Below are 144,179 nucleotides of genomic sequence, written 5' to 3'. Positions count from 1 at the left end.
GATACAACTTTAGGGCGTATATGGGTCTCCCATATAGAGATCGCTGTGCAAGTTGCAACTCTGAAAGAGTAACTTTTTTTTACTTTTGTACGGAAAAATTCATGACGCTTGGGCCCATACAAATCACAAGAAAATTTGCTGTTCCAGCGCTGCTAGTTTTCCAGCGAAATCTACAGAGTGTAACAAACCTAAGTGATAAGAGTTCTTCCTGACAAAGAGCTTACTGTGAAAGTAGCAGAGCTGAAAGAGATTTTTTTTCTGATTTGTATGGGCAAGCACCCTAGCGTCATGCATGCTACTATGAAGTGAACTAGTGTCAGGAACTCATCCACCCTCTAAAGTATTTTCAGTTTTGTTACACCTTGTATATCACTTAGTTTTGTTACATTCTGTATAAAGAATAAAGAAAACGCGTTGTCTAGGCCCGCAGCGCAGTCAATTTGCGGTGATCGGGCCTCAAACGTCCGTTTGATCTCAGGTAAGGCCGGATCTTCTTTGGGACTCGGCACCCCGTGAAATTGACTCGGTCGATTGTCTGATATAAAATACTTGTTTGTAGGATTCGATAGAAATTACTTCCCCTAACATAATATTTTCCGATCAGCTTCACCTGAGCTTTCCATTTTCGGTAAATAGATTCCTGGGACATTTTCATTATTTTCTAAATTTGTAGTGTACACATTCTTTGAGTATCGAATTTTTCGTGTATGGCTTGACCTAGTAATATTCTGGGTCCTTGGTTCGATTTAGTTATTAGTATATTGTTTAAAAACTAAATCTGCAATCTCGGTATTAATATGTGACACAGATAATAATAATAATAGCTCCCACACCGGTTTCGGTGACGGTGGCCGGTTTCATTGAAACCAGGCCAGCTACGCAGGAGTAATTTTATATTGCCCAAGTGCGTGCGCAGTACACTAGAGCACTCTCTATTCCTTTCACTTTCATAACCCAGTGGGACGGAAGACCGACACGACTGGCGAGAGATCAGGCGCAGGACCGACTTTTTACATGCCCATCCGACGCATGGATTACTTGTCAGACAATCAGGTGATCAGCCTGCATTGTCCTAACCAAACTTGGAAATAACATGTTTCCAACGCGGGAATCGAACCCACGACCTCCGTGTCAAGAGCCGCGCTCTATACCACTAGACCACGGAGGCATCATGATATGATACAGATAAGCTCAGAATACTAGTGCATAATATATCTCCAATATCCAACAAAATGTATTCCAGAGCGCGATAGAGAAAGAAATCAAAAACAACGTATTCATATTGTCGAGTTTATTCAATCAAAACATATTGCGCAAAATACTGCAGCGTCTATCCGGGCCAATAGAGACACCTGCGACTCGCCCGGTGATTCACATATTTTTGAATTTTTGAATCTTAACAAGCCTCCATCCGACGCAATCGTGCTTATTGAATTTTAAGTGTAATATCACTTATGCGGAAACAACGGCGTTTGCAAAATATCAAGTTGTTTTGAACACTCTCATCTATAAGTGGAGTCAGGATCCTTTTCCATTATGAGTCGTGATGACACTTCTTGTAATTTATTTTGTTCCAATCTAAATGGGAATCTAAAGAATTTAATATAAAAATGTATTAAACTTAACGAAAAAAGCACAATTCTTTTGTCTCGTCTATTTATATTAGATGCACTGCACAAACTAAAATCAAGTTTTAAGATATTAGAATGTTTGTACAAGAATATCACCGACTTAAATGGTGAGTCGGCAAATTCCGAACATATCCCGTCTGTAGCCTAGAGGGCAATGATACGGGATGTTAAAAATAAACTTGGACGCTTTCGGATCAACACAGTCACCTTTCTCGTCCATTTCCTGACCGGCCGGGCACCTCGACGCTCGCGGCTCCGTGCAATTATTGTTGCAGAGCTTCCCGTGGTATTTCGGCTCTATGATTTCCACATCTTTATTTGGATTAGGCTCTAATACTTCTACTTCCTCATTCGGATCTTTATCTCCAGTCAGTTCTACGGGGTCTTGGAGATTTTCTACTTCGGCGTTATTGTTGTAGATACGGTACCAAGGATCGTAGATGTACGTTTTGAAAACATTTAGCACCTCACTCACTATCCTTTTGATTATTCCCGGTTGTGTTTCAGCCTCGCCGACATACTCTGCCGCCGCGTTCTGTTCGTCAGACTTGTGAAAGGAGAATATTTTGATCCTGTTCACTATTACATCCGCTAGCATCTCGCTCCATGTCGGTATCTGAACTATCTCGGGTTCGCTTCGCTTCTGGAGATGATGCAGCTTCTGCAGCAGGACGCTGTCTTCGATCTTCGGATTCTTCGTTTCGATTGAGTAACTATCACTGCTACCTAGTGCGAGTAGTAATAATATCAGCAAATTCATTTTCTAGCGAGTGGAGTGGTACCAGTAAAACTAAAGCAAGATTTTACGTTATATGATAACATGAAGGTGTGCAGTAATTTGGTACAATCGTGCGAGAAATATTTTATAACAAAATATATTTTTACGAGTAACAAACATTTTTAGTGTCCATATACTTTATCCATACTGTTTGGTAATAATAAATGATAAAATATTTTCTGGAAACCGAGGCAGTTGTGAGAATACAAAATATAAAAAGACTACAAAAAGTGACACTTGAATATGTATGCATATTAGTAACCCATGGATGGGATCTTTAACTAAAACATCTGGAAGTGCTCCAAGTTAATGTGTAGCCCAGCGTGATGTACAACACACAGATCTTATTGTACTGGATAGACTAGGTCAGCTAGGCTTAAGTTTCAAATATCGAACCCCGTACTCCACTCAGTGAATGGCTTCTGACCTGTAATAATAATAGTAACTCGAGATTATTTTACTACCTAGAAAATATGAAAATTGAAGACGTGACCGTGTTAACACGATAACTAAAAGTAGAAAATGAGTATATGTTGTTACAAAAAGTTATCGTGTTCTTGCACTCACGTCTTCAATTATGTGCATAAATAAATTATTATCTAGTTTTCTATCCAAAGTAAAAAAGAGTTTTTATCCGACATCCAAAAAAGTAGGTTCAACCTAACCCTTCAGATCGAGATCAGTGTCAGGATATTTGTATGTAAAATCATACGTGACGTACATACAGACGCTTGCCAAGTCTTTACCAGCCGATTAACTCGGATTTTATTTTTCTTTTGGCAATTTTAGCATTTTCTATCTCAACAGGGCAATAAACGTTGAAACTCATATAAACTAGTGGAAATTATTTTTCTTGGCAGGGATGTGTAGTTCGGAATATTGTATCTTTTAAATTGCACTGTAATATGTGTGAGGTGTGGCGATATATTTTATGTGTTCACGGTATGTAATGGTGTATCTTCGTGTTAAATTTTAACAGTCGTTTTAGATTCATAAATCATTTTGTATCTTACTATTTAAATTTTATCTGTAGCATCTTTTTTAAAACTTTATAATGTAAATGTATTGTTGAGTTATTATTATTCTATTAATAAACATGCGGGCCCGACAGGGGCAGTAGGCACTGTACATACGTTTTAAACAGAAACTCAAAAAACAATTACAAACAAACCATTTAATTTATTGAAATATGTTAAAAAGTACACAACACAAGATTTATAATAAAGATAATAACAATTAAAAATAAATGAAAATGTATTTAACTTTTATTTAAAATTTATTATGATTTTCGTGCGCGACTGTCCACGATATCACACAGATAGCGTAGATAACGCTCGCAGTAAATATTGACTGTGTGACGCGTGTGTATTGAACCGTACGGTGAAAACATTTTTATCAAACTTCACAAGTGGATGAAAAATGTATCAAGGACTCTTTTGTAACACTTATCGACGTATCTGTACAATTGTACTGCGATTATTCGTCAACTCGATGACAATTTAGCAATTTGTACAGACGTGTGATCGAATGACAACAGTTGATAGTTACGACGCTAGTCACACATACAAATCGCAATAGACAGAACAAACCAGCTGACTTAGGGTCAAATCAGACCGCAACGCGACGCGTAGATGCATTTCTGCGTCTGAATTTCGCGTCTGAATTGACCCTCAGAAGTGTTCTCGAAATTTATACGTTTGACGTAGTATGTCATAATATCGGCTGGCGTGCGCCGTGAAATACGTTGTTTAGCGATTCATAACATGCTTACAACGGTACCCGCAGCCATTCATATATTTTTTAACTCGGCCTACTGATTCGTTCTGTGTATTGAACAGTAAAATGTTTTATGACTCACCTCGTGGTTTGGACTTTGGACTGAAACACCTTCTACATAATATGATACAGGGTGACTTCAACAGTACGCGAAGAGTAGAACAAACCAGACTGGCCTATGATACGAGAGAAATGGAAGACCCATCACAAACGTTATTTCATGTAATTAAATTAGACGAAAGTCTAAAGGAATTCTGGAGCGAGCCGCGGGGCTAAAATGGTCACATTTAGCAATTCCTCTCAATTAAATCAGCAAATGAATTGTCAAAACTGTCAAACTGACAAATGTCAAATCAGTACAAAAATACAGAAATGAATTACAACAAGTTGCATATTGCGATTTTAGAAAAATGAATCATATTATGATTCATGTCATGATTCTTCAAAGCGACCATTTTAGCCCCGCCGATAACGTCACGAATCACGATTAGTGTGCGTAGGTTTCATACAAACAATACGGAACGGCTCGACGGCCTATCCGATATGCGCTGTGATCTTTACCTATTAGTGGGACGGCATTAGCGTTAAAAAAACATCGTAACCCGATTTCGAGCAGAAATAATTCGGGTTCCGCAACAATTCTGAACTCAGCAGCTCAAAGGACTTTGTCCGAAGGCTCCGAAGCCGTGAAATTGGATAGCCGGCACGTACCCGGTATTATACGAGTTTCTTGAATATGACGTATTAATATCAATGGATATAGTTGGAGGCACTAGCCCTTACGATCTAATTACGTGCCCTATATATATCGTATCTCGTATGTACTCACATACGAGATACGACGACGATGAAGATACGAGTTTTATCAATGGATATGGGGACCACAGGACATGACAGACAGAGGGACGGCGTTTGGCTGATGATGATGATTACCAATCCTCTAAATTTGCGCGTGACATTTCCTCTTCCTACTCCTCTTCCTCATAATCACTTCCTCAACAACCCTAATTGCTACTACTCGATGGCATTAAAAATACTATGAGAAATACCAAAAACTACTTGTTTAGTATTTCTCTGCTACAAATTCAACACTATTTTTGCAAACCTAACGCTAGGTCTAGTGTCATGATAGTTGACCGACAATCCAGTTTCACGACACAGTCCCGCGTCACATATAGCGGCCGTGACAAATATTTATTCGTGTTTTTTGCGCAGCAATTTTTCGCATGGCAATACTTTAAAATGGCGGGCGCCTTTTCCAATCGCGAGCGTGACCGCGCGTGAAATGGACTGCCAAGTGCCGGGACAAGATCACCTCATTACCTGCTGTGTCTTGATTGGATACGTTCGATATTTGAATCACCTGAATCTCACTTAAGGTTTATTCACAAAGGAAGAATTTAAATAAGGATTATTTCACATTAAAGTATTCCTTGAGCGGTTTGAAATAATTTGCCTAAAATCATGCACCTTGGCATATTGATGCTGCAACTAATAAGAAACAGCTGATTATACTACTTAAGTTAAGGCGACGCCTTGATAATTTGCCTGTAGCGATATCAATTTTTCTCAGCAATGACTAAAGCTAAGAAATTAAAATTAATTTTCAGTATTCATCATGTCTTTGTCTTTGAATTACCCATAGCATAACACGATTCAACTTTTATAACACAGAATAATCAATCAAAAAGACCTTTGTAAAAAAAGGGATTCCTATTTTGCCAACAGAGGAGAGTGATTTAATCTTCCAAAATTTGTACATAAATTGTTTTAAGTATACACTTTGATTTGCCCATAGCTTACATGAAATGTATTTATGGTTTTTAAATTACGCGACAAAAACCATTTTGTCGCTTACGCCCTTTCCATTTTTTGCTTGTTTTCTATGATAGGCCGGGCCGGCTTCTCAACACGGTTTTTTACTTTAATGCGGCGTCACCTTAAGAGACCGATTAAGAACCAAACAGCGCATTGACAAGTCTGAATGGCCTAAGAAGGTTTCTGGGATGAGCGCAATGTAATCTTACAACATCTGAAATGACGACAGTGGTTTTCGGATACATGAAACACGTTTATTATTATTCTGTTAAGCATAGTGTCAGGTCACACCGCCACAAAACAATTCAAGGTGCGACTTGGCAATACTTAATTGCACTACAGAATTTTAAAAAGGTTTATTTATTAAACTACGATTTGACATAAACGCTATTGCGATTTGCGTCCTCTTGTCTTTTCTCGTCTTGTCTTCATATAATAAAGTACTTCAGGCTAGATGTATTCATCAATAAGTGATCCAATTAAAATACATAAATACAGTACGATTCGAAAGCAAAGTAAAAACCTCATTAAAAGTAATTCAGAATAATTCGCACAAGTTATTCTGCAACTCATCAAACTTAAATGCCTTTCTTCAATTCCAGTCATTAGCGGCTTCCAAACTAAACAGTCATTGTTCAAGGGTGTGGGGGGGGGGGAGTTTGGGGGAAAGGGGAGGCTTTTCGCTCCAAAGTGCCTTTTGGATTTAATTTTGAAATTATTGAAACGAATTGAAAGTATTTACTTAGGCTATCATTAGTTTCTTTGTAAGCTGTGCTTTTAATAAGGTGAGGTAAAAAGGTAAGGAAAGTTAAAACAATCCAATTATTATTCATGCATGCATTATTATCATTATTATTTAAGTTCATGACGATTGGTAAAGGTATGATTGCCTTATAGTAGTCGTAGAAGTATTATACGCCGCCGGGAATGAATACGACGTGAGGGGGCGACCTCAATAATTCTGTGGATAGGACATAATTGGTAATAATTTAAAAGCTAATTTATTGAGATTCTGTTTCTAGTCCCAAATAAATAACTTGGGATGAAAATTATATACCACTTTTAAACACTTTTATCACATTGACAAAGTTTCTAGCCCATCATAACTAGACTGCATCTGGCGCTTATACACGAGACGCATCCTGCAGTAACGATCACAATATCTCCGCTTGTCTGCTCTATCACGTCATCTCCGAAATCCCATTAGCCAAATCGGTTAGAGACCCAATCGCGGTCTAAAAATAAGTTGTAATTACATAAATATCCGGGAGACGTGTGGTCCCGGGGGAAATTACTGGCCCTCACACACGTGGAATATCAAGTTGGACATCGCCACCGAGTATGGAAATGTACCCACATAAAACTCAGATAAAACTATATGCAATAAAAAGTTTTGAGTTTGCTTTGTAATTGACAACTATATGACAATATTTTGCGCTAATATCTGTGTGGATACCTGATAATTCAGTTACCTGTTGCCAATGCAGATAATTTCCATCATTTATAATAGGCCCAAAATATCTGTAGACCTGATATTGATATAATGACAAGCCCAAGTATAACAGCCGATTATACAGACATAATAAACAGAATAGAGTGGAAATCTGACAGTTTAATGTTTGCATAACTTTACTATGTTTAGGCCCAATTTCACCAATAACTGTTAAAGTTAATGCTCGAATTAGTATCACGTTACCCCTTTTGTTTTTCATGCGATCGAAAGAGAAGACATGACATTTTAACAAGTTGTTAATGCTAACAGAGGTTGGTGAAATTGGGCCTAAGCATTTTAGCAGTTCTTTCTGAAAGCAAGTTTTTAGTGCAGCAGTGTCTTAAACATTTCATTTAATTAATTTCAAAGGTATCCTGACAATAATCTCAACAAGAACCTAATGAACTTACGCGTCATAGCTCACAGTGCGATGGCCGTAAACCGTCAATCCAGTGAAAATTGCGTCGTGTTACTGCCGCCACTAAACTGTTGCCTCTATAAAATGTCGTATCGACCTTCCCCGTACTTCCCTTGTTATTGAACAACGTGATCAAATTTGAATTATAGTTTTATGGGCCGTTCCGTTTTGTACGTCGTAAGCGAAACCTTTTACCTGATAGCTGGAAACTTAAAAGATGTTCTATTTCATTGCAGACAATACGTTGTGTTTACGTCGTCGTGATAAAAACCTTCTATGTCATTTCTCAGACCTCCAATAATTACATATTCACTTACACCTTTCGTCGTTTCAGCGATTTAACCATTAAGCCTTAAAGTATATAAGACAGGTAAATATACACGCTCTTTAATGTTCTGCACGGCTCTTACTGCTAACCACTGCTACTGTATGATCTTCTGCTATGGTATGGTAAAAGGTAAAATATATTAGACCAAATAATCTGGATTTGGTATCTCCCCGTGAATAAATTATAACGGTACATTTCACTGTAGTTATTTGTTTCGAGTTTGAAACCGTCGAAAGCTTTAACTCGCCGTAAAAGTTACGACGGACAGTGGACATGAAAACTAATTATTTAAAAAGTCACATACGGCCCTAACGAAGAGCAATAATGATGTTGAGTTTCAGTTTAACGAATGACCTAACAAACGCTCTGGAACTCTTCCAAGCAATTAGGCCGAGCGCAGGCTTTATCTGCGAGTTATGAATAAAAGGCCCGCTCTCACGCGTGAGCCGTATTTGTTCTCCTAATTTCCTTTTATCTGCGCCGTAGCAAATATTTATATTCGTGTAAGTGTTGAGCACTTTTATCGCGTTTACATACCATTTGTGTAAGGTGGATTTTTATGTAACTGTCAGGAAATCTGATCCTTTAGCGGATTGTTTACTCGTACTAATTTGGTATCATAGAGTTTTAAATAAAGAACAAATTATAACTGTGATAACGTACAGTATTATATTATACGTTTGAAATTATGTCTAAACTTGAAATTGTAAATGCAAATACTCTTGACTCTTTATTATAAATACATGTTACAATCTGACTTCGTTCATATTCAATCCAGGTGATGAAACAACTTGAACTGCTCCTAGAATCAATTAATCATTCAATAGTTACAATGTTTATCAAGTCACAGGCTTGTAATTCAAACGCGAATTCAATTCGAACGAAACAATTAATATAAAAGCTGGATCCGGTAATCCCTGACCGGATCGCGGTGCGGCGGCCATTGTGTTTTGACGGAGAACTGGCATCCCGAATCTGAAAGCACGTCCCTGGACTATACGTGTGCCGCAAGCAACAAGCGACCATATTTGTAGATATCCAGAGCTTTAGTGAAGTTATCATCGCTTATTAGGTGAGTCGAAAAACGAATAACCAATATCGCAAATCATATTTACATAATGCAACGCTTCTTCAAATTACACATAATTTTGCATTGAAAATTCTTCGTCGTGACGCCTTTCGCTAAAGGCTCTGAATAGATAGGATCAATAGTTGACTAGATTCTGATCAAGACTACATATTGGGTAATTTTTAATGTGAAGTTAAATTGTTGCTGCCACAATTTAAGAATTTTAGTAGTCACCCTTATTTCCTGTCTTTTAAAATACCACCGACAGGACTTTATTTAAAGTGACTTTTGAAAGAAGCTTTTACAATCCAACAAGTTGATCAGGACTCTTCTTTCTAAATTAGAAAAAACTCATAAATCAATCCACCATACCCGCTTCCGCTTGTGCCCCGCGGCGTATCTTGGAACCTGGATTACCCCGGATTTTTTCCCACTAAGCTGGACGTAATTGGATACTAAATTGACCGAAGTCCCAGTCTGTTTGGCGTCCAATACCGCTGGGATTCTAATTTTCTATTTTCATTGTATCGTTTTTGATTTACGATAAATTCATTTGCTTTTCGATTATCCTTTTTCACATGCGATTAACTAGAAGTAAGGATCTTTTTCAATTTCTATTGTACTTTTTTACTCTGACAGTTAGATTGAAAAACATTTTTTTTGTAACTCGCAACACAACATTTAGCAAAACAAAAAACTTCCGAAAATTTTCCAAAAAAACTGTGAGTTTTGACACAAAAAATAATACGAAAGTATTGGGTATTTACTCAAGAAATGGTAAACCGAGTAATGAAATTTAGGAAAACTTCGGTAACCTTGGGAAAGACGAAGCAATATCTTATTTTGTTAATGTTCGAAGTTGGACTACGTAAATAGTTTCGTCCTCCAAAAAACTTGCGAATTTTATTTGTCGTCAGCATCGCTACGTATTTCGTATTCAAATTCTAAGGAATTTTCTCTTTGGTTTTGTCTCCTACAGAAGTTTTTTTTTTTTATTTGTAAGTACGAGCAAAAATTATATAGCTAATGACCGCACTCCACCCGCACTTAGATAATATATTTAATGATTACTATTATGTAACTTAATTTGGTTGAAGAGTTTGGCAGAAAATTTATAATACTTACGTGAAAATATTCATTAGGTAACTTTAAGTTTAGTAGTCATCAAATCACTCTTTAAGGTTGCCGTTAGCTTAACGCACGGTTAACTCATATTTGCATACAGAATTTTAAATTGTAGCTCTACTTTCTATTTAGGTTTGCCATGAGAAAGTTAAGTAAGAAAATATTGTATACGATCAAGAAATCACCAGGATTTAACTAAAGCGATTATCTATCCTTATCGCCTTTCCATGCAGTAACAGAGGATTAGAACGTAACAAACAAACCATAACATTTTATTGGCCAGTTACGTCATCGAATTCGGATCATAGTAACGACAGTCGCGTCCGTTGGCAAGATATTTACTCGCATTCAAACTAGTTGACGATCCAAATAAAAGTCCATCGATGAAATATACATACATATTGGCGAACTTTCCTCATATATTTCCCCCCTTCACTCGAATATTGCCTAGTTTTTGAAGATTTTTATGCGATCCCAACTTCGTAAATGGGAAAAAGCGAAACTTGTTTTTTCCGAGTTGTTCAACTTCGTAGTTCGTACGTAACCTGTGTAGGTAATGTGAAATATAAAACTCCTGTCAACTGCGATATCAACCAGAAAAGTGGAATGTCATAATTCTAACGTTATTAGAATTTTGATGATCATGTTATAAGAAAAGAGAAAAGCTCGATAATAGCTTAATTATATTTTTTAGGCTTTATTTTTCTTACCAAGAGATAAACGTTTTTTTCATTTTTTCAGGGTTTCATATATCTTATCTTATCTTAAATTTATTGGATAACAAATCACGAAAACATGGACTGAACGTGAGTCAAGTTCAGTCCATGGTTTTTTTTTACAAAAGTAGCAAGGCGAGATATCATAATTTCATAAGATTACACCGCAGATTGCCTTACCCGGTTCGAAATTAAGTAGTATAATTATAAAAACGTTCCTTACATAATTTTCGCCGGTTTAATTCCGCCCGCCCTAAACACCTGAGATCGAGATAATTGCAAGCCCTCACGTAAATTCACTCAAAAATATCTTAAACACCTCTCCTTTTTTAGGGAAAATCCTTTATGGGAATCTCCACTGAATGGAGTCGTGAGCCGGAATATGTGAGACTTCCAGGGGCGAAGTGGAGCACACCCGGGAATGCCACATAAAACGGAGTATATATTTTTATTTATAAAACCTTAAAATTTCGTTTGAGTGCGTTTAAAAATGCATGCTGGGTCATGGATGTGTATTAAATATATGTATGATATATAATAAAAAATCTTAAATATAACATGTATAGTATAAAATTATTAAATATATTTCCGTTGTCTGGTACCCTTCAAGTCTTTCAGGAACTTAGCACGGGGCCAGACTGGCGTGGTGTGAAGCGTCCATAGATATTATTATTATTTTTAGGTCTGGGTACTACTTGTTCCACTAAATATCTTCAAAATCGTGTGAACGTATCACATGAAAAACGTGTTTTACAAAAGATTGTAAATAAAAATTATTGGACTCGACTAACAAGTTTTGGTGCAACGGAGTTGCGGGCGTCATTTAGTAGACGTGCGAAACGCACCTTGAGTTACTAGCGTCATTTAGTAGACGTACGAAACGCACCTTGAGTTACTAGCGTCATTTAGTAGACGTGCGAAACGCACCTTGAGTTACTAGCGTCATTTAGTAAACGTGCGAAACGCACCTTGAGTTACTAGCGTCATTTAGTAGACGTGTGAAACGCACCTTGATACTACTATTTTTGTTGTAATGTAGTTTCTAAACATATTATAATGTTTTCATCCTAGTGCATATCATGTTCTCACCTGTGAAGTAATCAGAACATTTTCCAGGCCTCACAGTAGAAAGTTTAATGTTAAAGGCTGACTGTGAGCTGATATTATATAGAACAAGGTTTCTCAAACTTTTTCGAACGGTTAATAAAAATATAGGATACGGTGGTGTCTATTTTTGGGACCAGCTAAAGATAGCCGAAATAATTCGGGATTTTTTCAGGACAAAAACTACTTTATGTTCTTGCCTAGGACAAAAAGTATCTTCATACCAAATTGTATGTCCTTTCTCTCGACTTAAACTACCCCATTACCCAAATCGTTTCAGCGATTTACGATAGGCAGAGAGACATAGATTAGAGCATGTTAATAGAAATATAAGGCTACAGTTGAGGAGTCCTGATAGTGTAGCAGGAACTACAGCCTGCGGCACAGCTGCCGACGCGACGTCATGTTCGCCGGAGTCTAATGAGACTCATTAATTAAGATAATGCTCGGAAACAATACCTACTGATACACTATCATGTGGAAATCCAAAGGCTTAGGTTTCTTTGGGAGAGTTTATGACACGTAGTAATTAACTTACTTGTTTCGTATACAGATTCTTTGGCAGTGCCTAGGTATACTCCGTTAATTGAATATTTTAGGTACAAATTTTTATACAAGGTGTAACAAAACTAAGTGATAATACTTTAGGGTGTGTATTATTTGGATATAATTATTTGGATTATCGTTCCGTATTTATTTAAAAAATAGGTGTTAAACATTGTTTTTTTTTTTCTGTAATTTGCTGCTGAAGCCTCACAAATATTAATACGTAATGAATGATTTGCCATTAATTGTTAATCCCGGCAAGCTCGCATGCGACGTGAATACTTAAACAGGGCTAATTATACAACATTGTATCAACAAAGATACACATATTTTTTCGAGTTCAAACTTGTACTTGTAATTCCCCTTGATTTAGCTGATCAAAGAAACAATATTATGTAGTTATTTGATATAAAAAAAAGTCCTATTTGCACTTGGGAATATATTGTATCGCCTGGGAATCGAACCTGTATCCTCTAGAATGAGACAACTGAGTTCTTTTTCTATCTGTTTCTATATAAAATTCTTATATTCCAGCGCTTAACTTGTGCAGAAGAATCATCACATTTACATGAGTTGAGAACGCTTCATTTAGAATTCATACCGAATTCACAGAGCAGACGGTAAGCGTTGACCGGGCTCTGAAAACTAAGGAGGTATTAAAGTATCTTCTGTCTAATACTTACTTAGAGAACAGTAACCTCAATGTACAACTTTTGTCCAACATTGACGCAGCTTCGTTTTTTGTCCGATCCAGTCTGTTTCCAATCAAAGATTAAAATATATTCTATAATATATTCTATAAATAATAAGAAAACCTTATTTTACCAAACAATCGTTGTATTTACGTTTTATAAAAATAAAATAATGTTACTAGGTATAACATACTACTCATACTTAAAACAAAAATAGATACCATGTTATTGGTGTTATTAGCCAAAATCCGTACTAATATTATAAATGGGAAAGTGTGTATATTTGTCTGTCTATTTCCTTTTCACGATTTAAACGCTGAACCAATTTTGATAAAAAATGGTGTGGAGGTATTATGCTTCCCAGGAAAAGACATAGGAAAGTTTTTTTTGCGAAAAAGTATCCGTTTCCTTTTTCAAAAACTTTTTTCCGTTCCCGCGCGAAAAAAAAATTGATGCAACGGAGTTGCGGGCGTTATCTAGTCAAACCTAAATAAAACAAATCTACTCCTATAGGATTTTACACTAAAGCGGTAAAAACTAAGGTGATAAAATCGATGATCCAGGTTTAACATATTGTGATTGCAACCTCAGGAGCCTAACGTGAGCTACGCCGCAATCTTCATAAATACCCGCACTCCAGACGGTAGCACCACAATACAAATTAATACGGTAGATCATCCACTTACTAGACAGTCTACAAGCAGACACACAGACCGCGGAATTTATTTGGTTTATGGAGTTTTTTTTGTGACAGTTTATTTATTATTCGTATACCATTAACCAGTAAAAGACGCCGATTTTATTAAATAAACTCCTATCAAACTCGGTTATTAATCAATTAAAAAATCACCTAAAGTATGTCCAAGTAAAACTAGTGTCAGTGTTGAAAGCGAGATTGAATTTAAGGGCACGGACAGTAACTCTACTGTGTAAATTTTTTATTATGGCATCGCATCCATGCAGTCAAGATGGTAATCGCATATGGTGTACGTTGGGGTACAAACTATGGAGTTTGGTATGTACAAAACTGATGTATTTTAAATTGGCTTCGTCCTATAAAAAGTCTGACTATACTAAGGGTAATTTTTGTATTAATACCACCTAGGATACCACAATTTGTGTAATACAATAAACTTAGTGATGTGACACAATATTGTAAAATAATATAGATGTTTTACTTTATTTCACACCATATAGAAGGTCAAATAAAGATAATATTATTGGGGTACACAAAACGCGTGTCTACGTCGCTATATAGTCTTAAAATTGGGTTACGGCAGTGCTACGGCATTGCTACGGTTGCGCTACGGTATTGCTACGGCTGTACTACAATTATGCTACGGCATTGCTACGGTATGCCGTACAGCATGTACGGTGTAACTACGGCTGTACTACGATTGTGCTACGGCATTGCTACGGTATAGCTACGGTTGTCCTACGATTGTGCTACGGCATTGCTACGGTCATGCTACGGTATAGCTACGGTTGTCCTACGATTGTGCTACGGCATTGCTACGGTCATGCTACCGTATAGCTACGGTTGTCCTATGATTGTGCTACGGCATTGCTACGGTCATGCTACGGTATAGCTACGGTTGTCCTACGATTGTGCTACGGCATTGCTACGGTCATGCTACGGTATAGCTACGGTTGTCCTACGATTGTGCTACGGCATTGCTACGGTCATGCTACGGTATAGCTACGGTTGTCCTACGATTGTGCTACGGCATTGCTACGGTCATGCTACGGTGTAGCTACGGTTGTCCTACGACAGTACACTCAATCACTACATAGTATAAAACAAAGTCGCTTTTTTTCCTCTAAGTCACTTTGTTCCCTTTAATTTTTAAAACTACGCAACGCATTTTAATGCGGTTTTCTTTAATAGATAGAGTGATAAGTGATTATTTGATTAAAGAGCAAGTTTAATAAGACGTATAATAACATTCATTAAGTAGTGTAGCTCGTAAATAATTACATTTTTCCGCTTACATTGCAAACGCAGGCTGAACCCTACGAGATTTATATACTAAGTATTAATAAAATAATATACTAAGTATACCACTATGAAAAGGTCTACAGAAAACTTCGGAATGGTATATTATGTCTATAAAATCTTATGGATATCCCACAATAACATTTTTTGTCTACTTTTAACTTCAAATAATGGCTAATTTTCGAAGCAATTTTAACCAATACGGCAATAATCCTTATTCAATTAAATACTTTAAATACAAATTATTGATTTATTATAGATCTATATGGCTCTTTACAGCAGATATTACAGATTTATAAATTGCGGGACGTATCTTTTGCGGCAGTATCAACCAATACGAGCCACGGGCAGTAATGAATATACAAATCAAAACTACTGAATCGATTTTAATCATTTTTTCAGTGAGTGATATAGGCTATATATTTTATACCCATGCGAAGCCGGGGCGGGTCGCTAGTATTCAATAATACGCTTACCTAAGTAACCCTTTATTTTCCTGTGGTCCAGTAGTTTTGAAATATAAACTTTTTCATTCCATAATATTAGTATTTGTACAAGACTAGCTGTACGACATTTTGAGTATTATAATATTTCCTCTGTATTTTTGTTCCTGAAAACACAAACCCTTTTAATACAGGTACTCGGTACTTAATTTAAGCGAGTTAACGAAAACACTTTTTAATTTTACCATAAAATATAAGAAAGATAAATTTTTGAGCCTCAGAATACATAAACAGCGGGTCGTGTCGCGGATATAAAAACGGGGAATGTCCGAAAACAAACCGGCAAGGATTGAATCTCGTTAAACCAACACCGCAATAATATTTTCATTAAAAATTAAGCCTAGGAAACATACGGTGTGGAATTTGCCACAATTTTTGAAGATGGACTCTTTTAATAAATAGAAGAACACTAATACTATATAATTAATCTATCTGTCATTTTATAAAATGCTCGTGTCGCAGTGTCGATTGTGTTGACATTTTGTGTTCTTATCCTGAGGGTTTGAGAGAGCAGAGTTCAGTTTCAAAATTTTACTCATTGAATTTTAAAAAAAACTTTTTCATGTGGGAAAAGTACAGTCCCCGCGAAATATTATTTTGTTTCCACGAAGTCCCAGGCGACATTTATCAAATAAAAATATTGCAAAAATATCTTGCCTATTTCATTTTCAAAAAATATCGCCAATCAGGTACTTCTATATGGACGCTGTTAAGCATTCGTGTACTAACCCACACAAAAATTACGTATGTAGTTATGACTGCAGTTGTGTTCTTTAGATGATTTAGAACAAGACTGCATTCAAAATTCAATAACAAAAAAAATTTGTGGGTTAGGACACTAATAATAATATATCAATATATCAACAACTGTGTTCTTAACCCTTTTTTTATTCATATCACAATGATTGACTAAAAATGATTTGGTGCGACCAAATGATTCGCGTTTTGCGTCAGAATATCGCGCTGTGTATTTCGACCACTTAAAGGCGTAAGAATTTCCCTCCCCTGTTAAAAATTAACACTTCCCCGAGATCTTCGGCCTACTGAATAATAAAAAGCGGTCGTGACGTGATACTACGACCCCGGTAATGTTATAATCATGTTGTGGTGTTGAGTGAAGTTTCCTTTAAGAAACAGTCCAGAAGTTACCTACTTGAATGTTGTTCGACATTAGTTACTTGCACTCTGCTGCGGTGACCACACGGGGCACTTATTACCGATTAGCTTTGTCCACAATGTGGCTTTTTCTGTTCGTCAAGGGTATGCGTTATAGCGCAGTCAACAGCGAACGTGCCCTTTGGCCGTATCCAAAACATTCGCTTTGTTATTAAAAATAACAGTTGGCGTTGCGTTCGTTGACGCATTCAATTATTGAATGCGCCAAAACGAAAGTTGAATGAAAGAAGATGACGAAAATTGAAGACGAAAGCGCATAGTGTAGACATAGCTATAAGCGGACAGTTAATATTTTACTGTGTTATTTTTTTATGTTTTTTTCAGTAATTTTATAGTATTGTTATCTGTACTCATACTGTAAAGGCTCGGAAGCTACTGTCGATTTTTGTTAAAACAACGGGGAAGGATGAGCAATCTTCTAGGCTCTGTCAGAAAGCTTAAATTCTAATATTAAATTTCTATAATAAAAAGATATAACAAAAATATCACCGGAATCCAGTACTTAAATTTTCGGTTTTATTTTAATTTTAAATCATCGGTGGCAAAAATGGCAGCTATCCCTAAAATTCCTTATTCCCTGGTCACCCTATTTACATTTCACAAGTTTTATTTCATTTATTAGTTCGTCGCAAACTATTGCACATGTACGCTTCAATAATTTGCCGTCTTCAAATGCAATTATTAAAATTTTCAAATCTTTTAAAACAAACTTTGTTTTAGCTTGTTCGTTATAATATTTTAAAGCGGAGTTATATTTTTGTTTGACCTATTTCTTTCAATATGATTAAATGTATCAATATTGAATTTATCGGATATCACATTCAAATTTCAAATGATTTATTAAAGAGCTACTGCTGTAGACAGCGGCTGTAGACAACAAGTTGTTTCTGTTTTTTGGCGTTATTAATAAGCATTGATAGATGTTTATTAACTTATTTTCCCGCTGCGATATCCATTCTTCCATACTTATATATTATAAATGCAAAAGTGTGTCTGTCTTTCCGTCTGTCTATTACCTCTTAACGCCCAAACTGCTAAAGAAGCTAGTATCGAGATAATTCAAGTCCCGGGAAAGGACAAAGGATACATTTTATCCCGAAATAATCTACGGTTCCCGCGAAATAAACTAATTTTGGCGCAACGAATTTGCGCACAATGAGGGTTGTCGCCAGAGGGACTGAGACAATGTTGCTAAGCGTCATCATCAGCCGTACCTATCGTGTCAATTGTCGTGTCAAACAGCTGTCATATTATGTCACGAAATAACTTCCGCATGCCTCGATATAGCTGTCAATATGTGTCTGTCTGACATGATATTTGACACGAAAGACCCTACGGCTACATAGCGCCAAACAACCCTCATTGTGGTACGGCTGATGATGACGCTTAGCAACATTGTCTCAGTCATTACGTGTAAAACTGTATCCCCGGGTACTGAGACGGGATTATATTTGCCTTTGAGGTGACGACGTCTCACGAGCTTACATTGTACGAACTCGTCTCGCGATACTTATATAAAACTTGCTTATAATGGGTAAACGTACGGAGAAAAGGGAAGAATAAGGAGGTAGAGAAAATTGAAAAGTGGATCATGTCAAAGATTCAATTTATGTAATTCTTTTATGGACGAAATAAAAGTAAGCTATGAGTTACTTTGATTTATATTTCGTGCTTAATTATTAGTTTAATACTTACAACTTTTCTTTTAGAAAGGAAATCAGTGATCTTACAACATGTAGACAAAATATTAAACAATCCTCCAAAACAGTATTGTGTTGTACCGAATGTAGTAAACCGAAAAATATTTTAATCTTTAAAACGCGCAAAAATAAATCAATTAAAAACGCTGCAATTATGTGGCAACACTGCATGAAAAATCAAAGGGTATTTGCAAATAAAGCACCGATGCTAATTGACAATACTGACCTGGGGCGAGCGGGCGAATGGGACGAGTGGGACGTGTGGGACGAGTGAGACGAGCGGGGAGTGGGCCGAGTCGCCCCGGGCGAGTTATCGTGTACAATCAAATTATTCCAATTACCCGATGCTATCAATATTCAGTGGTAAACGCGATGTGGGAATATGTTCAGTTGCGCTAAGTGCTTGTATTAAAATTTTAATTTTATCGCTCTCGACGGACGTATTACTGTTTCAATTTATATTAAAGGGTTATTTATACAAGCCATTATGCGCTGAAGAGTTATTGTGAAGTGTCTGATAAAGTTAAAGTTGTAGGGTATGAGTTAATTTACTTTGTATAATAAATGGAATAAAAAGGTTTTTTTTTCTGAATTTGCAACTAATGTTTTGATAACTCGCCGAGAAGTACCAGCAAAGGAAACTCGCAAAAATGTATACAGTGTGTAACAAAAATAAGTGATAATACTTTAGGGTGTGTACGTGTTCCTTGTAGAGAGTTCACACTGAAAGTAGCAGCTCTGAAAGACGAACATTTTTTTTTCACTTTTTTATGGGCCCGAGCCGATTGGGGAAACTCGTGACGCTCGGGCCCTTGCCCATACAAAAGTGAAAAAAAAATGTTCGTCTTTCAGAGCTGCTACTTTCACAGTGAACTCTCTACAAGGAACACGTATATACCCTAAAGTATTATCACTTATTTTTGTTACACACTGTATACATAAATTATCATAAAAATTGAAAGATCGACTCAATATAGCCCGAAACACCCAATTATTATTAGCACTTTAAGCGTAAACTTTTTTTTATTTAAAATGCATCGCATCGCCTCGTCACGATGCAATATGAACTAACCCTTAACCGACACTTAACTATATCCTATGTCCAAAAATGTATAATATGATCCTCATATGTTTTTTACGGTTTCTGCTCGTACTCACGACTGTACCCACGCTTCTATGCGTTATCTCTAAAACTTTTTCATAAACACTTCTAATAGTGCTTATGATCCTATGTTTTTCTTACGGCCGTTCCCAATATTTGATCTATCTCTGGTTTTGTCCTACTAGAGATAGGAATAGCTCACAATTGACATAAAATATAAGTATCTTATGTCAATTGTGAGCTATTCCTATCTCTAGTAGGGCAAAACCAGAGATAGATCAAATATTGGGAACGGCCGTTAGTCGTGCTTGTCCTCATAAACGTCAGTGTATCGAAGACATCTGTCGACAAAGGCGGCGCTCAGCTGGCTAATGCCGACAAATAGTTGTTGACGCAGCGAACCCGGCGTTTGCGCTCCGTCACGTCACGTGGCGTCGCGTAACTTATGTGTTGGTAATTAGCGTGCGGTGTCGAATACCGTAGCTAATGTGATATTACTAGATGGTACAAAACATAGTCGCTTTCCGCTATCTGACCCTATTAATTTACATAAAAATTATTATTAACGAAGTTGAGATATTAGTAACTTACAAAATATCTAAAAATCTTTCAAGAATATTTGATCCTTCTTCTATTATTTAGTTTTTATGGTCTTATAAAAAATAAAAAATATTTTGTATAATATCTGTTCCACAAAAAAATCATAAGCTTTTCGTTAGCTTTATTTTGAAAATGTGTATGCCAACAAATCTGCTTGCTTCAAAATCTGGTGATAGCCTCTTAGGTAACGACGAATAGGTAGGTGACGTACAGAATATAAAAAAAAACAATATTCATGGCTATTTTTGTTTACTGATGATGAATGATGCTACCCTTTCTTGAAAATGATTGAAGCCTGTTAAATGTCGAACCTTTTCCGTTATCGCGAGCGATTTGCAGTAAAGTTTCTCTTTAAACGTTGTTATACTTATTGTAATTACCCCCAGTGAATGGATGTGAAGAATTTTTGAATTCAATTACAGTAACTTCTAGAAAGCACTCGTTCAATCGTAATTACTTCCGACGGAAACTCCGGTGAGCCGTGAAATAATAATTACATTTGAATACAGTGTGCTGGAATCATTGATTCTATGTATTATGAAATTATGTGCTTATCTATCAAACGTATTGAAAGTGGAGAGATACTTATTGAAAGGATGAAAAGTATTTTTATTATGTCCTTTCTCGGGACTCAAAGTATCTCCATAGCAAATTTCAGAAAAATCGGTTCATTGGTTTGGTCGTGAAAAGGTAACAGACAACAGACAGACAAAAAAAGAATGTACGTTATTTGATCGAATTGTAATTTGTATAATATTAAATCAATATTATTATAGTCGTAATCTGTTGGCTAGGTGTCAACTGTCAACAGTTGACACCAAATTACTTAGGTCCATCATCTGCCTATGGACCTATTTCTATAACAGTACCTAAATCGCAACCTCCAAAATACAATTTAATCTTTAAAACCCTTACATAAATAGTTTCAAATCACAACTAGGACCAGTATTTTCCCAGTTTCCATCTCGGTTTATTGAATAAACAGAAAAAAGTAAAACCAATAATTGAATTAGACATAAATCAATCTATGATTGTGTTTCAGCCGGCGATAACCAGTTTATACCGGCTGTAACTGGTTCAGGCCAGAGCCAATCTCAGCCGGATCGCGGCCGGATATTGAGCTCAACGGCTGCTTGCAGCTTGACGGATTAATAAATAAGGTTTATGTCATTTCAGTGACGTGTTCTGAAAGCTACTTAAGTGCTATTTGAAACTAAGAATGTTTATTATGTCTTATCATTAGCTATGTATCATTGTTACTTTTCTTGTCTTAATTTGCATTTGATAGAATATTGCAACAAACTTTTTCTACTCTACCCTCCTCGCCAGCTGCCACTATGACTTACTATATCTATTATCTACACATTGTATTATGTATATTCTGCATTGCATATACTCTGACTAATTTAATTAATGTTAAAAAAATTAATTGTTCTCTTGAATAGGAAACAATATTTTTATTTACAGCTGCGTAAGGCAATAAGCCTATACTCTGCAAAGCTTAGATTTAGGCTATACAGCTTGATAGTTGATTCTATTATGCAATCGTGTAACTGCCATGCTGCCACCTGAGCCGCCCCTTGACTGCCGTGAACGGGTATATTGGCTACATAGGGTATATTGGGTACAACGGGTATGGGATAGCTTTAAATTCAACGCATTCTAGTACAACACCTCTGTTGACGTGTGAAATTGTTTCCTAAAGCTAAACCGACTTGTGTTCAAGCTTTCTACATCAAAGATGAAACATATATGTATCAATAAATGTTTGAAAAAGAAGTATAAAAAAATGAGAATTTAATATGCAGATAATTTTGTTTGTAAAATATACACAATGTTTTATTTTATATTGTGAAAAATAACTGACCGATAGTGCCGTTATAAATAAATCATTACATACATTTTTTTTTGTGATCTGGCGGTGAAGCGGCAAAACCGCGCGATCCCGCGGCCGCATAAAGATAAAGCCCAACGCACCTAGGTAATATAGTACATTCCAGTAGCTAAAACAGATTACAAATAAAATAAATAATCATCATATTATACAATTATTACAATAAATAAGTCGCCACGAATCTGGCGGCCTCACCTTGTTAAAAGTTTACAATTAACGGCTAAAGTTACCCGAAGTTCACGCATTCTATCTTATTAACGACAGCGGAGGCAGAGGTAGCTAGGGGTAGAGGTAGACAGGTAGGCTCAACTCTCACCTACTACGAAATACTCGTACTCAGCTTTAGCCGTTTTAGATGTATCTAGATTTGTAGGTATAACAACTAAAGTTTAAAACAATTATGTAACATATTAAGTATACTTATAACTTTGAAAGTACAATCTGTTTTATAGCTGTATTGAAACTGCATTATTCAAACTTGTCGCGTTGCAGTTTCGATGCTATGAGTTTTGTCTCTATATGACTTTCTTGTTTCGAGTGTGCGCCGCTTAAGACGCTCCACCTACGGAGATGCCGTAATTTACTTTTTTTAGAGCCTTAATAACTCTTATTTTAAAAGCTACAAAATACAGCAATAGTCTTCAGTATATGAACGTTTCTTTCATAGTTATTAATTTCCTATTTTTGTTTTTTATACTCATGATCTCAGCTTCCAAAGTAATGCCAATTTTATTTAAATTCAAGCATACATTCAGATGATTCAGTATCTCCCTAGTATTTACAAATTACGCTTATTTGAAACACACGCCAATAGATCGACCATTTCATTATCCACATACTTGGACGTTTGAATTTTTTAGGTCAATTTTGAACTAAGGTAAGTAAAAAAATAGGATTTTGGCGCGATCTCGGCAACGCGGCAAATGTATGGTCAAGGTCGTTTGCACAGGGGAGGGCCTTAATACAGCACTGGTTTTTTTTTTTTAATGAAATAAGGGGGCAAACGAGCAAACGGGTCACCTGATGGAAAGCAACTTCCGTCGCCCATGGACACTTGCAGCATCAGAAGAGCTGCAAGTGCGTTGCCGGCCTTTTAAGAGGGAATAGGGTAATAGGGGAGGGTAGGGAAGGGAAGGGAAGGGAATAGTTGAGGGTAGGGAAGGGAATAGGGTAGGGGTAAGGGGATTGGGCCTCCGGTAAACTCACTCACTCGGCGAAACACAGCGCAAGCGCTGTTTCACGCCGGTTTTCTGTGAGAACGTGGTATTTATCCGGTCGAGCCGGCCCCTTCGTGCCGAAGCATGGCTCTCCCACGTTTGTTGCAATAGTTAGTATAACGACAAAATATTGCAAAGAGTATGTCTTGAGACTGTAGTGTCTCGAGTGAGCGGTCGCCCTAAGCTGCAGAGAGGTAGAGGGACAGAGGGGCAGAGGTGCGGGCAAAATGTGGGAAAAATCTTCCAGGCCCGCTTTGTATGCAAAACTCCGGAATGGGTGTCGGTGTTTCGCGAACAATCGCTTTGACTTTTTTAATTTGCCGCGAAAATATTTTTCGTCGTTTTAGGATTTTTCGCATGCATTCAAAACAAAATTGTTTTTTCAGTTTCGGATACACGTGAAATTGTATGCGCCGATGTAACACGAATGGTGAAATGATACAATACGTAGAAAAATATTTTTAAACGTTCTTCGGTTCTACATAAACTTTCACATGGACATTTTAGAACTCACATTATCAACTACGATAAATATTAAGTTTTTTTTTTAATAAATACTATGGATAAAACACACCCCAATAAAATTCGCGTCAACATTTTCCGAAGCGTCTAATAAACAGAGCAAAAAGTATACAAAGCATTTAAAAGTCTTTAAATCAGCGCGGCGCAGCTCCCGGAGCCCGGAGCCCGCAGTCGGCAAGAAGATTAACTCGGCGAATGCAGACGAGAATTAAAAACGAATTAAATCTCCTAACTCCGTCTGTGGTCTGTTGGATGCGTTAAGAACCTTTTTGCTTGAAATGCTGGCTGGTAAGTTACAAGATTTTTTTTATTTATTTTTATTTAAAGGTTTTGAGTTTTTATTTATTTTTAAAGGTTTTTTTAAAGGTTTTCTGCTTGAAAACGCCTGGAGCGCGCTTACCGTACTCGGAACTAGCGAGTATAGTCGCATAATGTGATGTGTAACGTTTGAATTACAGTTATATGGAGGAGAGAACTCTTGTTTTGATAAACAAAATATTAGTTAGGATTTTAAGAGATTTTGATGGAGCTATACGATAATATACTTAAGGATAACGAATAGGATATACAGAATAAAATTAGTATTTAATACTGGCAAAGCCAAGCAAAAGCTAGCGTTTGCTAGCTCTAAATAATACAGCTCATAATCCTGACGGCCTATTAGGGCGCTTCCGACACATTCTCCCCCCATCAGGGGTATCCAGTGGCCTCCTTTTATCTCGACTTCCTCTATTTTTTCCTCGTACCATTATCCTCGTTTTCCTCGTCAATATCTCTTTCATTTTTCCTTTCAATGGCGAAAAAACAGGAAAGCTAAGCGGTCGTGACCTGAAACTTAATATTTGGTTATTGACTCGGTTCTGTTACACGACTCAATCGACGTATTCTGATAATATACAAAATAACTACTGTAGAACTTGCTGATATAAGACCACATTTTCGTAATTAAAGATACAGTTGGAACAAAGTTTTAGAAAATATGTCTTAACTGTCGCTTTATGTGTGAATCGAAATAAATTTCTGATTTTCTCTGCTTAAGCCCTTTATGAGGAGGTGGATCTATTTATACACTTTAGTGTTTTCCCGTGTACGAGCAATGAGCATAAGGGCCATACCTCACCGGGACTCCATAGCGACGTGGCCAACGACGTCGCCAACTAGTTCTATTGAGATGTATGACGGGTAACTCACCTGGCGACCGAGTGGCGACTATGCCAAGTAGCCAGCGTAGCCTGAGTCGACCGCTTCACATGCGGCGACTGACGACGTTGCCAGTTGTATGCACGTCTTTGCATTCTCCGTAACTCAATCATTCGCGGATTTAAATTACATCCTCAGATAATTGAATATTTTTTCAGGGTATTTTCTTAAATCTTCATAGAATTTAAGAAAAACACCGCTTTGCGACGTAGAGACGCCAGACGTAGCCATGGTAACGTCGCTAGCCACGTCACAATGGGCCTAAGTCTGATCTGAGATCTGAGTTAGGCTATATATGATCAGTCCGGTCGGTTAGAACGACATCCCCGATAACCTCCGCCTTTGACGGCGCCAGATTTCATATCAGTAAGGGCATTTAGATACCTAACCTAATTATAACATTATTAACGTATAATTAAGTGTAAATAGCATGTGGCGGCCTGTAATAAGGTAATCAGCAGCTCAAAGTCTAGTTATGCGCTCAGCTAATATGTAATTATTGCTATTAGATTATATTCGAGGGTAATGATCTTTGATTGAAGAGGTCAGTGGACGCTTCGGCACAACACGGTGATTACGTGTCTTGATTATTGCGATATGGCAAGATTTGTTTGATAGCAGATATTAGCTTTATCCACACTGTGCCTTTTTCTATTCGTCAAGGGCATGCGTTATAGCGCAGTCAACAGCCAACGTGAGGCTTGCCAGTGACGCATGCCCTCTGACCGTATCCAAAAAACAAAAGTCCGTTGACGTATTCAATTATTGAATGCGCCAAATTAACGAACGTCGAATGAAAGAAGATGACGAAAATTGAAGATGAAAGTGCATAGTGTGGACATAGCTATTGTGCAATATCTGGTATCTCATACCTGCCACAAGTTATGTAATCTCTTGCGTACGGGGCTAAAAAAGCCTAGCAGCACGTACTATTGCGCAAATTGATTTATAGGCAGATGACGGATTTACGTAATTCGGTCGAGTTATGTGCCTAGCCCACAGATCACGACTACCATTGACTTGATATGCAACGCATGTAGCATTTTGCCTTCCCTTTTCTTTAAAATCATTGAGCGGTGGTGATCGCTTACCATCAAACCCTTTACCTGAATATTTGGCACAAGAAAATCTTGCAGAGATCGTACTTCTTCCCCCGTACTTCTTCTTCTTATACAGGTTGCAATTAAACCTTCCTGCCAAATTTTGATATATTGATCCTTGTTAAAAATAAAAATACACATATTTTTTCTTACTACAGTACTAAAATGTTGAGAAATACCTTCTTCTGCTTCGGCACGAATGGGCCGGCTCGACCGGAGAAATACCACGTTCTCACAGAAAACCGGCGTGAAACAGCGCTTGCGCTGTGTTTCGCCGAGTGAGTGAGTCCCCTCCCCTCCCCTATTACCCTATTCCCTCTTAAAAGGCCGGCAACGCACTTGCAGCTCTTCTGATGCTGCGAGTGTCCATGGGCGACGGAAGTTGCTTTCCATCAGGTGACCCGTTTGCTCGTTTGCCACCTTATTTCATAAAAAAAACATATTTAAATCGGAGTTTATACAGAAAAATGCTTCCTTTATTTATGCATGATAAAAGGACGAAATCAAAGGTGTTATGCTTGTTAACCGATCCACCCATCTCCTATACCTTTGATATCCGATTCTTGCCAGTACTTGAAGGGCCTTTGAATCTAAAGAGAATCTTTCCAATAATTACGACAAATACTCGTTGAACATTTCCTAGAAAAAAGATGTTGAACATAAGTAACTTTATTCCGTGAACATTAATGACATCTTACAAATCCGATCGCAAAAAATTCCAAGCCTTAGGTCTCCTTAATAAGATAAAAAGATAACTTTAAGAAATCTGAGAACGAAATCAGCCCCGAACGTCAAATATATTAGAGAGAAGGTCCAGAACTTTTACGTAATGAAAATCTGTTTTTGTTAAATTACTCGATTTAATTAATACTTTCAGCTTGATTTTGGGGTAATATAATTTATTAAGCCACCAAACTTTTTATACTTTATTTTAGAACTTTTATAAATTGTAATAATCAGTATCCATATAAATTTAACATTAAAACTGGTAACGTGAATACAATAATGGACTTCTAATCAAAAAGTATTTCACAAAATAAAATACCTTTTCTTACAAATGCGAGAGCTAATCTTAAAAAGAGAAATGAGATAGCAATCAAGCAACACAAATTGAAGAACGCATGGAATGAAAAATAATTCGCCTCGACGGAGACGTGATTAAAATTTTCTTCTGCGATCGTCAATTAATGATTGGCAATCGTCTGTATCGGCAATTTGCTCCGTCAAATTACGTCCGCGGGGAATCCCTGATTGTGACCAGGGCGGGTGGCTAGAGCGGGCTGAGTCGGCGGCTTTTTATTCACTTACCTTTTTGCTTGACTGCGCGATGGCAAAAATGGCGATTCTCGCATTTCAATACCTGCTGGTACTAGAACACGGACGGGAAGCCTTGGAATACCATTTTAGTGTTTACAGATATAGGAGAATAATATTAGGTATACGAGTACGGATTGTGACTTCTATTGTTTTCTATGTTCAAAAAGTTTAATTTCATAATATATTTTATCAACACCTATTTACACATAACAAGTAGTTTATTGTAGAAGCATATTATAGTGGCAAAACAATTCCAAAAATAACTGCATTGTACTCTCATTAAATAGATACTTTATTTATTCCCTTCATCGAATGCTTCCGAGAAACCAGAACAAATTCCACCCAAATTTTTCATCCATTCAACATCGGCAGAATTAAATATCGAAGATATCAGACATTAACAGCCAATAAAGGGGCGAGTAATCATCGGGAACGAAAAAATTCCGGGCAGATACAGCCATTTTCCTAACCAATCTCGTTGACAAAAGATAGATTAGCGACGACGGCCGCCCGTGACTTAAATAATTCAGCAGGGTCCGCTCGCCGTCTTGTTGAGGCTTAGAATATTGAAAAATGCCGATAGGCGCACACTCCGCCACGTAAAAACATCATCAGGTGCTGACGTGGCTCATTCGTTTGTCGTGTATCGTATACGCTGAATATATAAATTGGTACAGTTTTGTAAAGTTACATTCAACGATATAACCATGAAATTTGTCAAATCCTATACATTTTGTATTTCTAAATTCACAGTCAAAATTATTGATAATAACTTGAGTAAATGGTATCTACTATTAAAATTATGATACCTGAAAACCAATCACTAACATTACCTATCGATAACGGCATTCAACTACTCGGAACATAATATGTACCTCAGGGATCGTGATAAGACCCATGTTAGTTGGATCCTTACATAGTCATTAACGCAAATCAGGTAAGGCCAGGGAATAAGGAAGCACTGAAATAAATGTCAAGTAAATAGGGTACCTAAAATTAGGGCCATAATGTCCTTTGTGGATAATATAGCGCCCTGTTTTTTAGATGTCGTATGGATGCCCAAACACATACGACGCTCTCACAACTAGTCAGCCACACACGGCACACCACAAAGAACACATATTCACAATATATGGTACCTAAATCCATATGATAATATACATACGCAAAAATAAACAATTTAAGCACTAGATTCACAAGAAAATGCGTTCCTAGGTTCCGGGCGCCGAGTGTACATTTTTTACACTTGATAAATGCTCGCGATTTATTACGAAAACGTGGTTTTTTCTTATCAGCCTCGTGGGAACTCTTGGTGTCCCTGGAAAAAACTTATTCTTCATTATCGGTGTTAGATGTAGGGTCAGTTATGCCTTGCGTCCTTCGGTTGAAGAATTCTACCTATGAAACATCTGTAATTGTTAGGACTACTACCTATATTTTATAAAAAAAAATTGACTATCATATTTTTTTCAACTCTTGTCTCTGGGACTCAGCTGGTCTCAGACTGGCCGTGTAAGCATTGTCTAATAGTATCTCAGATTCAATAAAAGAACTATAATCCATTTTCAATTTGTCACCTCGTTGTCAACAGACTTCAATCATAAATAAAAGAGTATAATTCGTATGTATAGGCTTGTCACTCAAAAATCTGTCATTTTTCCTAGTGTGTGTGTTGTAGTGTGTGTAATGTTTTATTTGTTAAAAAAATGTATGATAAAAGCATAATTTCAAAATAATATTAGCTCGATGCACTCCTTCTCCATATAAACTATAACTGTGTAAAATTTCATTCACCTACGTTTCCCCATTTTTCGTCAAAAGGGATACAAAGTTTTTGGCTCACGTATTAATATATTATAGATTCTACGAGTTGCTGATTTAATAAAAGCTTAACTTATAAGAAAATAGTATGATACATTACACAATATAACATAATGGATGCCAATCATTGGCAACTACTAACGAATCCCTCCTCTACACTTTTGTAATTGCTTGTTATAGCCATCATCCAGATCACAGATATCGCCAATGATATTCTATGTTACTAACGTAACTAGATTAGTTAGGGTCAATTCAGACCGCAACGCGACGCGTAGATGCATTTCTAAAGTACTGAATTGTCAGATTTCGTGAGCGTGAGACGTCTCGCAAGACTGTAAAATCCATACAAATTTTAAAATTCATCTACGCGTCGCGTTGCAGTCTGAACTGACCCTTAACTGTCACTTTAAGCTATAGCATAGCTTTTAACGCGGGCTTTGAGAGCGGCGACCGAATCAAGAAATTCCGTAACTAAAATAAACCTAACACCCCCCACTTCGACCGCACCCCTGTGTCGGTCGGTGCGGCGTTGCCGTGCATCGGCACGGTGTTTGTGCGCGTGTGACTAGACGTATGCGAATTATAAATGCATAAGTTGATAAAAATGCTATGCAATAGCTATACTGCGGCAGTCCCCGAATGCCACACGTATTTTTTACATCTTAATCAAATAATTCACCCCAGTACAGAGCACCCCTTTTACCAATAAACATAAATTTACACAGCGAATATATACAAGATACTCGACTTTGTCTAGAATATTGGAAAAATTACTTAATAGTTAATAGACACAACTGTTTGTGTCTGTTTGTATCATATACGCAGCTTATAGCTATTTAAGGTCTGTACCTTAAATAGCTATAAGCTGCGTATATGATATTTATTAGTAAGAGGATAATATATAAATACCATCATCCCCTAGTTCTGTAGCCTGAACAAGAGGTATATAAGACGAGGTATAATCCTGAACGAAAGTGTTACACTGCAGCTCGCCTCGGGCGCTGTGTGTTAATTTATGAAAGACATATATAATATATTAGCGAGATAATCGTAGGGGGAGACACAGAATAAATACACACAGAAGGTAACGCAACTTTCCTTGTGGTATCCGCGAGAGTTGAAGCACAGAATTTTTAAAACCAGCGCCGAATCACGACAGTTAGAACTTAGAGCATGTATCAAGTTGCTTTCTGTCTGTATGTAGTCTATGTCTGGGGTCCCCTGGTACCCCGGAGCTACGCAAACAAATTTGATGGTGAGATACCCGGGAACAGAATACGTGGGGCGTTATGAATAAATTACAACTGTGAATACACTTTCTCTTACAATTTTAGGTATACTACGGTGTTACATGGAAGATTTTTTTATAATATAAATGTTTTGCTATATTGGGTGATGTATGATTAATTAATTAATATTATACTTTTCTATAGCAGATCGTTATTTTTAAACGCGTAGCATAAGACGTTATAAAAACACTTTCATTAAAAGTTTCTACTACTGCTAATTACACTGAAAAACGCTTAGTTTACTACAGTAACCTATCTCAGGCAATTTTATGAGACATTATAGAAACCCTTCCATTTAAAGTTTTTACTATTGCTAATTACACTGAAAAAGTCTAGTTTAGCATAGTAGCCCAGCTCAGACAATTTTATTCAGACGTTTTATGAACTACCTAGTAAAACGATTTTATCAAGACATTACAGCTGTCCTAGATAAATCCACCTAATAAACTCAACCATAGCAGCAAAAAATATTCAATAAGAAAGTCAGGAAATGCGGAGGCGAAATGTAAAACAATAAGTCAGGGGGCACCGGTAATGGGCACATTTGGCGTGAAGGCGGGGCCCCGCCGGCGCCAGGAAGGCCCCAGAGCCGGGCCCCGGCGCTCACTTGCCACTCAATCGAGCGTGAACGCGCGAACTTTATTTGTCGATAGTCAGTGATCACAAACATTTTTATGTCGATAATTTACGATTGGAATAAAAAAGAGCCGAATAAATTCGTATTAAAAGAACTCAATAAAATAAAAATAATAATTTGAAACCTTATAAAACTCTCCTTAAATTCGTATAAAAAGAACTCAGTTTTCACATAGTTTTAATTGACTTTGTTCGATAGGTTGTAATTGTACTTCAATATTAATTGATCGAACTTCGATTTGTTATAGAGATTGTCTAAAACAAATCGAAGTTTGATCAATTAATATTTACGGATAAAATGAATACGATGCTACGAAAAATACGTCGTATTCTACGTGCTACGGTAGGTGTACGACAGAGCTACGGTGGTGCCACGGTGATGCTACGGCGATGCTACGGCGATGCTACGGCAATGCTACGGCGATGCTACGGCAATGCTACGGCGATGCTACAGCAATGCTACGGTGATGCTACGGCAATGCTACGGCGATGCTACGGCAATGCTACGGCGATGCTACGGCAATGCTACGGCGATGCTACAGCAATGCTACGGTGATGCTACGGCAATGCTACGGTGATGCTACGGCAATGCTACGGCGATGCTACGGCAATGCTACGGCGATGCTACGGCAATGCTACGGTGATGCTACGCCGATGCTACGCTGATGCTACGGCGATGCTACGGCACTGCTACGGTTGTGTTACGATATAATAATATAATATAATGTTACCGTGTTAGAGATATTCGAGTAATATTTGAGTATTCGAGGGTTCCGTAACCAAAGGGTATAAAAATGGGACCCTAATAATAAGACTAAGACTTCGTTGTCTGTCTATCCGTCCGTCGGTCTGTCTCCAGGCTGTATCTCAAGAACCGCTATTAGCTATAGCGGTTCTTAAGATAAAATCTGAAATTTTCACAGATTGTGTATATCTATTGCCGCTATCTATATATTAATACGTGAGCCAAAAACTTTGTATCCCTTTTGACGAAAAACGGGGAAACGTAGGTGAATGAAATGCATCGAGCTAATATTATTTTGAAATTATGCTTTTATCATACATTTTTTTAACAAATAAAACATTACACACACTACAACATACACACTAGGAAAAATGACAGACTTTTGAGTGACAAGCCTATACATACGAATTATACTCTTTTATTTATGGTTGAAGTCTGTTGACAACAAGGTGACAATATGGATTTTTTTTTTTTTTATTGAATCTTAGATACTATTAGGCTATGCTGACACGGCCAGTCTGAGATCAGCTGAGTCCCAGAGACAAGAGTTAAAAAATATATAATAAAGTCAATATTTTTTACAAAATATAGGTAACAGTCATAATGTCGTTGAAACTAAGGTCAAAATTCGACCACTGGGCGATCTCTAGTAACAATAAATATTTAATATAATAACTTTTTTGCTCGATATCAATAATGGCAATAGGTATGCACTTGATATTTTCACAAAAGCCTCAATTATATTATGTTTACTTAAATAATTATTTATTTTATTTATTTATTTAACTCAGGCATCTTGGCCCATATTATAAATACCATTAGTTAAAAATAATATTTTAAAAAAAAATCCCATAAAAACTAACACATTTTATAGGCCTATTTTTGCTCTATAACGGTACGGAACACATCGTGCGCGTGTCCGACTTGCACTTGGCCGATTTTTTTCATAAATAAGAAAATCCTAGGAACATAATAATATAAAGGTCTCTGCTATACTATACATACAACGGTGAGCACAACCAAATTAGCTTGGAGACGATGCTTAATTTCCTGTGTTTTTAAAATTTTAAAAAGTTTTATAAAATGAGATATACCATAGATTATCTGTAACCTAGACTATAACACTGCCGTGCAGACACTAAAGCGCAGTAAGGCGCATTTTTGTGATTTTCCGTTTTTGATATATTCTAAATCTATTCTTTTCTCTTTATTTCTGGCTTACTCACATTATCCTACGTTAAATGGAAGTATTTTATATTTAACCATAAAGTTTTTTCAAAATGCAGTAAGTAACTACCCCATTTTACCGCCAAAAAGACATTATTGCTATATAAATCGCAGTAAAAGCACTTGCTGCAAGGATTTTTTGATTTCAGAATAAAACGCAGTAAATACAAATAAAATACTGTTTTCTAAATAGTTCCGTATACACACACAGTCACGTGAAAACCTAATTAAAACGCAGTATATGTCAACTCCATACAAACAGTTTTACTGCATTTAATCAGTACTAGTGATTACTAATTAAAATGCAGTAAATTCAGAAATAATACTGCATTTTAAAAAGTTAATTGCAATATTGATATAATCTATACTACTTACTAAAATGCAGTATTTGTATTCTTTGAAAGAGTTGTATGTATGCAATTCGTACAACTATCTTTTACAATAAGAAATAAGTACTTGCAGGCTATTATAAATCGTATTTTGATATTCAATTATAATGATTATTACTGCATGGTGAGGTTAATATTAGATTTTACTATATCAACAATGGTTAAAATGACGCCATATTAATTAACGATTCAGATTTTTAATAAACTTTAGCTTAGAAACGAAGTTCACCTTTTTTACTGCGTTTTAATATGTAATGGGGATTGTCCATTTTTTTTTAATTTTGCTCATTACAAATACATTTCGAGGAATAAGGTCAGTGATTGTCAGTTTTTTTCTGTGCAGTAAAGGGGCCCCAAAAATATTAATGCCTGTAATAAATTATTTATGGGGTTTTCAGGGCATTCTTTACGTCTAGGATTAAGTTTACGTTATTCCCTTTGAGATAAAGTTGACAAAGAATAAAACAAATACATTTTAATAAATTTTTTTTACGTTTTTAAACTTGAAATGCGTTTTTCTCCGAATCATGATTTTGCACTTACTGCGCTTTAGTGTCTGTACGGCAGAACAAGTGGGTGTAAACTGTAAAGTGTGACCTATTAACGGCGACCCGAGGCGGGAAGCGAGGATCGACCTGGTTCGTCTCCCACTCGTGAGACAATGCCATTGTTCTCTAAACGCCCGCAGACTTACTGCTAATGTTTTGAGGTCGCCAATTAAACTATCAAAATACTAGACTATACTTTAGATACAGAAATCAATAATTTTATAAAAACTAAAAGTAATTTACCTGTTTATGACCCTTCTAGAGCTGCTATACTCCACCTGCGGCCCGCCGTGACATTATCAGTAGCCCGCGTGAAGTTAAACCATTTTGAAATTCACGCCTATCGTCAAAATAGTGCAGTCGTCGTGAAAGTCGTAAAAAATTTTGCACCTTTAAATCGCTAATTTTAAAAAACGTCATTTTTTATACCAAAAAATGTTGGTCGCGACTCGCGACCCGCCCCAAACTCTAAAACCGACAGCTTTTGTGATGCGTATTATCTAACTACGTAAACTATGTAGTTGTAGTAGATCTCATTACATCGTTATTTTTAGGGTTCCGTACCCAAAGGGTAAAAACGGGACCCTATTGCTAAGACTGCGATGTATGTGCGTCTGTCCATCTGTCTGTGTGTCTCCAGGCTGTAACTCAAGAACCGCTATAGCTAGACTTCTGAAATTTTTACAGATTGTGTATATCTGTTGCCGCTATAACAACCAATACTAAATACAAAATAAATTAAATATTTAAGGGGGGCTTCCATACAAGAAACGTGACTTTTTTGCAATTTTTTTGCTCGATATCAATAACTGCAACACAACATAGGCACTTGAAATATTCACGAAATACTCAGTTGTATTTGTACTTTAATATTTAATGATAAAATTTAAATAAATTAAATAATTAACCCATACAAAAAACAATTCTCAGCCTATTTTTGCTCTATTGTGATTTGTGGTACGGAACTAGAGCTGTCTGATGTAGCAAACCGTATGTATTCGGTACTGAGTAACGGGTACGCCATCTAGTACAGAGTAACGAAACGTTACACACGAATACGTTTCGTTACTCGCATTTTTCGTAGTTGCCATATATTTTCTTTTTATTTAATGTTTTTTTACTAAAAAAACTTTTTGTCGTGACGAGCATATCGCATACCAGCTGACGATAAGCGTTAACGCTTACAGTATTCTAGATTTAATTTAATTTTTTAGAAAAAAGAATTTATAGTGCGGGTATAGAACAATTTTTTTAAATTATTATTAAGCAAATATTTCGTGAGTAGCTTCATTTTGATAAGACAAACAACAATTTCCTCTGCGAAAATTCTTGAAAGTGGTAGCTAACAGAGATAGAAAAGATTTAAAATTTCGGTTTGATGGTCCTAAAATATGAATTGTTCTTTTTGTAGGACAATGTTACTCTTAAATTAAATAACTATGAACCTATCAAATATACAAAAATCGGCCAAGTGCGAGTCGGACTCGCGTACGAAGGGTTCCGTACTGTAATAGAGTGAAAGTAGGGAAAAATAGTGTTTTTTGTATGGGACCCCCCCTTAATTGTTTATTTTAATTTAATTTTATTATTAAATATTAAAGTATAAATATAACTCAGGATTTTGTGAAAATTTCAAATGTCTAAATGTTGCCATTATGGATTACGAGTAAAAAGGCCAAAAAAAATCATTTCGTTTGTTGTATGGGAGCACCACTTAAATATTAACTTTTGTTAATTTTGTTTTTAGTATTTCTGAAAATTTCAGAAGCCTGGCTATAGCAGTTCTTGAGATACAGCCTAGAGACAGACAGACAGACGGACAGACATCGAAGTCTCGGTAATAGGGTCCCGTTTTTAACCTTTACCCGATAGTAATCCACAAAACTTGGTTGTTATGACGTATGAGGTATCAAAATTAAAAAATATCGAGTAATGAGTAACGATACGATAGTAACGAGAACTAACAGTTAAAGTAACGAATACATACGGCCGAATTTTTTAAACTGGGCCATCCGAGTTATATTCTTTTTCACAGTGCCATAATATTAACAAATAAATACTGAACAATTATTTCAGCACTACAGTTGATTTCTATTATATAATTTTGACAGCATATAAATAAAACAAAATGAACAGATCAACAGAATATACTTTAATCATAATAAAAATTCCAAAAATATACATTTGTACATACAGCCATGGCCACAACACAATAATTAACACGAAAATATCAGATTCCACCAACAAAAAAACTAATTTTTATCAAAAAAAAATTATATAGAGAGACCTACGCAATTTGATCACATTAGAGTCCAGCCAACAGATCACGATTAAAAAATGACTTGACATAATAACCTGACCAAATACAATAGGTACCTAATATATTACATAACCATTTAATAGACACAAATATGTTAGGCTTATTTTACTGCGTGTTTCTTACGCCGGTTCTTCTCGGCGGGGTAGTTCCCGAACCGGTAGAGGCCTCGTTCGACGCGACGTTCTAAAAGTGTTAACTTTGTTAACCTATTTGGAAATAAATATTTTTGATTTTGATTTTACTTAATCATAATCTGTGCCTACATAAGGTAACGAGTTACTTTAAAAATCGCTTTGAATACCTACATTGATCTCTGCCATATAAAGTTATACAGGCGATATAACTTTATATGGCAGAATTTAAGGCGAAGAGATTTAAGGTTTGGATTCTAAAATATTAATCAACGTTACCTATTCGTAAAATTCTAACTACATGATATAAAGTGCATAACAAATTATGTGAACTCTCTAGAACCACATATTTTCATTACTATTTAATATTTATTTTATAACACTATATAACTGTAATATTGTATTTGACACTAATTACCTGGGGGGTGAGCCAAGATTTTTTTCTTTATCGCTTCGTTATATAATTGCCAACCAAAATGTATGGAATTGACATAAGCGTTCGTTAATATGACGTTGATGTTCGACTCGTCTTATGTCAATTCCATACATTTTGATCGGCGATTCTATAACCATATCTATAACGAAGCGATAAAGAAAAGATTTTGGCTCACCCCCCAAGTTACCAAACTGTTACAATAAAATATGTAAAATGATCCTGGAAATAGTAAGAAGTATTATTTAATTAAAATTGTATGTACTTTAAAAACATATTGATTATTTTGTTAATAAAAAATTTCTACAACTGTTTTTGTGTCAGTTACTCTGCGGTGGGATACTAAAGGCGTAGCACCTACCTAGTGGAGAGGCGAGACAGTGCCCTCGGCCGAGCACATTCATAATAAACATAGAGAGTGCTCGGCCGAGAACACTGTATTGCCACTCTACTCTGTAGGTGTAATCAGGCCCTAAGGCAAGGTTTTGGCTTTACAACAATATACTACATGCAAATAGAAGAATATAATATTTTACACCTAGTCGTAATAAGTAATTTGAAATTATACTTAACGAAAAGGCATTATAATATCTCAGATATTTTTATAAAATATTTGGCATCTACTTTAATTCGTAGTATACATAATAACAATACAATTAAATTAACAATCTTATTAACCCTCTTACCAATAAAAGAAACACTGTGTATAAAGACGTTAAAATAACAAAATGTTATGTCCTTGTCACTCAGGCGATTTTTCTAAGGTGTCAGACAAAGACAAAATATTGTACCATCGATGAAATTGATTCGTAGGCAGTTGCCGGACCTACGTCATTAGGTCGGGTTATGTCGATTCCACATTGGTCGTGAACTGACGGTTGGGTTTGTCATAACGCGATGAAATTACGTAGGTCCGGCATCTCCCTATGAATTAACTTGTTTGATAGTACATAAACTTCTGAACAGTGTAGCTATATTTATCAGTCAGATGGATTATATTATTATGTTTATATCATACAGATATCTCTTTTCCGTTTAGAAACATCGAAATTTCGTTTTCGGCATGAATCATAAAGTTTACCGTCTATTATGCTTACGTCAAGTAGTATTTAATACATAAAGTTAATATGCCTAGCGGAATAGAGTAACAATCTCGAGCTGTCAAACGAAAGCGAAATTGATTTTTTACGTCTGTGTGTAAAAAATTGTTTACGTATAGAGATTAAATTGTCAACGGGCCGATAAGTGCCCACTGGAGGTCAAAAGATGAAATAAATTGGTTCTGCTGTCATGTATCACAGGCCTCTTTTTACCACACAGTGTTACTGATAGTGACATCTCGCTTGCTCAGGCCTTTGTTTCTCTATTCCGCTAGGTATATATTTATTAGCAATTTTATTACTTACTTATTAAGTGATATCACTATCACTCAAACATCATGTTTCTTGCGTTTATTCAATTGTGAATAAACCAAGAATTGACGTAAACATTCCTGTTTATTTAGTCATTAGAGTTAAGGAAAACTACTGACTTTCATTATCATGTCATTATTGTTCTTTAACAATGGCAAAAACGTGGTTGTTGTGAGCATTCATCATACAGACAGTTCGTTATAACGACGATAGTTTTACAATATTTAATGTATTCATACTCCGTCAAGGTATGTAATAATTCACTAATTTTAGTCTCAATGTTGCCGACCACTGGTTTACCTGTACAGTTCTATCGTAACGTGTGTATCGGGCATTATACTAATACACTTTGGCAGTGGACAACAGGAATCACAGCTCCAGTAACATTTTAACATTCACTTAAGCTTATATTAACAGACTACTCGACACCCCAATTCGTTTTATCTACTTTTAATATAGCTTCGATCCTGTTCGGATCTTCCCAAACTTCCACAAATATGACAATTAACCAAAACATAGATCCCATCAATCCCCAAGCGGCAGCCGGCTGCCGCATAGCAATTGAAAATCTATTGTATCTGCGATACCCACAATGGAGGCGTTAATAGTTTTAGCACATCACTTGTAACTTATAAGGCTTTTTCGTTATTTCTACGTTTTGTACCTTATAGGTAATTAATATATTATCTAAGGTAACAATTAATTAAAATGATTTTCATGCCTCGCCTCGTGGTTCTCATCATAATACTTACACTAAATAGTACGCTTAGAATTTAGATATACATTTTGTCAAAGCAGTAATATATTTTAGAAGTCAACATTTGCGTCTTATAAGACGCCTTGTAAATTTATTATTTAGAAATTTGTCCTTTTCTTACGTAACTCCATATTTCGTTATAGGTAAACGACTAAGTCATACACATAGTGTCCTAAATATAAAATTTGAACCTACATAGTTTTCGCTAACAATGCTGTGGCCACACCTAACAATTGAACTACATACCTACTTAATAATGTCTCTAGGAAATCGTCATTTTTCACACAATATTAATTTAATATTGCACACGTCCTTGCTCACTTCAGTTTTGCCCAGCACGGTCTTAAACTCTGCACGGCCATAAACAGTAAGGTGTACCTAGTGACGGATGAAAACTACTTGACGCCCTAAGCAGTCCATGCCTGTGGGACCCTTTCCGTATGCCAACTAGAATCGATCTTTGAAGCTTAATCCTCAGACGTGATGCCCTAGGCGATTGCTTCATTTAATACTTAATCCGTCACTGGGTGTACCACACCGAGACCAAATATCATCTTCACATAAAATTCCATTGAAAACGACGACTCCCGAGGACATCAGCTTTAAAATTGTACTAGATTCTCCTACTTCTGTTCCGTCTTCTGTTCTGTCTTCTGTTCTACATTCTCCGTCGTCTGTACCTGTTCTACCTTGTCCTTCTGTAGATAATTGTAGTTAACGAAGCGCGCGCCCTGCGTGAGTTGGGCGCCGGTGTTGGTAAAATGGCAGGCGAAGAGCAGCAGGTTGCGCGGCTGCACGCGCCACGCGAACCGCATGAACATCATTGAGTAGAGTGTTAGGGCTGGAATGAGATAATAATGTACTGTGTATAAATCATCGTTGCCAGACGTCCCGATTTTGGCTGGACGCCCCGTTTTTTAAATCAAAATTAAGTATCCCGCGTGGGACCGGCTCAGTAGGCCTACTACGAAACTGTTTTGAGACTCAAACAATCGGATGAGAATACCGCGTCCTGGACGCAGCATTCATATACGTGGGAGAGCCATGCTTCGGCACGAATGGGCCGACTCGACCGGAGAAATACCACGTTCTCACAGAAAACCGGCGTGAAACAGCGCAAGCGAGTGAGTAAGTTTACCGGAGGCCCAATTCCCTACCCTATTCCCTTCCCTACCCTCCCCTATTCCCTTTCCTTCCCTACCCTCCCCTTACCTATTCCCTCTTAAAAGGCCGGCAACGCACCTCCATGGGCGACGGAAGTTGCTTTCCATCAGCATCAGCAAATAAGGGGGCAAACGAGCAGTTTGCTCGTTTGCCCCCTTATTTCATAAAAAAAAATCTCGTCCGATTATTTGAGTCTCAAAACACTTTCATGGTACAAGGCCTGTTCCGCTTTTCAGCGTGCTGAGAGAAAGGTGCGTAATGAAGATAAGAGTGTGGGAGATAGAGAGATGGATTTTCTATGGCTACTTTTGCTATCTATTCATGTCAGAAAGTTACGCGAAAAACGCACAGTGGAAGACTGCCACTGCTCGTCACTGCGCGGTTGTGAGCAGTGACGAGCATTTTTTGCTGTCAAGACATGTATCCAAAACTGACTGATAATAATAATTGATAAAAAAACCAACTGGATTTCGCACTGAGCGTTGTAAAATCATAATAATCTCAATTGCATGTGATAAGGTCGAGCAGTATTAAGCATTATCTTATCATCAAATCTTGGTATTTTGATTCTCGACTATAAACTTCATGAATATTTAACTATATAAATAACTAGATGACAAGGAATAATTTAGTAAAATTCATAGTAAGCTACTTTTATATTCTATTCAGATCTAAACTCATCTAAAAGTAAAATTGGGCTTATTTGCCTTAAAAGGCAAGCAACAAAATCATATTCATTTGACGACATAAACCAAATGAAAAGGACCCTCGGCCAAAAAAATAATGTCGGCAGATCAAAACGAGGAGGTATTATAACAGACATAAGATGATAAGACAAACATCATGTAGACATTGCATGTCATCATGGTATTAGCCAACAATGGTACAGTAATAGTTTAAGTAAGGGTAAACACAGAACATGTTTATTGCTACTTTAGAACAATAACTATTAACTCATAATATTATAATATTATCTTATTTTGTGTCTAATAGCCTTACATATTATTGAGTAATGCTCTTAATAATTAATTGTAATAATAGGGAAGATACGATATTTCTATTTTTGTGTTTATTTTAAAGAACTCCATGTAGAATAGATCACAAGTATATTATAAAAAATTAAAACACTGGAATTTACTGCAAAAATGCGGTTTAAAATTGTATTGTATAAATTTTGGCGCCAAAACGGATCTATAGTCTGTATGACGCCACTACTGTTTGACAATTATTGACAATGGCCCCGCCTGATCGTACCTATGAAGTTGTGATGCCCCGTGTTCCAACTTCCATTTAGCGTTAAAAACGATCTAAACGCTCAAAATGGAGGCATTTTGATCGTTTTTAATGCTAACGCAGGGATAGCATGTGTGACGTCACTGTTTTGAAATCCGTTCTGTTTCAAGTTACTTTTAAATCGTATTTTTTGTAAAAAAAACAATATTTTATAAAATATTAACCTTGCAGTGGCCCTTCTTCTATATTTTTTTAACGTTTTAATAGCAAAATTTTCATAAATATTATATTTGCATGTTTCCCTATTAGACACTCAAAGATCTTGTAAATTTTTAAATGCTTTTAATGGGAGAACCATAAATAATTTTTTGATAAGTTCATTCAAGGTCACATAAATTTTATTTCATGTAAATTGAAGTGTAAAATTAATTAACAAAAAAAAAATCATAAAATTTCCAACTCATATCTGCCTTTTCATACACAAACTCATTTTCTTAACACAAGGATCATATAACAAACTTGTGATAACATTTTACTCCAAGTGTGATAACTGATATCACTTATCTGAAGATTTCACAAGTGGGTAATAAACTACCTCATATTGACAAGAGATTTGGGTTAACAACCTTATTAACATTAAAATTTAAGTGATCAATAAATAATTTAATTATTTTTAAGTTTTTTACACAAGGTGTAATATAAATATAATAAGTACTGTTATAAATTATAATACTTAAAGGTATGTCACAGGGTGTGTTTTGTGTCTATTGTATAGTTTACTATAAAAATAGGACTGAGTGGACTAAGAGTTACATTTTTAAACAAAAATGCCCATACATTATAGGGGGATTTTAATTATTTAGAGGCATTCCACATAGAAACATAGAAGTCAAAAGTAAGTAATAAAATGAGATTTAGTCACATTTAATATTTAAAATCTGTGCTTATTTTGTTGCTACATGAAAGTCTTGTAATATTATTAAACATACCAAAAGTCATTTTGCCACTGATGAAACAGGGATCCTTCCTTGTGTCAGCAATAGCGGCTAATGGTATTCCCCAGTTGGCAACAGGACCCCAGAAATGTGTGCTGTAAATGTGCTTAGCTGCGATTAAACTGTTCGTTTCTGAGATCACTAAGCTTTTCTGTTTAAAAAAGTAAAATTGAAATAACTACAAGATTTCTGACTGACGGACTCTGAAACTACTAAGTTTATTTTAGTAGGAAAGCTTCAGTTGCATACCCTCCCTGTGGCTTAACCATTTCCATCAGACACCACCATCACTCAATATCATATTAATATTAAGAATAATTTGAAATATATTTACCTCATTAAATATTCTCTAAACTCTTTGCTTTTCAGCTGGTCTACTAATTTTCTGGCTAATGCACTCATTTTCACTGAAAAGGAAAAACTATAGATGTAAATGTTGCTCAACACTCACGTTAAAAATTCTTACTCCATATAAGTTCTGTATGACTTTCAAAGAACGTAGGTTATACATAGGCACAAAGTCAATAATAAGATCGCTATTTGAGCATGTTATCGTACTCTAGTTATGCTAATTTTCTGTTTATAATGTTGTATAAATTACGTATACGATCTTGACTGTCAAGGTTAGATTTCAGTTCAAACATAGCACTATATTTTAAACAATTATAAAAGCTAAAATATTCTATTTATTTCGCAAGTGTTATAATTTATAAGTACCTTATTTTATAAATAAATAAATCTAATAAATTAAATAAAATTGCAACGTCCTTTAATCTGATCAATGTCACTGTCGATTCATGGAATATGGATTCAACTCGTCAACTGTCATTGTCGCTAGTGTCATTTTGACATTGATATTTCAGTAAAAAAATACACAATGTTGTCATAATATTAACAAATGCAAGAAAATCTAGAAAATGAAAGGGGGCGCTGATTCCGCTTCAAATAGGCACAAACAGCAGGTGGGTATCATAAGTCCAGCGTACTTGTATAATAGAGGTCAGTGATTTAAAGCCTTGTCGAGCTGTATATAATCACTTTATAATTTTTTAATTGACGACCTCTGTGGCTCAATTGGTTGAGTGTGTGGCAGCTCAAGCCGGGGGTCGCGGGTTCGAATCCCGCCGATGGAACAAAAAGTTTTCAATGTTCCCGGGTCTGGATGTATATTAATTATGTGTATGATATAATAAAAATCTTAAATATATGTATAGTGTAAAAGTATTAAATATATTTAGTAAAAATAAAAGTATTAAATATATTTCCGTTGTCTGGTACCTGTAACACAAGTCCTTCAGGTACTTAGCACGGGGCCAGACTGACGTGGTGTGAAGCGTCCATAGATATTATATTATTATATTATATTATAATCACTACCATAGAGACAAATAATCATATAGTCTGTCAAAAAAGTGAAGAAATTAAAAAGTGGCAACATTGTAGTGTCATCCCTTTTAAATCACTATAAGAAAAAAGGGATGACATTACGATGCAATGTTGCATTCACTTTAGACTATACATCTAGCATCTATACATAGTCTGTCAAAAAAGTAAAGAAATTAAAAAGTAGCAACATCATAGTGTCATCCCTATGTCATCCCTTTTTTTCTTAGATTGATTTGAAAGGGATGACCAAGGGATGACACTACGATGTTGCCACTTTTTAATTTCTTTACTTTCTTGACAGGCTATAGATACGTTTTGGTCATGCCATAAAAACAAACAGAAAAATAATAAAACAAACATGTAGGTAACTAAAATTTTTTTAGCACATTTCTCAAAACATACTTGAAATAATGCTACCTACGAAATAAAATGGGTATCCTAAGAACTTTTATTAAGATCTACGTTTTATTATATGCTGCAGTATACTTTGCCTTAGTCGGAGCCTTAATATACATCCGAAATATGGTCATAGGAGAGAGGTAAGTCATCATAGTATTACAGTATACTACTAGAAGTTATATATTTGAAATCATATAACTTTTTCCTGACAAGAGTTAATAATAAATTACAATGTCTTTATTTCTGTAGACGTGGTCGATACATTTTACATCCTTAGGGCGCGTTCAAATATGCGAAATCGTGTTGACCTGACAAATAAAAATGTACATGACGTCTTTTTAGATCAAAGATTAATAACACAGGTCAACAGTAAATTTGGTGCCTGAAGACTAAAAGCTGTTCCTGTAAGAACTTTGTGCCCCGATCAGATGTTTCTAAGAAATTTTCTTTCTATCAGCTCAGATTTTTAAGATATTTCATTCCAAAGTTTCAAGAATCTCGAATTTTAATCTATGTTTAGTAAATATGACACAATATCTATTATTTAGATCTCTATTTAAATTGCATATTATATTTTTTTATTAAAAGAGAGTTATTAACTAAACTTTCTTTTTTATACATATACAAAAATTGTTACTCCACTTAGTATGAGCTAGGTAAAGCATTTTGAAAACTGTCATAACATTGGGGAAATTAGTCATAATTCATTGAAATAAGTTACATTCTCAATAAGAAGTGTCTCCCTCTGGCATACATATTACAAAACTAATAAAAATGAATACTTTCAACTGCAATGTGATTCTGAAATGGGCTAAAATGCGAGATTTTTGAAACTTTGGAATGAAATATCTTAAAAATCTGAGCTGATAGAAAGAAAACTTCATAGAAACATAATATCGTGCACACAAAACCTATAGAAACTGCTATTAGTTTGCAGGCAACAATTTTTTTTTCGATTTTGTTGACCTGTGTAATCAGGAAAGTGGAATAAAATAAAAAGAGATTACTATACAAATTAATTTATTTAAAAAATGTAAAAATTTACATGACATTGGACGGCAGAAGAAAAACATTATAAGGCACAATAATGGGCAGTTTACAGACATTAAAATAAAAAGTTATAAAAACAGATTTTACCCTTATTTTAATTTATTATACGAGATTCTTAATTTGTTATATTTTGTCGATAAATTGTGCAGATTACAATGTATAACTAAAGTAAATTGTTTTGATAAAGTAACTTTATGGCAAATGGCAACACAAACATATGTGTTGTATGATGTGTACATATTACCATAATATATTTCAAAACAGTATATTAAAATATATGAATTATTTCATAACATATTTCTGGATTGTCGAATATTTAATAAAACTGTAAAAAAATATAATCTTACTTCATTAGAAGTAAATTTTGAAATGAAACTTTGGTACAACACTTCATAGGTATAGTGATTAGTGAACCTATAATATTATGACGTGTGTTTAAATTGTCAAGACTCTTAAAAATTACCAAACATCTGAATAATATCTTGTATATTACAATATGGTTTTATAATATTACAATATTTTATTCTATTTGATTGTGTAAAAGTATGATGTACACTATAGCATATTATGATATAGTGTACACAACTAGATTTTCTGTACTAAATACAAATAAATGCCTGCAGGCTGTATAGTGAAGGCACATTATTTAAAAATATAAATGCAAACGTATCAAATGCATTAAGTTATAAAATTAAAAATTATTTAGATTTGCTTTAGTTTGAGTCATTATAAAGTTTAACAATCTAACTGTAGTTCGGCCGTTAGCGGCCGAACTACAGTTAGATAGTACAGTTACATAGTACAATCAGTATATTATGTGCTTTGGCACATAATATATTTCAATAGTGGAAGAGAGAGAAAGAGACAAGCACGAAAGGCCAATGTCCGAATTTTTATGTGCTTTGCAACCATACTTAAGTTTCTTAAAATCCTTTTTTATAACCTGTTGCTTGTTTGTATTATCAGTAGGACATTTTAATAGCTACCGCTTTACTTATGAGTAGTACTATCCAAGCTTACTAAACTTAAGAATAATAATTACTAAGTAATCAATTGCTATGACTTACATACAAAACAATTAATAAGAATATTTTTTTACATCCGTAAAGTAAATTAATAAGTGTGTAAAAAATGTATAACTTATTTTGTTACATTTAATATGAAAATTATACCTGAGATTAAACATCTGAAATGAGGTAACATACTGTAAGTAGTATTTGTAAATTGGACGGAAAATAAGTCTTTAGATATTCTTACTTCTAAGGTGGCTTTTTATCTTACTTACATCTAAGCCCTATGGTCTGAACTATATTTTCACTACTTATAACAGCGAGTCTACAATCATTATATTTCTAGTGACAATATTAAGGCCGATTTTAGTCTGATACTCGGCGTCGGCGTCGACGGTCAGTCGCAGTCAGCAGCTGACTGCTGACTGCGACTGACCGTCGACGCCGACGCCGAGTATCAGACTAAAATCGGCCTTAATATTGTCACTAGAAATATAATGATGCGTCGACGGTCAGTCGCAGTCAGCAGTCAGCTGCTGACTGCGACTGACCGTCGATGCCGACGCCGAAACGCATAAACTATCAGCGCTGACCGCTACGCATTATTAAAAAATGCTTCCTAGAATTTCATACATCTCTATCCGAGGGCGCGCGTGCGGTCGGCGTGAGACAAAAATCAGCCTAAGATGTGATCTAGTAAAACTGTACATGGAATGTCAGTCTATATGTTACAATAGTGATCTGTAGCTCTACCATGAGTTTAAAGCTATAGTATTTATCGATACTCGATACCAACTACGTAAATATTTAGTATGGCGATTTTAGTTCCGCAAGATTTCCTTCTTGCGGAACTAAAATCGCCTCCTCTTCCTCATGGTAGAGCTACAGATCTAACTGCACGGTAATCTGTGGCATCATAGTACAATCAGTATTGCGAGTTCATCTTTTGTAAACTTATAAGGCTCAATTTATACTAGCGCAGATTCGTAACGCATCGAAGCCACCAATGCAGCGGCACCGCCGCCCTGGGGCCCTTACACACGGCGCCGGCGCGGCGGCCGCGATACCGTGCCGCTGCCGCTGCGGCGCCGTGTGTAAGGGCCCATAAAAATACAAGGATGAGTAATATAGCGGCGCCGTGTGTAAACAGCCTAAGGATGCACATTATGTTGGACCACATTTTTCACAAATATCTTAGCTGTCATACACGCCATTATAAAAAAAATATCAAAAATGCGGCCCCCGCTGACACAAAGTGCGCATACTTTACCAACTGTAACACTACTGCGCGCGCCACAGCAACACCAACGCTGCCGCAATCATCATGACCGCGGCCTGTATACTCGCGGCGCCGGCCAGCCTGCACTTGAACATGTCGAGGCGCGTCAGTTTATCGTCGATGAGGTTCATGAACTCCGCCTCGACGATCTGCCCGTCGTAGTAAGTGGTGGGGTCCTCGAAGGGGTACTCGTAGCCCTGCGCACACTCGCACTTGTAGCCGCCGGATTCAAACCCGCGACCCTGGATCGGCACGCACTGGAAACAAAATACTTTATTGGAACGAAGTTCCTTATCGCGCGTTTCGAAAGGGGGCTAGACGGAAAAAGTTGTAACGACTTTTTTCAAAACGTGTTTGTGGCCAGTATAAAAAAGGTTGAGTACCACTGCACTAATATATTACATTCATATATAGGGTTGCCAGGCGTCTGGATAAAGCCGGACACAGTCAGGCTTTTAGCTTGCGTGTCCGGCCAAAATTAAAGGGAGTCCGGCTTTTGTAGAGCCTAGAATCTATAACTTTATATAATTGTAGAGCTATAAGGGTGAAGCCCTGGGAATCAGACAGGAATTTTGTATGAAACTGAATGCAGCAGAATTTCTGCCAGAGAAAAGATATTTACACGACCGAAATTCTGCTACTCACAACTCACAAATTACGCTCGTTTGGCTTCACCTTAAGATGTTAAATTGTTTTAGATAGCAAGGTTCCGGCATTTTTGTACTAATGTCCGGCCAAGCTGACTGCTTTGTCTGGCTTTTCGGTCTAACAACCTGGCAATCCTATTCATATTGTACACTGTGTGTAAGGTGTGTGTTTACATCCAACTTAAAATTAACCGACTAGTAGTTAGACTTTTGAGTCCTTAAAAAATTAACCAGTAAGGTTTTAATCACGACAAATGTACAATTGTCGCGCGATGAAAGAGCTTCATCGCAACGAAGTTGTAGGTAAAACTAGTATAATATGTCGGAAACATCACTATCGCATTTTTGTCGTGGAAATAAACGCAAGTGAATTGACAAGCGATGCCAGGAATCAGCCGTACTGTGCCCGTACATCACCAAAATAAAGTTTACTAGTACTCACATAGGAGGAGCTCCTGTCACATTTGTCGGTGTTCTTGAACGCATTGGGCACGTAGTACTTGTCCGGACACTGGTTGATGTCCAGCGACAGCAGGGACATCGTCACCGCCACCACGCCTCTGTAATAACACGAAATTGAAGAAACAGAAAAATTTGGCTACAGCTTTACGTGGTAAAAAATTAATTCAGTAAAAAAATAATTGAAGATAATATTTGATTTGAAAAGTGCAATATTTGCACAAGGGAAAAGAAGAATTTTCATACACTACTGAAAAGCAAACGAGTTTATTTACCGTTTGACTTATGTAATCACAATATTTTGTGGATGCAATAACCGGTGAAAAACGGTCTACCATCTCGCACTTTAAACGTCAATGCGTAATGCATCAGTCTTTTTAAAAGGTTCCGCGGCGTCTAATGTGCATCAGAACTGTAATAATTTCTTTATCAATTCAATATTATAATAACTCACTTGAACTCTAGCTTCTTGACGGAGTCCCAGCCGAAGAATGGAGCGGCGTAGGTGATGACCCACTGCTTGAGGTGCCCGTCGCAGTCGAAGTACGGCCGCGTCCAGTGACCCTGCTGGATGTTGGCAGCCCTGCAAATATTATAGAATTTTTTTTTAATGAAATTCTTGTCACAGTGCTTGTGCGCGAACTTCTCCAAAACGGCTCCACCGATTTGAATGAAATTTTGTGTGTACATTTGTTAGGCATTAGAATAGGTTTTTAAACTAGTAATAATTTATATAGCAAAACAACTTTTGACTGGTCAGCTAGTTTTTAAATAGTTAGAGGTAGACTATGAATTTTCGATGTTTTAACTGCGCCAGACAAATTAATGTGATGCATCATGCAAGGACTAATATTATTCATTGAAACAAATTCGCTAAGAATAAAAAATATAATAAAATTTTACACACAACCGTCCAGTCACTTAGCAGTTAGCACATAGAATTTTGTAGATTAATCTGTTAGTGTCGTACTTGTCTCTTTCCCTTCAAATGAAAGAGACAACAATATAATTCAAATTCTTTATTATGCACACAATAATAAAGAATAGTATAAACTATGGAACATACATCTCATGTCTAATCCCATGGTAAGTAAAAACTTAATGGCAAATAAAAAATACATCATGAACCCACCCTCTAATAAGAAAGTGTCTATAGAGAGAACACAGTTTTTTTTATTTCAAAATTTGTCTTCAAATCCAGGCTTATGGAACACAATACTCACTTGTAGAACGTCGGATATCTTTCATACTGCTTGAGATGATGTCCGAGCTCGTCGTCACGGATCTTCATCTTGAGGAAATACTTCTCCAGCTCCTCGAAACTCGTCGACCAGCGCTGCTTGAGGAACTGGAACCACGGCTTGTTTGTGTAAATCTCGTCTGTAAAAATATAACTTGATTGTACCATCGAAGAAGTTGACTCATAGGCAGATGACGGACCCGCGTCACTTGGTAGAGAGAGAGAGGTTGGAGATGTCAATTCGATGTTCTTCTTCTTCTTTTTTAATGGCACCCAATCCGTCAACTAGGTTAGACGTAAAAGCAACTAAATTACGTAAGTCCGCCAACTGTCTAGGAATAGACGAAACCACCATGCGTTTTCGCGTAACTTTCAGCTACGCACAGTAAAACTCTGGAACTGACTGTCGCCAGTATTTCCGAGCCGATACGACCTGCAAAACCTTCAACTTGAAGGTTTGGCCTTTTTAGAGGGAATACGCTCTTGAAGGATTCAAGAGCGTTTTCCCTCTTAAAACGCCGGCAACACACATGCAACTCTTTTGATCTTGCGAATGTCTATGGGCAACGGCAGTTGCCCTCTAATTTTATCTGGAAGAAAAACCGAAGTTAACTCTTTAGTCCTTTGCACACCGAATCGCAAAAGATAGTGTAGGTTATTTACATTTGGGCGATTTTGGGAGTTTGATGTTTAATTTTTTCTTCTAGCCTAATGACCTTGAAGGATGTGATAACTTGAACCTTAAATTTGACTCAAATTTTATACTTCAACCCGGAACTAACCTGTCTTGTTCAGTCTTGCCATATCTTCCAATTTAAATTTCCTAGTGTTCAACTCGGTCTTGTAAGCGAGTGGCGCAAAATACGTCCTGTTGGTAAACTTGTTTCTGTCCCAATATGTACCTGAAAAATTAAGCTACATTTAGTACCAAAAATCTTATTTGTAGTAGGTCAAATCTGTCATATTTTCTGAGGTTAGAATTGTTAGAAATATGTATCAGACATTAAAGGTGATCGCACTTTTATCCGCACGAATGCGCCGCATTTTAGAATTCGTTGTATGAAATTATGTGAAACCTCGCACATACCCGCACGTACGCGCTGCATTTCGTGTACTATGCGGTGCGTGCGACGCGTACGGCGCTGACAAATGTGCGATCAGCTTAAAACACACTATACATACTTGAATCATAGTAATAAGGCACATAATTTCATACACTTTTTAATATTCTAATATAAAGTTTTGTGCTTCGGTTCGTAGTTTGAACTATATAAATTAAATATTTTAACAGAAATCTTCTTATAAAATGAGATCTAATAGTACTCACCAGCAGACCACACCTTGGAGTCTCCGAGCACAATGGACAAAGTCTCTCCGAGCATCTGATCCTCAGTTAGAGGCTTGTCAGCCACTCTTGTACCACTGAACACTTCCGTTGGATCTGACACCTGTATTTTGTTTTAAATTAAGCATAACAATACCAAGAATTTGCTTAATGCTATTATAATACATGGATTTGCAGTTAATACTTAGCAGAAAAAAAATGATAAACAGTGTTAGGCAGGCTATGAAGACGTGACATGAAGGTAAAGGATTAGAAAGTCTAAAGTATGTTCAATGTAATTTGTGGAGCTGTTTATTACATTTCAAATAAATTTTACGCATAAACGTGATCGCATTTTAAAATTCGTTATATTAAAATATGGTGTGAAACCTCACACACTCGTCCGCACCGTACGCGCCGCTTTTCATGTACTGTGGTGTGTTTGACGCGTACGGTGCTGACAAATGCGTGATTAGCTTCAACCTAATACAATATACAATGTTCAACACACCTGCAAGAATGCACTAATGAAATTTGCCAATCTCACAGCCATTTTAGCTTGGTTCTGGAACTGCTCTTCAGCACCGAATGCTATGTCTCCGTTTAGTATCAGGTCTGATGGTTTGTATCTGTAATTATTATGGAGTGAAATAAGTTTTTACTTTACCATAGCATTAAAAGAACATTTTAACAAGGAGAGTAGAGGCAATGTTTAGCACAAGACTTTATTATAAGTGTAAGTGAGAAAATTGTTTGCTTTTCTTCTCAAGCAATAAAGCTTCAGCTTCTTTTACTCTTCATTAAATACAGTGTCCTGTTTCTAAGTGATTTAGGATTACAATGTTTCTTCAATAATCATCCATCATTTCTGTTAAAAAAATAATTGAAGAACCTTCGTAAGCCTGTTAAGTAAATTGCACTTACAATGAGCAGTTATGTGGTTGGACACTCTTTATAAAGTTGAGTGCTCCATACAAATTCATTCTTTCAGTGTGCAATGATTCTGGACCTGTAGTGGAGTTCACATATTCGTAATATCTGTCCATATACATTGCTCTTATCTGAGGATCAGCCTTCACCCATTCCACTGGCAAACGCTGGACCCCTGGAAAAATATTGAGGTTGAATTATGGATAATCTTAAAGACAGTTCTTGTTTCTAAAAAAAAGCTAAAATGCCATAAATTTTAATTCTACCAGAAGGTAGAATCAAAATGAATCTACATCACAAATAAACTTAATATTTACATCCAATCTTGCTGCAGTCAAAGTTATTGTAATACTGATCAGAAGTCGCCCGTTCTATGATCTCTCCCAGGTATGGTCGCCTGACAAGGCTTGGTAGTCGGTAACCAGGTCTACAGCGACACTGATATCCTCCCCTTCGGAAGCCCCATCCATGTAGAGGTTCACACTGAAACAATACAATAATTTAGTGTTAAAGGTTTGAAACAACTTGAATAAGAAAACAACAATTATTGTCAACAGAAATTAAGCAAATTTTAATTTATAAAGGAACATATAAAGAATTAGCTGTTGCCCGCGACTTCGTCCGCGTGGACTTCAGTTTATAGCGCGCGGTGTCAACAAAATTGTTGTCAAATTTAAAAGCTTTTTAAAACCCTAGTACCCCTTAAATCAAAATACCGATAATATTTCATTAATTTAAATTAAACTTTATTTATGCCTAAAACTTATTTAGCCCCCCATTACACAACTTTAGCCATAAACTATAATTTATTTTTGATAGGTTAAAGTTATAATATAAAAGCGTGTAAAACAATCTAAAGAATCGAAAATGTAACTTGAGATGGTACCACCTCTTATAGAAACACGTAAGACCAAGTGATAGCGCGAGGTAGACGACTCTTAGCGCCATCTGTAACTAACTTAATTTGAACAAATTTACGCATTTTCACTCCTTTACAACCCCTTTTTCCAGTTAAAAAGTAGCCTATGTCCTTTCTCAGGCTTTAGACTATCTGTGTACAAAATTTCATTACAATCGGTTCAGTAGTTTTGACAGAAAGACAGACAGACAGAGATACTTTCGCATTTACAATATTATTATAGATTTGCTAATTTCCATGGAAATATTGCACAATGGTTATATTAGTAATTACTAGCTATTTGACCGAGCTTTGCTCGGTATTCAATAAAACACGAATAAAATAAAATATTATAAAAATGATTCCTAGCTAGATCAATTTATCACCCCCGAAACCCCTTATATACAAAATTTCATGAAAATCATTGGAGCCGATTCCGAGATTCCAATTATATATATAATACAAAGCCACAAAAATATGTCAGTTATAAACAATATATACAACATCTTTGACTTTAAAAGCTCACCTCTGTAGTTTCTTCTTTACATCTTGCAGTCCCTGTAAACCTGTTTGGTTTGTCATTGCCCGGACTGAACGGACATTGATTTATGTCTATCCTATCATAATCCATTTCCATTACCACTGCAGCTGTGTAGCTGTAAAATAATTACACAAATATTTGTCAAGAAAACATTAACTATATGACTTTCATAACCTTTTTGTGAAGACTTTGCAACATACAGACAAAGATAGGATAAAAATTTAAACCTTTAGTAGTTAGGCATTAATTAAAATTGATATAGAATGATAAGTATAAGAAAGTAACAGCATACACAATATCACAACATTTTTTTTAATTTAAAATAATTCAAACAACAAATTATTATGCTTGGACTTTGACTAAAATAAAGTAAACAATCATAATCTTACGTAGGATATTCAATGTGTCTGAATTGTGTGTGACGAGGGTAAATATCAGCTACAGGGGAAACAGCAGCCACCAGCCACTTGTTCAGTCTGCCGCAGTCAAAGTATGGCTTCGTCCAGTTTACAGGCCCGGGAGTCTGAAATACACAGAATGTACTATAGAATTTGTACATTAGCACCAATACATTTTAACATCAACCAGTAAAAAAGCCTTAAACAATTATAAAAGTTTCAAAATATATAATTCTGTCAAATAATATAACCAATAGCTATAGTTAGTCAAATATAATATTATTGTAACCAGCAGATTCTGTACTTTATGCATAAGAACAAAATACCCATAATACTATAAACAGTTTAGCAACAAAGAGCAGTTAATGAATACAAACCTCATCATTGCCTGGAGGTCCATGGAATGTAAATGTCTCATTAGTGTTATTTGCATATCGTATTTCGACTTGATATGTTGTTTTGGTATCATGCCTTTTGTCCACCCGATCCGGCAACCAAACTTGATACCATTCATTGGTGCGGTAGAAATCTGATGTGTAATCTTTAGATAAACTTTCCGAATCAAACGCACCTAAATCTTCAACATAGAACGTGTTTAGAGTGGATACTTTCTGAAGATGTACAGGATCATTGAAATCATCGGCTCTGAAAGCCCTAGGCGCGAATCTCGGCATGGTCTTGTTGAAGAACCCTCTGTACGAGGACGTGTAAGACATATTCGGTGAAAAATATATGGAACTAGCGTTTATGTAGGGGTTAGATGAAACGTCCGCGACGGACGATAGGAAATAGTACATCATTCCTGGATCGTACGTATCATTGATAGCGGGCCGAATAAAACGAGACTGGAGTATGTAACTCCAGAAAAAGGCTCTACTTATGGCTAGATTATGCAAATGTAACATCGCGGTACGATTTGCGAACACTGGGTTGATGTTGATTTCTTTCACATCGGGGTGGTGGGACACGGAGTCTTTGGGTAGGAAGAGATCGTCGAGGTGGCTTATATAGCAGTTGTCTGGAGATATTTTGTCCATTCTTCCACGAATTTCGTCAATAGAATCTCGTATTTGCCACTCATATTGACCGGCCACACCCCACAACAATGCACACAAAGATATCGCAAGTAAAGTGCAATTTAACTTCTCCATTTTAATTTGCGATCCTTTGAAACATTACTTACAAAATGAACAAAAGTTTCACATATATTTTAACTCAAAATATCAATTTCCACATTGTAAAATAAAACCGTTTGCTTACAAAAAATTGTTTGGTTTTTTTTTAAGTTTCTTCTTCTTCTTCTTTAGAAATGACATTTCGAAATTCTGACATTTCGTAGTCGCTGACATTTGGCTGACATGCGCTGACATTTGTTTATAACAGGTTTTTTTTAAAGAATGACCAAAATAGGGTAAATGACTAGTAGATTGGACAGTACCAGTCATTCGAAAAAGCACAAAAACACAAAATTTATTGATGTTGCTTTAAAAAATACCTGTTTTTAAAGTAAAGTAATTAGTAAAGGAAGTGTTGCAGGCCTGCAACACCATTCACTATCCTGCATTAGGCGGCGGACTGCACGGCTGACTGCAAGGATAATGAATGGGCCTTTTATATTATTAATTATCGTGAGTACTAATTTGTATTCTGTCATCATCATCATCATATCAGCCTATAGTTGTCCACTGCTGGACATAGGCCTCTCTCAATGAACGCCAAGATGACCGATCTCCTGCTACTCGCATCCAACATGGGCCTGCAACTAAGCGGAGATCGTCGTCCCACCTAGTTGGAGGTCGACCTACACCCCGATTTCCCAGCCTTGGTCTCCATTCCAGAGTAAGTTTACTCCAGCGATCGTCTGTTCTTCGAGCTACGTGACCAGCCCAGTTCCACTTCAGCGTACTGATTCTCTGCACTATGTCGGTGACTTTAGTTCTTTGACGAATTGTTTCATTTCGAAGCTTGTATTCTGTAATCTTTAAAAATCATATAAATTATTAAGCGCTTATTCCACTTATCCTAGCTAGGATGTCCTAGGCAGGGCTTCATAACGTTATCGAATACTCGAAAAAATATCGTTCCGTACCGGTATTTTCATAATGGTCTCCAGATACCGGATTTTTTTTATCGATATCTAGTAACATAACCAAAAAATGTCGTTATGAAAATACCGGTAAATATAACGATATTTCCTGGTATCAGGTATACGGTACCTATGCGTCGTGCACCAAATCTCACTCGCAGCCCAACTTCCGACTTCCGAGCACCAGTTTTTATAAACGTGGGAGAGCGTGGCCGGCTCGACCGGAGAAATACCACGTTCTCATAGAAAACTGGCGTGAAACAGCGCTTGCGCTGTGTTTCGCCGAGTGAGTGAGTTTACCGGAGGCATAATCCCCTCCCCTATTCCCTTCCCTTCTCTTCTCTACCCTTCCCTATAACCCTATTCCCTCTTAAAAGGCCGGCAACGCACCTGCAGCTCTTCTGATGCTGCGAGTGTCCATGAGTGACGGAAATTGCTTTCCATCAGGTGACCCGTTTGCACGCTCGCCCCCTTATTTTCATAAAAAAAAACTTTGACTTAACAAGTCAAGATGGTGCTGCAATTTGTTTAGTCAATGAATGCAGAAAATTATGCAAGGTACCGTCCGTCCGTCCGTATTTATTTACTTGTTTTAATTGTGGCGAATGCGGGGGATGGGCAAAATATGGATAATTATTTGTATGTCTTAGTATTTATTACTAGAATTCAAAGTTTAATACATATATATTTTGTAGACTATAGTTAAAAATATCAACACATTTAAAAAAGGAAGCACAAAATTATATGATAGCATTTAAAAAATATGTAGGTATTATAACACGGAGAATATTTTAAGGAGTAAGCCCGTAGCCCGTCGGATCAGAGGTGCTTTGCACACGACGGGGTGGGGCGGACCGGTCAATTTCGCCGCGAACGATAGCACAAAGATAATCCTACAATATGTATTACCAACGCACATCAAGGGCAAAAAGACCGCTCCGCAAGTCCCCGGCGGGCTCTGGCGGCGCGGCATGTCCGTGGAACTCACAAACCAGTTTACATGCAGTAACGCAGACGGCGCGGCGGCGCGAGGGGGCAGCTAGCTCTATTCTCTCTATCTCCACTAGAACGAACGTCCTGAACTGACTGCCTCCACTCGTTTGCTTTGTGTACCACCTCGCCCCGTCGTCTGCAAAACAACAGAGTCCGTCCGGCAGCCAGCGCACGGCGCCACCATAAATTAGTAATATTTGAATTAAGATACTGAGCACTGAACTACTGAGTACTGACCATGTCATTCTCATTAGACGTCATCTTTCCTATAATATATACCTACTGGTCACCAGACACGTCTAGTTTAATTTTGTGCATACTGCATACTGAATTGACTGATTAAATTAAAGTATGTACTTATTTTACAAAAGGTAACGTTATCAAAGAACACATATTTATCGTTATAAATCTCATTTACCGTTATAACATTTACCGGTATTAATTCCAATTTTTACCGTTATTTCTAGTATCGGGTAAATTTTTATACCGTTATCTATGCCCTTGAAGCAATAACGTTATGAAAAAATACCGGTATTTGAAGCCCTGGTCCTAGGACTCCTAGGCCCTAGCTAGGACTAGGACAAGTGGAATAAGCGCTTTAATATATATGAATTACGATAATCTGTGATCTTATTTGTCAAAAATTAAAAAAAAAAGAACTACATAACCTCAAAATTTTAATGGAAAACAAAACAATAATTTATAAAAAGATCATCGGAAATTGTAGAAGAAACTATCAATGGCGGGAAATCTCATCCGTAAGATTACTCATGAACACTATATGAAGTTTTTGTCTTTATAAAATATAGTATAAAGTTGTTAATATAATAATAAACTTGTTTCAGGATCGCTATTTAATTTAAGCATATCGCTCAATAAAACAAATGTCCCTGGTATTGTAAGTATACTTTGATAATATTTTCAATAACTACCAATCGTCTGTGACCTAACTGATAACTGTTATGTGACAAAAATGTATTTCCAGAAATCCATACACACAGGTGCAGTTTGCTATGCTGCTAGAAAGGGAACAAGGGCCAAGGCGCGAGCTAAAAAAGTCAAAGTTGAAATTACCAAAGTTGGTTTCATTCCGCATAACCAAAGAGGAAAGCATAAGTAAGTATTTTATAAATATTGGTACACAGCCCTGGATTTATGTATAGGCAGAATTAGGCCATGGCCTATGGGCGGCAGTGTTCTAGGATGGTGGCAGAGTTCTTACATAGGGGAGTCAAAATTAAAGTGGCCTTAGATACTCATAAAAAATATAAATCCAGTTCTGTTGGTACAGAATATTATAATTTATGTAATGCTAGACCCAATATAGAGTTACTTTATCTTTGACGAGATTTTTAAATCAACATAAGGATCACCCTCACTAATGGACTATGGGTCACTTAAAAAAAATACTTGCTTTTACAGGCTTGCTAAGGTGGTAACAAATAAACATCTTGATGATTCATTCAAGAGTGTATCCCAAGACGATGTATACCCTATGCGATATTATCGCTGGGTGGTGTACACTGCAGAGGAAGCCATCCGAGCCCATCAGGAGACTCACCATCCCACCATGTACAATGTCCCCGATGCCTTCGTTAATTTGAGAATTGAGTTCAACATGGAGGCAGTGAAAAAGGTTTTTAAATTATTCTAGGTTTTTTGGCTATACTTAACTATAGTGTCTGATTTTAAAAGGTTCTGTGCTAAAGGTTCTATAAACAAGATAATAGAATAAAATATGTGTCCCTGCCTAAAGAACTCTTGAAGAATTAATTTTGTTGTCTGTGGAAAATAATATGTTTTGTTACAATTAATTAGCTTATATAAATATTTGTATTCTGTATTGGTCTTTAATGGCCGTTCCCAATATTTGATCTATCTCTGGTTTTGCCCTACTGGAGATAGGAATAGCTCACATTAGACATTAAAGACATATATTTTATGTCAATTGTAAGATATTCCTATCTCTAGTAGGGCAAAACCAGAGATAGATCAAATATTGGAAACGGCCGTAAAAATACAAGTAACAAGATAGTATTATGGTACTGAAACTATAAAGAAATTAATTAAGAAATAAATGTCAAGGCATTTTTTTTTTAAATAAATGCAGTACTATCTAAAATAATCATAAATATAAATTATATCTGTATTCTGTTATTCTTTCAGAATCGATACTTGGAGAGTTTTGTAAAACTGACTCTACTGCCCCATATGTTCCCCCGTGAAGAAGAGAGAACTATACTGGCTTTCTGCAAGGGTCCAGAGTTGATAAAACAAGTTGCAGAGGCTGGTGCTACTAAAGTCGGCAGCACTGAGCTGATCAAAAAAATTCAGGTATTTTTTATTTGTATGTATACCTTATAGGCTACCTTAGTTATGTCTTGAGACCTTAATAACTCTCTCTGTCTTTTCAAGGGCATAATATTGTTTCTGTACATCAAACTTTAATAGCAAATGAAAAAAATTCTTTCTTATCTTAAATCAACTTGTAATTTTTTAGGAAGGTGAAGTAAAGTTTGGTGACTATGATTACGTAATAGCACATCCAAATATCCTGACGGAGCTGGTGCCCATTCGTGGTTTGATGAAGAGACGGTTCCCCAATGTGCGTAGTGGTACTTTAGATCCTGACATCTGTGGCCTGGTGAAAAAGTTTGCAGCTGGTGTACAGTTCAGAGTAACAAAAGATGAAAATCAACCAAATTTTGGAACTGTAGAAGTGCCTGTTGGAAGGGTAAGATTTATTGAATTTATTTATAGAATGTTATTGTTAATGATATAGATAAACCGGCGTGAAACAGCGCTTGCGCTGTGTTTCGCCGAGTGAGTGAGTTTACCGGAGGCCCAATGCCCTACCCTATCCCCTTCCCTACCCTCTCCTATTCCCTTCCCTTCCTTACCCTCCCCTATTACCCTATTCCCTCTTAAAAGGCCGGCAACGCACCTGCAGCTCTTCTGATGTTGCGAGTGTCCATGGGCGACGGAAGTTGCTTTCCATCAGGTGACCCGTTTGCTCGTTTGCCCTCTTTTTTCATTAAAAAAAATATATATTTTATTAGTTTTCTACAGTAAAATACCAGGGACAGAAGTCAGAACACAGAAAAAATCTTTTGGATTACTTGGCTTAAAACAATTTTGTTTGTTTCAGTTGAATATGGATGTAAAGCAAATAGTTGAGAACATTGAGGCTCTACTAAAGGATATTCAAGGTTCTAGACCAAAACGTGATGGACTTTTTATAACAAGGTACTTTTCATTTTTCATAAGCTAAGATTAAAAAGACGTAATAACATAATATTGTTATCCAAACATGCAACTGGCAAAGCTGCTGTTGCTGACCCTAGGTTTAAGATCAGCCTAAATAGGCCTAAAGTAAATCTTTTTATTCTGAGGATCATTGTTTATATTATTGAGTGTGCTAAAAAAATTTCAGGTGCTTCATTGTGAGTCCACCATCATCAGAAAAACTGAAGATTGATCCGTTTGTTTATGTAGACCGAGAATTGTCTAAAGAAGTACAGGAGGACAGTGATGATGAGAGTGAGGCTGCTGCAGCCAGTGCTTGAAGTTTTAAAGATTTTTAATGAAGTAGATGTAAATAGAAAAACAATAATAATAAATACAGCTGTATTAAAAACAGTTCATTAGTTTTTTTTATGCTTTGAATATTGTGTGTCTTGTTCAGTTGACAGTTTAAGAAGATTCTCTAGACTCCGCAAGTCCGCAGTCCGCACACAATTTGTCAAATTGCTACTTGACCTAATTTTTTTCTTCATGCTAATCGCTTCTTATTCATTCATTTTCACAAAAAAACTAATATTTTAATATTTTAAACAGAAGAAACCCATTAAAATGTTGATTGAATAATATGCCTTATAAAATATGGCGTCGAAAACACTGTCCGCCATAGTGTGACGTCATACGTTTTGTATTTTAGATTCTCTTTATTGATCATTTTTTATGTGCTAAAAGTGACCAAAAATTATAAAAGAATTAAATAAGAAATTAGAAATAATTATGTTAAATAATTAGAAATATTAATAATAATTTGTAATGTTGAAAACTTTTGGAGAAAAGTTTTGGCCATTTCATTTCCCGTCTACAATAAATGGAGATAATATATAAAACTGATGTTTTATTTGAATTATTCAAGAAAATATATTTTACAAATCTTTCTAGGCTTATTCTTATCGTTTATGTAAAAATAAACTTACATATAACGAGTGCGATAAATAAAAGATATTAAATTACGAGTCTGATGACGTCACATCCAAATCGGAAGTACCGCAAAAGCGTTTTCGTCAGTACAAATCCTATTTTCATAAAATCATATTATTTTCAAATCGACTTTATTTATCAATCATAAGCTTTTATTTGACGATAAGGGTGAAATACGGTTTCCTAGGCCAAGTCCTACTAGAAATATGCATTTATTCAATGAAATTGAATATAGGTCAAGTAGCCTAATGAGTGCGGACCAAGCACTTTCGAAAATGAACTTCGTTAAAAATAAATTTCGATCTCGACTTACGGCCATTCCCAATATTTGATCTATCTCTGATTTTGCCCTACTAGAGATAGGAATAACCGACAGTATATATTATGTCTATGGGAATAACTCACATTAGACATTAGAGACATATATTTTATGTCAATTGTGAGCTATTCCTATCTCTAGTAGGGCAAAACCAGAGATAGATCAAATATTGGGAACGGCCGTTACAGATGAACATCCCCAGGCATATTGTCAATAGCTTGCACCAATTTCACTCCAAACAAGAAACAAAAATTGTTTTTTTTCTCATTGAGGTGTAAATAAATAAGTACCTTTGTAATTTCCGTGTGGGCTCTACACTCGTGGCCGCGATTCACGGATGCTACGCGCCGTGAACACGATGCGTACAAGTACGAAGGCTCCGCGAAGCGCAAGTTGTATACGAAGCTGCGAAACCCTCCACACTTGCGGTTCGCGGGCTTTCACGCTGCGAGTGTAGAGCACGCATAATGCATATTTTTGTTATTGCGGGCTCCACACTCGTGGCGTGAAAGCCCGCGAAGGCCGCAAGCCGCGAGTGTGGGCATAGATAGAGTATTATAGTATAGATGTAGTCTTAGCCCGTCATCGCGTGGCCATTTTGTGCTTATTTTCATACAAATAGTGTGCGTTTATTTTCTGGAATATTTCTATTTGTCGATTATTTCGAAGCACATTATGATACAGGAAAGAAAGTCAATTAGTTCATGATATCGATTAACTATAGTTCAAGTGATGAGAATCCGTAAACACACGTAAAAAGCTATGCAATTTTTATAGCCAAATTATTAATTGATGTAACATTTTAGCACTAATTCCTTATATAGCATGAATAAAGGATTAATAAACTTATAAATTATCTTTTTAGCTTACAAAAATACCGACTGAAAAGCCCAAAAAACGTTCTTCAAAACTTACGCATTTAATGTTAAATCCACGTGTTTGAGGCATTCTTTGATACGTTAGTAACATAGAATATCATTGTTCTTTGACCATTCTTATGGTTTATTATTTAGCGGAACCACTAAACTCATCAATATCTAGCATTAAATGTTCACTAAAAACCTTTAGTAACACTTTTATTACATGAAATATGCATTCATAAAAAAAAATATGCAGACCGACTCGTTTGTTATGTCCTAGTAAGTAGGACATAACATTACACGCTTTTGACGCTTATACACCAATATAAGCCTCTCTCCAGTCTCTATTACCTCAATGGTGTGGAGGGTTTCGCGGTTTCGCGTTCGCTCTTCGCGGCTTTTTCTGTCCGGTGTTGGGTTTTTTGACCCGCAACATTTTGATAAGCACACTATGTCAGAGCAGCAGCAAGATTGACTTCAAAGTCCATTTTACTTAAATGCGCGAATGTAAATGCGAAGATTGCGAGTGTAGAGGGCCGTATTTATCGGAGTCGTGTACATGGCGCGTAGCGCCATGTTCACGCGCGATTCATCGCGGCCGCAATTCGCATTTCGCGCCGCGTATAAAGTGTGTGGACCGCGAAACTAATTGGTGACCCCTGCTCAGTCTAGGACCTAGGTAAAACTTACTAATTATACCTATTTCTCCGTAAAGCATTTAATTCGATTTGAACCCCATCACTAAGTTCTTAATTCCTACCTTCCTAGTATAGTGCGTACACTGATCTCCATTATACAAGTACTGTATAATGGAGGTCAGTGAGTGCGTAAAATTTTTAATCATTTTTTATTAAATTAGTCACGGAAAAGGTGATTTTTGTCGCTGGGCTGCGCACAAATTAAAGTATATTATATAGATATATAGTAGAGACTAGAGGGCTGCGGCCTGCGGCCTGCGCTAGCCTGCGCTGCGGCCTGCAGCCCCTGCGGGTTTGCTGCGGGTGCCTGGCGAATTTTAAACAGTATAGGTACCTACATAATCTGTGTTTTGTCTATGGTTTTTACTTGATTGACATTTCATAGCCAGTCAAAAGCAGAAACGTCAACACAAGTTTGAAGTTTCTAAAATTTCCGATAGGGGCGTAAATCCGCCATTTTGTCTCCTATGACTATTTAAGAATTTAATAAATCAAAGCCGATCTTACTACGTTAATCCGAAATCAAAAGTGATATTTAACTAGCTGTGCAGTGTTTATTGAGCCTGTGATATTTTAGTGTGTAACAATTTTTGTTTAAGTTTTTATAACTTGACACTATTAGTTGAGAGATTTTGACGTCGAACGAATAATTACAAATCGTTGTAAAATGGGTACAAGAGAGGATGAATACGATTATTTATTCAAAGGTAATATCTCACACAACAATTAACGCAAGCTTTACAGAGAAAATATGTACAGAACAATAGTTACTGTCAATAATTTCTGATGATATATAAAAGTTATTGTTTCCTGAGTCAGTGACGTAGATTATTGACCTGTGGATAGATTTTGGGTGTTATCGATACTATAAAACGGTTTATATAATGTTTTAGGGTCAGTACATACGGATTTCGCGGTTATTTTTCGTCAACTTATCCTTTGTTTTCAATCAGCTGATTAGTGGTTGACAATCGATTTCCTCCAAAACTTCGCATTTAAATGAGTCATCTTATCGCTCATGTATGATCTAATTCCTTATTTCTCATCGTTTCTCCGTGTCTTTACTCCTAAATAATCCAACAAATAGGTATAAAACATCTAAATATAAGAAAAAAAACCTTTGTTTCAGTTGTTTTGATTGGTGACTCTGGCGTGGGAAAAAGCAGTCTTCTTTCGCGTTTCACTAGAAATGAATTCAACTTAGAGTCTAAATCTACAATAGGTGTGGAATTCGCTACAAGAAGTATAGAGGTAAACACCCATTGTTTATTTATTAGTTGATCTATTAACTAATTTATGAAGAACTAAAATTCAAAATAAGCCTTGTTCTGATCATAAAAGAGTCATAACATACTAAGATTCTTTGTTTTTATCTTTAATTTATATTTTTGTTGATTATGCTTTTAGTTATTTTGTATTATACTATACAAAAATTATTCAGAGTCATTTATCATCTAAAAATGTTACAATATATTCAGTACAATTGATTTTAAATTTTAAACTTATAATAACTAAATAATATAAAAAAAACCGAGGGCATGAATTTTGATACACAAAAATATATTATTGTACCATTTTATTGTTTCTTGGACTAAGATTACTTTTACATGAAAAAAACCTTGTGTTCAGAGACAAAACACAAGAGACATTTATATTTATTTTATGCAACAATAATAAAAGCATATCATCTTCCAAGAATGTGAACATTATAAAAACCTGTCCTAGCAGGTGTTTATACACATATACTCATCAAGTTGGTACATTATAAAAGAGGATTCTATTGATGAGAATAACAGCTTTGTGCACACAAAATTAAATATTCCAGGAGTCATTTTGCGGTGTTAAAAATAAGCCTTTATAATTTATATACATGTATTTTATAATAGGCTATAGCTTTATGCCTGTAAAAATTGTTATTCAAGTTGTAGAACCATTAACCCATCATTCCCTAATTGGCAACTGGCTGCCGCATAGCAATTGAAAATCTATTGTGTCTGTGATACCTACGATGGAGGTGTTTTTTATAATTAGTTGAGTAAATTAATAAATTTTAGGTTATAAACTTTAGTTTATTTGAAAGATTAAAAAAGCAAACTGTACAACAAAAATAAAAGAGGCCTGATAAAGCCCATTTATCAGACACTGTCTGTTTCTGTCATATTTTGACTCTAAGGTCAATAATTGGCCTATGTCACTTGGCATATACACAAATATATTATATGCTTGATAATGCAAGTTGTTGAACTTTGGATAGCTATGTTCCAAATCATGAGATGAGTGCACTAAAGCATATTATGAATTAAATGTTTAAAAATATTCTTAACAAAAATTTTATTTAAAATTTTACATTGTGTTATCAAATATGCAAGTGTATTGTTGCAAATATGTATTGAATTACAGGTTGTAATATTATGTGGTTATCTATACTTATATATAATATTATAAATGCGAAAGTATCTCTGTCTGTCTGTCTCGCTTTTACGCCAAAACTACCGAACCGATTGTAATGAAATTTTGTATACAGATAGTCTAAAGCCTGAGAAAGGACATAGGCTACTTTTTTACTGGAAAAAAGCGTTGTAAGGGGGTGAAAATGCGTAAATTTGTTCAAATTAAGTTAGTTCCAAAAATTCATAATAGATCACCTAAATATTGCAAATGTATTGAAATGTGTACCTAAGGTACACTTTTTTGACAAGTATTGTGGAGCATGTTTTTTGACGGAGTTACTTTTCCTTAGTTTTTATTGTTCGTAACCTGGTAACCCTGGTAGGGTTACCAGGGTTTTTTTTTTATAAAAGCAAAAGCTTTTTGTTTTTTTTTTAACACCAATTTTGTTGACATCGCGCGCTATAAACTGAAGTCCATGCGGACGAAGTCGCGAGCAACAGCTAATCATGAATATTTTAACTTTTAATACTAAGTTTTTTTGTAATTTCAATATTTATCTTTCTTTTAATCCTTCGATCGCGGATTCTTGGAAATCTATTGTTATTGCGGTCACCATTGTCCATAAGGCGCTTGATGGGTATATAATATACACTACCATTTCAATCTGTCTCTTTGCATACTATAAACTCAAAAAAATTTGAACACTTTTTTATGCAGTTTTCATCTATCAAGATATTTCTTCATTTAAGTTGTACTTTAGTTGCTGTAGGTGTTGGTAATATCAAACCATCTGAAAGCTTTTTCTTATCCTACAAAAGATCCCATAACAAGTAACAATACTTTGCAAAATGTATGTTATATGAGGAAACAGTTGATAAATTATCACTAGCTTTGCTCGGTATGCGATAAAACACGAATAAAATGATTCCTTTTAAATAAAATGATTTTTGATTTTCTAAAAATGATTCCTAGCTAGATCGATTTATCGCCCCCGAAACCCCCTATATTCTAAATTTCATGAAAATCGTTGGAGCCGATTCCGAGATTTAAATTATAAATATATATGTATATATATATATATATATATATATATATATATATATATATATATATATATATATATATTTGCTCGTTTAAAGATATAAGATAAATTAGACTGTTTTGTCCGTCCGTTACATCACTAGGTGTTGGCAATGTTAACAACTAGTGATGTAACGGATATTCGCATTCGCGAATATCCGCGTATTTTTCAATATTCGCATTCGCAAAAATTATGCGAATATTTAGCGAATGTTTTAATAATCAAAAAGGAAATTATTATATGCATGCATTTGAAATAATATAATAATACAATAGATAACACTTAGATTTTTTTATTAAATCATACTTCTACATTCTTAATTAAAGCCTCATTAGTCATTTATGAAAAAATAACTTCAGAGATCTTATCAAATCTAACATTAATCAGCCTTGTTGGTATACTATGTAAGGTTTGCATTCATTTAGTAGTATATTATTACTTTACTATCATTTTTAAATAAAGTTTACAATTTCTATTTACTAAAAAACTAAACAATTACTTGAAACATAAAACATAAAACTAACCTCAAAACAAAATAAAACTTTTAGAATGAACTTTCTGTGACTAAATTCATTCAATTATAGTCTGTCAAGAAAGTGAAGAAATTAAAAAGTGGCAACATCGTAGTGTCTTCCCTTTCAAATCAATCTAAGAAAAAAGGGGTGACACTACGATGTTGCCACTTTTTAATTTCTTCACTTTCTTGACAGACTATAAGTAATATCGGTTCGGCTATATTCAATTTAAAGATGGCCGACACGAAACGTCAAACCTGTCGAACATTTTACGCGCGCTTTTTTTGAAATTTTAAAATATTCGCATTCGCTTTCGCGAATGTTGTAGATAAATAAATTCGCAATCGCATTCGCGTTCGCGAATGTGAAAAATCCAACATTCGTTACATCACTATTAACAACCATGCATAAAATATACAATATAGTTTGTTAACATGCAACCCAGTATTGATTAAATTAATTTTAAGTCAATTGTAATTGATTAAAATATATCGTAACAGATCAAGTATAGCGCAACACATTGAAGAAATTTCTGTTTCTATTAATAGAAACAATGTACTTGAATTCAAAGTCATAGCTACGCTATCATATTTTTAGAATGGAGTCAAACATAGAATTGTGCTCGCAACATTATTGCACTGGCTTATCATGCAGGCTGCGGAACATCTTTCTATGGTAACTATTGCGTGTCTTTTTAGGGTTCCGTACCCAAAGGGTAAAAACGGGACCCTATTACTAAGACTTCGTTGTCTGTCCGTCTGTATGTCACCAGTGACCAGGCTGTAACTGAAGAACGGTAATAGCTAAAGAGTTGAAATTTTAACAGATTGTCTTTATCCGTTGATGCTATACAGGTAGGTAATTGAATTTTTCACACAATCTTAGTTTTATGTTAATATTAATAGTTAATAATAATACTTATATAAAATTTAGAGGGGCTCCTTTACAAAAACACAAATTTTGCCCTAATTTTTCTCTATAATGGTACAGAACACTTCATGCGCGAGTCCGACTCGCACTTGGCCGATTATTTTGGACTCATAACTATATTCATACCATTACACCACAGCCTTTTCCAAAGCGTACGATAAAGCTCCCTTGTGGGCAGTTGTGGGCGCTGAAGGTTTTTGAAAACCGGCCAAGTGCGTGTTCCTTTATCCCCGCAGATATACAATTTCAAGTTGGCCGACTAAATCGTATAGTATACTGTTAGCTATGGCGGCTTATGAGAGCTCGCACATTGCATCCAACTAGAAGTTGTACTGCTCTCATAAGCCGCCATAGCTGACAGACATACTATACGATTTAGTTGGTCAACTTGAAATTGTATATCTGCGGGGACCCTAAATGAACAAGCACTTGGCCGGTTTTCAAAAACCTTAAGTCTTTATACTTCGCCGAATACATTTTTTTAGTTGATCGACTATTACTCAAAAACTTATGAAGTCTTCTTAGCCGTGATAGTTTTCCTTTTAAATTCCTTGATTAATTTAAAATGAAATAAATTTATTTCCTCACTATATATTCCACCTCTATAATATAAGTAATATTTTGTTAAACAAAAATCTTGTAATTCCGAGATTAGAGAAACTTCGGGAATGCAAATTAAGTAATCCTAAATCTGGTTTGAAAACAACTAATTTAGTATTGTGTATTTATTTATAAAAATCTGGGACTCCGGGTTCAAATTTTAAAAAGGAAAAGAAAGTAGGTGAAACAATGAGGCGCTGAAACATATTTATCCTAAAAGTGGTCAGTAGACAACATAAGTTTGGGAACCCCTGCATTAGAGGTTTAAGTATTAAGAGAGGCCAAAATACTTTTTCGTTTGTAACATTAGTAGGTACGAAAATGTGGATGATAAACTTAATATTCATGGTAGTTTACTTTAAGTTTTTCTTTTACAGACATAGATTATATCAAAAGCACCACTTTTGATGATTATGATGTCTGGTCTAAATATGCTAAACGAATGCCTGACCTGATTTAGTCCCAGCCTGACCAATGAAACTAGGTGCTTATGTTTTTACGACATTCAAACGTACATAACACGGAAATGGGCTTTCAAAAGGCTAGCTGTAGGGTTAAAGTTAAATCAATGCCCTGTATCCGGATTCCAGATACAAGTTTTATTTTTTAAATAATTTCGAAATCTCCTTTGATGTTTCGTATTACATTATTTTCGCGTTGTTTGCAATGAGGCATTAGTGCTTTATAGTCAAAATGGCTAAAATGGTATATATTATTTTGATTGATGAATGTAAAAGATTTGCATTTACACTCTGCAAACTTTCCGCGACTGAAAAACAAGAATGACGCAAATATTTGCTATCAAACTTTGATAAAATATGCTTTTTACTGCTTTAACCACAAATCACAATAGGTAATTGTACTGTTCACTATGCAATGGTGATGACTGATGTCATAATAGTAGTGGCATGGTGACGATAGCTGTAAGTAAGATCGCGGACCCGGATACGCCGATGACGTATCACGGAATTTAACTGTTCTTACTTCCGTGTCTTCCTGACGGGTTACTACAAGTCAGTGTCTCCAGCTGTGCGACATGACCTCCTGGGGTTCGCTTAATCCTAACAGCTGGGCAAATGAAACTCAGCCACAGTCTCTTACAATACTAAGAGCCTGTTTCACCACTTCCTGATAAAGTGCCGAATAGGCTATTCACAACTTTTTTGACAGAGAGAACTTGATCTGTCAAGTTAATTGGTGGATAGCCTATTTGTCACTTATAAGGAAGTGGTGAAACGGGCCCTAAATGAAACCCGTAACTCCGATACGCAGGTTTATTGTGATTCGTGCGGGAATCGTACATTTTTCCGGGATGAAAGTATCCTATGTCCTTGCCCGGGACTCAAAATAACTGTATAACAAATTTCATCAGAATCTGTTCAGCAGTTTTAGCGTGAAGAAGTAACAGACAGACAGAAACGTCACTTACGCATTTATAATATTAGTATGGATATTAGCTAATTGATCAATTTGTCTTTGCTGTCACTTGTAGTCATAGGCCTCACATCAGTGATCAGACCTGCTGAATTTGTGCACAAATCAAAGCAGTCACTAGGCCAATAGCATTCAGACATTGGCTTTTTAGTTTTTGCTGTAATGGACTGTGCAGTAACAAGTTTAACTTGCTTGTTGTCTATACTTTTTTGAGTATAGACGTACGTAACGTATACGTTAGTGAGCCTAACATACTAAATGGGTAGACGATAGAAGGAATATCATAGGACAAGAGCCCGCGTTGACATAATTCCTGTTCAAGGATATTCGGCGCTACCATATCTCCTCCGCCTTCGCTACTGAGTATGTTGCGACAATCATGGTGATGTCGTTGACCTTATTAATATTCATGACCAATGTCAAATTCGTTGCTTTATTTTCTAGTCATGGATAATTGAGTAAATCTTTTCTTGTTTTTTATCAAATAAGGGGGCAAACAATCAAACGGGTCACCTGATGGAAAGCCACTAACAACTCGCCAATGGACACTCGCAAGTCGCAACATTAGAAGAGCTGCAGGTGCGTTGCTGGGCCTTTAAAGTTTGCGGAGTCTATGAACTGTTTAATATATAAAAATAAGTCGGGTTTTCCTTCCTGACGCTATAGCCTATATCTCCAGGACGTACGAACCGATTTCCACTGCATTCGTTGGAAAGGTGGTCCGTAAGGTCTATAGAAAAAAAAATCAGAAAAATCTTCAAGAGAAAATCAGGAAAACAGGGAAAATAATTTTATGGTAAAACAACGTTTGCCGGGACAGCTAGTAGATTATAAAGATAGATATTGAAGATTGTTATCTTTGAAGTAAGCTACCATCTTTCGTTTTTATAATTTAAAAGACGTAGCTCATCAATTTTTTTATCAATCTCAAGCGCAGTAAAAGGGCAAGGTCAAAAGCCTTAAAGATATTGCCCTGTTCCAAGGTTAAGGTAATGCGCCTCGCGCGCCGGAGACAGGTGCACTTATTGTCAGATGTTATTTGTTGCGTTTTTTGGCGAAGTTAGTAACTCTAAAAAAATTGTTATTGGTCGTAAAGTCTCAAGTTTGTTTTCAGTTTGACCTATATTAAACTTCAAAAATATTTTTAAAACTTAAAAAGAAAACGTGAGAAGTTCCTTCAATATCCTTACCACCTCTTATAGAAACACGTTTGAGTTAGCGCTTGTGCGATGTAGGAGACGCATAGTGGCATCTATTATGATTTTTTGGAACTAACTTAATTTGAACAAATTTAGGCAGAACCACCCCCTTACAACCCCCTTTTCCAGTTAAAAAGTAGCCTATGTCCTTTCTCAGGCTTTAGACTGTGTACAAAATTTCATTACAATTGGTTCAGTAGTTTTGGCGTGAAAGCGAGACAGACAGACAGAGATACTTTCGCATTTATAATATTAGTATAGATGATGTTTTCCATTCTATTCAAGTTTCATTTTAGTCGAGTAATAACCAAGCTACTACCATAAATAACTAATATTATTTGTACATTTTTTTTGTGACACATTAATTTAAAGACCTGTAAAGTTGCGTCGTGCGTGTAACTTGTATCCTAGAATACTTGTACTACAAAATATAGTACTAAAATTTGTATTAAAAAATTTACGTGATATCTATACATACATATAAATAAAATTGAAGTGTCTGTTTGTAATATAGAAAGAACTGTTTTTTACTACATGCATATTAATCTATATATGCTACATACACCAAAACAACATTTTTGTTCCGGCTAATCTCTGAAACGACTGGAGCTATTTAGCCGGGACTTTTTCCGGGGGAGGAGGTTATATTTTACTTTTTTCATATTTGTTAGCGGACTATCCATCTTTGTTATTATACTATGTTGACTCGGACGAAGTCGCGGGCAACAGCTAGTTTTCTAATAAATGCGAAGTAGCACAATCAACTTTTAATTCGACAATTGACCTTTTCTCTAATAAAAAAACAATAACTTACTTGAAGTGTATATTAATTGGACGTGTTACACCCGCATGGGGGCGGCGCCGCACGTCACGAGTATCGTTGTACCCGAAATATACTTGACGATAATGATATTACAGTATGCTTACAATAATACATTGTGTTTACATGCGTCCTTGTGAGCCCTTATCAAATGTATAACATATATTTTGAATACTTTTGTGGTGAGAGACGGTAGGAAACGATTAGGAGATTGAAACAACATAAAGAACCAACAGAAGAGTATTGTTTATTGTGGAAAACTTAAAAATATAGACTAAGTATTATATTATTATGTAGGATACATTATTTTTTAATTGCCGTACAAAATATTTTGTTGTTTTATTGAAAAACAAAAAAAAAACACGTAGCTCGTAGGTTTCAAAAATCAATACGAAAACTAAACTATGCTTTTAATAATCTTTGTATAGTATGTAATGCTGTTGCAATGAAATCGATTATAAAGTCTAGGAAATGTAAAACGGCCGAACTCAGAGTCTTGAGTCCTAGACTGTAGACGAATTTATTAAACGTTATATTTGGTTGCCTTAATCACACTAGATGTTAGCTGGTTTATAGTGGTGACCTCTTACAATCCTTGGTCAACAGACCTAGATTGTAAGAGGAGAGTCTGGCCACAGAAGAAAATATAAATACCGGCTGATTTTCTTTACCAATCCCTCTCTTTCTATTCTTCCGCAGACAGAAATGTCTTTGGTGGTGTAATACATAATGCGCTAATCACTGACTTCCCGTCTAAATCTGCGCGTCCACCGGGTCGGAATCGGAGCGTACGGTGTGGACGGAGTGTCGTCATTTATAATAATTTATCAGGTGCCTGAAATGACGTTCCAGTGCACGCAGTACCATTGAAATCAATACAAAGCAACAAATCCGTCCGCTGCGTACGCTCCGATTCCGATCCGGTGGACGCGTACCTTTACGCGTAAAACTCACATTCTCACTTTACTTATCTCGTTCCAGGTGGACGGCAAGACCATAAAGGCCCAGATCTGGGACACGGCCGGCCAGGAGCGGTACCGCGCGATTACGTCGGCGTACTACCGCGGCGCGGTCGGCGCGCTGCTCGTGTACGACATCGCCAAACACCTCAGCTACGAGAACGTGGAGCGGTGGCTGCGCGAGCTCCGCGACCACGCCGACCAGAACATACTCATCATGCTCGTGGGCAACAAGAGCGATCTGAGACATCTCAGGTGAGAAACCAGAGCCCTTTTTTCCGTTGCGAAATGCGTTTACGCATCGCAGTCTAGAGAGGGCCATTGGGGTATGTGTGACTCCCCGTATTTGGAATACACAACCGCGACAAGAATCTGGAGCCCTGATTCAATTCGCGATTCGACTCGCATGTCGCGCTAGGCATTGACCAACGCCAACACATCTATATTTCTTTCTTTTAATTTTTCTTGCCCGAAAAATATTAAATTGCTTTTCCAGTCCATGTCAAACAAACATGCGTTTGCGAGTTCTTTTTATGGTTTACGTTTTTATTTTTCATGGACATAATAATTACTGTCTTAAATTAAATGTGCCATTTGCTGTTTACAGATCTATCCCCACAGAAGAGGCGAAGGCGTTTGCGGAAAGGAATGGACTTAGTTTTATTGAGACGTCCGCTCTCGACTCTACAAATGTAGAACCGGCATTCCAGAACATTTTAACTGGTAAATACAGTTTTAATTTCCTAATATAATATTATGCTACAATTCTCTATAATTGTTATGACGTTTTGCTGCATTTATCGTATGTGTTGCATGACAATGTGTAATGATGATAATGAAATTTTCGCGAGCCTATTTACAGCCAAATCTGGCCTCTGATAATGTCTTATTTTTTTTATAATGTACGTTACTACGCAAAAGTAGAGCTGTTGTACATTTTTACTACAAAAAATCTCAAATGTCTCTCTCTTAACATTATGCTCTCACGTTACAGAGATCTATAGGATCGTGTCGCAGAAGCAGATGCGCGACCCGCCCGAGGGCGACGTGATCCGGCCGGACGCCGAGCCGCACGACGTGCGCCACGCCCCCGACGCCGTGCGCAAGCAGTGCTGCCAGTAGTGACACCCGGTACGTACACATGCACGTTGCACTCACCGAGGCTGTGGGGAACCAGTGCTGCTTGTAGTGACAATACACACCGTCAGTACTCACATACAAACATTTACGCACGCTCAAAGATACACGCAAGAACGCACGTACGTACGAACGCGCGTACGACGTGCCCATCAAATATCGCTGCTCTGCAGAGACATAACGATGCCAATTTAAAGCTTTCTGCATACGATTCCATACTTCTTATTTTCTTATTTTACCGATAGAAAACGAGTCGTGCCACTGCAAATTATCGCAGAAGCGACGAAGGGCTGCGATTGTCGTTGCGTTTATTTTTTTTCGATCGATTTTGGTTATTTGCCAAAAAATAACTTTATACTGCTACTGCAACTAATATACTTACATGATTTTCTCTCCTGTTTCAGATGTCCAGTTTATGTTGGCGTGTGAGATGTGAACTATACAAGATGAATCATTCCCTCACAGCGGTACTGGCCGCGCCGCCGTCAAAACACGGGAAAACCGTTTATAACGACACCTTTTTCGACTAACCGGTTACTACGTCATTTAGAGCCTGCCATGAGATAGCTTTACTATCGGTTATAACGATCGGCTGGATCCATATAACGTCAATGTCGTTATAACCGATTCTCTGTGTACGTCAGCCCAGTATTACAGCGGCGCGGCAGAGTGGCTCATGTAGATAGCTTCGTGTAATTACTGATGTTTACACTCGGAAATATATTAAGTGTCATTTCACTTAGCTGTCGGGACGGATACATTAGGCGTAGAGAATATACAACTCACAATATCCATCAAGGACCTTATTGCTAAAGCAATGATGCTACTTTCAAAGAAATTTATAGGCAGTTGGCGGAAGTGATACAATGACAATTTTGCCTTGTCTGGCCGAGTTTGACGTGACCCGACCGAAATAGGCCCGTCATATGCCTATAAATTTCTCTGATAGTACCATGTCTCTTGATGGACATTTACTAGTTATACTTTGATTTGTAATGTCGGTCAATAAAATTACTCATTTCACTACTCTTTCTTTCTCGGTTAGTAGAGATGAAATGGGCGTTTTACTGATGGAGATTACGAATTTATTAAATGTTTTCTAGATGCAAAGTAGTTCTGATTAGTGAGTCAGATAGCTATCCGTGTTCTATTGGTGCAAAATTAATGTTCGCTTCCGAACTGACTAAATGACTGATTGTATGGCTAGTTAGTCTTTTTGGAAGTATTGCTTCTCTACGCCCATAGTACCGCCCGACTTGTATTTTATTTATGAGGATACATTTTTGTTTCAATTTAGTAGATAATATTATATTTATTTAGTTAATAAAAAATATTTAAACTGGCCAGACTCCTAGCTGATGTTTTGTATGATTTGAAATAAAGCAATAAAAGTTTACGATAAGCACACAGTAGCTTAAAGAGTTCCGCGATAGCTTGTACCTTGTTTTTTCTAAGTGAAATAGCTTTTTTAATGATCATTTTTTCTTTACTGATATTATGTGCCTTGGACGTGGTGACATGTTTTTATTAGAGCTTTTATCGTTCATTTAGTCCATGTTATTATACTTAGTGTTAAAATTTTTGATTTTATAAAGATCTTGTCGGATATGTGTCATCCATAAACTGCTAACGATTTAATTTGGCGTAATTTTCTCGTTTGATCGATTAATCGTTAGTTTATTTGTCAACAATATAATCACATTAAAACATTAATAATTATTGAGTAATGCATATTGTAACGACTCGGCGCGGCTGCAAGCCACGGCCTCTCTAAAAATCATAGACAATTTAAAAATTAAAAGACCAATTCCACAGAACATACGCTAGTACCATAACCATGTTGTAAATGTTCAAACTAATTTGGGATACTAAGGTTTTATAGCTTCTGCAGACGATCTAGCCATTTTTTATGTTTATAGTATGAAGTAAAACTTTGTCAGTTAGTATTGATAAAACAGGCTTATTCCGTAGGAATGGTTGGTGCACCAGTGCGTATAAAATGATGAGTCGCAATGCTAACGAAAGTCGTCTTGTTCGTATGCTGTGAGACGAAAAACAGGTTTTTATTTCTAGTGACAGTATCAATATAGCATAGTAGAAACGTTGTCTATGCTCAAAAGCTTTTTTATTAGTATTGTACGTATAAAAGTACGTGATTTTATATGAAATTGATGTCACTTTTTGTCTCAAAATTGCCTTTACGACTGCGACGACTTCGGCATTTGAAAATTGGCAATGCAACATAATGGGCTGGACAAATCTAAGTGTATCGAGTGTTTGAGTTGCGTCCTTTCGTCCAGCCGACCACGAAATGTTCTCACAAGTTGTCATAAGGCCTCAAACACACGGTGTTCTAAGGTATGTTATTGTATTATGGTCTTACATATGCATGGTTATTTTTTTAAAGCCTATCTGTAATTACTTTATTGAAGACAAAGATAATAAAATATTATGTAAATTTATTGCTTTTTAATTAATTATGTCACAGAAATCACTTTAAATAATAAGATATTTTTTTAAAACAGGTTTTAACAATAAAATATTTAAGTAAACAAAATTACAACGATTTTATCTCTTCTATTATTATTTATACTTTAACAGTTTTCTACACCTGGTTAATGCAGAAGGAGGAACTGAATTTAAAAATCATTTCTTATGTCTTCTATGATGAAATATACTTTTACATTCAGGTCATACTTTTGAAGTACCCAGGTCCCAGACTATATAATATATATAGTATATTATACGGTACTTAATCGCAAAGAAATCACTTTTATAGTAATTTCCAAGCGCACGTACAGGATTTACTGTTTTGTACAAGTACTGTGTTAAGATATCCAAAATAAGAGCTACTTAAATATTCTCCGCGGGTGATGTTTCAACGCGAATGCTAATTTGATATCAGCGCCGGCAGCGGTCGTTGAACCGTAATATACCGTAGAAAAACAGGTTTGCGATTGACTCCCATGGCGTCCGAGATATTATTACGCGCTTCTAAAATGAATTTGATGTAGCATAAAAGATTTAAAGTAACTACAAAGTCGTGGCCCCTCAGTCTAGGTTTGGGAGCCTTCAGCCCTAGAAAAAAATTGCCTTGTACACAATTAAAGCTTCGGTAATGTGATGCCCAAAAATAATAAAAAAGACGGGTTGCTCCGGGATTGCCGGCAGAAGTGAAAACTTGATTATTAACGTTGTGTATTATTTTTTTAACACATTTTTTATGAAAATCGATTTTTTTATTTAATCGAAACGTAGATCGAAACCCTTACAATGCATTAAAAAATATCGACAATCGAAAAAAAAACCAATCGATTGTTGGATTAATCGATTTCGATCTTACAACTTACTACTCTCCAACCGTCTTACGGTTTTTCGATCAGCACGAGAATCTGACGCGAGTTTCACAGTTTTTACCCACCCACAAAAGTGCTCAACGCCGCTAAAGAAGTTTTCACTTCAATAATGAACTGATACGGTTTAGGCGCTTTGCAGACGAAGGGGCGGGGCGGGCCGGTCAGTTTCGCCGCGAACGAGAGCACAAAGGGAATCCTATATTACAAACGCACACGGTGGGCTAAAAGACCGCACTGCAGGTGCCCGGCGGGCACTGGCGGCGCATGTCCGCAGCTGCCCGCCATGGATCACACAAACCAGTTTACATACAGTAACGCAGACGACGTGTGCTTTGTGTACGCGGCGCGGGCAGCCGCAGACATCGACGACGGGCGTACGCAGTGAAATTGACTGGCCCGCCCCGCCCCGTCGTCTGCACAGCGCCTTAGACTTCAGTTTATGGCTAAGACAAGCGATGGCAGTGGAACATTCTATTGTGTAGCCTGTGCGGGCTGCGGCCCATATTGATATAATTAGTAATTTTTATAACATAAATAAGACGGTTGGTTTGTTAGGACAGTTATGTTAATTCCTTATGTAAGCTACGATAGTCTCCATCACTGATTGCCATTTGCCAGGATAGAAGGAAAATTAAACAACCAGCTAATAATTAACATTTATTGTGCCTTAATTTCTAGTCGGTGTTTCCACAGTAGGATCAGTTATCACAGTGTTCATTTCTTTATGAGGCTGGTAACTAGGGACTTGAAAGCCTCCAGGCCTTTCTCGTTGGCCTCCTGGTAGCCGGGCGCGGTCGCCTTCACCACTTCGTACCATCTGAAAAAAGTTTTATTATGGCAGTAAATCTCTATGTTTGGTCTTTTTCACAGTTTGGACCATTGTTTGGACTTAAATCGTACGTCAAAATATCATTTATTTTTCAAACGGATTAGATGTCCTAAAATTTATTAATCTTCGTTAACTATAGTTCAGATTAGCGCAACTATAAACGGCTGCACTCAAGGCCTTTTAATGATTACTTAACTTTAAATTAACCAAGAGTTTAACATTAAAATGTATGGAGTTTATGCCAATTTCTTTATCAGAATAAAGTTTAATAAAAAATAAATAAATATCTGAAAGCGGCCGTAAGAGTTCTCTGGATTTTACTTCTCTAAGGCCTCTATGCCAACATAAGGATATAAGATATTACAGTAAAAACCTCGTATTCTCAGATTTCTAACTAAAGTTTATCTATTTTTAATTTCTATATACTTAAGCAAAATTTATGTCAGCGTAAGCAAAATGGATAGTAACGAGTTACTTTTAATCATCGGTTTCAATATTATCAAAATAACGACATGAGTTTAAATGGGGTACTTATATTTTGAAAACTACACTTAAATCACCAAATAGGGTTGCTCAATGCTCGTGCGTTAAATCAGCCTTTCCCAAAGTAGGCGATTACACCCCCCTGTGGGCGCTGAAGGTCTAAAGTGGGCGGTGTGGGACCCAGAAAAAAATAGGGGCGTTGCGTTTTAAATTGAAACAATGGGGACGCTAAACATAATTTGTTCTCAAAGTGGGCAGTAGACAAAATAAGTTCTTTATGTAGTGTTCTTTCTGCAATTTTTTTATGTGGAGTATATTTCCTTTTCCCAATTTTAGCCTGCGCCAGTGGTTAAAGCTAATCGTTTACGATTAACATTAACCCACACTAGTGCAAATGGATCTGACCATGGCAGTCGGCAGAACACCTGGCATCTTACTTCTTAACATTGGCGTATTTCTTGAAGTCGATCTCCGAGGCCTCCATGCTGGAGACTCCGGCCACGAGGCTGAGGTCGGCCACGGTGAGGTTGGGGCCGGCCACGTACTTCTGGCCCTCCAGGAAGATGTCCAGGATCTTGAGAGCATCCTCCACCTTGGCCAACTTCTCCTTGTCTTCGGGGGCGCCGGCGAACACTTGTGGGTACTGTGGACCGGAGGTTGGATGTAACAACTATCGTCTATCAATAAGTTCATTATAATAGACTAGATGACGGCCGCAATTCGGTTGCGCTAAAATTCGTTTAGGTATCGCGCAGGAACCATACAGTTTTTCTGGATAAAAAGTATCCTATGTCCTTTCCCGGGACTCTGAGTATCTCAGCAAAATCGAATAGACAGACACACTTTCGCATTTATAATATTAGTATGGATACGAATTACGAATAGACGTTTTCTAATGAGGTGATAAAAAAACGTGTGTGCAGGTAAGGGTTATTACAGATGTAGGTACTAGGTAGGTAATTATGATGTACCTACTCGTATCATAATTCATAATTGATTCAGAATTGTCTATATTCCAGTCTTAATCTATTTAAATACTTAGGTACCAGTTATTATCGAAAGAAGTCAATAGTTTTGTAAATTACAAAGTTTTTGATCACATTGCGAAAAATCCCTCGTATTGATATAAATGAATAAGTATATACCTATAAATGAACTTCTCCGTCTACTGTCGCCCACGGACACTCGCAATGTCGCAACATTAGAATAGCTGCAGGTGCGTTGCCGGCCTTTTAGCAGGGAATACGCTCTGTTCTTGAAGGTTTGCTGGTCGTATTGGTCCGGAAATACTGCTGGCGACAGTTCGTTTCAGAGTTTTACCGCGCACGGCAGAAAGTTACGCGGAAAACGCTGGGTGGAAGACGTGCACTCATCAAGGTGATGAGGATGGTATGTTTTTCGCGTAGAACGATGGCGATTTGCAGGAGGTATGCTTTCGAAGAATTCCTCAGAGCACTCCCCGTAATACAACCGATAGAGGATGCAGAGTGAAGCTACTTACGAAATAATCAGCGAATCGCGCGTACAGGGTCCCGATGTCGAAGTACAGGCGTTGGTCGACGAGCGCTCGGGCTTTGGGCTCGTCGGGATAGAGCGCGGAGCCGCGCGCGTACTTGTTCACGAGGTAGGTGATGATGGCGCGCGACTCGCACACCGCGAACCCCTCGTCCACCAGCGTGGGGACCGTGTGTTGGGGGTTCAGCTGGGGATGAAGAGGTAGGTTATTTAGTAAACAATCATTGCATTGACCCTTAAAATAAAAAAGACCACCTTCACCACAACTTCACAAGGTATCTTTCTAAGTAGTCCACAGATAATACCAGTGCGCGCTTTCCTTTAGGAGCTAGTTTCTATGAGGCTCTACTTTCTACTAATAAATAATAAAAAATAAAGTATTTAATTATTAACATAATTTGTATTTCTTTGAATGAGCTACTCTACTGTTGGAGAGTAGCACGTATTTCTTATTCGTGCCCGAGTACATAAAATAGAACTTCTTAAATTAAATAGATTACAGTTGTCAGTAAGTGAAATATTCTATATTATGTAGAAATCATACCTAATGGTATATGGCCTACTCTGAAGGGTGTAAAGCTTAGGTCTTAGAGTAACATTGGACGGAGATATAGTTACTACACATTCAAAGACAATGGTCCAGCGCGGCGGTTACTGACCGTACAGTGGGTGAACCACATCCAAAAACTAGTTCCCAATTCCCATGCTACAGTTCCGTGGTTGTGCAACGTTCCGAGCGGTAACGGTCTGCGCGGCGGTATGTGAACCAATGCTATCTCACAAATTTTCAACTACCTATTCCAAACGTACAGTTTACATTAAAATAGCACGACATTTTTTTCAGTAATTTACATTAATTAGACGTTTTAAAAAGCTACTTATAACAAATTATTATGTACTTATTTGTTTTCAATAATTTTATTATTGTTTGGTAGAGAATTAATGCAAGTGCGATGCCATTCCTTTAGGCTTTAAAGTTTTAAACCCTTTTACTCTCATATTGCAACTCGCAAGTTGCAAGCAAGGGTTAGTGTCTAGAGACTAGACTCTAGGTCTAGACTAATCTCTGAGTTACGATACGCTGAAACTGGCGTGGCGCATGCGTATGAGTCATAATTATACGCATGCGTTACTCCACGCCAGTTTTCTATCCGGCCTTTGTAGTTCAAGTTCTCTTTCGGGGAAAAATGTAATCAACGTAGGTTATATACGCAATGGAAAAGTTTGTAATGCGAATTCATCCTTGATTCCACAGATCCGCATGGTTCGCGCGCTGCGCGTTGATTCTGAAGCTCCCTAGTAGACTTGTAATAATTTCTAGACAAAGTGGATAAATCCCACACATCTTGTTGTGTTTGTGTTACTTATGTTTTATATTATTCATTATTAGATTTATCGAACATTCGAGAACCGGTTTCACTGTGGGTTGTTGGTAAGCTGGTTGATAATATACTCGTCGTGACTTAGATATCGGCCCAAGGTTATCAATATGATACCTGCACATTGCCATTACTTTTAAACTACTTATAAATGTTTATTGCAAAAAATAACCTATCGTATAATATTGAATGTAAATTTAAAAAAAAAATATTCAGTCTAAAAATCACTCATTGCTTTACCACATAAACATTTGTATAATAAATAGTATTTTATTACCACAGCCTAATGCCTATACAAGATAGAGATAAACATTGGCCTCACAATCGCTTTCTTTCTAGCGATATCGTGTCCATTTCTTTAAGTCTATGGCCATACCCATAATAAGATCAAGGCTACCAAGGACTATATTCACTAAATAATCGACGCCGACCTTATCGGATAATGGATTTAGGTAGCTTAGTAGCTTAGTAGTTGTCAGTTGTCTCTACTTTCCCACAAAAAGTCCTATCATGCCTGCAGTTACCACAATGCAACTGTTGTCCATAAAAGTCTGTGTTCCCTTTAGAGATCGTTGCCCTCACCATTACATAACTCCCAAGGTCTCACGATTTGTTTGAATAGCGATTTTATTCGCGTGCACTTAGGATAAAAATAGCTTGCAGCATTTAGGACCTTATAGCTCTCACAGTGGATAATTGCCAAGAACAATTTTGTTCGTTTCCGTCTGCTGGCCATGACTGACATAACTACTTAAAAGTTATGACCAAGTACTATGCTTAGCCTCTGTGCATAACTTAAGGTGGTTGTAGCTATAGGGTAATGTACTTGAAGGTAGCACAGTGACTCTACTTCATAGTGCCCTACAATGTCTATAAATCACGAGTTTGAGATCTTTATAATATGAGAAAAGCAAATCTTTGACGCGGGAGAGCCATGCTTCGGCACGAATGGGCCGGCTCGACCGGAGAAATACCACGGGCTCACAGAAAACCGGCGTGAAACAGCGCTTGCGCTGTGTTTTGCCGAGTGAGTTTACCGGACGCCCAATCCCCTACCCTTTCCTATTTCCTTCCCTACCCTCCCCTATTCCCTTCCCTACCATCCCCTATTCCCTTCCCTACCCTTCCCTATTACCCTATTCCCTCTTAGAAGGCCGGCAACACACGTGCAGTTCTTCTGATGCTGCGAGTGTCCATGGGCAACGGAAGTTGCTTTCCATCAGGTGACCCGTTTGCTCGTTTGCCCCCTTATTTCATCTGTCCATCTGGAATCTGGATTTTTTATCCGTCTGTCTCCCCGAACCAATGAGAATGCAGTAGCATTCGTTCTTATTAAATAATGGCGGATTGAAATAATTTTCAATCAATTCAATAGCGGTATGCCCTAAGACATCTCTATCTTATCTCTTACTTCTTGGGCACCCTTACCTTAATGAAGTCCTCTTTAAGATGTTCGCCATGGTGCAGGTCGACCAGCTTGAGGTTGAGGTTGATGTTGAGAGCGCGAGCTGTGAGCAGCACGGCGCGGCACGGCGCGGACCCCGGGACGTAGTATAGGTCGACTGGCATTCTGTAATGTTGTGCTGTCAATATGGAGGTCAAGATGTGGAGTTTCTAAAGTAGAGTTAGGGCCAAGCCACAACACTGCGTTGTCGCCACTCTGGATTTGAGTATAGCTGCCATGGCCCATGGCCTATAGGCAGCAGCGTCCTATGGCGTCCTAGGATGGCGGCAGAGTTCGTACATAGGGGCAGCAAAATTAACGTTGCGGCACCTCTTCGCAAAAAACTACATTGCTTTTCAAAGGTTGTTTTTGCGTTACGACGCCCCAACGCAGTGTTGTGGCCTGGCCCTTAGTTAGGAGTAAGGACCTGTCCTTACTCCTAACTAAGGGCCTAGACTAGAGTCAGAAGCTTGGCTCCATATTATACGCGGTATGTTGAACTAAGATGTAGAATTAGAGACCTTAGATAAGGCCTTGGTATGGTATAGAGGCTGACTAGCTCCCGCGTACGAAGTTAAATGACTTATGAGACTGACTGACTGACCCTTTAGGTAGGTACTTATAATATTGTGTTTGAGTGGGATAAATAACTCTGCAGTTTTTATCAGTAGGTATCATTAGGTATCATGTAATTGTAAAGCAAATAATTCATATCATATTGTTAATGTTTATCACTGATCGGTGTATCCTGAAGCATATAAACTAGATCTAGGTAAGTGCAATAGGTAATAACATTATCTCTATTGGTGCAAATACTTAATAGGTACTGAGTGTTTTAAATAGGTCTAGTAAGTACTTACTAGTTAGGTACTTTGAAGTCTAACCTTCTTTGTAATTTAACACACATTAGACAGGGGTCCTCAACCTTTTTAGGGTTTCGGACCCAAACGGTAAAAACCTATTACTAAGACTTCGTTGTCCTATTACTAAGATTTCGTTGTCTATCCGTATGTCCGTTTGTCTGTCTGTCTATCTGTCTGTCTGTCTCCAGGCTGTATCTCAAGAACCGCTATAGCTAGACTTCTGAAATTTTCACAGATTATGTATATCTGTTGCCGCTATAACAACAAATACTAAAAACAAAATAAAGTTAATATTTAAGGGAGGCTCCAATACAAAAAACGTGTTTTTTGGCCTTTTTTGCTCGTAATCAATAATGGTAACAGCTAGGAACTTGAAATTTTCACAAAATCCCTAATTATACTTGTACTTTAATAATTTATAATAAAATTAAAAATGAAAATAAAGTTAATATTTAAAAATCACAATTATTTGTCAACTTCGCTCTATACCGGTAAGAAACCCTTCGTGCGCGAGTCCGACTCGCACTTGGCAGATTATTTTTATGAAGCCCAAAAACAGTGAGATAAATTTCATTTTCACGGCGACTTTGCACTATTTTGCCAGTGGGCGTGAAATTTTGAAGTCGGTTAAAAATGGTTTAACTTCTCGCGGGCCACTGATAAAGAAAGGCCACAGCCCGCAGGTCGAGTATAGCTGATGTGCATTAGACCTACAAAATAATTATGATGAACACACTATTGACTATTATACATAAGCTTTGATCAGCGATAAAAAGTTAGCAGTTACAGTAACTAAACGCCTTCACTTTCAGCTAATCGACTAACGGACAATCACTTTAATTAATTAACTATTGTGGGTGTAGAGTGTAGACACGAATGCGGAATTGTGACGCGGCCTCAGGACAAGGCTGTCGAGACACCATTTGCATTACCCTAGCCGGTACCATGTCAAGGAAATTAAAAAAAAAACCTTTAAATAATTTAACACTTGACTGACGGTAGATGGTCATTAAACAGTGTGTAACAAAAATAAGTGATAATACTTTAGGGTGTGTACGTGTTCCTTGTAGAGTTCACTGTGAAAGTAGCAGCGCTGAAAGACGAATTTTTTTCGCTTTTGTATGGGCAATAAGGGCCCGAGCGTCACGAGTTTCCCCATGCAAAAGTGAAAAAAAATGTTGGACTTTCAGCGCTGCTACTTTCACAGTGAACTCTCTACAAGGAACACGTACACATCATAAAGTATTATCATTTATTTTTGTTACAGCCTGTAGATACCCCATAGAGAAAAATAAACATATTATACTGAAAGATACCCCATATTAATCATATTATTAAACTTTTTAATCGGGACTTAACGCGACTTATTTAAGTAGTAATGCTACTACGAGTACATACTTAAGTTAAGTCCCGATTAAAAAGTTTAATTATAATGCAACGCGAAAGTTTAAAATGTTATCTTAATCATATTATGTCTAAAAGTTACGTGTTACAAATTACACTGGAATTTTTTTAAAAGCCAATAAAATTTGATAATAATTATTATAATACTAGATGACGCCCGCAACTCCGTTGCGCCAAAACTCGTTCATCGCGCGGGAACCGTGCATTTTCCGGGATAAAAAGTATCCTATGTCCTTGCCCGGGACTAAAAGTATCTCCATGCCAAATTTCAGCAAAATCGGTTCAGCGGTTTGAGCGTGAAGAGGTAACAGACAGACAGACATACAGACAGGCAGACAGACAGACACACTTTCGCATTTATAATATTAGTATGGAAGTATGGATTATACCGCAGAGATACTGCAGTATCTCTACGGTATAATAGAATAGGTTCTCTACATGTAGAGAATTTCTATTCTATTCTATAATTATTAATTAATTATTATTATACTGTAGGGAAATACCTATTTTTTTGCAAATTTCGAAGGTAAGGTATTATTTATGAATTATGATTGTTCATCATACAAATAAATAATATCAACAATAATCAGCCAAGTGCGAGCCGGACTCGCGCACGAAGGGATCCGTACCGTAATTATCAAGCAAAAATAGGCCAAAAATTGTGTTTTTTGTATTTTATTAATATTGTAAAAAATGTAAAAATAAAAAAAAATACATACTTCCATCCATAATTTTCTGCTTACTCATTTTCAACAGCAAGGCATGGAAACAGGAAAACAATATGACACAAGCAGGAAAATTGCTTTCGGATCTTTAAATAGCTAGAAGTTTAATAATAGTTAGGTAGATAATAACGGCCGCACTCACAGATGTATAAAATAAAATATTAGGATTGCCCGCTGCCGGCGCCGGCTCCCAAAAATATCAGTAATGGGAACCGGCGGTAAGTATACTGCCGCGGCCGGCTGCCGAAAACAACGGCGGCCGGCGCCGGCACTGAAAATAGGAACCGGTGAAAATGCGTAAAACGCTAGGTTCCAGTGTTGACAAACAAATTTTAAAAAGAAATAATTACTATAATCTCCAATATTTCAGTTATTTGTTCGGCTGTGGATATTTTACTTTTTGACCGACTTCCAAAAAGGAGGAGGTAATACGTTCGGCTGTATGTATCTTTTTTTATATGTATGTTCAACGATTACTCAGCCGTTTGACTCCAATTTGTTACCAGGATGTACCCTGGTTCCGAAGGTACCCCACAGAACTTTTGAATCCTTAAAATTACAAGTTCGAGGATTTTGGCTTTATTTAAACTACTACAAGCAAAAGCCAATGAATTCTACATTATTTCTGTTGAACATAGGCTAAATTTTATTCTGGAAAAAATTGGGTTTCGTAAGATATTTGGGTTTTTCGGACGCCAAGTGTAAAATCAACCAGAAAAGTTACTTATTTTGCGTACGCTGCCGAAACTATAAAAGATGGAACCATAAAATGTTTTAAGTAATTTTAGATGTTATAAATATCTACAAAAAAGTCCGCAACACACTATACTTATCTATGTCGAGTGAGGCACAATAACCATTTTTTTATTTAAAAATCTTGAATTTTTTTTGGGCTACATTTAAACGCGTTTATTTTACTTATGCTATTAATCCTTATAGAAAAATAAATTATTTCATCACTAGGTACAGTTTGTGGAGATAACCTTTGGTCTTTGAATGATTAAAATTGGACGTTTAGTTTTGAAATTATGGCGAAATTAAAATATAACGATAGTGGGCGTTACCAAGAGGGGGTGCGCGTGCGGTAGGAAGACAATCTGTGCAGTGTGCACTATATACATTATGCATCCCTTCGAATAATAACTGCGTCCGCGTCGTCGATCATCGATGTCAGTGTTGGAGTCTGTGAATTGACCTGGGAATCATTTTGCTGACCGAGTCTTTCCTGGGTAGGCTTTTTGCAGCCGTAACCGAAATCCACGCGGGCGGAGCCGCGGGCGACCGCTAGTAATAATATGTACAACTCTAAGACAACAAGCTTAGATAAGTAATATAGCCTTGTGGTCTCATAAGTAACTAAAAAGGGTAAAATTATTATTTTTTAACAAAAAATTTAAACTGACTTCCAAGGTAAAAACAAAAGTAATATTCTTAAAAATAGTCTAAAAAGAATCAAATAATTCTTATTCCTTATTATAGTGCCGTCTTCAGACTTCGCCTAAACGCCTTCCGACTTCAAAAGCATGAAGATTGAGTACAGAAATAGTTGAGGTTTAGGCGAAGTCTAAAGACGGCACTATAATAAGGAATAAGAATTATTTGATTCTTTTTAGATTATTTTTAAGAATATTACTTTTGTTTTTAACTTGGAAGTCGGTTTTAATTTTTTGTTAAAAAATAATAACTGGTGATGCATTTTCATCTACCTTAGCTTTACTACCTTTTTTCAGCTACCAAAAAGTAACATTTTTGCACCACAGTATACCCCGTGGTATACTTTCGAAGGTACTGAACAGAACTTCGGCCTCAATAACATACAATATAGTATGTTAGAGAGTTTCAGCGTTGTTTAAAGAAGCAAAGTACTTATATTACGCTAATATGCAGATCACGTCATATTTTATCATCATCATAACTACCATTATCTTGTACTTACCTAAATAATTGTGTCTATGTCTATAACTAATACTTTGTTATATATACGTATTGTAATAAATAAAACTTTGAACATTGTATACGATGGTTCCAGAGTGGAAGTCGCTGAGAGCTTATACTAGTACAGCAAGCTCCCAACGCTATTTACTGAGTAATCTATTGATTGATTGTGTATTATGTAAGCCAGTGGCAGATTTACCAATTTGCCGCCTGTCGGCTATTCAATTTTTGCCGCCCCTATAATTGACCTTTGAAATTCAATATGTTAGTTTAGTCCACAATCATATTCCAAAAACATTTTTTGAAAATTTTTGCTGAGACGACCACACAAGGTTTCACCATGTGCGATAGCGAAACGGCGAAACCTTACATATTTACTGGTATGTAGAATTTGTTTAAGTTAAGGTCAGTAGAGTTAGGCCGTGTAGATTCAGAAGCTAATAAATTGGCTCTACATGAGATATCATATCTTTTTCACAGGGTGTGTGTAATATTTTACAAGAAATGTTTTTGGTGGGATTTTTTATTTCTGTAAGATAAAAAAATGGGTCTAAATTTGGCGCCCCTCTAAATCTGCCGCCCTAGGCTCCAGCCTACTTAGCCTATTGATAAATCCGCCACTTAAGAGGATTCCACACCGCCATTTTTCCCATACAAACGCTGTCCCCTGTTTCCTCCCTGGATAATGCTAGTAGAGTTATAATTTTTTTCCTGAATATCTACGGCCACTAATACAATGTCCCTATGTTTTCCTTTTTTTCATAATTTAATTATTAAATAAGATATGAACGTTCAAAAACCCAAAAAAATGGCCAGATTTTCCACTGTGTTCAAACGTCCAGAAAACAGATTTGGATAGATTATACAAAAAAAGCAAAACATAGGAACACAGCTCAAGCCTTTTTTTAATCTTTAATGAAAAAAGTACTTAAATCGGTTAAGTTTTGGAGAAGGAATCAGGGGACAACGAATCGTTGATTTTCTGGATTTTCTGCAGTTGTCTCTATCGCGTTCTGCGGTATAGGCTTGAGGTAAGGGAGACAGCTATAGATATTACACGTACTTTTTTTTCATTTCTCTAGCTGCTGTGGTATCCTCTTAAAAACTCATGTAAAACCGAAGTTAAATAAATTTTATTATTATTATTATTAAAATATGCATCCTCATATTATGACCTTATTATATTTTGTATTATTCATAGCATATTTTTTTTGATCATTATTTTGTCATTTGACAAGCAATGAACTAGCCCAATAGGCACCGGTAGCCTATTTAGCAAAAATCGCGAGACTTCTGTAAACTTCGGAATACGGCGCCGGCAGCCATCGGCAACCGGCGCCGGCAGCGGAGGCACTCCCTAAAATTTTATAATGATGATGAAACTTCAATTTAAGGCGCTCCCCCTACGGAGATGCCGTTAATAATTTACCGTTTTAAAGCCTTATAAATGCTATGAAAATGAAAATAAAAAAAATAAGTGATAATACTTTAGGGTGTGTACGTGTTCCTTGTACAGAGTTCACTGTGAAAGTAACAGCGCTGTAAGACCAAATTTTTTTTTCACTTTTGTATGGGGATACTCGTGAGTCGTGACGCTCGGGCCCTTGCCCATACAAAAGTGAAAAAAAAATTCGTCTTTCAGAGCTGCTATTTTCACACTGAACTCTCTACAAGGAACACGTACACACCCTAAAGTATTATCACTTATTTTTGTTACACACATTTACAAATTTCTTTTATTTGAAACACACGCCAAAAGATCGACAATTTCATTAAGTGTAATATTCGTTAGAGCATAACACTAATTATTGTACTGTGTAATTTCAGGGGTTACAAACATTACATACAAAGGGCGGAAAATGAGGAAACAATACATTTATCGCGTACGGTAATCAAAGGAGATTGCAGACAGTGCCTGGCCTGCAACCAGAGAATTTACAGAAAATATTATTATGTTGCCAGTCTTAGACCAACTGTTCACCAATTAGGCAATTACTTACGTCAATTTAAAATCTATGAATTTACCAACCTTAGGTTGGGTTGCACCAGAGACGTGGTTATAGTTAAAGTTAAATATGGCGTCCAAACACCCCATATTCTCATACGACATCTGTCAATTTTTCTGGTTATAGTTAAGGTTGAAGTCAAAGTTAGTTGGTGCAACCCAGTCGAACCTAGAATGAACGGTCTATACTCTATGACTATGATATTAAATTATTTATATGATATTAAATTCAGATGTAATATTTTGCTCGTGAAATTATTGGGGTAAATACTTGTTGTAGAAAAATGTAAATAGGTAATTAAATATTATTCATGACTTCCCAAATCGTCTCTACTTATCATACCAAAGTATAATAATTTGCGTTTCACATAAAAATAATCACAATTCTATTTTAATTTCACGCCGAATTTCGTTGCACCATTTAGTTACTGTAATTTCACACACACTTCACATCACTTACTTTTATGTGAAAGCACGCACCGAACAGCTACCACGAAAGATTTTGTGTTAATAGCCTGGCGGCGGTAGAGGAGGGCTTATATACGGCCGGCTTACTTGACTGACTGCTTGCACCAGTCCGTTTACAGCTGTGTTACCTCTGACGGAACATTAAGGCTAGTACCATAAGATTCAATTTCACGGTGACTTCGAGGTACAATAATTAATAATAACGAGATAACAATTAATCAGTCATTGATATTATGTTAAAGAAGGGCTCGATAGTTATTATGGTGGATATGTCGTAGAAAAGCAATGACTTGCCTTTTTATTCGTAAGCAGCAGAGCTGCAGACAACAGACTGCAGTATGAGTCATTCGTTGAAAATTGAAATCAGAGAATGATGATTCTTTCGGTTTGGGATTCCCCCAAGTATTTCTGGTAAAATTATTACCGTGTAACGTCATTAATGATATTTTCTTAGTAAAAAAAATGTAACCGTTAATGTAAGTCGATTATTGATTCATGACAATTTGCTAACAAGCCGGCGGTACTATTAAAATTTGATGACGTAGAGTAGCGAGAGCTGCGAGACAGTGCACTCGGCCAAGCACTCGACTTTCGAGAGCACTCGGTAGGTGTAATTAAGGCATTATCACAATAGACATAACTATCATTCTGTCTACTCTGGCATTATGCTGTAGCCTGTAGCCAATAGGACCTATAAATCGGTATTCGGTACGCGAAAATAGGGCCCCGAAATGAAAATGAATTGAAAACACTTTTGTTTCTGAATGAAACAAATGTTTTGAGAATTTTCGGGTTCGAGTACTAACTAATTGCCTATCACACTTGTCGCTGGTAATTGGTAAATAATATTTAGTAAACACAAAAATATAGCTCTACAGTCTAATCCTGCTCTACTCGGACAAAAAACAATTACTGTGCAAAAAAATGATCCAAAAAAGGCCTTGGTCTTTGTAAGTAGGTAGGTATGTTATTATTTCATGGTGACGGATCATTTTATTATCTCATTTGATAAATAGGCAAGTATTTAAAAATTAACTCATTATTACTACTGACATTAGGTCTAGTAGCTCTACTTACTGACATTAGGATTTTGCTAGTATTATACTGCTGACATTAGGACTGTCTAGTATGAGTAGTAGCTATATAGTTGCTTTAAACAAGAGAGTTATAAAGTTGGGGTTCTCAATTTACTCAAATTTTGCTACTTTTTAGAGGAAAGGAGGAAACCAAATCTGTGATGCTATTTCCTCTTCTATTATATTCAGGAAACATTCGGTTGGGAACAAAAAAAGCGTAACATTGAATTCAGTAGCGGATCTCGGGTGTCCGTCACTCGAGCTGGAACCGCACACCGGAACGACCACAATAGTGGCTGGACTCTTTAGCCTGGACCCACGCTCTAGATACAGCGTGTTTCGTTATAAAATTACGATTTATGGGTTCTTCGTCGGTGCAATGCCAACTTTTTGATTTGATGCTGTGTCTAAACTCTAAACACACTAGGCCGAAGTTACGCGGCGTAAATTCCGCATGATTCCGCCTGCAATGTAGTTTAAATTATCGATGACACACTATTCCGTTGCGTCCCGTCCGTATTTCCGGACGTAATCATGCGGAATTTACACCGCGTAACTTCGGCCTAGTCACTAGTGTGTTTAAACACAAATATATTCATAAACGGTATTTTTCGGAATGAAAACGTCAGTCCTAAAAGACGATTTCCTCTACTAAGTACTGTTTATTTCGACAGTTTAATATTATTTTAATTTTTAAGGAAATGATAAACTTTTCTTTAAATTATGACATCTTCAGTATTATAAGGTGTTGTGGTTTTTAAACCATTTTTATACAAGGCACAATACCTTGTATAAAATGGTTTAAAGACCGAATGCTATTTTCGTTCACTAGAGTGCGGCTTATATATACCATATACTTACTTAATATAATTTCATTGCGACAAAAGTACAACAGCCTGTACCTATAGCTCTTTCTTTCTGTCCTCAAAAGTCTGGCCATGGTGGCGCTACCTGGGGTCAAAAACACCAGTTGCGACATGGTGTGTGGTGACCGCGTAGGAAACGCTTTGTTAGGGTTATTCAGTTTACAATGACATTCGATGCGGCTAGGGAAACCTAGGTGTTCCGTATTTGTAATTTTTAACTAAGTTTATTTTAGGCGATAAACCGGTTTGTAACAGACAACGAATAGATAACTAAGTTAGTTATTCATTAATTTAAAATTATAATTTTTTTATCAGGGTAGGTACACCGTGCCCGAAAAAAACATGTTTTTTCCACAAATGTAGCGATTCTAGCTCTTGGGAGGCAAATGTTCAATTTGCGAATAAAGTCGATTTCGTTTTATTTATAAAATAGGGAGGTGAATGGTGATCTAACAAAAGGAATCACCTGATAAAAATTAAATTAAGAAATTTAATAAAACCCCCGCCAAACGACTTTAAAAAGTAATGAAATAATATTTACTGCCTTCAAGTTCAAATAATTCCTAATTTGTGTAAAGTAATATTTTAATCAGGGGCGTAGCGTACCTTGGCGGGGCCTCGTATAAAAATTTGTTTGGGGGCCCATAGGAAGGGTAAAGATTTCTCAAAAAAGAAAAAAACATATTTTGCATAAAATTAAAAGAAATATTTATTCATCATAATAATTACTTATCTATCTGTCACATTATTTAAAAACAATTCAAATTAAATATTAACTCTCCTTGCCCTTTTTCGGCAAACTGATTAAGTAATTAAATCATTCATAGCTGATGATAACTTTAGTTTTTCTAAAGTTTCTGCCTCTATGGACAATAGTGACAGGTCTGACCGAAGTTCTTAAAATTTGAACGCACGCTTTACTCGGGAAAAAAGAAATCGTTTTTTTTTACTTTTCTCTTTTCTGAAATTTAAAAAATTTGGGAAGTTATTATTAATTTTTGCTTACGCACCTTGGGGGGCCCTCGTAGGTCGGGGCCCCGTATAATTGATACGGCTGATACGGCGGTAGCTACGCCCCTGATTTTAATCCATAATTGTTGTCACGGTGTGTCGGGGGACCGCTAAGTAAACTACAACCTACAACCGCCAAGTCGCTGATTATCTTGATTCAGTTCGCTGTGAATTGATCCTTAAGGCTAGGTTATTCCAAATTCACGTTTCTAGAATGAGTAATTTTTAAAGAAAGCGTCATTAAAAAAAACTGAAAAATATATACATGTATAGATACATCTTCTAACTAGTGACTTTTACGGTTAGAAACACAATACAGATAATTTTGCTCGATAAAAAAAAATTCCGAAACAACCTCGATTTTAAAAACATTTTCAGTTTTATAGGACTTACAGGGACTCAATCAAAAAATAATTTGGATAGTTCGATTACTATTCAAATTTTACAGGGAAATGTACGGATACATGTTTAGTTATACTATTTTTTATCTAAGTAAAAAGGTTTTTTCTCCTATTTCGCCCTATCATGGACGCGGCGATCGTCGTAACCGCCACTGTACAAGGCGCGCTGATATGAATGTTATTTTAATGTCTTTTACGTCGATATTCGCACTGACAGACATCGGCCTGCTAATTTAGGAATAACCTCCCCTTAAGACGCTGACAACTGCCAATGACCTTGAGGATTCGCATTTCTAAGCCACGCCCCCTAATTGTCCGATAAGACAGCGCCAGCTTTGCTAGCGGCTAAACCCGGAAACTTCTAAAAGATAGGTTTGATTAATATTGAGCTGTCGCATAGAGATTTCAATAGATGGCGCGTAATAAATAAATACTATGTACTATACTTCCGTGAGCGAACTATACGAGTGCGGAAGATTAGACTGATTAGTGCAGAATGCAGATAGAACGGAGCACAGCGGAGAGGTAATATTAACGCACTTGAAAATAAACTTTATAATCATTAAACTAAAGTGCATAAATGCTTGAACCTTACAAAAAATGCACGTTTGTCCTCGAGGATACGCGGGAATCTTTAAAAGTTTGAAGTCGATATTATACTGATTCGTTATGTCTATTGTGGTAGTAATGTAAGCCATACACGTTACGCAGGTAGACCGGAATGTGTGTGGGAATATACCTGTGCAGTTTTTTGGACCTGCGCAGGCGACCAGGTCCCACACACATACCGGTATACCTGTGCAGGAATAACTGGGTGCTGTACAGGTGGATCTCTCCCGACCCCGGTAGACCGTAGCGTGTAAGGCTTACTTATGGTAAATAAAACACAGTTATTCTTTTATAATATACCTATTATATTATAAAATAATGACAAAACCCAACTGCGTAAAAACATTCAATTTTTTTCATAAACATTTTTTCTGTTACATTACAATTTACATTAAAATTACAATTACATAAGTACAGCAAGAAATAAAACAAAATTCAGGAATCGTTTTTTACTGTCCCGGCAAACGTTGCTTTGCCATAATATTATATTTACGATAATATTATTATTTTAATTAAGTGACTAACGGCCGTTCCCAATATATGATCTATCTCTGGTTTTGCCCTACTAGAGATATGAATAGCTCACATTAGACATTAGAGACATATATTTTGTCAATTGTGAGCTATTCCTATGTCTAGTAGAGCAAAACCAGAGATAGATCATATATTGGGAACGGCCGTTAGTCACTTAATTAAAATAATAATATTATTTAAATAATATTATTAAGTTACAACAAGGCCATATTACACATATTAACGGATTAACGATTAACGTTAACTTGCGCTAATTCGTCCGCAGTGTAACGCTTTAACGTTTAACGAAGCTAACATTTTTTTAACGGATTAACGATTAACGAAGTTAACTATTTGATTAACGGTGCGGTATATATATATATATATATATATATATATATATATATATATATATATATATATATACACACATAGCTGGGCACCGTTAATCAAATATTTAACTTCGTTAATCGTTAATCCGTTAAAAAAAATATTAGCGCAAGTTAACGTTAATCGTTAATCCGTTAATATGTGTAATATGGCCTTGTTGTAACTTATATCATTGCGTTAGTGTACATACAAAACCTGTTGGTTTAAGGTTTTGGAAGTTAACAGGTTAGGGACAAAACAAAATACTTCTATAATTATTGTATTCTAGGTAGAAATTACAATACAATAATTATTATAGATATAGTTTATTGTTATTATAAATCATTTGCATGTTAATAAAGAAGAGTGCAGTATAATTTAGTTAGGTAACTAAATTATACTGCACTCTTCTTTATCAACATAATGAAATGATAAAACGAAACAAATATCTTCTCACTCGCATGCGCCTGAAAATGTATATCTAGTATTATTTTTGTTTCGTCTGAACCTGTTTTCGCGCGGCGCCGCGGTGCCGTGCGGTAAATAGTAGGCATTGGATTAACGATTAACGGACTTCTGCATATTACGGAAGTTAACCAGTCCGTTAATATTTTTAAAAGTTAATCCGTTAATCAAAATGTTAACTTCGTTAATTAACGATTAACGGATTAACGAGTTAATGCCCAGCTATGTATTACTTTAGGGTGTGTACGTGTTCCTTGTAGAGAGTTCACTGTGAAAGTAGCAGCTCTGAAAGACGATTTTTTTTTCTTTTGTATGAGCAAGGGCAAGTGTCACGAGTTTCCCCATACAAAAGAAAAAAAAATTAGGTCTTTCAGCGCTGCTACTTTTACAGTGAACTCTCAACAAGGAACACGTACAAACCCTGTGTCGAGAAAATTGAATGCCGAAATCACCTACTTCGGAACTTCTGTAATAGGCTAAAAATTTACAAACTGATACGAAATATCCCATCAAAGACACAAATTTGACCCAAAGCGTGATCATGATGAAGTTATTAGAAAATTATTAGAAAACTTTGGCCGGGTGATAAAAAGAAGACCCAATACTGCAAGTGCTAACCTAGTAAAAGACATTTTATATTAAAAAAAAATAAGCTTCGTTTCTTCTATCAAACGTGGCCAAGAAAATTAAAAACAAGCAATAAGAGATTTAGAATTACAAGAAGGAATTAAAGTAAAGCCTTGCGGGCTATTTATAGATACAGGATTGCCATTTTTAGGAGCAACGCCCGATGGCATTTACGATGAAAAAACTATTTTAGAAATTAAATGTCCCATCACAGCATATAACATTGGAGTAGACGCTGCTATAACACAACAAAAAGTTACATTTTGGAAAATAGATAAACAGGGCAAATTAAATATAGACAAAAATCACTCCTGGTTTTATAAAGTGCAAGGGCAGCTCCATATTTCAGGTTACGAATATTGCCTTATTATTATTGATAGGCATGTAATGGTCTTCATTTGAGTCACTATCAATTATCAATATTAGATTGCAAAGTATGCATAGAAATGTGAATTTTGAATTGAGGCCATCTTGCTTTTCACCTACTAGTTCTATGTCAGTTAAAGCACATCCAAAAGGACCATGATGAGATATTTCTTGCAACCTCTTATAAAAATATGAAACACTTATAATTCTTCTTCCGGCATCAGGTTTCTTCTGAGGAAGTGCAGTTTCAACAATAAGCTTTTCAGCATCACATTCAGCCTCCAAACTACATAGTCCAGTGTCATGGGTACTTTTTTCTTCCAGCCTGTAAGTAAGTTTATACTTTGAGACTTCGACATTTAACAACAGTTTAAAAACTGGATCACCACAAAATTTCATAAATTAAAATGATTAACTTTTCGATTATTGGGAAATAGGAATTAGGATAAAATTATACAGAACTCAATATTTAAAAAAGCCTTTTGCTCGTTTGCCTTCTAATTTAATTAAAAAGGTATACTAAAAATTTTATTAGGCTAATACGCTGCACTCCGCAGTAGGGGTGGGTCGTTATGTGATTTTTAACCGACGAAACAAGTTGTAACTGTACGACGCGGGCGCCCGGTAACGGTGTGACGTCATATCACAATTTCGCCGCGCGGGCCCCATACAATAAACGTGATTTTTTGCTCTATCTCAATAACTGCAACAGGTAGGCACTTGAAATTTTCATCAAGGCCTTAATTATATATGTACTTTAATAATCAATAATAATATTATAATAAAATAAAAAATTAAGGGGGGCTCCTATACAAAAATCACAAATTTTGGCCTATTTTGCACTATAACGGTATGTGTATTCATAAGGGAGTCCGATTAGTAACATAATATAATATTATTATTAATTATTAAAGTACACATATAATTAAGGCCTCGGTGAAAATTTCAAGTGCCTACCTGTTGCCGTTATTGAGATAGAGCAAAAAATCACGTTTATTGTATAGGACCCGCGCGGAAAAATTGTGATATGACGTCACAAGCGGTAGCGGGAATCGATATTTTTCGAAACTTTGAATGCCTATAAAATCAAAACTACAAGGTATTTTGACTGCAACAAAAACTAGTGTATTTGTATACATACAGGCTTTAATGTGACAAAATTTCAAGCAATTTGGCATACCTAGTAACATTCTCAATTAAACCTTCCTGCCCAATTATTCCAGCGGGGCTAAAATGGTCGCTTTGTTGAATCATGAGACGAATCATAATATGATTCGTTTCTCTAATATCGCAAAATGCAACTCTGCTTGCAATTCATTTTTGTATTTTTGCACTGATTTGACATTTGTCAGTTTTGACAATTCATTTGCTGAATTGATTGAGAGGAATTGCTAAATATTACCATTTTAGCCCCGCAGGGCTTAGGTATCATTAGGAGAGCCCATTTAACCAAAAAAATGGGTGTTATTTTTTTTTAAATGACAATATTTTATCCCATTTAAAATCGTTGCAGAAAGGTCACTCGCGGCGCGGGGGAATGAAAGGGGGTGACGCCGGGATGAGGCGCGCGCGCGGGCCTATAGCCTATAGCCTTTTTTCAAATCGGACCAGTAGTTCCTGAGATTAGCGCGTTCAAACAAACAAACAAACTCTTCCCAATTATAATATATATATTGATATAAACTAATTAATATTTTTGCTAGGTAATCTGCGCGGAACTAGTTGGCCGCGCCGCCGGTATGCTCACATACCGGCGGCGCGGCCAACTAGTTCCGCGCGGACTATAGCAAACTCGCTGTCGCTCGCTAGGTCGACCGGTGCAGTGGGCGGCGGGCGCTAGCTGCGACTCCAAACGAAACAACGCGACGATCGCTCGACGGTACTTCATACCACCCAATGCAATAAAAACGTTACAAAAAACACTACTCTACTATATAAATACGACTCGAAACTAGTTATTCGGTTACTGTATGTAGCTAGTTATTGTAACTATAGTGACGTGAAATAACGCTCACCCCTACTCCGCAGTGAAGCCGCACCCTATTAGGGCCGGGACACAAAAACACGGTCCGGCGCCGTAAGCCGTCGCGTCGTCGTGCCGTGATTTTGTGTCCCGGCCCTTACGGAGCATGTCCTTGAATAGAGCTGAAAGAATCGCGCAATCGCATCGCGCTCAAATAGTAATAAACTTATTATATCTATATTTACCTAGCCTATCGTAATTGTAAAAATATACTTGCCTTTTTAAAATACTACCCGTCGCTATATTGCGATCGGCATTTGCTACATTTTCCACTGTGTTATTATCTAATTCCATCGTTTTCGGTCGACTGGAAAAAAATTAAATCATAATAATATCATAAAAAGGCTAAAATAGCTTGTAATAGATAAACTGGATCATAAAAAATACAGTGAATGAGCCATGCTTTGGCACGAATGGGCCGACTCGACCAGAGAAATACCACGGACTCACAGGAAAACCGGCGTGAAACAGCCCTTGCGCTGTGTTTCGTAGTCGTGAAGGACGTTTGGTTACAACTTATAATAAGTAGATAAATAAACTTATATGACCTTTCCAACATACTACCTGCCGCTGGATCTGAATTGGCATTTTTCGTTTGGGTTTGGGTTATCAATAATTGCACTATCCATGGTTTTCCGCCGCCTGAAATAAAAATTTAAATAATAAAGGCCTAAAATAAAACTTCAGATTCAAAGCAAAATGAACTTATAGTACCTAATTATAGTACTTGTACTATTATTTATTCTGTGCTAATAGTGATAAAAAAAACCATAAAAAGTATTACGAAAATTCTCTGAAACTCGATCCATAGACCGATTGAATATTGATTTATCAGAACGATCCCCGACGCGCGACGCTAAAACTTATTTAGGCGAACGAAATAATCAACTTTATGAGTGGTGATTTTTTAACTTTTTGAACATTTATTTTGGAGTGCAAAACTCCAACATAAATGTTCAGATACAAAGCATTATCAGTGATAAAATAAAACATAAAAAACTGTATTACGATTTACGAAAATCCTCTAAGATTCGAACCATAGGCCGATTGGAAATTGATATAATGTTATCACAACGATTGTGATAACATTATTATGTCAATTTCCAAGGTCTATGGTTCGAATCTTAGAGGATTTTCGTAAATCGTAATCATTCGTAATACAGTTTTTTTATGTTTTATTTGACACAACGATCCTGGCTATTCTAAAACACATTGAGAGTGACGAAATATTTTGATTCGGGGTCGTAATTGTTCGTTTTTTTTTTAATAAAGACGTACGCAACTAGAAAGTAGATAAAATTGAACTTACTTTTACTTCCATCATGTATTTGTGGCTTTCACGAAGCTGTCGCTTTTTTGCTGGACGTCTTTTCTTTTTCTAGTCACTCATTTTTACAGACGCGCAATATAATTTCAAATATTTACAGAAAAATATTTACAGAATAAACTTAATATACTATAAAACAATGAGAAATACCTATATACAAATTTTAAGAACTAAACGCTTCAATTACACTAAAATCACAATATCGGCAGAGCGAAATCCGTCACACGTCCACATAGCACCGCGCCTCAGCGAACACTGTCGGTTTTCATGCGAGAGAGGGAGATGTGAAATGTTCACTCAGAAGCGTGGATATATTTTTCGTTTGTTAGAGGAAAAATAAATATTGTGGGAAATCTAGATGTCAGAGCCGAAAATTAAATCGGGCAATCTTTGGATTTTTGTAAAAGGTATCAAATAAACAAATTTTTAAAGCATAGATTGTATTATTACTTTAGTTAGAACTGTTTAAAGTTCCCGAAAGATGTGACTTTGGTATTTTTTTTCATCCAGTAGGAGTACATTATTTTATTATTTAAATCGGACAAGCTTTTCCAAATATAATCAAAAATCACATATATTTTTTTTGTGCCAATCAATGAAATACATACGTCTAGAAAACTGCACAAAGATGTCAAATTGGCAGCTGTCTGCGCCTTAAACTTGTTATGTGAAATCAAACATCTACATTAGCGGTCCCCCGACACACCTTGACAAAAATTATGGACTAAAATATTACTTTACACAAGTTAGGAATTATTTGAACTTGAAGGCAGTAAATATTATTTCATTACTTTTTAAAGTCGTTTGGCGGGGGTTTTTTAAATTTCTTAATTTTATTTTATTTCATACTTTTTAAACTTTTAACGTTGTTAGTGGCGGCCGAAAAGGAAGATCTTCCGACCGAGCGAGATAGCATGCTCGGTCAGGCCGAAGCCCACTGACGTCATTTCAGACGTTGTATATATCTTGCCGTTCTCCGAAACTTCGATAGCGCGATGCAGGAATGTTAGGCGAATTGTGGGTACCGCCACATCACTCCCCCCGAAGACCTGTGGTATTCTTCGATGCGCTTGTGTTGTCAGGTGTGGGCCGAAGCTACGCGTGCAATGACCAGGAGAGGGACCCCGTGCTCTGCATGCTGACCGGTCGTTGTAGCCTATGGCTGCCTCGTTCAAGCCAGACGCGGGTTCGACCGGCGCGGAAGCCTAACGCGGCTTATGGTCGAAGCGACCCGGTTATGCTTGATGTCTGCTGATGTGGTGCGGATGGGCGGGGAGTGTTGATGATGATTAATGTCCAGAAGGATGCGTGTTCTTGTCGGTGGTCACCAATTTAACGTTGTTCGTGGCGGCCGAAAAGGAAGATCTTCCGACCGAGCGAGATAGCATGCACGGTCAGGCCGAAGCCCACTGACGTCTTTTCAGACGTTGTATATATCTTGCCGTTCTCCGAAACTTCGATATCGCGATGCAGGAATGTTAGGCGAATTGTGGGTACCGCCACAAACTTATGTAGGTTATAGTGCAGAAAATTAATTAATATTGTTACGGTACATGGTATACGGACACGTAGTGCCATCTAGCGACAAACCAGCGAAACTTACCGAGGGAACACAGGCAACATAAATCCCCTACTCAATACTAGATGGCATGAGGTGCGCAAGTACATACACGAACCTTCTAGAAAAGTCCAACATTTATTACGTGTTTACCGGTTTATTTTGTTTACGTGTTTAGTTGTTTATGTTTATTGTGGTACATGCTCGAGCCTCCTAGAAAGTTCCACTTGTTTACTTGTTTACGTGAATCGGGAACTTTCTGGAATTCGTCTCGCCATATAAAAAGCCGCAGGTAGACGGCCCGGAGTTCAGTTCGTTTCGAGCTTTCATCAAGGCGATTTCGGAGTGACAACAAGTGATCAATAGTGAGTGAACCAGTGAAACCTGCGACTTGGCTACGACCTAGGACAGTGATAGTGCTTAGTGATTGGACCTAGTGATTAGTGTTTGGACTTAGTGCTAAGTGTTGTGACCTAGTGTGTGCTTGTGTGACCTAGACATAGTGAATAAAGTCTTAAAAAGAGTCACCAGGTCTTTATCTCCGAATTCTTCGAACCCTAGCACGTAACAATATCAACAGAATCATATTCTCATGATTACCATTTATCAATGTCCTTTTCGATGAGGCCGTTAATATGAGCCCAAACATGAAACCTCTACTTTGGGTTCATACGATGCTGCAGCAGCAGCATGTAAATATTTAGTGTCTATCTACTTCTTACTGGTTGTCGCAATCAAAATGAGCCCAAACACGAAACCTCTGCTCTAAGTTGGCGAGGAGTTGGATATCCTATTGATTACCAGCTGATGCTGCAACACCAGGTCAACTTTCTATTATTATGTTATGTCATATTATATATTTACAACTAGAATGAAATATAAAACCCATCAAACGACTACAAGTTGCTAACGGCCTTTCATGAACCAGATAAACCCTGATTGTCCAGCACTGAGCAGGCTGATGATGATGAATTATAGCTAAGAACACTCTCGATCATGTCAGCTTTCAAACAAAAAAAACTAGATCAAAATCGGTTCACCCGTTTGGACGCTACGATGCCACGGACAGATACACACACAGACAAACAGACAGACAGACAGACAGACAGACACGTTAAACTTATAACACCCCTCTTTTTTGTCGGGGGTTAAAAAGCGAGTGTCGTCGCCAACGAATATCAAAGGACTTGCAAAAAGGTCGCTGACCTTTTCAAAGGGAATACGCCCTTCTTGAAGTTTTGCAACTTGTAATGTCGGCTGTACACTCTTGCCGAGAGCTCTCGGGCGAGAGTCTCGTGCGAGAGCCCCTTGCCCGAGTGCGATCATGTACATTCTCGCTTAGTTCAATCGCAGTTATGAACTCAGAGAAGATGGACCATTATTTTTCTCTATGCATCGAAAGATATCATTGTAATCCAAAGATCTATAATCAAAATTTATTTTATTTCTCACAGATAATGACTGATAATAACGTTTATTATTGTTATTTTTCTGTTCTGCGCTGTCTAGCGGCGCGACTAGTAGTGAAAAACGCTAGAGTGTACTGTAATGCGCTCGCTTTCCTCGCGAGACCCTTTGTCTCGGGCGCAAAATACCGACACCGGACCGAGAGGGTCCGAGACAGGCGAGACGAGGCGAGCGCACCCATTTACACTCTCGCACTCGGGCCGCCTCGCTGTGTCTCGGCGAGAATGTACAACCGACATAATGTTTCCGAAACATCGCTGGTGAGTGGTGACCAGTAGCAGCGTTTCGATGCTGGGCGACCGCCCAGGGCACCGGATAAAAAGGGGCGCCGAACGCAAACAAAAGGGGCGCCGCCTTTTTTGGCACTACCAGCAGCCTGGGCGTCGAGGAAATCTTGTCCAGGGCGCTGGTAGTGCTAAAACTGGCCCTGCTGGTGACAGAATATTCCATTTTTACATTCCAGTTTTACAAAGCGCGGCAGAAAGCTTTCAGAGTAAAGCGCTAGTTAGAGAACAGTCAAAGTAGCATGTTGAACTTGAACCTTGAAACTGTTTCATGACAGATGACAGATGCAGAGTAAATGCGAGTAAAATATGTTATTTTAAAGGTAGTTCCACGTAGTCAAGCGTGACTGAATGGTTAAGGCCATGAACAATTTGAGAGGCCCTGCGTTTGATATTAATGATCTTGTGGGCGAAGCCGGCAGCCGCCCGTGTCCAGAGATAAGGGCAATATTTAATATCAGGTTGATCAACCTGCGTCCTGCCCCTTATATAGTTGAAGGCACTGGACTTTTATAGTGACTGGAGACTAGATTATAAATTAATAATTATACTGCCTCGACTTGTTTAAAATACCAACTCTTAAGTTTAAAATAAGCAAAACAATGCGATTTACTGCAAATACTGTAGACTTGTTTCTTAAGAGAATGGTTTACTTCTGTGGTTTACTGTGATAAAATTGATAATGAAACAGATAAAACAAGTAACAACTTACTAACATCATTGTTATATTTTGTTGGTTTGGTTTGTGATAATGTCGGCTGTACACTCTCGCCGAGAGCTCTCGGACGAGAGTCTCGTGCGAGAGCCCCTTGCCCGAGTGCGATCATGTACATTCTCGCTTAGTTCAATTGCAGTTATGAACTCAGAGAAGATGGACCATTATTTTTCTCTATGCATCGAAAGATATCAATGTAATCCAAAGATCTATAATCATATTTAATTTTATTTCTCACAGATAATGACTGATAATGACGTTTATTATTGTTATTTTTCTGTTCTGCACTGTCTAGCGGCGCGACTAGTAGTGAAAAAACGCGAGAGTGTACAGTAATGCGCTCGCTTTCCTCGCTAGACCCTTTGTCTCGGGCGCAAAATACCGACACCGGACCGAGAGGGTCCGAGACAGGCGAGACGAGGCGAGCGCACCCATTTACACTCTCGCACTCGGGCCGCCTCGCTGTGTCTCGGCGAGAGTGTACAGCCGACATAACAATTTTTATTTTTACTGTTCACAGCTGTTGCTGTGCATGATCTTTGCTTCACGAAGAAAGTATACTGTCAGTGTCAAATGTCAATGTCACTTGTGTCAACCAATGTCAAAGTCAAAAATGGTTGAAATTCCAGATATTTTAGTGATTTATAAAATTTGGTGCATTATTGTAAATAAATATGCTTGAAAAACATGTTTCAATAAGAAATTTATATAGCAAGTGATATATTCCTGTTTAAAAGACATTTGACTAATAAGCAATGGGTGATAGCAGTGATTCGGAGGAGTTTTACGATGCTGAGGAATTTACACCTGTAAAGGGATCCAAGTAAGTTTTCTATGTTATTCTATGCTAGATAATTAATGTAACTACATTACCCCACCTAAATAACTATAGTGAGTGTCAATTTCCCGCCCTGCATGGGTCGACAAACTTTGGGAAAAGTTTTTACTAGTGTACATGTTTCTAAAACAAGTTTTACTAGGCCTGTTGAAATCAACAGATGTTTTACTAGTCCATTTCGTCCTTGATGCATATCGACAGATGATTACATGCCCAGTTTGTCATTGCAGTCAACACAAATGTAGGTCTCCTAGTTGCAGCTAGTGCTCTGATCTGTACACAACATAATGCTCAAAGTTAAAAGCATAAACTTTATAAACAATTTTAAGAAGTGAGTAAATTTTATCAGTCCAGCAGCCATTATTACAAGTTAATTTCTCAAGAATGTTAGTCTGATAAAACATACTTTACCAACCATACAACTATATTTAATGTGCCTGTATATTATGAAGTGGGGCATTCCTAGATCTTTACAAATTTTTATTTAAATTGGTTACAGAAGATCCTCCCTGTGTAAAAATATAAACTTGTCGGACATAGCAAATGCGGAGAAAGAGAAAGCAGTGGCTAATAAAGATGAACCCATAGCAGCCAACACCAGTCAGCCCTCGGAGACTTCTGAAGAGCAAGATGACAGAACTACCATCAAGAGTGTAAGTATTAACATAATATTTATTGGCATAAGGCCAATAAACAAAGAATAAACTACTTAACACCTCCATCGTGGGTATCGCAGGTACAATAGATTTTCAAATGTTATGCGGCAGCCGGCTGCCGCTTGGGGATTGATGGGTTAAATAGTTTATTCTTTATTTATTGATAACTCTTGAAATAAAGTAAAACTAGCTTAAAATTCTCACAAAGACTATGTTTTGATCTAAACATAAACAAAGAATATTTTATCTTAAATTATTTTGTAATTTAGTTAAGTGTTTTTATAATTTGTTGCATTACAATTTGATAAATTATGTCAAAAATGTAGTAAATCAAGTTAATAGGCTTGAGTTAATTTACTTAAAAAACAAAATTTCTTAAGAAAAAAGTTGTTTTATTATGTATTTTAATTAAAAATCTATTTTAAATTGCTGTTACAAAAATTTAACACATTGTAGGTTGTGCAAGGTCGTAAGAGGTTCCAAGAGCTGCGGAGATGTATGCAGACGGAGGAGGAGGACGATGCTGACCCGGCAGCTTTAATGTCTGCTCCGATGGAACATCCCTTCAAGTGAGTCTTAATTTTAACATTCAAAGCAGATGTTATTAAAATATCTGTTTTTGGCCATAGCATACACATAAACTAAGTTTTTTTATTGCATATAATATTATGCACAATTGTGTCCATAGACTTAAATCATCATTATAATATTATGATGAGTAGTTAAAGTAGTTTTTTAGAAATTTTCATCATTCTTATTACTATTAAAATAACTATACTTACTAAATTACCTCCATCATCAAAAAAGTGAGGCTCAGAATATCAATTGATTTATTTTTTAAGCAATTAATAATTTTTAATTTCAAATCATACAAATTTCGACATTTTATATAAAGTTTAGTCCCTCGAGTCACTGTTTTACCTCTTGTTACTCTCACATCTGTCATATCTATACTAATATTATAAAGCGGAAGAGTTTGTTTGTTTGTTTGAACACGCTAATCTCAGGAACTACTGGTCCGATTTAAAAAATTATTTCAGTAGTAGACTAATAGGAGCAGAAAAAAAAGAGGAAAATGTGGAAAAAACGGTAGGAAATATATTTGAAAGGGCTTATTTGAACACGCTAATCTCAGGAACTACTCCGTTTTAAAACATTATTTCAGTGGTAGATAGCCCATTTATCGAGGAAGGCTATAGGCTATATTTTATTACGCTACGACTAGTAGGGCCGAAGAAATATAGGAAAATGTAAAAAAAACGGGGGAAGTTATTTGAAAGGGCTTATCTCACGAACTACTGGAGCAATTTTTCTGTTATTTGGCACAAATAAGAAATAGACCACATGAAGGATTTTTGTGGGCTAATTTGTCTGTGAAATATCAAATTGGGCGAAGCCGTACGGAACGTCTATTTACTTACTTGCTCTCACATCTGTCATATTCCAGTAAGCACGCACGCGCCGTCTCCATAACAATTAGGCAGCTGCTGATCAGTCTCGTATTATTTAGGTCACTAATAGCGTACAAATAAATACCTTCAAATACACCTGTTTGTTAAATGGCTTGCTTGACTAGTTTTTAGTACTTTGCCATATAGGAATTGCATTGTTTACCACTTATTATTTTATACCAGTTTACAGTTGAGCCATCAGTCCATACTATTTAATATTTATATATTACTCTACTATTACTTTTTAGTTACTATGTGCTATTAGCTATATAATTACGTAATATTATTTCAGCAATTATGTGTAGTCAAAAGAAGATCTTGCCAGAATCAAACATTTTACCACAACTCACTATATTGGTGATAAGTTCCATCGAAATCGATTCAGTAGTTTAATCTAAACTATTCTAAACAATATTAAAAAGAAAGCAATGTAATCTTTTTACTTTACAATAATAGCAGACAATAAAAATAAAAAATAAAAATGTGTAGCATATCAGTTCTATGAATGAACTTAAACATTGTCTTCAAGACTTTAACGTGGGTAGTAAGGTAGGCAAGTTTGAACGTATGTTTTGATTGACTTAATAACCAGTTGGTACAGTGCATTCGGTATTGAAACTGGGTCAGATAAATATTAAATTATTACTCTTAAGTTCAGTTAAACGCCCGCGCGGTAATTCAAAGTAAGTTTTCACCATAAAATAATGTTAAAACTAATCATTATACAATTTTAACAAAATATGAATAAAAGTATTATGATAATAAAAATAGAAAGTGTTATGTTTTGCTTATGTTTGATAATTTCGCCGCGTTGCTATAAGTCAGGATGGCCGAGCGGTCTAAGGCGCTGCGTTCAGGTCGCAGTCCACTTCTGTGGGCGTGGGTTCGAATCCCACTTCTGACAATAGCTTTTTATCTTGTTTTTACTTTTTTTCTTTGTTATAAATATATTTTGGCAGTAAATTACTTTATATTTTTGTTTCAGAATAATATCTCACGACGCGATGAGCTTACAGAGTATGACGTCTTTGGGCAGAATAGGGAAGATACTGAGCGGCGTAACGGAATCACACCGTGAGTGTTAAATATTCATTATTTTCCGCACCAATATTTCCGCTATAATAACCTAGCACTTACACGATATGTGGATTAAATCATGTCTAAAATAGCGCCACAACATACGGCCTGCATAACAGATTCTAGCCAATGTAATATAGAGGTTTAATTACTAAATTGAAGCCTCTGAACCGCCAAATCCACTTCATAACATCTGCTTATAACTTTGGGGTTGATCGCAGATAATCAAAGGAAAAAAAGTCTTAAATAAGCTCATGTTCATTACTTCTTTAAAAAATACCTGCGATAGTTTATGTTGTTTTACGATATAAAAATTTAACTTTTTTTTCCAGCGAACATTCGGGACTGTATTCCACCGCCGTCCGCGTCCTCTCGGGAGCCGTCCACAGCCTCTGAAGATCCTATCCCCGTTGATAGAACTCCCACAGGTACTTAGTACTTACATTCATTATTATTTGTCAATCATCATCAACCCAATCCCTTTTAAAAGGCCGGCAACGCACCTGCAGCTCTTCTGATGTTGCGAGTGTCCATGGGCGACGGTAGTTGCTTAAACCACGTTGGTAGCAACGTGAAAATAATATGGTGATAAAAATAATTTCCATTATAATATTTTATGCAATAAAGAAGATGACTATTATACAGGCTGCAATTAAACCTTCCTGCCAAATTTTTTCCAAGGCTTAGGTATCATTAGAGTCCATTTAACAAAAAAAATTGGGTCTTTTTTTTTCAATGGCATATTTTATCCAATTTAAAATCGTTGCAGAACGGTCACTCGGGGAATGAGCGGGGGTGACGTGGGGGGGGGGGATATCTGTAACTATAGTTTGTGCGTTATAAGATGATATGGGTGACAGTTTTCATATTCCTTGCTACGGGTTTTTTACAAGAAAAAAAATAATCTAAATGTAATAAATTATATTCCATCTACAAAAACAAATGTTTCATATAAAAATTAAAAGTTGCTAAATGCTTACTTATTAATATAAAATTATAAATATTAACTGTGAAATAGGAGTATAAAATTATTGTTACGAAAACATTTGAAAAATGTCAGATGCATGAAACGGAACTTATGTCAATAGAGATTGACTCTGTTCAATCGAAATCAAATCGATAAAAAAGGGCGGCCATCTTAAATCGCCGGCACCACTGAAATGTCAGTACGAAATCGATTATTTCGATTGCAATTCCTTTACAATTGAATTGACGTGATCCGACTACATAACGTTAGTCTGTCAACTACCTAGGAATCAATTTCCTCGATGGTACTGTAACGTGCAGTATATGCAGTTATGCACATACGCAATAATTATGTTGTGTGTGTGCATCATTGACTTAAACATGTCAGGTGCCCCTTTAGTCTTTAGTTACTTAGTCTATAATAAGATTTCGTAAGGGCTTGTCGCCCTGCCGGCACCTATACTTACCTGTATCAGTGAACACTAAATCTTAACGCAATAAATGAAGTCCGATAATACTTTTATTTCATTAATCTCTCATAGGGCGCTCCCCTTACAGTACCTACTAGCTATTTTAGTCACGACTATAGTTCAAATTGTAATCGCACACCAAATAGTAAATATATGATCACCAAGCTTGACAGCTCCACCAAACTTGAAAATGCCTGATAAGTGACAACTGTGCCTGTTTTTTTTAATGGCTGCTTGCTATAAATAACCATAATAAATGCCAGTGTCAAGTATTAATGGCGAAAAAAAAAATTTTCGTATGATGTTTCTTTTGGCGAAATTGACTACGTGACAAAACTCTAGACCCCCTCCCTCCTCTCGAGCGTAGTATTTTGAAGACCCCCCTCCCCTCTAAATGTGTCACGTAGTATGGGTATGCTCCCTAACTAACATTGTGACACGAGATACATAAGATATTAATTTCTAAAGAAAGTGAATATAATTATTTCCAGTGCTAGCGATGGCGGAGCCCGACGTGATAGCGAGTACGAAGGCCAACAGCCTCAAACAGAACCGCAGCTCGTCGGCCGTAGTGGCGGTGTGCGGCGCGAGCGGCGCCCCGCCCCGCCCCGCCAGCGCCGCCGGCCCCGTAGCCCCGCCCAGGCGGAAGAAGAGAAGTAAACCCTTTTGACTTGAACATAAGATCGCTATTTCAATGTTTTGTTTTGATGATATCACGTATCCTACGTAATAACGAGTACCGACCCCGTAGCCCCGCCCAGATGGAAGAGAAGTAAACCCTTTTCAACTTGAGCATAGGAGCGCTTTTTCAATATCTTAATGTAGGATGATATCGCAATGAATGACAAAGAAAAATATTATGTGTTGTACTATAACATCACTGTCTTACTCACACCTATTAAGTTAAGTGGCGCGACACGTGATATAAAGCATAATTTGCCGCGGTACGGCGCCGCACGGTAATTTCGTAGTTTCTGGTTTTTGTAGGCCTTTCTCATTAAATGGTTGCCTTTGCCGTAGAATTTAAAAGCGTCTCCCAACGATTCCAAACATTTTGAATTTTTATTTTATTATTATTTTTATTTAAGGGACGGTCCTTCAAGAGGAATTTCACTATTATCCCTCCGCAGATAAGCTACACGGGTCGCAGTCGCTGTCCGCGGCGGAGGACAACGTGAGCGTGTGCACCACGGACACGGACGAGCTGTACCGCCCACACGTGCCGCACGCGCGTTTGGAGTCGCTGCACGTGCAGGTGACGCCCCCCGCCTACCTCCATTATGCTCCCCCCACTTCACTCTTATCCAGGGCCCGATCTAGCTATTTAGCCGCTTCGGGCATATAATTGTCGCCCCCCTTTACAAAGAGAAACTATATAAGTTATGAACTAGTTTTTTAGGGGAAAATTGGGGGAATATTTAAGTAAAATACTTAAATATTTCCACTATCCAACCTGAAGTAGTTTGAAAGGTAAAATTCTCATGTTTCGGTGGTGGATAGTAATGCCGCCCCTCATTTTTTGCCGCTCTGGGAAAATGCCCGGCTCGCCGTTTCTCCTGCTCTGTTCTATCCACTGTCTATTGGCATTTGCTATTGGCGCTATGAAAAATTTTAAAAAATGTTATGACAGTTTGGAAGCTGAAGAACTCTCACAACTCAATTAATTAAAATGTTATTGTCCTCCCAAAATAATAAAAACAGATAGAATCTAATAATATTAGGATAAGGACATTGAAATGATGATTTAAATGATGAAGGTGCCAGACAACAGCTACCAGCATTACCGTTGTGATGAATCATAAAAGACACAATTTATGCTTGTAATCACTACATAACTTGCAGCCGCCGCTGAACAGTTCCGCTCAGTGCATGCTGCCGAGCCCAGCGAGCACCATCGAGTCACTCACCAAGGAGTTCCAGGACTCGCTCGAGCTATCACACTCTAAATATGGTGAGTAGCATGAGTACTATCTGAGAAGTTGAATCATAGGCAGATGGGGGATCTACGTAAATTGGTCGCGTTATGTCAAACCTATACGTGGGAGAGCCATGCTTCGGCACGAATGGGCCGGCTCGACCGGAGAAATATCACGTTCTCACAGAAAACCGGCGTGAAACAGCGCTTGCGCTGTGTTTCGCCGAGTGAGTGAGTTTACCGGAGGCCCAATACCCTACCCTATTCCCTTCCCTACCCTCCCCTATTCCCTTCCCATCCCTACCCTCCCCTATTACCCTATTCCTCTTAAAAGGCCGGCAACGCACCTGCAGCTCTTCTGATGCTGCGAGTGTCCATGGGCGACGGAAGTTGCTTTCCATCAGGTGACTCGTTTGCTCGTTTGCCCTCTTATTTAAAAAAAAACCTATCCGACAGATCACAGCTATCATTGAATTGACATGATCCGACCAATTGACGTAGATCCGTCAATTGCCTATGAATCAATTTCTTCGATGGTACAAGTACTGAAGGAATGATTTTGATGCCTGGAGTGATCGTATAATCAGCAAACGGCCAGCGCTTGGAGTGTTTTGATGTTTTATTGAAGTCAGTGCTGAAAGTGCCAATCGATTATAATATGCTCGTTTATAGTATCGAAAAGTTTTCAATTTTTCGATACTATATCTCAATCAAAAAAAAAATCATAAGGTAAATCTCAAATCCCCGTTTTTATCTTTACCCAAATGTCTACCGAGTACACTAATTAAGAGACTGAGCCGAATATTATTGTGTTCAGCTGCGGATATGGAGGCGAGCGCACGCTGGGAGCGACACTACGACGAGCCCGATTCCGCACGAGGTGAAACATACAAATAGACTATAATTAAATTCGCTACCTCTTTCTTTATAACCCTTTCTTTTAAATCTTTGTAACTTCTTTCGCTAACGATGTAGCTCAACCTTTCATTCATCAATTGGTGCTTTTTTTTCTTTTTTGCGTTGCATTTTTATTGGCTGTTTCTAAAGGAATGTGAGAGTCCTTCTTCATATATTATCAAAGCAGGTGATGGTATTGTTATTATTGTAGCTAGCTATAGTTTAGAGAAACAAAAACAAGCAATCGATAATAAGAAGTGCGGACACTATTTTTACATACGCTAGAATCGTTTCAAGTTGTCAATCGCTAAACGTGTTCAGCAAATCTTGCGTGTTAAGGTGTTTACATTGATGTTGTAGAGAGCGCTGGATTATTTATTTATTTAAATATATTGTTCTGTTTTATTCAATGTTTGTACACTTTATTGTATGTTTTATTGCTTTGTGATTAAAAGTTACCGTTGTATCTCAGGGGAGTATACGCCGCGTACGAGCGAGGAGGCGGGGCGCGGCGGCGCGCGCACGCACAGCGAGACCCGACCCGTACCCCCACAACACAATGACAGGTATAATATATTTTATTTCAAAAATTATAACTTAATGCTTTTACTTTTATATACCGGATAAGCATTACAGTGCAACTGTGTTATTCTGAATACGGTACATATATTTTAACAACGATTCACAAACTGTAGCAGCAGCCGCAGCAGCACGGGCGGGGGTCGCGCGCGGCGGCGCTCGGCCGGCGACTCGCCCGCGCGCGCGCCGCTCTCCGACTCCGACATACTCACGCGCGTCACCGTGCTCAACCTCGACACCGGTGAGTCACGACCCTAATTTGGGGAGAAATGGAGGAAGTCACGTTTGTGATTTTAAGAAGAAATATCGCCTCAAAATCGCGATAAAATCGAGGATCTAGCACTTGATTGAATGAAACATTTTCCTCTTTTGATATCAAAAGAGGAAAATGCTTTTAAAGGCTAATGACTATTTTTCTAAATTAAATTTTCTACGTAATTTTCTAGGAGAGCGCATGCCACTAAGTGAGGCTGAACACAAACTACCGCAGTGCATCAACCCGCTCAGCCTGCACATCATGCGCCTCACGTCAGAGTACCACGGCCGCGCGCCAGACGATCACACCAGGTATGTTGATACAACACCAGCAATAGCGGTGGCATTTAACGGTACGCACGCACACATGCGTAAAGAAGTAGTGGTCATATTTTGTTGAAAGACTAGCAGCAAAAACAGCCATCGTCGAATTAGTATTATGTAAATTACGTAGCCGTAATTACTCAGGTGTGAATATTTTGCACCTCAACTATGTCTGCTGTCAGTCACTTCTGCCGTCGTATTGCACGCACGCTCACACGTGTAAATAAGTTGTTCAACTACATCTGAAGTCACCGTCACTTTTGTGTTAAAACATTTTAAGGCGACTTGTCGATGTAACACAAAACATTTTTTGTCAGTACATTTATCAGCAAACACAGATAATAATCGCCGAGCACACGCATACGCAAACGGAACCACGCAATTATTCGAAATAAGAACGTCCACATGGTGTTTAAGTATTCGGTGCGAAATAAACGACTTTCTGAATAATACAAATAACTGATACAGTACAATAATTTAAATTATAGTCACGCAATTTAGCTACGAAGATCCAGCTAGAATTGTCGGACATTTTGCAGTCGTCAGAGCAAGTGTAGTCGGGCGTGGCGGGCGCGCGCGTCGCTGAGTCTGACGTACGGGCTGCGGCGCTCGCCGTCCGCGCCGCTCGGCCCCGCCCTCTCGGCTCTTAGCATCGACACTAGGTTTTTTTTAATTTATTGACAGCTGGATACTAGTCCTTTGCATCGACATTAGGCTACAGCTGGGGTTGCCAGCACAATATAGCCTTTTTTCTTAATAAAGAGCTAGATGCTAAGATTTGCTCATTTCCTTTAGCAATAAAAATATTTAGCGTCTGCTAACTATTAAGTAACTATTCAAGGTCTGCTGCTGTGTCTGTCACGTGACGTTTCAAATGTGCCTGACAAAGATAAGCAGACCCTGTATAGGTATTTGCTTTGTAAATATTTTTATTAGTAAGGGGAATAACGTTGTTTATATGGTTGCCAGTTTGTATCCTGTGGTCCCGTGCGTGTTGCCAGCATATAGGCTTATATTATTTTATGGCTGGTAACCTTTGTTCGCCGATGTTTAGGTGTAGGCTTTCAGTGTTGTATTGGGCTTTTAGCAAGAGTACTCAAATATTTTTTTATAATTACTAATTAGGTATACTTTATACCGTGTTATGTAAATAAGAAGTGCTTGTTAAGTTTTTTGAGACAGTAAAATGTCTTATTACCAAAAAAATTAATTTGCCATAGATCGTTTCCTTATTTTATGCCTGTGACTGCCTCGTGCGTAATTTCAGGTGTCTTTTGCATTATTGTTACTGCATACAATAATTAAATTTGTTATCTGTGAGCTTTCTTAATGTATGTATTTGTGTAATAAACGATTTTAATGTGTGCAAATGCGTCAGAACACAGGAGGTTAAAATAAAACTTATTTTTAGGGAAAAATTCAAGCCGTCCTGGATGCAATTGCACCTATTATATTTGTATGCCTGTCGCCTATGTGTGGCATCTTACTCATCCATCTGCTGTCCCTTTCATTTGCAGGGAGACAGATGAGGAAAGCGAGAGTGTTTGCGCGGGAGGCGCCGACGACGAGACGAAGGACAGCAAGCGCGAGCCCGACAAGCATACTACTACCATCCGAAAACGGACTGAAAAGTGAGTAGTGCGGGGAGTGGGGTGACAAGAAAAGGTGTGCGGAAGATGGGGTGTGGCGAAATTAGGGTGTGGGGAAAATGAGGTGTGAGGTAAAGGGGTATGGGGAGAAAGGGGTGTGAGGAAAAAGGAGTGTGGGGAAGATTGGAGAGTTAAGAAAAGGCGCAGCGGAAATGGGGTGTTATGAGAATGGGGTGGTATAAACAGGAGACTAATGTTGTATGGCCACTCAGGCCAGACATGATATACGGGCATAGAGAAGCTGGGATCGCTTATGATTTATGAACTACATTATACAATTATTATACAGAGTGTAACAAAAGTTAGTGATAATACTTAAGGCAGTGTATGTGTCCCTTGTATAGAGGTAAATTCTGTGAATGAAAGAGCAATTTTTTCTTGTGATTTGTGAAAGTATCATCACCTAGTTTTGTTACACCCTGTATACTTCAGTAAAAGTGTTGGTTCAGATAACACAAGGTCTATTTAATCACTACACTTTCATAATACACTTTATTAACACAAGTTGGTGTACAGTTTGAAGCGCGCGGAACTAGTGAAGTGTCACTCGCAAGACAACATCAACATCAGGTGACGGAGTGACTAACGATTTGGCTTTTTGGTTTGGACTTAAGAGATGCTTCATATGTCACATCACATACCGTACTTATTAAGTTTGGTAAAATCAATTACAGACAACAAAATGTATGCATAATCTGTAATCTATAGGTATCTTATTTCTTTAAACGAGCAATAGGCTACTTGACCTAATTTTTTTCTTCATGCTTATCACTTCTTAATCATTCATTTTCACAAAAAAACTAATATTTTAATATTTTACCTAGAAGAAACCCATAAAAACGTTGATTGAAAAATATGCCTTATATATGGCGCCGGAAACACTGTCCGCCATAGTGTGACGTCATACGTTTTGTATTTTAGACTCTCGTTATTGAACATTTTTTTATGTGCTAAATATACGAGTCTAAAAGTGCCCAAAAATTATAAAAGAATTAAATAAGAAATTAGAAATAATTTGTAATGTTGGAAACTTTTGGAGAAAAGTTTTTGCCATTTCATTTCCCGTCTACAATAAATGGAGATAAAATGTAAAACTGATGTTTTATTTGAATTATTCAAGAAAATATATTTTACAAATCTTTCTAGGCTTATTCTTATTATTTATGTACAAATAAACTTAAATATAACGAGCGCGATAAATAAAAGATATTAAATTACGAGTCTGATGACGTCACATCCAAATCGGAAGTACCGCAAAAGCGTTTTCGTCAGTATAAATCCTATTTTCATAAAATCATATTTTCAAATCGACTTTATATATCAATCATAAGCTTTTATTTGATGATAAGGGTGAAATACGGTTTCCTAGGCCAAGCTCTACTAGAAATATGCATATTTTGTTCAATAAAATTGAATATAGGTCAAGTAGCCTATTCTTGTTTAGTAAATAGGGCCTTCGGGGGCGATAAATCGATCTAGCTAAAAATAATTTTTAGAAAATGTCATTTTGTTCGTGTTTTATCGAATACCAAGCAAAGCTCGGTCATATAGCTAGTAAGTTTAAGTATTAAGTATACTCCGTAATACATACACTTTGATATAACATTAAAATAAAGCTTATTCTTAACATTTATAATGCTACCGATTAAGATGTTACTTATTCACCGTTCATTGAGGGTTTTTTAATTTGAATTCGCGATCAAAATACATGGACAGTAATACAGTATGAATGAATATGAGCGCGCTGCAAGGTCTCTGATCTCGCTATCTCTGATATCATAGATCGTAAATTAACTATAAAATATCTGTGATTTATTTTACCAAACCGTATAATAAGCTGTCTACACTTGCAGTAAGACAGCCCGCAAGGGGCCAAGAAACTGTTTAGCTAGAACTTTTTCCTATTTATTTTCCAACAAAACAATGAAACGTTGTACTCACTCTATCCTTAATCCTCGTTTCTCTACTCTAATGGCTAACCTGAGGAAATGATTGATTTATAATTTCTTGACTTAACTGGTTTTTAATTCATTTTATGTCTTAACATTTTGTAAATATTTGACATTTCTTTTAGGTAAAATGTCTTCTTACATTGCGATGCGAAATGGATTTTAAAGTTTTAGTGTCAATTTGTAGAATATGAAGTTACTTGTTAAATAGAATTGAACAGAATTCTTATTATGCTTGCTTTTGGAATATTTAGCACGATTTTTTTAACTAATTACAAAGCTTGATCATTGGACATTAATATTTTATTAGATTACTTTGCAATTATTATGTTCCATCGGTAGACAACAAATAGTTAGGTACTATTTCGACACTCTTACACGTAGACAAAAGTAGAATAATTATTATGTAATATTACTGGTGTTAAAAAAGTCTAAAGACAAAATATGATTTCCTAACGATCCATGCATAACTGTCTCTAGTCTCTACTTCTTTTAAACGAACGTACAAAATTAAAGACTTTTCAAATTATGTTTCATTATGATGTTCCTAAAAATGTATAAAGGCTTGCCTGCCTAGACTTTAAAACCCTAAGTTTGCTTCTAATACGTCTTTATTTGAATAAACAATATTTGACTCGTTCTTTTAACATCACTGGTAGCGCTTCCAGTGAAAACTCTGTGACGCCACCAAGTAAGGCTTTGGTTTGCTAAAATGTATTTATCGTCATATTATGTGTTTTACTGTTTTGTATAAACAACGGTGATAATTTCTCTTTAACTGTATTGCGGCTATATGACGATACAATAGGAAACAGAGCTTTAGAGCGCTTACAGACGAACGGCACTTGTCGACACGACGGCACTGTCATCGATGCCTGTCGTCGATTGCCGTCGACAAGTGCCGTTCGTCTGTCAGAAACCTTAGAGCTTTTTGAATGATCAATAAAATTAACTGACCCAGTGAGTTGACCTCTCATCGTTCGTCCCTACCATATTTTCATTTCCTGACTTATGACGTATCGCAGGCTAAAGCGGTTCTTCGGCAGTACGGTCAAGCGTACCGTGGACGCGGCGCTGTCTCTCGCGCAGGAGGTGTCTGCGGCTCGGCATAAGGAGGACGTCGGCGATATCCCCGACCTGGTGCACGGGGAACACAACATCAAGCTGAAGGCGTCCAACTCGCACCGCGGACCTTACGACTTCGATGGGATTAAACATGTGCAGGTACGCTGGTAGTGGGGTCAATTCAGACCGCAACGCGACACGTACATGTATTTCTAAAGTATTGAACAGACATCATGCAAGTCTGCCAAGTCCGTACTAATTTAGAAATGTATCCACGCGCCGCGTTTCGGTGAATTGACCCTGCCGAAACCGCACTATAGCGACACGATCACACGACACTTCACGTTCCATAGAACTGAGGGGTTAGTTCGAGTTTTATTCGATCATACGCATCGAGCACGTTAACGCGGTTTTTATGGAATCAAAGCAGTATCCACGTTAGCCAGTAGATGGCGCTGCTTTTATTCCATATAAATTCGCGTTAACGTACTCGATGCCTATGATCGAATAAAACTCGCACTAACCCCCCTGACGTTTGTGAAACTTCCGATTCACGTTTGTAAAACGTCAGTTCTATGGAACATTAAGGGCCTGTTTCACCACTTCCTGATAAGTGACGAATAGGCTATCCACCAATTAACTTGACAGATTAATTATGGAGAATCTGTCAAAAAAGTTGTGATTAGCCTATTCGGCATTTTATCAGAAAGTGGTGAAACGGGCCTTAAGTGTCGCGTTTTATGATAACTTTAATTTGACTAGGATTTGGATAACCTCCATACATTTTCTGTCAAACTAGCTTCTTTAATACAAAGAAATGCTTAAATGTCTCTGAATGCAACCCTAAGAATTGTTGTCTGCCGCACGATAATACTAATCGTCAACGTTTTATTCCTTTTGCTAAAGCTTGTAGCACGACAAAAAACGTACCGCAAAGAGATGATATTTTGTGGGTTACAAAAACTGTGTAAGTTGAGAACGTTCCGTAAATCCAAATCGGTTCGTTTGTGTGAACTCGCTAAGTGCACCGATTCTATTAAATCTAAGCCCCAATTTCACCAACGACTGTTAAAGATAACGCTCGAATTAGTATCACGTTACCTCTTTCGCTTTTCTTGCAAATGAATGAGATGAATGAAAGAGATGACATGAAAGGGATTAGCCGGATACGTATGACGAGTCGGCCCCCAGGTTGAAATCGAAACGAAACATATATTTTAATATTGGCTTGATGTACGAACACGGTTTATGTACTTTTCGCGGCTGACTTCCGGTTTGTCCTGGAGATAGAGAGCAAAACATCCGTATGATTAACTATTACTGAATGTGAATCCCTGAAACTAATTAAGATAAATAACTAAAAGTTGCGCGAGGTGTTAGGTTACATTACAGAGTATATTTTGTATATATATATACATTTTTTTTTCAATAAAATTCACACTTAAAAATAAAAAAATAATAAAAACATGTTTTTTTTCTATGTTCCCTCTGAGTTACAATCACGAAATCAATATATGTTATACTCCTTTGTATCATCCATTACCTATAAAAATTGCAGGAAAAAAAAGTTGGTGCAACACAATGAAAAAAAAGAAAAAATGATTTCAGTCTTATGGTACACCACCCCTGTATTATAAGATGCACATTACCTCATTGTTTTTTAGATTTGACATTGTAAATAATAGCTTAGTTTTATTCCCTCTTTTTGTTTACACTTAGATTTAAGATTTCATATTAGTAATTCCTATTGGAAAATGTTTATCTTGTGTCTCATTTTTATAATATTGCTGTCCCTTTCGCACGGGAATGTAGTGTGTTTCACACAATTGTTATTGCTGTCTCTTTCTTGCATAGTTGCACTCGAACTATTGTTGTCTCTCTTTTACATGGCTTTGTTTTACATATTTTATTGTTTATTTATCTTATAAGAATGTTTGTTTACCATTGTATTAGCTTATAAGAATCCCATTTGATGTCATATTATGTGTAAAATGTTATATTTCAATAAACGGACTGCATTCGTTCGACAACAACCGATAGAACCCCACGGGCTCTAACGGTACAAATTTCATATATAAACACGCACTTTCTCGGTGCATACACATTCACTTCCGACAAGCCAAGCAGATGCATGCGTAAGCCCTGCTCCACCACACTCCGCTCCAAGCAGTACCAAGTTCACTCCTGTGTTTCCTTCTCGTCTCCTGCACCTCCTTCTCCAGGAATCTTCCATCCGGCATCCTTCACCCTTCAAGATACAGTCCACTGCTCTGCCACCCGGCGACCACGGCCCCGCCGAGTTTGTCGTGTCGCCAACAACTGGTCCTTCAGAAGCCGGATCACTGCGTCAGCTCGTGAAGAAAGAAGCTCGCCCTGAAGATTGCAGCCAGCCCTGGAGAAGAGAGAAGCTCGCCCTGAAGACGGCAGCCCAGTCCCGGAGAAGAGAGAAGATTGAAGAGAGAAAACACAGGAGAAGAGACGAAGCCCCTGCAGCCAAGGCCAACGTCTACCTTCTGAAGAAAGAAGAAAGAAACAAGTACGCGCGAGTGTTGGTGGTTGGCTTTGCTTACCTCCACCGATTACTTGGAAGCAATCCTCATTAACGTGCGTGGCCACCTAGCGGTGTTAAACGGCCCCTGCAGAGCGCACGGAAGCATTGTGGACGACCTGACGCCTCCACACACCTACCCAGGTGAACAGTCAGACCCCGCCGGCACGGTACGGTAACGCTCTGGGGCCACAAGTTGGCACGCAACGACGGGTGCGGACATTCCTCCCGCACTCTGATGCACCCGTGAGCGCCCGCGCCCTCTACCGGGAGGTTCCTACCTTCCTGTTCCCTGCAATCCTATTCCCGGTTCGGCGTCACCGCGGTAGCAAGCTGACCGGGCTGTTAGTAGTAGGCTCGGTAGGTCGCGTTACGTATAGGTAAAGACATTAAGTGAAGTGAAAGTGAAAAGTGTTAGTTTTAAGGTTAGGGCCCCTCGTGCGCAATGGAGAACGCGCGTGTGTTGCGCTCGGGCAAGTCCACGCCCTCGCGGGAAGAGACGCCATCGTCAGGGCAGACCACGACCCACGAGACCAACACATGGAGCAGAGGCACCGGCGTTGAAGACACGACGGAGAGCAGCACGCGTACCGACGCTAGGGCCAAACTAAATTCAGTACCCGCACAAATCGACAACGTAGTCGAAAATGTAGGAAGTGCGCCGGGCACTATAGTTAACGTCCCCGGGGACAGAGCGAGCAGCAAATTATCCGCGTTGCAGGCCGAATTAGAGTATCACAACTCCGAACTAGCACGGGCTAGGGCGGCGTCCGCAGCTGCCATGAGTCGGCTGGAAATAGCTAGGATAGAGCTAGGAGAATCCACCGACGCGGACCAGCCACCCAGATCGAATAAAACCCGAGTTGAAGGCTGGATCTCGGAGCAATGTGTTAGGCCGTCAACAAGCGCTCAAAACCCGGGACGAGACCCGCGTCCGACCGAAAACATCGAACCGCGCGCCGGTAACACGTCGCTTAGCGACATGACATTGCTAGCCAACGCGATAGTTCAAGCGGTCAATTCGAGTAGGTCGGAAGCGACGCCTAAATTCATTCATGAGTTGCCCCACTTCGACGGAACAATTACGGAGTGGATGGCGTTTAAATCCGTTTTTAATGACACCGCGGATATGTTCTCGGACATTCAAAATGTAGCTAGGTTAAGAAAAGCATTAAGAGGCGCGGCCCGCGAAACAGTTAGAGCTTTGCTATACACAGTATCGGACCCGTACGAAATAATAGATACGCTAGAACGGCGATACGGCAGGCCAGAACTACTTATTCTCTCCGAAATCGAAAACATAAAACGTTTACCCCGTATGACGGAAGATGGGCGCAATGTTAGTAGTTTCGCGAGTAAAATATCAAACACGGTAGCGGCCATAAAGTCACTTAACCAGCCACAATATTTGTATTCTCCCGAGTTAGTGGGTCGAATAGTCGACAAGTTAAATATTATTTTAAAATATAAGTGGTACGAGTTCAAATCTGAACGACCCGGAGCACCGGAGCTCGAATTAATGGCTAGATTTTTAAACATTATGGCGGATCAGTGCGGCGCGATGTTCGCGTACGAAACAGCTAGGGAGGAAAGGAGAGGCAAGATGAAACCTCGCGCGGTAAACACGACTCGCACACGGACTCATAGATCGACGCGTTATGATAGCGATAGTTCCTGTGATAGATCAGATTGCGAAGTCACGTACGAGCCGCGTAATACCGTAGCAGCCGCGTTCAAACCCTCAGCTAAAAAGGCCGAACCATTCAGGCCGAAGCATCGCACGCCGCGCCCCGCGACAGAGGCGCCACGCTCCGCGACGGAAGCGCCGTCAAACTCGTCCAATAGAAATAATTGTCCCGTATGTTCAGGCTCCCATACGACTATTAATTGTGCAGATTTTATTAAACTTAGCGTATCGGAAAGATGGGACGCAGCTAAAAATAGTAAACTTTGCTTTAGATGTCTAAATAACTCGCACGGGCGAACTTTCAGATGTAAATATATTCCGTGCGGTATAAACGGTTGCGAAGCGTCTCATAATAAGCTATTACACGGCAGCGGCAGTGCAGCGCCGCCCGCAAGCGGCAATGTTAGCTCAATAAATCACGTTCGTGCGTCAAACACCTACCTCAAAGTAGTGCCGGTTGAGATAAGTGGCCCAGTGGGCACCACCGCTACATACGCCTTGCTGGACGAGGGCTCTACATTGACCCTAGTTGAGCGTACGGTAGCGGACAGTGTAGCACCCAGGGGTCGCAGCCAGCTACTTAAGTTGGAAGGGGTAGGCGGTAACCAAATTGACGACCCCGAATCGTGCAACATATCGCTAACAATCCGCGGCGCGTGTAGTCGAAATCTAGAAAAAATGAACGCAAGCACGATTAGTAATTTGAACCTTACGCCGCAGTCCGTAAGCAAGGACCTAGTTAGACAGTGCAGCCACCTAGCGGAATTAGAAGACGAACTGTGTTACGAGCAGGCTAAACCTACGATACTCATCGGCCAAGATAACTGGCACTTAATTACGTCTCGACAATTACGTATCGGAAATAAGGGTCAGCCAGTGGCGTCGTTAACTAAATTAGGATGGGTCCTGCACGGGCAGGACGCAAGCTCGCGTAATTTAAATAATATTCAGTTCATAAGTCACGTAAGAACGTCGCAGTCCGAGGATCCCGCGTTAGAATTGATAAGGAATTATTTTAGCATAGAGTCGTTAGGTATAGAGCCGCGTAAACCTAAAGCGGATCCGGACGAGCGCGCGTTAACTGTTTTAAATAGAACTTGCAATAAAATGAACGATTGCGATCGGTATGAGTCAGGCTTATTGTGGAAAACCGACAATGAAGTAATGCCGAATAATAAGAAACAAGCCCTAAGCCGTCTGTACAATCTAGAGAATAAATTAGATAAAAACTTAAACTTGAAAATAGAGTATTCGAAACAAGTAAATAACTTGCTAAGTTCGGGTTACGCAGAACTAGTGAGCACCCCAGCCACATCACCTCGCACCTGGTACTTACCTCATTTTTCAGTGGTTCATCCCCAAAAAGGTAAGGTGCGACTGGTTTTTGACGCTGCGGCTAAATGTGGGGGAAAATGCTTGAATGATGCGCTACTAACCGGGCCCGACTTATTGCAGTCGCTTTTCGGCGTTTTAGTTAGGTTCCGCGAAGGAAAAATAGCAGTAGTAGCAGACATCAAAGAGATGTTCTTACAAATAAAAGTGATTGAGTCGGATCGCGACAGCCTTCGTTTTCTGTGGCGAGGCGACGATAGAAACATCCCCCCGCGAGAATACCGTATGACCTCGCTTATTTTTGGGGCGGCCTCATCGCCGTGCGTGGCCATTCATGTTAAAAATAAAAACGCGCAAAACTTTAGTTCAGAGTACCCGAAGGTAGCTAAAGCTGCGGAACGGAACTTTTATATGGACGATTACTTGGACTCATTCGACGACGCGGACGAAGCCAGGCAAGCGGTCAATGCCATGTATAGGATTAACTTAGGCGCTTCGTTCGAGTTACGCGGTTGGGCGTCGAATGTGCCCGAAGTAATAAAAGACGTTTCCGATAAGCGAATTAGCGGCGCGACGACTTTAGGAAAAAGCGATACAGAGAGGACTTTAGGTCTCATTTGGAACCACGCTCGCGACACTCTAGGATTTAACGTGAACCTCAGAAACACGCCATCTAGTGTAATTTCAGGGGAAATTTTACCCACCAAGAGGCAAGTCACTAGCGCCGTCATGTCGGTTTTCGACCCGTTAGGATTAGTTTCGCCGGTAACTATGGTAGGTAAGTGCCTCATTCAGGAAATATGGCGTAGTGGCGTAGGTTGGGACGATCCTATAACTAAGGAACACCACATTACGTGGATGTCGTTTATTAATAATTTAAACTTGCTGAGGACTTTCGAAATAGAAAGATACGTACCTGCCCCGCCCTCTGGCGAGGGGGAGTTACACATATTTTGCGATGCTAGCGAAAAAGTTTATTCGGCCGCAGTTTATTTCGTTAGCATGAATAATAACACAAAGACGGCTAGATTAGTTACGGGAAAGGCGAAAGTAGCGCCGTTAAAACCAATTTCGATACCGCGATTAGAGTTGCAAGCCGCGGTTCTTGGTTCCCGCTTAGCAGAGTCAGTAAAACGGGAATCTGACTACAAAATTACAAAGTCGTATTACTGGTCGGATTCAAAAACGGTATTAGCTTGGATTAGGTCCGATCCGCGTACTTTCAAGTCGTTTGTCGCGCACCGGCTAGCCGAGATCGAAAGTACAACGACCCCGGCCGACTGGCGATGGGTGCCGAGCGCCGACAACGTCGCGGACGACGCTACCAAGGGCATTCCGGTGAATTTTAGTTCGACACACAGATGGTTTACAGGACCTAGCTTTATTTTAGACGACCCCGCGACATGGCCGTGCGAAAAGCGGACCGCAGCTCCCTTACCCCCTTCAGGGGAGGAGAGAATAATTAAGCAGGTTCACGTCTGTGTAGACCATGTAAATAACGATTACTTGCCTAAAGTTGAAAGGTTTTCGAAGTATAAGCGCCTGGTACGCGCTGCTGCCACCGTCTTGCTCTCGGCTGAGGCATTTAAAGCCAAATTGCTCAAGAGAAAAGTAAATACGGAAATCTCTCCTGATCACATCAGACTAGCAGAATTGCTGCTTATCAAGAGGAGTCAGAACATCTCGTTCGCGGACGATATAAAGACGATAGAGGCTGGGCAACGACCTCCGAAGAGGTCCCCCTTTCACAAACTTGCTGTGAAACTCGACCGCAGCGGGATATTATACCTCGATAGCAGAGTTAAGGAAGAATATAATCTGCCTGTCCTACATGCGAAGGAAGAATTTACCCGACTGTTAGTGCATCACACGCACGCAGTATTTAACCACGGCAATCACCAAACCGTGATGAACGAGCTCCGACAGCGCTACCACATAATTGGACTACGCAGCATCCTTCGCTATATCTCGTCTGATTCTCGTAAGCAGCCAGGAATAAAACGTTTCGGTGCTTGCGCACGAGGGGGAGACTGTAAATAATAGCTTAGTTTTATTCCCTCTTTTTGTTTACACTTAGATTTAAGATTTCATATTAGTAATTCCTATTGGAAAATGTTTATCTTGTGTCTCATTTTTATAATATTGCTGTCCCTTTCGCACGGGAATGTAGTGTGTTTCACACAATTGTTATTGCTGTCTCTTTCTTGCATAGTTGCACTCGAACTATTGTTGTCTCTCTTTTACATGGCTTTGTTTTACATATTTTATTGTTTATTTATCTTATAAGAATGTTTGTTTACCATTGTATTAGCTTATAAGAATCCCATTTGATGTCATATTATGTGTAAAATGTTATATTTCAATAAACGGACTGCATTCGTTCGACAACAACCGATAGAACCCCACGGGCTCTAACGGTACAAATTTCATATATAAACACGCACTTTCTCGGTGCATACACATTCACTTCCGACAAGCCAAGCAGATGCATGCGTAAGCCCTGCTCCACCACACTCCGCTCCAAGCAGTACCAAGTTCACTCCTGTGTTTCCTTCTCGTCTCCTGCACCTCCTTCTCCAGGAATCTTCCATCCGGCATCCTTCACCCTTCAAGATACAGTCCACTGCTCTGCCACCCGGCGACCACGGCCCCGCCGAGTTTGTCGTGTCGCCAACAGACATTATGTAGTTGGTTTTAAAGCTTCAGTGGAAAAGCATCCTAAGTTCATTCCTCGCTTCACCCTGCTTGCCGTTTTAACGATATTATTGTTACGGATTTGGAGAGAAAGACCTGCTGACTCTCTTGAAGACTTTATTCACTAAGTCTAAATCACACAAGCACACACTAGGTCACAACACTTAGCACTAAGTCCAAACATTAATCACTAGGTCCAAACACTGTCCTAGGTCGTAGCCAAGTCGCATGTTTCACTGGTTCAGTCACTATTGATCACTTGTTGTCGCCTCGAAGATCGCTCAGATCGAACTGACTCGCCGGGCCTGCCTGCGGCTTTTTATATGGCGAGACGAATTCCAGAAAGTTTCCGATTCACGTAAACAAGTAAACAAGTAGAACTTTCTAGGAGGCTCGAGCATGTACCACCTAGCGCCATCTAGTTTCGAGTAGGGGATTTATGTGTAGTGTGTCCTATAATCATTTTCGCTGGTTTGCCGCTAGATGGCACCACATGTCCGTATACCGTGTACCGTAACATTATGTTCTGTGACAGGAGATGGGGTCCGGTCACACGGGCGCGGTGTGGTGCTGCAAGTTCAGCGGGTGCGGGCGGCTGCTGGCCACCGCCGGCCAGGACCGCCTGCTGCGCGTCTGGGTCACGCGCGACAGCCACCACATGTTCCAGGTATACTGCCCCTTACTAAAGTTACGCAGCGAATGACTATCAAGGTTGCTAGTTTTTCTATAAAATGACATTTCCAATATGTCAGACAGAGATAAGGAGACCTCGTACTGTAAATAAAGATTGCAAGCGTCTAACGTCCCGTGTTGTACTCTCGCAGGAGATGCGCACGAAGTATAACAAAGAGAAGAAGGCGTCGCCGTCGCCGAGCACGGAGTCCCTGCGCGGCAGCCCCGAGCCCCCCGGCGCCCCGCCGCCCCCCGCCGCGCCCTTCTGCCCGCAGCCCTTCGCCGTGTACGCCGGCCACACCTCCGACCTGCTCGACGTCTCCTGGTCCAAGAACTACTTCCTGCTGTCCTCGTCCATGGACAAGACGGTCCGCCTGTGGCACATCTGCCGTGGCGAGTGCCTCTGCTGCTTCCAGCACATCGACTTCGTGACCGCCATCGTGTTCCACCCGCGCGACGACCGCTACTTCCTGTCCGGCTCGCTGGACGGCAAGCTGCGCCTGTGGGACATCCCCGACAAGAAGGTCGCCGTCTGGAACGAGGTCGACGGCAAGACGAAGCTCATCACCGCCGCCAACTTCTGCCAGAACGGCAAGTTCGCCGTCGTCGGCACCTACGACGGCCGCTGCATCTTCTACACGACCGACCAGCTCAAGTACCACACGCAGATCGACGTGCGCTCCACGCGCGGGAAGAATTCCACCGGCCGGAAGATCTCCGGCATCGAGCCGATGCCGACCGACGACAAGATCCTCGTGACATCCAACGACAGCCGCATCCGGCTGTATGACCTACGCGACCTGGCGCTGTCGTGCAAGTACCGCGGGTACGTGAACGCGTCGAGCCAGATCAAGGCGTCTTTCTCGCACGACGGCAAGTACATAGTGAGCGGGTCGGAGAACCAGTGCATCTACGTGTGGAAGACGTGCCACGACTACGGCAAGTTCGCGTCGGTGCGCCGCGACCGCAACGACTTCTGGGAGGGGATCCGCGCGCACGGGGCGGTGGTGACGTGTGCGGTGTTCGCGCCGGCGCCCGACCGCTACATCCGCGCCGCCGACGAGCGCGAGCGCGCCGAGCGCGGGGACCCTCCCCCCGACGAACACGACGACCAGGAGGACCTGGTTAGTTACTTTTTTTATTTAGGCTTTGTTTACTGCCATTAGGTTTTTCGCCCATATTCTTTTTTTGTCTCTTTAAAAAAAACCACACCTCTAATTTTTGTAATAATATATCACTAACGAAAAATTCACAATATATTATAATCTATGTTGTCTTTGTCTGTCAGACTTTTTTGACACAAAATAATACGATGTCTGTTACAGTTTATATTTTATTATTAGCTAAGTAATCTTATGTTATTTGATACTAAATCTTCCCTTACAATGTCTACTCAATTTGCAGAAGGCGGCGGAGGGCGGGCTGGTGTCGCGCTCGCAGACCGGCCACGTGCTCGTCAGCGCGGACTTCAACGGCTGCATCAAGGTGTTCGTTCACAAGGCCAAGCCCAAACACTCCTCGCTGCCCGCCTCCGCGCTCGCCTGAACGCTGTGACGTCATGTGACCGTCGCGAATAGCCGCGTACTGATTGAGCGAGCAGCCTCGCGAGGCAAATCCTCGGTCGGTCAAGAACGCACGCGCTGCCTCGCCCGAGCGTGCCGCGGCCCGAGCCGAGCGTTGTCGGTTGTTCGGGATACGTTTGCCGCGCTCAATCAAGACGGTAGTTATTTGCCTCGCTTATTCGTTGCCTCTTAGTTGTGCGTTTCGAGTTAAGTCGTCAGTCGTCATTCAAGCTAACGAGCTCGTTGTGACGTCACGCTTAGCCGCTTGACGTTCGCTAAAACCTTGTGACGTCATCCAAATCTAACACGTTAGACCCGAATCACACCGAAATGGCAGCATTTTCAGTGTCATATGATTTTAAACTTTATCTTCATTATTGGTATACGTAGTATCGCTTGAGAAACTTGGAAAGTCTCGTGGCCGTCGCCGCTGCGCTGCCATTTCGGTGTGATTTGAGCCTTACGCTTCCCGCCTAATGTTAAATTAAATTGTCGTGTTGTGATTATGTAATGAGTGGTTTATTCGTCGTTAAATTAATTGTAACGTTACTTTTTCCATAAATTTTATCAATGTCAATTTTTCAACTATTCACCAACATGACAACAGTTTTGAGGGTATTTTACGGGATATTTTGTATATTATGCGTATGTCCAAAGTAATTATTAATTATGCCATATTTGTAAGTCATTATTGTACGCCAGTATTTAGTTCCTAGTTACGTTGCGCATCACAATACGTTCATATATTCAATTCTGAACAACAATATTATTCTTATTTCATGTAAAAAGAGGTGCACAAAGCTTATTGTCTACCACCACAGTCCACAGTGTATTATTTTTTATTTATTTTATAATTTACAAAATATAAAAGTTAAAGAAATATTTTGTAGAAACTTAAAAATTAAAAATGAAGAAGCATCTGGTAGAATGTTAGAAAGAGACGCAACTATTGACTGGTGCCTCTCGCTCGGTGAGCGTTTGAGAAACGCGTGGAAAGAAACGTATCTTTATAAGTACGTTACTATGATTGTGATAGAAGAGATTTTTATAATACATGGTATATAATAATATATATTTTATATACTTAGTTCAAAGTAAAACTTGTAAAAGACTATGCACTAAAAAAAATTGGTTATGTATTTTGAATATTGTATGATTTGAAACAACAAAAATATGTATCTAACCCGCACTTAATGATTAATCACTGTATTTAAAATATTTTTTTTACTTATTTTTGGTGCACCATACGTCCTTTTTATACTTTTTAAATCATAATTTTGTAGTCTTATTGCTATGATAGAGTTTAGTGTATTTACTAATATTTATTAAGTTACCTTTTCTATAAACTTGCCCGTACACCAGTGAATTTTATAGAATCGAGACAACTCAAACGAATCATTGTTATACGCATGTTATGTAGATCTGCTAAGGTAGGGTAGGTGCAATATATTATAATATGTTTCTTGGCGACTAAAAAGTTGTGAAAAAATCATAAATCAATAAGTGTAGAAGTAATAGAATAATAACTTAATTTAATAATTATTATACAAAAAACTATTACTTTAAGTTATAATTAGTTATAAACCAGCCCCCCTAGCATACGCCAACGAGATATCTCGTGGATATCTCACTCTCGAGCGTAGTCATATTGTCGATACCGATATATATCTCTTTTTTGCTAACATGCGTACGACAGACGTACGAGAAATAAGGTATGTCATTTTAGAGTCAATAGAGATGAAGAGATAAACCAGTTAACATCGATAAAACGTGTAGAGTGAGATATCTCGTTGGCGTATGCTATTGCTAGCACGGCAGGTCACGGAATATGCAGAAACTCCATAATTGATCTTCCGCTTCTTGTCTCCTTTACTCGCGGACAAATAGCGTAGTCTTTTAATTAAGAAACATACATTTTAGTCGCCATTATATCTTTAGGGCACACGAATGCACAGTAAGATACGATAATATAGTGTACATTAGAATAGAACATTATGTAACAGGAAATGTAATTCATATGATCCTACATTTTGTCACGTTGCCAAAACAAGACCTGACGCAGCTATCTTGTAAAGCGATTGTCGATCTTGTAGATCGATTTTATATCCATGTTCTATCAATATCATCCACGCGCATCCAAGACATACTTGTAAGTTTATAAGCAAGAAGACGGTTGTAATATTGTTATGAGTTATGACATGTGATCCCCTTATTAATGAAAATATTTGCAGAAAGCTTTAAATGGTCTGGTTGTCTGTGGACCTTGATTAGTTATACGGTGCGTAAATATTTTAATGCAAGGGGATCATTATTAAAAAATTATATTCCCTGATACATATTTTGCGGAGTCTTGCCGCCCATTGACTCGTGCTAGCCGTTCATTTTGCAACTCTCAACAGCTGTATATTATTTGCTTAAAATAATAATATAATTGCTTGCTTAACCAAAAATAATGATATTTTATGCATGCAATAGTGCACGATATAGTCTGTCTTTATTATTTATGCGTTGTTGCAAAGTGAATGGTGTTCAATGTAATATATTAAAGATCCAGCCATGATTATTGATAATGTATATTTTAATTTCGCATTTATCTTAATAAATAATAAATCGTTATATTTTATATTGTTTTTATTTTATTAATAAATAGTACAAAAATATAAAACGTATACGCGGGAATGTTTGCAACATTTAAATATCTTGACTTAATTATTAAACAAGGACAAAAAATAACCACTAAATAACCACTAAATGCAAGAATGGCCACTCGTTAGGGTTCCGTACCCAAAGGGTAAAAACGGGACCCTATTACTGAGACTTCGATGTCTGTCCGTCTGTCTCCAGTCCGTCTGTCCTAACTCAAGAACGGTAATAGCTTGAGAGTAAAAATTTTCACAGATTATGTATATCTGTTGCTGCTATAACAACAAATACTGATAACAAAATAAATTAATATTTAAGGGGGGCTCCCATACAACAAACGTGATTTTTTTTCACCTTTTTTGCTCTATATAAAAATAATGGCAACAGGTAGGTACTTGAATTTTTCTCAAAGTCTTTAGTTATATATGTGTACTTTATAATTTAATTTCAATACTAAAATAAAATAAAAAATTAAGGGGGGCTTCCATACAAAAAACACAATTTTTGGCCTAGTTTTGCTCTATAATTGGTACGGAACCCTTCGTGCGCGAGTCGGATTTGCACTTGGCCGATTTTTTGTAACTCATCCCACAATTCAGAGAAGACCAATGCAAAAATATTGCTTTAAATATAAAAACCTAAACTCTAAATCTACAACGCCTGGCCGAAAGGAGCAAAAAGATTAGCTTAGGGCAGCTATGCTTCGGAACAAATGGATCGACTCGACTGGACGAACCGCACTTTAATTATCCTACAGCCTTACAATTACAACGGACCCGGACCGAAATCGCGCTTGCTGTTACCGCTTGTTACGCCATGTTAGGCCCCCAAATCACAGATCGGGTTTTAGACATATTAAGGATGTGCGTGCAAAACGCAGACCGCCGCATCGCATCACCGCAGATATACAATTTCAAATTGGTCGACTATCGTACAACTAAATGGGGATTGTCCATTTTTTTTAAATTTTGCTCATTACAAAAACATTTCGAGGAATAAGGTCAGTGATCGTTTTTCTGTATATAAACGAAAAAAATACCCATTAGTTACTTATATTTTTGAACAAATACGTTTAACCTTTGTTTGACCTTCAATGGCGTTAAATTAGCAATAAATTCGACCAACATTACGTTTCGAACTTTTTTTAAGCTTCTCGTATCAGCTTTCACATAATGAGAACTTGCATTTGACGAAACAGCCATTATAAATAAGATTGAAAGGAAATTTAAAACATATGCAGAGGTCAATTGGCGGCCGATGATGACGTCAGAGCGAAACTTTAAAAATTTATTGAGAAAAAACTAGCCAATGAATTTCAAAATTATTTAATTTATATTCTTAAAATACCCTATTTTAACGAAAAGTACATGTGATTTTTTTTGGACAATGCCCATTGCCAAGGTAGTTCCACAATTTAACTGGACAACATTTAGTTGGATGCAATGTGCGAGCTCTCATAAGTCTACTAAGTACGTAAACTATGAGATTTAGTGGCCAACTTGAAATTGTAAGTCCGCAGTCGCTCTTATACTTCAGTGTTTTTTTCGGTCCGGTATCGGATAGTTTGAAAACGCCTTTAATCCGCATTCAATCCTTTGTAAAGCATAGATGAGATACATAACTAAAATTGTAACGTCTACGTGCATTCTTTTCGGCCGAGCACTGCAGTTTTACCTCTTAAGAATATAGTCACTAGTATATCAGGAACAACGAGTTTCACCGGGAAACGTGTAACAATATCGAAACAAACCTAAGGTAATCTGGACGGAATGTTAATTCATTAGGAATTTGTACTATTTGTTTCATTTGGGCAATCGTTAGACTCTGTGACTGTATTTTAACGACAAAAAGAGGTGTTGCAAGTTAGACGAGTTGTGTGAAACGTTTTTGATCTCATTTTTGTTAGGAAACTGATACAGTATAGTATATTTATAGTGTAGGTAGCTATAGTCCTTGATATAGGCCATTATAGGCCGCATCCTATGGACGGCAGCGTCGATAGAAGCCCTACTGATTGCGTGCATGAGGCTGCGGAAGTAAAGTGGCCTACTCTCATAAGAAATATAAATTTGTCGAATTTACATTTTTATGAGACTGTTGACTAACGAGAGTTTTTGTTATTTGCTGTTAACTGTAAAAAAGCCTGCTGTTTATGAAGACATGTTTCAGTTACTCAAACAAGACATTTGATGACATTAAAATGTTAACCATGGCAATGTCGCGTTATGTGAATCACTGTAATTATTTAATTAATAAAGCTAATGTTCATGTTTGCTCTACGGCTCCCACACAATTCTATGATACTTCCACATTTCCAAGACTATTTCTATGACTTTCCCATATTTCCATGGGAGTTAACATTGTCACGCCTTCCATGGCGGTTTGGCGGTGTTGCGGCGCGCCCGGCGGTCGTTGCGGTCACTTGTCGGCTCCTCGACACCTGCTTTCTCGGGACTCGTCTCCAACGGCGAGAAACTCGGTTTCTTCGTTAGAAGCTTTAACCAAAGATTTGACATTTGCATTGTAGTTACAGTCATAATTAAAGTTAGTTGGTGCAACCCAATCTGAAAATACTAGGATGTTTCCAGTAGGCCATGCGCTTTAAGCAGTTACTTGTTAGTTGCTGTTTAAATGTGAACTTGCAGAAACCGTATACTTTGATGATTGACTCGGTCTGCACAGTCGGGTGCAAAGAACATATTCACTTTATAGCAGTACCTATAAATACATACCTGTCGTATGTACCGCTGTAGATCGGTGTCGCTGTCTCGGTCGACGGACAGCGCGGAGCTCAGCTCGAACTCAGGAAATGCACCGGTCGCCGCTAACGACATGATGTTAAGGTTTTAGGCTGCCCTTCCCACCAGAGCTGAGCAGAGCTGAATTGCGAGGAATGTGTTCTTGAAAACCAATAGAATCGCTTCATTGATATGACTTTGCCATGACATCGCTCAGCGCGGCGATGCTATTGGTTCTCAAAAACAAATTCCTCGCAACACAGCTCGGCTCAGCTCTGATGGAAACGCAGCCTAAAGCTGGTATATAGCAAGTGCTTATTCGGGATAAAAGTATACTGTATAGTTGTATACCCTTAAGATTAGATTATTAAATTGCATTAAATAGTTTTAGCATGAAATAGCGTCAAGCATACACATTACACACTCATCACCTTTTATTGGTTGCTTACAATAATATGTCAATGATTATTTATATATTTATATTATATTGTGAATAGTTATATATAATCATATTATTATTTTCTAAAAAAATATTTTCGCATGACTGTATACAATAGTCAATATATTTTACCTGTGTCATGAGTCGAGTCTAGATATCGGTTATCCTGCGCCAGCTGTCGAGCCTGTGCATACGCGTTTTGCGCGGTGTGCGCATATTGCCCGTGCTGCGCATGCGCAGACTGTCCGTGTTGCGCAGAGTTCCCGTGTTGCGCATATTGCCCGTGCTGCGCAAACTGTCCGTGTTGCGCAGTGTTCCCGTGTTGCGCATATTGCCCGTGTTGCGCAAACTTCCCGTGCTGCGTAGCGTGCGAGTCAGCAGTGTCGTGTTGTTGCGGGCGCGTGAGTATACGCAGCGCCTGCGTCCACTGCGCCTGCATGACGCCGTGTAGCTGCGCCGCCATCTCGCCGCGGCGTTTCTTCCACGACTCCACTTTACTCTGCAACACAATAACCAATTTCTTGGTAAGTTGTCGACGTGGGAGAGCCATGCTTCGGCACGAATGGGCTGGCTCGACCGGAGAAATACCACGTCCTCACAGAAAACCGGCGTGAAACAGCGCTTCCGCTGTGTTTCGCCGAGTGAGTGAGTTTACCGGAGGCCCAATCCCCTACCCTTTTCCTTTCCCTACCCTCCCCTATTTCCTTCCGTACCCTCCCCTATTCCCTTCCTTACCCTCCCCTATTCCCTTCCCTACCCTCCCCTATTACCCCTTAAAAGGCCGGCAACGCACCTGCAGCTCTTCTGATGCTGCGAGTGTCCATGGGCGACGGAAGTTGCTTTCCATCAGGTGACCCGTTTGCTCGTTTGCCCCCTTATTTCATAAAAAGAAAGTAAATAAGACAACCGAAAAGAAATGATAATATTATTGTTTTTTTTATTAAAGTAAAAATCGGTTCAGCGATTTGGGTGTGAAGTCTCTCTGTGACCTCACAGATAGACAGACACACTTTAGCCTCTATTATATTAGTATGGACAACATATTGTTGTGACAGTAAAAATACATTGGCTGCATCAACTGCTTAGTGGGCAGTGGCTCACCTCCAGAAGCGCGATCTTCTCGCTGGCCTGGGCGAGCTGCAGGCGGTACAGTTTGATCTCTTCTCTCTGTTTCTCTTCTAAAACGTTCACTTCCAATCTGTGTCTAGAAGTACAAAATATATTGTATTTGTTTTAATATGATGGAGTATAGTTTAAACTTTAACCAATTAAATCTCCAACAGACATTAGTCTATGTGTTTAGTATATGAAAAATATGGCTAACTTCAAGTTAATTTACTATTTGCCACTTTATATAATAACGTTGTTTTGCCATATAAATTATTTCTAGTATCAATATAATAAGTAGACAAAACCTATTCTCAGGCCTAACTAATGTTCCATCGAGGAAATTGATTCCTAGGCAGTTGACGGACCTACGTCGTGAGGGCGGCTTATGTCAATTCAATATTAGCTGTGATCGGTCGGCTGGGTTTGACTTAACGCGACCTTACTTAGGTCCGCCTAGGAATTAACTTCTCTGATAGTACATATAAAACAAAAATGCAAAACTTACTGCTCCTCAATCCGTGCAATCTGCTTGTTATATCCGTCGACCACCGCTGCCTCCCTCACCCTGGCAGCCTCGTCCATGTCCCGCTGTGCCAGGTCCAGCTGGTGCTGGAACTCCTGCAGCTTGCCCAGCACGGCTTCCTCGACTTGCTGCTGGTAGTGGCTTTTTAGCTCCGTCTTCTGCAGCTCCAGGTGCTTCCGGAGCGTCTTTGCTTCGTTGTCGAGGATATCCTGAAAGTTTTATTATTAAAATACTTTCATACTAAAATTATGAATACAACAAAAGTGTACTTCTTTAAATGTCTGAACTAATTTAGATGATATTTGGGACTTTATACACTTTGAACACCAAGAAATGAAATAGGATAGTTTTTAGAACAATCTCTGTACGAAAGACCTTAGGGCATTGTATTAACAGCTATCAATCAATCAAAATCATTTTATTTGCTTAGGAATATGATACAAGCAAGTGGATGTTACACAATTATTGGCTGATATTTGATTGGAGTCACTTATTTGTTGAGAGTTCCAACAACTATAATAACTACTGCAACATATTATATACCAGTTATTTATATAATATTCATATAACTCATATTATAGTATATTTGATTATAGTATTGACTCATATTATAGTATATCTGAACGCCTCCGTGGTCTAGTGGTATAGAGCGCGGCTCTTGACTCGGAGGTCGTGGGTTCGATTCCCGCGTTGGAAACATGTTATTTCCAAGTTTGGTTAGGACAATGCAGGCTGATCACCCGATTGTCTGACAAGTAAGATGATCCATGCGTCGGATGGGCATGTAAAAAAGTCGGTCCTGCGCCTGATCTCTCACCGGTCGTGTCGGTCTTCCGTCCCACTGGTTTATGAGAGTAAAAAATAGGAATAGAGAGTGCTCTTGTGTACTGCGCACTATAAAATTACTCCTGCGTAGCTGGCCTGGTTTCAATGAAACGGCCACCGTCACCGAAACCGGTGTGGGAGCTGTTATTATAGTATATATGTCGTAGGTTGATTTGATAAATCGGATTATCGCGAAAATTCTAGGGACTTCGCGAAAACATGGATAATTAGACAATGGTGATTACATTTTTCACGACTTTTTGTCAGTAAGGATGGTGATTACATCCTTACTGACAAAAAGTCGTGTTTTCGCGAAAACGCTCGTCGCCTTAGTAAGATTGCGAAACGAATCGTTGGTTATTATCGAAAAAAATCACTGATTGGTCGGTTTAAGCGCACCACAACAACCTCTTCTCTGATTGGTTGAAGACTTGACGTTTTAAATGTCAATTCATTGTCACGCGTTCTTCTTTTTTGTGGTCGTTTTTGTAAGCGAGTTTTTGATATTTTTAATGTGTTTAAAATTGGACTTGAAAAAATACAAAATGACTGATACAAGACGTGAAACTAGTCATGAAAGTTCAACATATCCAGAAACTAATTCTTAAGTTATGGTTAAGATAAGAAAAAGGTTAAATAAAAAGTAAAGTTCCTATGAAGAGGCATTTTCAAGAAATGAAAATGCCTCTTCATAGGAACTTTACTTTTCTCTTACTCTTTATAATTCTATGGTGTAATACCTCAAAGATACATATAGAAAAAGTAACCAGTAGTAACCAATCAGAATAAGAGTTAGCCAGTAAGCAAAAATCAAGCCAATCAGCGTTAAGAATGTGCAATGTTACTGAGGCAACTCGCGTTTTCGCAAAAAACCTAACTTTTTTATGAAAAATTAAAAAATATAAACAGCATTATCTAATTATAATTTTCGCGAAAGTTCGATTTATCAAATCATCCTACGACATATACATTATACACATATATAGTAGTAATCTAATTTTATCTGCTTTTTGTAACTATGAACTATTGAATGACTAGCAAATTCATTGAATGAAACCATCTAATTTACAGTCTAATGCTAAGTAATCACATACGGTTTTGCTCGATAGTTTTACTCCGAATCGAAGGAAATGACATTTAATTCCATCGAGCCGGCTTGAAGCGAGCCTTCAAGCTGTCAGTTTTGCGGTCCACACGGTGGTTATTGCTCGATTTGGAGTAAAACTATCGAACAAAACCTTATGTGAGTACTTAGCTTAAGATTTGAAAAGTTAACCTTTAGTTTTTTAATTAATAATAGTTTAATTCATTCAATTCGATAGTCATACAATCAAACAGCAGATTTAACCAATTCATTGCGACACATATGCATCATGATGATAGAATGTCCAAGAAACTGTTCCACTTTAACTTACACATTTCTTCAACAGTTCTCCGACTTGGTTCTGTGAATCACACAGCTGTCTCTCCAGAATGCTGCATCTTGATCTCTCTTCGTTCACTTTCTCTTTCACTATATCTCTCTCCTGCTCTGCAAGTATTCTCTCCTCGTCCAATGATTCCATCTTACTTTGTAACTCTCTCATCTTATGTTTTGTTTCTTCATGACTTCTTTTCTCCTGTAGTATTAATAACATGCTTTAGTTGAGCCAGCTACACCTTATCATTCTTATCAACACAATATATTATAGTATAAATGTGACAGTGTCTGTCTATTACCTCTTCATATCCAACCTACAGAACTGATTTTTCTGAAATTTGTTATGGACATACTTTGAGTTAAAGGACATAGGATACATTCAGTTTTCATTTACCTCATTGTCTCAAAATTAAATAACTGACAAAACCAAAGTTTTTATTATACCTTTTCATAACTTACGTACTTAACTTTTTAAGGTGAAGATTTGCTGGTCATAATATAATTTGTCAGTCTTTCAGTACAGTAGATGAAAAAAATCAGAAAAACTTTAGTTGAACTTTGGTTTTGTCAGTTATTTAATTTTGACATAATGGGGACGATATTATGATGGTTTATCCATTTCAAAACACAATACACTTATCGTGTCGACGGCCCGGATTCCGGACGCGATTAATAACACACTCCGCAGTCGATGGTCTGGAATCCGGACACCATGGACCAACACCACCTCACCTCTTTCCCACTCAAAACGGCGTATTTAAATACTTATATTTAATCTTAAAAAAACTCATTGCAATTAAAAAGAAGAAGGAAGGATCTTCTTAAGAATGTCATTACCTCGTTAGGTTTTATAAAAAATTAAAATGTAAAAATAAAAAAATTTAAACAACTGTTGTGTAAATAAAATGTATAGTGGCATCTGAAGTTTTATTTTTATCTTATACCTAATATAAGTACTGACTACTGAAGTGTAAATAATACTTATACAATTTGAGAATCAAATATTGTTTTATTTAAAAAATAAATCAGAAAATTGTTTAAATCATAAGCTAGATACTTTTTCTTAAAAGTTCTGTACCACATTTATTTTTATATTTAGGCAGACATAAAGGTAGAAAAAAATAAAGAATATTTAATATACTTACTATGTAATTTTTACTATGAATTATTTTTACTATGAAATTCCACTTAGGGGGGTATTACATTATCATTTATATTGGATCATTTCTATGATCATATATAGGATCCAATATATATGATCATTTGATCATATCTGCGTATTACATTTTCATATTTCATTGATCCTATTTTACGTCATATGTGGTTTCAATAGCCAATAGAGAGCGCTAACGACGTCAGGGTTACTAGATCTCAGAGAATTCGATTTGTCAAAAGACATCGTCATTTTTAATATGGCTTGTTTTTTGTTATTTCAGCAAGATTATCCAAGTATATAATTAGAAAAATAATTACATTACATTATTTGAAACATATTAACGAACAAGAAATTAAAAACTCCTTTTCATATTAAATAACTGGCAACACCTATTTCTATGACCGTATTGGATCCTATCTCTCAGCAAATGTCAAAAATCTATGATCAAGGTAGAAATGAATCATGTCTATATTACATTATCCAATATCATTGACTCAATGATCTCGGATCCAATATATATGATAATCTAATATCCCCCTTAGAATCTGGGAAAAATTATAATGTAGCTAAAAACTGAGCTGTCAAACTCTGGCAGTCACACATCCTTAATCCGGGTCGACCTGGTATTGAAAGAATTTTGACAGGTTGATTAGGGTTACGCAATTAATTTTACATAATATTACATACCTTTTCCATAGCTTCTTCCAAATTGCTAACATATTCTGTGGAGTGCTTATTCATTTTCATTACAGTTTCATAATTCTCCCTCAGACTCTCTATTTCATTCTGTTTTGTGAGTATTTCATCCTCTTTCTCTGCTAACATCTTCTCAGTATGCTCTTGAAGTTCAACTTTTTCATTATTTATTTGCTTACACTTTTCCTGGTAATCATGAGCCAAATCCAATGCCTTGTAAAGCTCCTTTTCAAAGTGGTTAGTTTTCTGTAACAAAAAAACATTAGTTTCCTTTTTTTACAGATTCTATACATATTATAAAACAAAGTCGCTTTTTTTTCCCTCATGTCCCTTTGTTCCCTTTAATCTTTAAACTACACAACGGATTTTGATGCGGTTTTCTTTAATAGATAGAGTGATTCAAGAGGAAGGTTATATGTATATTATAACATTCATTAAACAGTAGAGAAATATTGTTATTGTTAGGGTTTCTAATGTGATGTCGTCAATAATTACATTTTTTCTGCTTACATTGCAAACGCAGGCTGAACCCTACGAGATTTATCAAAATAATGTACCAAGTCTGTAGACCTTTTCAATGTGTACAATACACATTGAAAAGGTCTACAGAAAACTCCGCGATGGTATATGTCTATCTCTTATGGATATCCCATAATAACATTTTTTTGTCATTTTCTTTTTACGACAAATAATGGCTTTGAAAGAGCTTATTTGAACGCGCTAATCTCTGGAACTACTGGTCCGATTTGAAAAATTCTTTCAGTGTTAGATAGCCCATTGATCGAGGAAGGCTATAGGCTATATTTTATCACGCTAAGACTAATAGGAGCGAATAAATAGTGTGGAAAATGTGGTAAAAACGGGGGAGATTATATAAAAGGGCTTATTATCTTAAGATTCTTAAGAACTACTGGAGCAATTTTTATGTTATTTGGCAAACATGAAGAATGGACCACGTTAAGGGACATAGGCTATTTTTTTGCGGAAAAATGTACGGTCGCGATAAATTCCTAAATTACGCAAGCGAAGACGCGCGGAACATCTATATGTAATAAAATCGTAGGAAAGTCAATGATGTACATTAAATATTTTTGTACAATAAATAATACTTGGGACGTGATCTACTATACTAACGCGGACGAAGTCGCGGGCAACAGCTAGTAATGAATAAAAGTCAAAACTGCTGAATCGATTTTAATCATTTTTTCAGTGGCTATAATATATTTTATACCCGATGCGAAGACAGGGCGGGTCGCTAGTTACCAAATAAATGACAAATGGCTTGGTCAATAAAAATTTAGATTAACAATGGTAAGTTAAACTATGACTTTGCACTGCTGAGTGCTGACATACAAACTAAACACTTAAACCATTATTTATAACAAAAGATTTTGTAACAAACCTTCTGTGAATCATCAGCTACATTTTTAAAGTTTTCCACTTCTCTCACCATCTTGTCGAGGGCTGCCTTGTGTCTCTCTTCTGCTCTACTAAGGCTGTTAGTGAGTCTCAGCCAGGCCTCCCGGAGTTTGGAAATAGCGGTGTCCTTAGCTTTATCAACCTTCATAGCTACTGCCAGTTTCTCTTGCTGATCTAAAATTTTCTTCTGTAGCTGTTGAATTGTCACTTCACAGTGCTGAAACATTAATAACATACTGTAAACCTTGACTTAACTATTACTTTAATTAAAACTGATTGCCCTCTACCAACATCACAATAATGTTATTAGGATTTATTATTAATAGTTCTGCTCATAATAGTTACCAATGCTCAGGGAATTTTATTATTCTACTTACTTCTCTTTTCAATCTCTCTTCCTCTAATTTGATGCTGTCAGCTCTTTCTACATTCTCCCCCCTCTCCCCCCACAGCTCACTCAAACTCAACAAGTCAGTATCTATAGTGTCCACCTGCATAGCTGTCATCTTCAAGCCATCATTGTCCACAAATGGCCTAATTTGGGGCATTTTGAATTCCTCCTTCTTTATTGAATCTTGTAAAGAGGTTTTATTGTTGTTAGATGAGTTTTGAGACTTGTACTGTTCTAGAACCATAGAAGCTCTGTCGTATATTTTATTGGAGGAGGGCTTGAAACTGTCTGAAAAATTGGCACCTTCTTTGGTACGTTTCGGTGTAGAAGTCGTCTGCACATCCTTGTTTTCTGTGAAGTTAAGTCTACTTATACTGTTTGACTTTTCATTTGTATCGTAGTCACTATTTGACGCTTGGCCCTGGTTGTTTTTCACTAAGTAAATGTATTTGTCTAATATATTCGCAGGAACCATTCTGCCGCTCGGCAACTTCACCTCAGTACTAGGATCGAGTTTGTCCGTGATATAGTCCCCTGTGGCTTTAATGACATCGTTCGTGTTTATACTACTTTCTCTTCTGTAAATGGATTCCGGACTTTCGTATGATTCCACTTTATTCAAAAACTCATCTATTTCATTCAGTAGAAGTCGATCGTTTTTTTTACTGGGGGTCGATATAATACTACTTATGTCTCCGTCCATGCTGGGGGTGTCGCGCTTGGAACGTTCTAAGGTACTCACTGTCCTCCAGTCGCTCGGGACATCTCTCTCGCCGCTTCTCGCCTTTCTCACTTTGCGGCGACGTCGACGGGGAAAAGTGAAGTACTCCCGGTCGACACTGCGACTATCGCAACTGATATTATTCCATGTATTGTATTTTAGAGATTTGGCGGTAGAGTTAATGCTGTTATCCAACTCGAGATCTTCCAATCTGGATTCTAGCGTATGCACTTGATCTACGAGCTTGCCGAGCACTCGAGCCGTGCACGAGACGGGTTTATGCAGGACAGTTCTAGAGGAGTTTATGAAGGAGTCCTCGGAATCGGAACTTTTCACATTAAAAAAGTTTGGCGGTATGTTTAAGAGAACGTCGGTGTCGTCCGTTTCACTCATCACAATAATCCCTTTCTATACCGGAGTCTAGAACAGATGCCATTATAATAATAAGTTGAGTTAAATTATGAATAAAACATAGAGAAATATAAAAAGTAATTGACTGAAAGAATTGGTTCTAAAAAAATATTTCATAAACTTGTTTGCATCTTGTTTGTATTTTCTTCTTCTTTTTTAGGGTTCCGTAGACAAATGGCAAAAAACGGAACCCTTATACTTTATAGATTCGTCATCTAGCAAGTAGTTTTTTTTATATTATATGTCATAATCATAAATGGTAAACCTTAATTTAACTTTCATTAAATTAACTGAAAT

General features: G+C 37.6%; 8 protein-coding genes, 1 non-coding gene and 1 pseudogene across 14 annotated transcripts; 5 read left to right on the top strand and 5 right to left on the bottom strand.

Annotated features, from left to right (window-relative positions):
- LOC121740361 overlaps positions 1–4,115 on the top strand; it is an 8,717-nt pseudogene extending 4,602 nt beyond the window's left edge.
- Positions 1,277–2,414, bottom strand: LOC121740615. Its single transcript, XM_042133347.1, has one exon. The coding sequence runs from the start codon at positions 2,389–2,391 to the stop codon at positions 1,732–1,734; it is 660 nt and encodes a 219-aa protein (XP_041989281.1). The 5' UTR covers positions 2,392–2,414; the 3' UTR covers positions 1,277–1,731.
- A 34,606-nt stretch (positions 4,116–38,721) lies between the features above and the next one.
- Positions 38,722–43,698, bottom strand: LOC121740616 (mitochondrial pyruvate carrier 1). Of its 2 annotated transcripts, none has more exons than XM_042133349.1 (4): positions 43,638–43,698; positions 43,255–43,327; positions 42,915–43,015; positions 38,722–40,369 (listed from the first exon to the last, which is right to left on the bottom strand). In XM_042133349.1, exons 2-4 carry the CDS (start codon positions 43,320–43,322, stop codon positions 40,152–40,154), a joined length of 387 nt encoding a protein of 128 aa, XP_041989283.1. In that variant the 5' UTR covers positions 43,323–43,327; positions 43,638–43,698; the 3' UTR covers positions 38,722–40,151. The 2 variants fall into 2 exon arrangements, with proteins under 2 accessions (XP_041989283.1, XP_041989282.1); XM_042133348.1 differs by lacking the exon at positions 43,638–43,698 and adding an exon at positions 43,522–43,589.
- A 4,237-nt stretch (positions 43,699–47,935) lies between these two features.
- On the bottom strand, positions 47,936–55,783 carry LOC121725353. Its single transcript, XM_042112243.1, has 12 exons — positions 54,859–55,783; positions 54,473–54,606; positions 54,069–54,198; positions 52,962–53,127; positions 52,639–52,819; positions 52,226–52,343; positions 51,718–51,838; positions 51,173–51,292; positions 50,374–50,530; positions 49,605–49,733; positions 49,134–49,251; positions 47,936–48,301 (listed from the first exon to the last, which is right to left on the bottom strand). Exons 1-12 carry the CDS (start codon positions 55,630–55,632, stop codon positions 48,047–48,049), a joined length of 2,403 nt encoding a protein of 800 aa, XP_041968177.1. The 5' UTR covers positions 55,633–55,783; the 3' UTR covers positions 47,936–48,046.
- A 2,428-nt stretch (positions 55,784–58,211) lies between these two features.
- On the top strand, positions 58,212–61,193 carry LOC121740399 (50S ribosomal protein L1). Its single transcript, XM_042133082.1, has 8 exons — positions 58,212–58,318; positions 58,406–58,458; positions 58,546–58,676; positions 58,983–59,196; positions 59,727–59,894; positions 60,061–60,294; positions 60,709–60,806; positions 60,994–61,193. The coding sequence occupies exons 1-8, from the start codon at positions 58,300–58,302 to the stop codon at positions 61,124–61,126; spliced, it is 1,050 nt and encodes a 349-aa protein (XP_041989016.1). The 5' UTR covers positions 58,212–58,299; the 3' UTR covers positions 61,127–61,193.
- A 2,867-nt stretch (positions 61,194–64,060) lies between these two features.
- LOC121740290 (ras-related protein Rab-11A) lies at positions 64,061–77,179 on the top strand. Its single transcript, XM_042132954.1, has 6 exons — positions 64,061–64,362; positions 64,785–64,906; positions 73,607–73,839; positions 74,192–74,307; positions 74,579–74,715; positions 75,126–77,179. The coding sequence occupies exons 1-5, from the start codon at positions 64,323–64,325 to the stop codon at positions 74,704–74,706; spliced, it is 639 nt and encodes a 212-aa protein (XP_041988888.1). The 5' UTR covers positions 64,061–64,322; the 3' UTR covers positions 74,707–74,715; positions 75,126–77,179.
- A 1,542-nt stretch (positions 77,180–78,721) lies between these two features.
- On the bottom strand, positions 78,722–91,240 carry LOC121740289 (glutathione S-transferase 1-1-like). 2 transcript variants are annotated; one of them, XM_042132952.1, is made up of 5 exons: positions 91,120–91,240; positions 83,712–83,853; positions 80,891–81,091; positions 79,827–80,032; positions 78,722–78,894 (listed from the first exon to the last, which is right to left on the bottom strand). In XM_042132952.1, the coding sequence occupies exons 2-5, from the start codon at positions 83,850–83,852 to the stop codon at positions 78,792–78,794; spliced, it is 651 nt and encodes a 216-aa protein (XP_041988886.1). In that variant the 5' UTR covers position 83,853; positions 91,120–91,240; the 3' UTR covers positions 78,722–78,791. The 2 variants fall into 2 exon arrangements, with proteins under 2 accessions (XP_041988886.1, XP_041988887.1); XM_042132953.1 differs by having other exon boundaries at positions 83,712–83,860; positions 91,120–91,175.
- A 14,194-nt stretch (positions 91,241–105,434) lies between these two features.
- Positions 105,435–129,756, top strand: LOC121725715 (WD repeat-containing protein 44). 4 transcript variants are annotated; one of them, XM_042112777.1, is made up of 18 exons: positions 105,435–105,627; positions 106,142–106,295; positions 106,755–106,867; positions 108,735–108,823; positions 109,159–109,254; positions 110,754–110,918; positions 111,393–111,517; positions 112,105–112,213; positions 112,995–113,057; positions 113,547–113,640; positions 113,770–113,894; positions 114,100–114,220; positions 115,750–115,863; positions 116,398–116,451; positions 118,856–119,054; positions 127,692–127,823; positions 127,981–128,952; positions 129,233–129,756. In XM_042112777.1, the coding sequence occupies exons 1-18, from the start codon at positions 105,560–105,562 to the stop codon at positions 129,371–129,373; spliced, it is 2,934 nt and encodes a 977-aa protein (XP_041968711.1). In that variant the 5' UTR covers positions 105,435–105,559; the 3' UTR covers positions 129,374–129,756. The 4 variants fall into 4 exon arrangements, with proteins under 4 accessions (XP_041968711.1, XP_041968714.1, XP_041968713.1 ...); XM_042112780.1 differs by lacking the exon at positions 110,754–110,918; XM_042112779.1 differs by lacking the exon at positions 112,995–113,057.
- Trnal-cag lies at positions 108,570–108,653 on the top strand. Its single transcript has one exon. It is a non-coding gene; the product is annotated as a tRNA-Leu (tRNA).
- A 3,675-nt stretch (positions 129,757–133,431) lies between the features above and the next one.
- On the bottom strand, positions 133,432–143,949 carry LOC121725716 (restin homolog). The gene is made up of 9 exons (XM_042112782.1): positions 142,737–143,949; positions 142,343–142,576; positions 140,932–141,186; positions 139,084–139,287; positions 136,826–137,052; positions 136,312–136,414; positions 135,343–135,709; positions 134,766–134,857; positions 133,432–134,528 (listed from the first exon to the last, which is right to left on the bottom strand). The coding sequence occupies exons 1-9, from the start codon at positions 143,862–143,864 to the stop codon at positions 134,397–134,399; spliced, it is 2,742 nt and encodes a 913-aa protein (XP_041968716.1). The 5' UTR covers positions 143,865–143,949; the 3' UTR covers positions 133,432–134,396.
- Positions 143,950–144,179: the final 230 nt, after the last annotated feature.

Source organism: Aricia agestis, chromosome 3 (assembly GCF_905147365.1).
Source record: "Aricia agestis chromosome 3, ilAriAges1.1, whole genome shotgun sequence".
Lineage (NCBI taxonomy): Eukaryota > Metazoa > Arthropoda > Insecta > Lepidoptera > Lycaenidae > Aricia > Aricia agestis.
Note: the sequence above shows the minus strand (reverse complement) of the source record. Positions and strands in the feature narration are given on the sequence as shown.

Excerpts from the sequence above, each read along its gene's own strand:
- LOC121740399 (XM_042133082.1), top strand. Across the intron at positions 58,677-58,982 it reads AACCAAAGAGGAAAGCATAA|GCTTGCTAAGGTGGTAACAA; the intron begins GTAAGTATTTTA and ends TTGCTTTTACAG. Across the intron at positions 60,807-60,993 it reads GATGGACTTTTTATAACAAG|GTGCTTCATTGTGAGTCCAC; the intron begins GTACTTTTCATT and ends AAAAAATTTCAG.
- LOC121740615 (XM_042133347.1), bottom strand. The coding sequence starts at position 2,391 with ATGAATTTGCTGATATTATTACTACTCGCACTAGGTAGCAGTGATAGT.
- LOC121725715 (XM_042112777.1), top strand. The coding sequence starts at position 105,560 with ATGGGTGATAGCAGTGATTCGGAGGAGTTTTACGATGCTGAGGAATTT. Across the intron at positions 110,919-111,392 it reads GCCCAGGCGGAAGAAGAGAA|ATAAGCTACACGGGTCGCAG; the intron begins GTAAACCCTTTT and ends ATCCCTCCGCAG. Across the intron at positions 116,452-118,855 it reads CAAGACAACATCAACATCAG|GCTAAAGCGGTTCTTCGGCA; the intron begins GTGACGGAGTGA and ends GACGTATCGCAG.
- LOC121740616 (XM_042133348.1), bottom strand. The coding sequence starts at position 43,564 with ATGTTTGAACTGAAATCTAACCTTGACAGTCAAGATCGTATAC. Across the intron at positions 43,328-43,521 it reads TGACAGTCAAGATCGTATAC|TGAAAATGAGTGCATTAGCC; the intron begins GTAATTTATACA and ends TTTCCTTTTCAG. Across the intron at positions 40,370-42,914 it reads CAGTGGCAAAATGACTTTTG|CCCTAACACTCTACTCAATG; the intron begins GTATGTTTAATA and ends ATCTCATTCCAG.
- LOC121725716 (XM_042112782.1), bottom strand. The coding sequence starts at position 143,864 with ATGAGTGAAACGGACGACACCGACGTTCTCTTAAACATACCGCCAAAC. Across the intron at positions 141,187-142,342 it reads TAGCTGATGATTCACAGAAG|AAAACTAACCACTTTGAAAA; the intron begins GTTTGTTACAAA and ends TTTTTGTTACAG. Across the intron at positions 137,053-139,083 it reads GAGAACTGTTGAAGAAATGT|GATATCCTCGACAACGAAGC; the intron begins GTAAGTTAAAGT and ends TAAAACTTTCAG.
- LOC121725353 (XM_042112243.1), bottom strand. The coding sequence starts at position 55,632 with ATGGAGAAGTTAAATTGCACTTTACTTGCGATATCTTTGTGTGCATTG. Across the intron at positions 54,199-54,472 it reads AGACACATTGAATATCCTAC|CTACACAGCTGCAGTGGTAA; the intron begins GTAAGATTATGA and ends ATTATTTTACAG. Across the intron at positions 52,344-52,638 it reads CAACCACATAACTGCTCATT|ATACAAACCATCAGACCTGA; the intron begins GTAAGTGCAATT and ends TAATAATTACAG.
- LOC121740289 (XM_042132952.1), bottom strand. The coding sequence starts at position 83,852 with ATGCCAGTCGACCTATACTACGTCCCGGGGTCCGCGCCGTGCCGCGCC. Across the intron at positions 80,033-80,890 it reads CGCGATTCGCTGATTATTTC|TACCCACAAGTGTTCGCCGG; the intron begins GTAAGTAGCTTC and ends TCCGGTCCACAG. Across the intron at positions 78,895-79,826 it reads AAATACGCCAATGTTAAGAA|ATGGTACGAAGTGGTGAAGG; the intron begins GTAAGATGCCAG and ends AACTTTTTTCAG.
- LOC121740290 (XM_042132954.1), top strand. The coding sequence starts at position 64,323 with ATGGGTACAAGAGAGGATGAATACGATTATTTATTCAAAG. Across the intron at positions 64,907-73,606 it reads TCGCTACAAGAAGTATAGAG|GTGGACGGCAAGACCATAAA; the intron begins GTAAACACCCAT and ends ATCTCGTTCCAG. Across the intron at positions 73,840-74,191 it reads AGCGATCTGAGACATCTCAG|ATCTATCCCCACAGAAGAGG; the intron begins GTGAGAAACCAG and ends TGCTGTTTACAG.